Here is a 144,179-nt window from a genome sequence, read left to right on the forward strand (position 1 = left end):
GTATCTCTCACATGTAAGGCAAGAATTCTACCACTGAGGCAGCCCAACCTTTATTACCTAGGTTATTTTGGGTTCTTTGGCAGTAGATGGTATGCTAGAACCAACTCCTGTTTATTTGAAAGCTAATTATATTCAAGACATAACTGTGCATTACTTCCTGTTAAAGCATAAATTGATATTAAAGAAGATTCCTGTTTTCCTACTGGTTATGTGGAGACAGCAAAAGGAAGGGACTGGAGAGATGCCCTGTGCTAATCGAAAGAGGATCAGCAGGAGAGTGAAACAGATTGCTAGTTGCCTCAAACTACTCAGGCTTCGATTAGCCATCCACAGAGGTAAAGGATGTAGACAAAGGTAGTGGAGCTTCAGGTCATGTTTTCTTTCACTGAAATAGAATTCCAATAAAGTAAAATAAGCAATTTTTTTCGATACACATTAACTTGAATCTGATCATTGTATTCTGCCTGAGCACAATCCCATTTGAAATAAATGGCATTTGTGTCACCCTGTGAACCCCTTCTGCTCCCTGACAAAACACTGGACTGGCTTCTGCCATTGAAACATATATTTCATGCTTAAAAACACATGAATGGTACCATGGCACACTCTTTTTTTCTTGGTTTCTTTTAACTCCTTATAATATTGTTTAGAGTTAAAATTTTATTGCATATATAACTAGTTCAAAAATTTTTATTATCAAGTAGTATTATGCTTTTTTGTATTTTACCTATCGATAATATTTGTGCTGTTTGAGGTTCTAGTTATTATTAAAATATTTTAAAAAAATATTTAAAAGGCTAGAATGGTCATTTTTTGCATGGTCTTTTAGGAAGTTCACACTTCATTGTTCTTGTGATTGTCAGACTTGGAAGATCAAGTTCTAGGGATATGCCTTCTTTAAGAGACAAATTTTAAATAAAATAACATGAGTAGCTTGAAAGTTAAACAGCAAAGGATAAAAGAATGCAAATACTAAGCAAAAAATGATAGGATTCTGTCAGAAGATACACGAAAATAGTCATTGGATAGAGAAGAAACCTAACCCTAACCTAATTTTCAGTCTTCTCCCCTCCTCTTACTCCACTACCTCCTGGGTCCTCCTGACACCTCAAGTCTATGAACTTTTTTGTTTGTTTTATTACTATTACTATTTAAATACATATATGTGTGTATTTATACATACATAAATGTTTCTATATGTATGTATAAATATGGCCTACTGAGTCTATTTAGTGTTGCTAACATTTGTATGTGTTTGGGCTTACCACTTGGGGTTGGATAACCTAATAGACTGACTCTGCTCCCTCTCTTAGAAACATCAATTGTCTGTAGCTCGTCTTCTAGGAGGTGGGCCTTGTGAGATCTCCCCCATCACTGAGGCTATGTCAACTGATATTGTCATTGAGTATGCTTTGTTTAGGCAACATTTGGTTAAGACTTATTGTGTACAGTTTTACCTTTGTATACAGAACACACTAGAGGAGATATCCTAGTCCTCTGGGACTGCCATCTTTCCATTCCTTCTTTCCCAATAGTCCCTGAGCCTTAGTGGTTCAGGGTTGCAATGGAGATGATGTATTGGGTTGGCCACCTAGGGTCAGCTGTTCTCTGCATCTTGATTAGTTGTAGATTTCTGTGCTTTCCCCTGTAAAAGAAGTTTCTTCGAGGTGGGGTGAGAGTCACACTTTCTGTAAATAAAAGAATAAATATACAGATTGTATGTAGGAATTAATTACACTGGTTGAGGGAAGTAGCAGCGGCTGGCTGGTTCTCTTCTAGGTACTGTGGCCTCACCAGCCATGGCAAGATGGCTCAGTACTTGGCATGGGTTCCCTCCTACTGAGTGGGCATTGGCCCAATTATGTGGCTGATTATCCCAAATAGATAAGGACCACTACTGCACGCTTGTGGACATCATAGCATCTTAGTCATTGTGTTTCATAGGCTTTACAGCTGGGTAGGGCAACTGATTGCTTTTTGCCCTTGCATTATCACAGACACCATGAGAACTAGTCCTTGGGTAGAGTCTGTTCCAGTTTTATTCCTCCAGGTCCTGTGGCTAAAGTATGTAGTGTCTTCTGCAGTAGTGTCATACCTTCAATACTGAGAAGTAACAGAGAACAATGCTAATAGCCTATATCATTCTGGGAGTCTACTGGACTCCCTTGAGCAACTAATTACTCAAAGGGAGGTTTCCTATGGGGAGCTCTAGGGTTTTGTTAGTCTATGGCTCTTACAGGGATAATTATCACCCTACAAGAAATAACTTCATTGTTTGTGTGTGTGCTGGCCTGGGTCTGCTTCTGTTCTTGGGGTATCAAGGCACCATTGCACATAGGGCTGGACTGGAAGGAATGAAGCCTAGCTGGGCTGGTTGGTGCCACAGGACCTTGGTCCGAGGTGAGTGTTGAGAGGAACGGCCTTCTCTGAGATGGTTTTCAGTGAACCTGATTTCTTTTATTGGGGTTAATAATGAGTATATTAACCTTGAGGAGTGGGTAGAGGTTTTCAGGGTGACTGTACATTACTGGCTGGTTCCAAGGTGCTGTGAATTCATTTGCATGAAAAGAAATTACAGGTGCATGCTGAGCATGTCCGTATAGGGAAAGACAAAGTTATCCTGTAATTTGGCCACCAGGGTAGCAGAGGTGGTGGTCATTCAGGTTACATGGTATACCTGGACACGCAGGCCCAGAGCAAGGGGGAAAATAGTCCTAGCTCTGCTAGTCTCAGAATGAGATTTTTTAGGTGTAGACAGGTCTTGATCTCATTCTTGTTCTGAACTGGCTCCCCAAGTCACATGGCTATCCAGTCGTGTGTGTGTGTGTGTGTGTGTGTGTGTGTGTGTGTGTGTGTGTGTATGTGTGTGTGTGTGTGTGTATGTGTGTGTGTAAGCAAATATAAAATAGTATGTTTTTTCCTATGGATTTTTCAAAAATCCCTTGTGTTATTTATTTCATTTTCCTTACCCTCTGTATTGTCCTCCCTATTCCCTCCCTACCCCTTCCTTATTCCCTCCTTCCCCCTTCTCAATTAAATTTCCTCATTAGTTTTCCCCGTGTTCTCCTTCATAGCACCTGTGTCCTACTCTCATTCCCTCTCCAGAATTCTTTCTCCCTGACTCACAATGATACATTTTTACTTTCCTAGTTTCTATGGTTACTCCAGTTTATATACTCACATGTAAAGATTTGGAACTAGAGTCCACAAATAAGAGAGAGCATTTGACATTTATCTTCCTAGGTCAGAGTTACTTTGTTGAATATAATATTTTCTACTTCCATTCTTTTACCTGAAAATTTTATTTTTTTCTTTACAGAGTTGAATATACCTCCATTATGAATATGTGCCACATTTCATTATCCATTCAAATTCTATTCAATTGAACCTTTACCTATAAATAAGTCCTGATCTGTTTCAAAGGATATTTGACTATAATGGATTAAATTATAGGCCAAGAGCTATAATATACATAGAAAACTCTGTTTTATTTTAAACTAAGCAGTACATGTTTAAAAAATAAGCAATCCATAAATTAAACAAGAAATAACAAGACTTAAATATGCCGTATTGAATGAGAATTAAAACAGTGAGTATGTATGTGTATATATATACATATATGTATATGTACATGTATGTATATGTATATGCCCTTAGTCAACATTATGTCAGAAACATTGTGTATAAACAAATTCTCATTAGAATTTATGAGGAAAATATAAGCAGAAAAAGCATACAGAAGACTAAGGAATAGAGGAAGGATGCCCACACCAGCTTATGACTCAATCTTACAGCACATAATGAAGTCAGAGTGTATTGACTGAACTAATATGCAAACAAAGAGTGAAAAATAAAACTTTGATCAGGATTTCTCTGGAAATCCCCAAAGCCTGGTGTACAGCGCCACCATTTTGATCTACTGAAGTGTTTGTGCTAATAATCTAGAAAGTATTAATGTTAACCGAGATCACGGTGAAAGAAAAAGTTAGAGGTAATCGAAGAGTTGAATAGGAAGCACAAGAGAGCTCTGAGATCTGTTAGGAGAGACAAAGCCATCTTCTAGTTCAATCCATGATGACCACAGGAAATCCGACCATGTGATCTGGTGGGAGTCTGTGTTTTCATTGGCAATGACTCTGGTGCCCATAGAAGAAAAACTGTGCAAAGACAAAAAGAAAAGGATGGCTCTAATTCCAAATCTATTGTAAATTCTAATTTACAAAGTCTTCTATTTGGAAAAAAATATTTTCTTTGTAGAACTCAAACCATTTTTCTCCCATCTCTTTTTTATGAGAAACCAAAAGGAAATTGATTTGCAGTTTGTGATCATGATTTGAACTTTTCAAAAAGGTGTGAATCATCCTTTGCTCTTTCATAATTTCCAAATGACAAGGCTTTGCTTTTATGTATCAGTTCTAGCTTTCTGTTATTCCAGTATATTTTACTTGGCTGAGAGAAGAAAAACAAATGAGAAATGTCACTTATGAGTGTGAGCCTGTTAATAAATTTGGAGAAAGCCAAGGGTCACTTTCTGGAGACAGAAGAATGTTTTACTGAGGCTTTTGCCCTTTTTCTTTCTCCAGCATGCTTTTTTCTTTCTTCTTTTTAAAGATATCTTCTATAAGTTTAGGTGGGAATCTGTAAATCTAACAAGGCGTTGCTGAATCTGTGAACCTAGGTATAGATGATATTAAAAAACAACCTAGGCATTAAATAAATTCTAACCACATTTTTAAAATTAGAGCATGTGGAATTCAATTTGAATGGTGAAGATGAGTTTTGGATTTAGCTACTCTTCCTCCTCACATTGCTAGGGGCAAAACCTGAACTCTAATAACATTATGTTCGGGGGGGGGGGGGTGGGGGTGGAGAAAAAAATGAATTCTCAAATACTTTGCTCTTCCAAAGATTGTTCTTCTTCCAAAAATCTGAATCTATTCCAGCAGCAGCCGTATGGAACTAGCTGAGACGAAAGTTAATTCTTAAGCTAGGAAAAAAAGCAGAAGAAACAACATAAACATGCCAAGCATGCTAGCCTGGGCCTGTCACCTTAGATTTTGAGGATCTAAGGCAGGAGGATTGCAGTGAGTTTTAGGTCAATGTGTACTCCGTAGTTGAATTCCAAGCCAGCTTGTGTGGCAGAGTATTGAAGGGAGGTCCATGCGAGGGTAACTGCCTACACCTGAAACAGATAAGACATCCCGGACATGTTCTACACCCTTTTCACTCCAGAAAGCTAGCAAACAAGTTGAGTGTCAGTACCTGTTTTGTAACTAGTAGATCCTCTGTTGTTGCTATCATCTATTCTAAAAGCTGCATCATGGTTAAAAATAGTATCCCTTCTCCCCTCTAAGATGTTGACAGTGTTAAGGAAAGGCAACACTGTCTGTGTTTCCAATGTATGCTATTTCTAGGCTAAATTTGGCTGCTGTACTCCACATATCTGCAAAGCCGGTCCCAGGCAGCCATGCAGGTTGGAGCTTTTTTTTTTTTTCCTGTAACCCTGGGCAAGGCTATCCTGCATCAGCATCTCCTATGCTTAAGTTGAAGCTGGCGATGCTGAATGGCTGTAATATTTTCTTTATTCGTGCTTTGATTATCAGTTCTCAGGGTCTGGCTTGGGCTCTGATCTTGACATTTATGTCACAGGTGTCCCTGGTGAAAGTGCTGTGAAACCAGATGGCAGGCCTTCCCGAGGTTGGCAGCTTCTTCTATTGTTCTTGCTGTCATGGCTACCTGTTCTACTTTCTGCTTCCTGTTCATGTGCTAGTGCCTTGTGCTGTCATTCCATTTGCTCGATGCTATCTGCCTTCCTTCAAGCCTTTCCAACTATGCACACATTTCCAAAAGTCCATAGTGCATTCATTCTGCCTGGAGCCCTGTAGTCTAGGAAGACTCACAACAAGCCTGGCTTCCTTGTTTTCCTCCTTAAGCCACAATTCTTCAACAAGAAGCTTCCTGACCACCCTACTTAAAATTGCAAACTGCCCTTTCCCTCTTCATTATGAGATTGCTCTTTTACCCTGTGTTATTTTCCTAAAGCAATTATCATCAACTGCTGTGTTCTATATTTAATTTACATATGCATTAGCTGTACCTCTTATTTAAATTAGATAGACTACAAGCCCCACAAGGGCAGGATTTTGATGGTTAGCTCAATGGTTGGGCTATTGTTGAGTCAAAGTAGTTGGGAAAATTATGGTCCTCTGTAGGCACTTAAAATTTTTGTTGTTTGGCTCATAGGAAACCTGGGTTCGATTCCCACCAACAACAAATAAAATATTAAATTATAATAAAATAGAAGCTGTTGAATGGTTAACTGGATTATTAATACTAAAAATACATAAGATGTTTGTTTTAATTTTATTCAGATGTTTAGCACAATGCTGCATCTAAAACCTTGAAGTACAGGGGTAAATGAATATTCATAGCATCTGTATTTTATATACATCATCTATCTCCTTGAACCCTGAAATTAACCCAAGTACATTCATCAAAGAACCACAACCAGAAAGCATCAGAAGGAAGATGAAAACTCTTGTATCTGCTTTCAAGTTATTGCTGTTATCCAGAGACACAGTTCAACCAAATAGCAGAAAGTAAGCCAAGACTTTCTGAGTGAAAGGTTGTCCAGGCACAGCTGGGAAAGGAGTGGGAAAAGCACACATGAGCCTTCTCCAGACAAAAGCAATAACTGCAAAAGGAAGCAGGCCACAATTTGGAGAGCCACAACATCCTGAACTAAGAGGCAGCACCTCTAAAATCCTTAATTTTGGTATAGTCACTGAAAATACATGCTTATATTAGTCAACAGAGTAAAAAAAAATTATTTGGTTCCAGGTGGTTAAAAAGATACAAGATGATCTCATGACTTTGCTCTGTAATGCTTTTTTACACTGCAGTTCAAAATGCTAATATATAATTCTATTTTTAATGGATTTTTTACAGAACCATATTTACTGATGAAATAGTTCTGTACTGTTTTCTCCTCTGACACCTTTAGATCTAGCTACACAATGCAAATTTGAGTTCATTTTTAATTCAACACCATATATTTATGAAGGTTTCACATGATTCTCAAGGATGCAAAAGTCACTAGAGACTAGAGTTTCCTCACCAAGTCTGGACTAGTCTGCTTTGGAGGTGGAAGTGGGCATAGGAGACTCTCCACTGAGCAGAAGGACATGTGCTGTCATCACCTCAGAATTTTACTGAGGTGCTATCCAAACTTTGCACAAATGATCTTAACTATTATTGTATTTTCATTTTTTTATCAAGTAAAAGTCAAATTGATCATAAACTGTAAAATATAGAAGTTAAAATTAACTGTGAATACATATTTATTATATATTATATATAAAATAATTGTGAGTATATATATTAATACAGTTCATATATTATATAGTATAATTAAATAGTTATAGGCCAAGTATCCTAATGATGGTTTCTGATTTGTTTCAATAAGTTGAGAATTGCTGAATATTTTAAAATATTCATTTTGTTTTGTGTAAATCTCAGGATTTAACTATTATTACCTATATTTACTTTCTCTTTTCATAGGATTTATCCTGATAACAGTTTCTCCTTCCTGTACTCTTCCCAGATCCTCCTCACATCCCCTCCCACCCAGATCCATACCCTTTCTGTCTCTTTTTTAGAAAACAAATAAGTTCCTAAGGAATAAAATAAAATCAATAAAACATAAACAAATAAAATGATAACCAAACAAGAAAAGGGGCCAAACAAAAAGCATGAGAAACTCAGGTATATGCAGAGACAGACAAGTTTGAATACACAGGAATCCCATAAAAACCCAAAACAGGAAATTATATTGTATATGCAAAATATCTATTTTTGGAAATGGGGTCTACCCTGAAAAGTGGTTTGTTATATTTATTACAAAATGCTTCTAAAGAATAACATAATTTTATGGTTTATGCAAACATCTATTCTTCAGTCAGATACCTCCAAAGTCAAGGTGATTTGTGGGCCTTGTAAGAGATCTTGGGAGAAAATCAAAGGAAATACTTCTTCAAAAACAGCTGTTGGGTTGTGATAGAAGGTCCCTCCTTAACTGCAGTGCTTGGTGCTTCTGATTGGTTATTATAGGGTTAAGTTTTCCACAGAGAGATCAAATAAAAGGAAGGCTCTTGGGTTTTGCTTTGTGTTTTCAAATCAAAGTGGATAATATCACTTGTAAGGTTCAACGGTCTTTCATTTATTTTAGGTCAATGAATATATTTTTATTCATTATCATTATTCATTTTTTCTCTTAATTTTATGTTAGGCTTAGATCTTCCCTCAGAGTTACAACTGCCTGATGTACACAAAATCTCCTACAAGATGTTCATAGCAGAGTCTCTGAAATCTCCTGCTATTCAATTATTTCTTTTAGTGTTCACAGTGTGCCAGTCACTGCTTTATGTGCTACAAGAGTTACAGGGCAGAACACAAAAGAGTCTCCTGTTTTGGTATAACAGGCAGTTGCCTCTATTTATACAAATAATATTCAAGTTTCCTGGAGCATGTTCATTTGGGGAGCTGTGAAAACTGTTCATGGAAAATATAACATTGGAGGCTTAAAGCTTCTAATGTCAGGTTGAACTGGTATGTGCTGGATTTCAGGTGATGAAAATCACACATACTGATGTCTGGAAGCCAGGAACCAAGCTTAGAAGATCTTAGTTATCTGTCTGGACAATAAGGTAAAGGTAGATAGAGCAGAGAACCAGACAGTTGCCTTTGTAAACCATGGCACAGATTTGTACATCTTATGGATGACAGAGGAGAGGTCTTGGAGTCTTTAATGGAGGTGACAGATGTCAGGGGATATGTCTGTTACAATTGAACAAGAGTTGTTTGGGGAATGAATTAAAACAGAGAAACCTGCTTTCAAAGAGAATTGAGAAGTTAAGACGGAACAAGTTTTCTACTTTAGGTGAAATATAAATTTAGATAGTGAATATCTAATTTAACGCAACCATTCAAAGAAATTAGACATTTATAAGCTTTTGAAATGTTAAGTGAGTATGGACCTTTACTTACCAGTGAAATAATACATACTCAGAAAAAAATGCCTAGCAAGGTTGCAAGAGTATGTGTGGAGAGTGGGGGCCACCGGCGGGGAGAAGGAGAGTACGTGGATCAGGGAGACTGAGAAGTGAAAATCTGACTGTGGATTGAGGACCATGCCTTAGGAAATGCAAGGAAGTTAAAACTAGAGAGGTATCATAAGTGAACCCAGTTATTCATATCAAACTTACAAATAAAACACCAAAACATCAGACACCAAAGATCCCTCATTTACCCTAACAAAAATTAGCCTGGAGCAATGGCTCAGGAGTGAAGAATACTTGCTTTTCTTCCAAAGGACTTAAGTTTGGGTCTTAGCATACTTTTTTGGCAGCTCACAGCTACCTGTAAATGCAACTCCTGGGGATCTGGTATACTCTCTGGCCTCAGGGGGTACTGGAACATATATGGCCATACACAAACAGATTACATATATACACACATATAAGTGAAACTAAAAAATATATTTTAAAAGGCAAAGAAGAACAGAGTGCTTCAATGAAAAGAATAAAGCTGCTAAGTAAAAAGTAGGTTTATGGAAGTTGAGCTATCACTTGCTTGCACTGCCATTAGATGCTGTCCTCCGTGACCTAGAAATCACAGGAAAGTGAGATAAGGAAGATGCACTAAAAAGAGAAATGCAAAAATTAAGCATCTATATATGAGTCACAATATAATATATAAATTCATACAAAAAAGTCAAAATGGATCTTTATTGCTCACTGGTGTAAAAGTTGAGTTACATAGTAACTTATGTAAGGTCACAATCAGTGCATTTGCAAATGGCAGGATGGGGTTTTTATTTAGACCATTCATTGATTTTAACACTCTTGGTCTTCCTACTGCTCCATGTCTTCATGGGAGAACATACTGCTAGTTTAGAAGACAGTGGTTGCTTACAGAACATGCTGAGACTCAGCTTTGATGAGTTAATTTTGAGTTATTTAGTGGAAGTGTAAATATATTGCATCCTAAATGAAAGAAAAACACAAAGATAAGAAGGGTTAGGGCAAACTATAATTCATTTTAACTTGAATAAATTGAAGAGATAGAAAGGATGGAGAGGAGAGCTAAGATTAGACAAAAAAGAATAAAATTAAGATTTTAATTGCACCTAAACATCTATATCTTTTTTGGAACAGTTTGGGGGAAATTACAGAATCTCTGTGGCTTGTCTGGTTGGTTGGTATCTTTTGGTATAGCATCTGACTCAGTAGACAAAACCAGCCTTGAGCTTAAGATAACCATCCTACCTCAGTCTTCTAAGTGCTTGGATGAAAGGCATGGGATCCCTTCCCCTATTCATAGTCATGTTTTAAACTAGATACCACAAGAGCTGTATATGAAGTGGATAGAGGAGGGGCAGACTGAAGGATAGAGACCATTTGTTTACTTTGTAATAGCGTTAACTGATAATAGCTTTCTAACCTTGGTGTTCCAAAGAAAAAGAGAAGACATAGGGGAGATTGGATTCAGAGGTGTGGCTGACTTAATAGGATGTAGCAGCATGGAGAGAGATCAGCATGACACCATAAACCTGAGCACGGGAGATGGTGCATCCAGGAAAACTAGAATAGTTTTGTCTTGGTGAAAAGTCTAGATCTGTGTCTGCTGACAACTCAGAGTATTATAATACCTGTTCCCAATAAGGTACACATTACAGCTACTTATCTATATATTTGGTTCCTGTTAGGTGCTAGAGGCAGCCCTAAGAATAGATGGTTATAAAAACAAAAGCACAAAATCTTGCTCTTGCTTTCACATCATACTGCTCTACCCAACTCAGGACCACTGTGGTCTTTTCTGTTTCTTCCTGGGGCCTCCTGCCTCTCTGGTATAATTTAGTGGCTTTGTTCAGAATGCTATAACTGTGTCAACTTTTGGAGAACTGCCTTTGGATTATTTGAATCTCTGTACTTAATTCATCAGAGTGTGAAGGTGCCTGGGAGCTTCTAGTTCCATAGGAAGCAAATGATTGGCTATGACAATTTCATGAATGTCCTAGCACGGTTCAGGAGTCCTGTTTGGTTGGCTTCCTCTTCATTGATATCCGAACCTCCTTGACATACATTACCATCACATCTCAGGCAACTTCCTTAACAGAATTTAGAACCTGTGTCTGGAATAAATCACCTTAGATGGGAACTTTGTCTTAGAATTGACAAAAACAGATATTCTAAGTAGTTCAACTATCTAATAGTAACAGATGAAACCATGGAGAGGAATAAGCAAGAAGGTGCTGTCATAGTGTACATTTGAACATGTGCAGATGGTTTGCAATTTTAGACAGTATGGCTGGAAAAAAAAATCATCATTGAGGAAAAATCTTAGCAAAGATTATGACATGAGAAGAAGGAACCAAGTAAATGACTCTCTGTCTCTGTCTCTCTCTGTCTTTCTGTCTCTCTGTTTGTGTGTGTATATCAGACAAAGAGAAAAACAACTTACATGTATAAGCTGAGGTTGTTTCTTGAGCACTTGAGAGTTGTGACTCATGTAGAACAGTATGGTGAATGGAAAGAAAAGATTGTAGAAGGTGGTAGTGTTGGTGGGCAGACCAGCACGTGGTTCTATGTGTACTTTGGTTTTTCCTAGGAAAATGGAATTTTCATTTCAGAAGTTTTAGCAAACTAGTGACTCAGTTTGTCTTGCATTTTAAATTAAACTGGCTCCTCAACTAATGAGGCAAATAAAGAAATAAATAAATAAACAAACCAAGGAGAGCAGTTGGTTGAGAGACATCTATTAGGGCTGGATTGGCAGGGAATTTTACAGACCTCCATGTTATAATCTATAGTCCTGCCCCTGGTATTCCCAACTGTTCAGTCTCTGTGCTCCCAATTTCTTCCCAGTGATCACTGTCACCCTCCAGGGAGAACACTAAGTTGCTGATAGTTGTTCTACTGTTGCTAGCGTTGTTGGAACTTGGGGGACACAGAGGCAGGCCAAGGTGCAGTCAAGGACACACTCCAGTCCGCCAATGCCAAGGCAAACAAGAGCTGTGGCTTTTCACCACAAGCAACCCAGGTGTGCTCAGATGCAGAGGCTGCAATTCAGTGGAGGGGAAGGCTAGCACAACACTAGTTAGAGGATGGGGCTCCCAGGAAGAGGAAACTGAATTCTTTGAGAGACACAGGAGACACAAGTCCACTTTGAATCAAAGGTGCCTGTGCTGCTCAATGTGCTGCTCAGTGCTTGCCCTGTGTCTTCCTGCTTTAGTTAACGTAGTATTAGATAGAAAATAGAAACCATAAGATCAGAAGAGAGGGGTCACATATGTGTGTGTGTGTGTGTGTGTGTGTGTGTGTGTGTGTGTGAGTGTGCACACATTATGTGTATACACATTCAGAGGCTTAAATCACCTCTGTGTGCACTTGTGAAAGTCAGGGATTAACTTTAGGTATCTTCCTCTATTGGTTCCTGCCATATATTTCAGGGCAGGGCCTGTCACTGAACCTGGACCATGGAATTTTTGCTGCATTGCCTCACTTGAAATTCTAGCAAATACACCTATCTTAGCTGCCCAGTGCTGGATTTACAGAGGGCATCACAAGACTGCACTTTTCGAGGATTCTGGGGTTTTTACTTACTGATACATCTCTCCAGCCTGGAATATCTCCCTTTATAATTTACCTTTTCAGAAAAATTCCATATAAGATGTTTTGTTTTGTTTTGTTTTTCAAATTGACTTATATTTCTCTGAGTTCATCATAGTAAGCATTTCTGTTAAATAAAAACAAGCTATATTCAAAGATACAGTAATTATAAAAGGAATGCTTAGCTTTAATTTAAATATTCTCAATATATATAGCATGAACACAAAGAACTGAAAAGGAATTTGTTTCATGTTATAATACATCTAGTATTAAAAAGAAAAAATGACATTTTTTTTTCAACTGGTACAGACTGCACTTTGGTTTTTCATATTGTATTGTACTTTTTCCCCTAATCCACCTCAGAAAACATGAAAGTCTGATTGTCCAGAAGTTTCTCCCCCTTGGGGAAATTGTTAGTTATAGAAAGGGGCTGGATTCAAGTCTGAAAAAAGAAAGGAAACAAAGTCACAGCAGGCAACCACTAAAAAGCACAGGAGGACAGGCTCAGACCTAGGGACAAAAGTCCTTGAGAAATCTGTTGGAAAAAACCTTCAACTAAGATTTAACAAATGTTATCTAAGTTTCTGCACACATTCTTCGAATATACTGAAGAAAATGAAGTCACTATTCTAAAACAGTGCAAGAAACTGTATTTCTCAGATTTACTGAATCTTCTTCCCCCTGGGGAGCCAAAGTCTCTAGGACTTTAAGTTATCCCAAGCTCTTAATTATCAATTACTACATGATTACATTCTTATCTGCAGAAAATAATAACAGTCATTTTCTTACTATGTTTATCTTTACAGTACTTATTATATTATATAAATGCTGATTCTTATACAGAGAAATTAGTTGCGCAATAGTTATTACATAGGCTTGTTTTTTACGATTGTGATTGTGCCTTTAAGTATAAATATATCACTTATATTTATATCATTCTGTTTAATAGCATAGATTAATTTACATTTTTACTTTATCAATGTTTCTCTCTCTCTTTCTGTGTGTGTGTGTGTGTGTGTATGTCTATGCATGTCTTCAGATGCACATATTATGTGTGGCTTTATGTGCATACGTGTGTGGAAAGCAGAGAACAGTCTTGGCTGTGGGGCCTCAAATGCCATTCCTCATATTTTCTTTTTGAGACTTATCCTATCACTGACCAGGACATGCCTAATTACCTCAGCGGGGCTACCCAGGAAGCTCCAGGTAAGAGTTGCTTCCATCTTCCCTGCAGGAGGATTACAAGGAAGCACAACTATGTCCAGTCCATATCACCATCCCTTCACAATCCATTTTTTTTTCTTTTTGTGATTTGGAAACCCAAAAGAAAGAAATAATTGAAAGAGACATAACAATAGAGCAAGGATCCCAGAATTTAGAAATATAATTTCTAAGGTTTTTTCATCTTTCTCTAACTTCTTTCTATATTGTCTCTCCAGTATTTTATGAGTCTTTCAAAAATAATGTCTTACCTTAAAAGTTATTATAAAATCTTCTGCATGAAGAATGATGCAAATGAATATAGTTTAAAATCTTCAGGCAACTGTATATATATATATATTCTGATGTTGATTATTGTTACTTCTCAAATTTTTAGGCATTGAGATTTGACAACTAATATATTGCTAAAGTACATATTTATATTATATATCCCTTATTATACTAATCAAAATTCTTTTGTAAAGATTTGTTTCATTTTTAGTGTGTGTGTGTGTATGTGTGTGTGCGTGAAATGCCAGAAGGGAGCATCAGACACTCTGGCCCTGTGGTTATGAGCGCTATGAGGCATCAAGGTAGCTCTGGGAACCAAACTCAGGTCCTTTGGAAGAGTAGCAAGTGCTCCTAAGTGCAGAGCTGTCTCTCCAGATCACTTACCATCCCATCATCCTGGTTTTCATCACTTCTATTTCACCAATATGATCTTATAGTTTCACATGTTTTGTTTTCTGTTGCAAAGCATGTGGCATAGGCAAGGCCAATTAATTGGAAACATCACTTTGCAAAGTGGTCACTTAGGATCTATGTAGAATTGAGACTGGTGAGAGATGACAGACAGTATTTTGGGGTTTTGGTGTGTGTGTGTGTGTGTGTGTGTGTGTGTGTGTGTGACTCTGTGTGTGTGGCAATGTTGTTGCTTCCTATTACACTTGAGTTTGGGAGGTTAGCAAGTTGGACTTTGTTTAGGACCAATCACAATAAGTGTCTCCAAAAGGTAACTCTCACTTTGGAAATCAGAGCTAAAGGATACAGTGTAACTAATGATATTGGTTGAGGTCCTGACTTATCCTATAAAGGTAGCTTTAGACAATAAACTACAAGCCAACACATTCCTTTCTTTTCTTTTCTCATTTTATCTATCTATCTATCTATCTATCTATCTATCTATCTATCTATCTATCTATCAATTTATTTTGCTACAACCAGTTTGAGTCACTTTCTCAGTGAGTAAAATACTATTTCTGGCTAGGTTTCCCTTCTTCATTTCAAACCGTATAATCTCTACTGCAAACAAGACCCGAAATGCACAAATATGTAGCTCTGGTAGATTAGCCTGTGTTAGCTACTTCTCTTTGAGGTCACAAAATGCCTGCTATAAGAAGGAGCACAGTTCATCATGGTAGGTGGGATGCCATCCTGGATGGCAGGAGCTGGTGGGGCTGGCAGGGCCATGAGGCCTCTGGGGACATTGTGACTGTAGTCAGAAAGCAGAAGAATCTGGCATTTAGTTGGCATTCTCCATTTTCCCCATTTGATTCCAACCAGGGCTCTCCCGCATCGGACAGGACCTTCCTAGTGTGCAGAGACAAGTAGAGCAGTGGTTCTCAACCTGGGGGTCGAGACCCTATTGGTGGCATATGTCAGAGATTCTTCATGTCACCGGAACATGAGGAACTTCAAGAAAGGGTCACAGTGTAAAAAAGGTTGAGAATCGTCTGTGTATGGTGTGTATTTCAATGTGTGTGTGTGTGTGTGTGTGTGTGTGTGTGTGTGTTCATGAAAGCAGGTGCCTGTTTGTAGAGGCCAGCGACTCAGCAACTGGTGTTGGGTATCTTCCTTGACTGCTCTCTGCTATACTTGTTAATCGTGGTCTCTCAGTTGAACCTGGAGGCACTCCTTTGACTAGACTACCTAGCTTGGCTCATGGGTTCACTGTCTCTGCTTTTGTAGCCCCGAGATGGCAGGTGGGCTGTAGTGTCTGTCTGCCCTTTTTTATGTGGAGGCTGTGCATTGAAACTGACGTCCTCATTTATGTGAGGCAAGTGCTTTATCTAGGATCATCTCTCCAGACCCACTAGTTTCCTTTCAATGACACAGTCAGAGGGGATAAAAAGCACTTTGCATTATCAAATCAAACTTTAAAAAAAAAAAGAAAAATTGGACAAAATTAACTTAAGCAGTGTATAACCGAAAGGTTGCCTCATCGTTACATCAATAATAATTTATTGAACCCCAGATATTCTGGAAAGGAGAGTAATGCTAAATCTGACTGTATATAGTATGTCCGTTAATGTGATTTCATTAACAGAGTCGATCAGTAACATAATATAGGGATTTTAAATCTTTTAGCCCTTGGCTATTTGCTTCTGTTTTACTTTTCAATTATTTATTTTGATTAAATGTCTTTTTGGCTCAGAAAATAAAAGGGCTGAACAGAAGCGTTGCCAGTCAGCAGAACGCTTCGCTCGCTATGATCTTCAGCTCGTGCTTTGGTCCCTGACTCTGGCAGACCCTCCTCCGGGCTCCACCCATGAACGCTTAGGGCTGCCGCCACCCGCTGTGTACTCAGTGTTTTTCTAGGAAGGTGTTTTTTCTTCACAGTTCCCAGCCCTCTAGTGGCAGTTATAAAAATGTCACTTTGTAGTCCCCGCACAGGAAATGCCTGTTCTTACTTCAGTTACCAGAATCCTCTTACAGGAAGTTAGGTGTGGTCTTTAAAGGAGAATTTGAAAAAAAAAATTTTTTTTTTTTTTAAAGCATGATGGAATTTTAGCTGCAGTCTTCTTGCCTCCAGACTATCAACCCAAAACTCTGAGTGTAAAAGCTTCTTCAGGGGTAATGTGTTCCTGTTCTTAACTGTGCTTGCTCTCTGTGAGGCTTGTCCACCTTTGCAGTAGAATCCTTGGGGGAATCTATAGGGGGACCACTTTCATTTTGAAGCTGCTGGCTGCATGTTTTAGCATGTCTGTCCCCTTAGAACACCAGGCATGGGTACGGCAGTTTTCTCCCTCGAACGTGTAAGGATTTTCTTGATGCCTGTGCCTGCCGCTAGGCATGAGAGCCTCTGGGGATGAGAGAGGAAAATGAGGGATGCTTTGGAGATCCTGTGATGCTGACAGGGCAATCTGACAGCTGGTGCCTGAAAGGTGCCGGTCAACTTATAATAATAATAATAATAATAATAATAATAATAATAATAATAATAATAATAACAATAATGAAAGCTATGAAGCAGCTTATTTTGTTCAGATTTGCTTGTGTTTTCCCAGGTGTGGACTGCAGAAATGAACTGATAACTTGTTTTACTCTTAGAAGACGCATCCCATATATTACAGTGGCATCTCATTTCTGTAGTGTAGAGGTTAAAATGGATTTTAGTTTTAAAGAAAAAAAGAAGAAGAAACAGATTAAGTGATTTTAAATGACATTCTGTGGTCTTTTTTTTCTTCTTCTTCTTTATTCTTTAAATAGCACAGAAACTCCTGTAACTGGCTGAGGTCACATTTGCAGTCACAACTGTCAAGTTATCTACTTTAATAAAATGTGATTTGAACGTCCGTTAAAGCCCATTTGTATATCATCACAAAACCCCATATTAAGAAGACTATGCTTGAAAGAGAAACTGTTAGTCTTTTTCAAGTCCACATTCTGAAATGGGTATTTACACTACGCTGCTAGATTTTATCAAATGAGACTCTGACTTGGAAATATGGTATCTCTCTGTGATGTTCCCTCTGGTACTGCAAATTTGTTAATTTAAGAAGCAATCACAGGAGTTGGCAGCAGGTTGCTAAGCCAGGAGGCCAAAACTCCAGACCTCTGATGTGAGGGACTTCCTGCCTGTGCTGGCAGGGGTCTGGCCCCTTCCTGTGCTGTTTGCTAGCAGTTCCAACTGCAGCCCAGTAACTCCTGCTCCTCCTTGCCCCGCCTTGCTCTCTACCTGTCCAGCCTGGCCTTGCAGGTTTCCCAGAGCTCTTTCCCAGATGACATGGTTTTGAATAAACTCTTAAAGGTCCTAAATTGGGCCAAAGGAAAAGCAAAAAGAAAGAAAATGCAGAGAGACAGACAGAGAGAGAGAGAGAGAGAGAGAGAGAGAGAGAGAGAGAGAGAGAGAGAGAGAGAGAGAGAGAGAAGAGGCAGAAGCAAGATTACTGCACAGCCTTGCTTCTACAATTTTATGTGATGTTTTTCCTTCTTTTGTTTTGAATGCTATATTTTCAGACAGAATGCAGGGCCAATAAAAAATGGCTCCCAAAAATATTCCCACAAACGAAACATCAAGCGTGCAGAAAGATACACAGTATCTTCCACTTGCAAGCTCTGAACAGGGTGTTTTCCCCCAGAAGTAGCATGATCACTTCAAACATTTCAGGAGTGGGAGAATAGATTACCTCATACACACCTACTGGATGTGAGAGAAAGATCTCCGTGCAGGCAAATGAATGCATGCATGAGGGCTCACAGGGCTGGAAGCAGCTGCCTTTGTGAAGCGCTCTAGCTGTTTTGCTTTGCAATACTTGATGCTCAGTGTCCTGTGATTGCCACCTTCACCTGTTCTCTTAATGGTCATTGCTTTTTCCCCTCCTGTTTCTGTAGCACTTTCTTATGCGAGGAGCTAAACAGTGATTAAAGAAGCAGGATGAAAACATGGCACAATCAGTGCTGGTACCGCCAGGACCTGACAGCTTCCGCTTCTTTACCAGGGAATCCCTTGCTGCGATCGAACAACGCATCGCAGAAGAGAAAGCTAAGAGACCCAAGCAGGAACGCAAGGACGAAGACGATGAAAATGGCCCAAAGCCAAATAGTGACTTGGAAGCAGGAAAATCCCTTCCTTTTATTTATGGAGACATTCCTCCAGAGATGGTGTCAGAGCCTCTGGAGGACCTGGACCCCTACTATATCAATAAGAAAGTGAGTTTTTAGAACAGTTGCTTTTATTTCCACAACTTCTTTAAGATGGTGAAGAAGGTACCTCTTTCCATCTCTTAAGATATCTCTAGGATGCTGGGTGGGCCAGATCAACAAATGGAGTCATTATTCTAGAAGTGTTTTGAGAGCAGTTGGTTGAGCCCATGTTCTTGGGGCAGGCATCCTGCAAGGATGACAAAGGATGTCTTCCTGTGAGGAAGACAAAGCCAATTTATTTTCCTGAATACTAATTATACAATAAATTGAATGCAGATTCAATGCAGATTCACTCTAGTGCTACTGCATTGTGCTGAAGGGAAAAGTAGAAAAAGGATGTGTGTGTGTGTGTTTGTGTGTGTGTGTGTGTGTGTGTTTATACTACTAAGAGCAGTGTCTAAGATCCCCATATTGCCTTGAACTTGATCCAAGGCTTTAGGGCCCTTTGGAGGCTTAATTACGCGTTTACACCACAGATCATTATTTTCCCATGGCTCCCTGCAGAAGAAATAACAGAACACGTACAAGGGGGAAAAGTTCTAACAGTTTTCATGGGAAAATTACTTAAATGAAGAATTTGCTGAAAACTCACTTTTAGGCTGTCTAAGAGTTACAGACATGGCAGAAAATATGAGTAAAAGACTCGACAAAGTTACCAAGAAGCCTATGGTCTTAACCACAAGTGGTCTTTGAATTCCTTACCTCCTGAAGGTCCTTATCAAATTTTGAATAGTTTGCAAGAAAAAGGACTGGCATCCTGCCCTTTGTTGCTAACTGTTGCAACACTTGACATTTTAGAGGGGTCTCTTACTCCCTTCAAATATCCTTGATGTCATCTGTAAGCTCTGTTTCACCTGTTGTGTTCTCTTTTTCAGACCTTTATAGTATTGAATAAAGGGAAGGCCATCTCTCGGTTCAGTGCCACCTCTGCCCTGTACATTTTAACTCCCTTCAACCCCATTAGAAAATTAGCTATTAAGATTTTGGTACACTCATATCCTTTTGATGAATAGTCATTTAAAGTGGTAATTTTTTTCCTTTGACTTCATTATAAAGTTGAGCATTTTCAAAATATGTGTGGTTGTCAGTGTCCAATGGTGGCACTTGGCCTTCCTCAGCAGGTAGTCTGTGGCAAGGCGGGACAGCAGGTAAGTAAAAACCTTGTTCCCCCTAAGAGCTTTTATCCTCTCTGACTCGCTGCTTCTTTCTTTCCTCTTCTGCTCCCTTCCCAATCACTCATTACCTTCACTCACTTTAGTGAGATGGCCAGGATAGCTTTTCATACCTTTGAGCTTTATAGAGCTATACTGGAAGTTTCTGGGCATTAACTTTTCTCAGTGATTCATCATTTAAAATACATAGAGACAAAGAATCTATACTGTGGATTTTGCTGCTGTTTTGGTTCTGTGGTCAGAATTGTACTAATTTCTTTTGTTATGCTAGTGCTTGTAAACTTTGTGTTCACGAATATATACAAGTGTGTTTATTTTACACATGCTGGACTTTCCAAGTGCTTTCCAGGTTCCTTCCCTGATGGTTCTTGTGCTGACTTTCTCCTGGACTCTCTTTTGATTACTCGTTCCCTGGTTTCTTGTCAGGCTTCAGTCTGCCTGTCTATATATACTCAGCTACAGTCTTTATTCTCCTTCCTGAAGGACAGGATCCCTGAAAGCACGGCAGGGAAGAGACTTGACAGCTAACAGGGATTTGACTTAGTCCTTGAAGTTAAACACAGATGCTGGAGTAAGAGGTTTTTTTCCAGGCAGAAGCAGTAGTCTTGCTGAGAGTCAGTCCTGGGAAAGCCAAAGAAGCAGAGCTGTGCTGGGGAGAGGAAGAAACGGGAACGCATAGAAACCACAGAAGTTTCTATAAAGAGTTGTGTATTTAAGGAACCCAACTCAAAGCGGAAGAAACTGAAATACTGCTAAATTTCTATTAGAACAAACTCTTTTGTTGTTTTTTGGGGGGGTTGTTTGTTTGTTTTGGATTTTTCAGACTGGGTCTATGTAGTCCTGGTATCCTGGTTTTCTCTATGAGTCCTGGAACTCATTGTGTGAAATAGGCTGGCCTTGAAGTTATGGAAATTCACCTGCCTCGGCAACCTGAATGCTGGGATTAAAGGAGTACACCATCATGCTTAGCCCAAGACCTTACACTCCTAAATGTTTTACTACAGTTGTTTATTTATTCATCTGGTATATATGTGTGTGTGTGTGTGTGTGTATTTATGTGAACATGTGCATGCCATTGCATACATGTAGAAGTCAGAGGACAACTTGTAGGAGTCAGTTCTCTGTACCCCGTGGGATCTGGAAATTGAGCTATGTCAGTAGGTGTATTGCTGTGTGTGGTGGTCTGCATGAGGTGCCAGGGTGTGAGAGGACAGCTTTGTGACATCGGCTCTCTTCCTCCACGTTTATGTGAGTTCCAGGGATCTAATTCATGTTGGCAATCTTTCATGGTAAGCATGAAACTCATGGAAGCACTTCATAGGCTCTGACAAGACAATTTTTTTTAAGTTAAAGAGAATTATACCCTCGAATTTTATGCCACAGTCAGACCAGGACCTAAATTTAATGCTTCAACCAGAAATTTTCACCACTGGTAGTAGATGTAGAAAATAGTTTGAATTAGAGAAAGTAATTGGAAATGGGATGGCTATAAAGCATTTCCCCCAAAGTTTTCCTGGAAATACAAGTGATGTGTCTAGAAATGTAGCATTTTGAAACTTCCCCCCCCTTTTTTTGTACCTCTGAGGGATTCCTTTCTAATATCTACATCAGCATAATTTTTTATCTTTATACCCTTGGTTTTAAAATTTACTGTGCATTATTTTACATCAAAATTTCTTTACATATGCTCCAGCAAGAGAATCCAATTACACAGAGAAAAAGTCTGAGTTAGTGTTAGAAGTGAATAAAGTCGAGTCTGTGTCTTGGTTCCCATGCTTAAAATGATGCTCTCTTATGTTCCAAGCTTATGTGAACTGCATGAATATCTCTGTAAATTATTCCTTGTATTTTCAATGGCTATAGTTTATTTATGCAAATATAGTTTATTTATGAAATCATGCCCCGTTCACATATAAGACACTGAGAGATATTCACTAAGGAAAATACTGACAAAACAAGCAAAAGTTAGAAAATCTGATATAACAGATAGAAAAGAAGTCCTGAATGGAAGAGAAACTCATTTTCACCCTTCTGATGGAAGAAGTAGTAGACCCTATATAAAAATATAAGGCAGGCCTTTGTTTTGAAATTTAACACATATATACAGAGCACATCTTCTATAGAATATTTCATAAAATCTATCACCTCCCCTTTATGAAAGTCCTTGACAGATATGAACCTCAGGAGTTCAGTGATAACATTCCCGCAGGTAGAAGATATAGGCAGTATCAGAAGTTTAGTCAGAGAGTCTATGTGTTGGAGACATGGCTCCTGTTAGGACCTCCCTAGAGTTTCACATACCACTTGAATTTCTCTTCTATTCTGAGTAGCTCAGGTAAAACTAGGCCAGCAGTCTTATAAATTAAAGCAGGAGCAAGTGAATCTATTAAGCTGTGTTAAAATGAATCTATATACTTCAATTTACAAAACTGTTTGCATTTATTTGATTGTGTGAGAGAGATTTCCACATATGTGGAGGCACGGGTGTGGAAGGAAGATGAGAACCAGGGAGAGTCTTTTTTTTTTTTCCACCATGTGGATGCTGCGGATCAAACTCAACTCATTAGGCTTGGTGGTCTGCACTTTTACCCACTGAGCCATCTAGACAGCCTCAAGATGAACTCTTGGATCTCCTAGAGTCTTTTAAATAATGCAGAGCCACAGATTTCTTCCAGGGAAGCAAATCAGACAAGTTTACTCTGTAAATTTCTGAATTAATTGTGTCATATTTCAAATGCACTATCTTAGAGTAGAGATATGAGGAAAGGCAAGAGGGCTTATAATAAATACAGATAAGCTCTTCTGTCTTTTGCCGATACTGTAAGAACTAAGCAGAGATCCCACTAACCAAGATGTATGTGACAATGGTTTTCCCAATGGCTTTGTGTTTCACTCCACACAATGAAAACTCTAGACTTGAATCTTGGTTGTGTGATTCCCACAGCAGGGCGTTTACTATACATTAAAATACATGGGAATGGCCACAGGATAACAGTTGACTATGATCCAGAGAATCTGAGTGCCATCAAATTTAGATGTATGCTGCAGAGGGCTGACAGTTTCCAGAGCAACAGAATGTAGGCCACATTGTAGTAACAGAAGTTAAAGATGACAGCAAGTCCTTAGTCTGGACCAGGAAGAAAACTGGAGTTACTGTGGACTGAGCCTGGAACAGCTGAGTACAACAACCTGTAGATAAATCAAGTGCTTGGTTTCTCAGCGTCTGTATTTGAGACATCTGTTAAATGTTAGCAGAGGAACTGGAGTTTGGTGCTTATGCAAATCTGAAGTCTAGAAAGGATAGGGCTAGAAAATTAACTTTCAGAGATGTCATTGTGTGGATGCTATGGATATTCACGGCACCAGGTTAACCCCCTAAAACCCTGAGACGCTGCACAACAAACACTGGTGTCCATCATTTACAAAGGGTAGGAGAATGAAAACTTTAAGGTCAGGGATCAGATGCCAATATTCCAATCCTACTTTGAAGATGTATTTATTTAGTGTATGATGTTGATCACATTATAGCTTTCCTTTTATTTCCCTTTCTCCATAGCCGTAGCACATACATCATAACAATAAATGCATTGCTGGCTCTGACAATGCCCACTTGCAACATCATCAACAACAAAAGTTTATATCTTACTTCACAGTTTATATCTTAAAATGCAAATGATTAGGGAATAACAGAAGTAGCAGAGAGTTATCTTAGTAGATAATGGCTGTATCTTATGAGAAAGTGTTGGTACAATTAGCCACATTAATATAAAATTGAGCTTGCTACTACATTTTGCTACTAGTTGAAGCTGAATCACACAACTTATGAACCCTGCAAGGCTGGTAAAGGACAGATTTAACCCTTGGTTACTGGGCTTAAAGGTAGGCGTGTTCTCATAGGCATAGAGATGGGCTGGCAATTGTCCTTGGCAAAAGCTACACAACCATTTTCAATACAAGCTTTTAAAAAGCTTTTCCTCACCATACACACATAGAAAGTATTTTCAATTTGCCAACTGATGAGTTAGTCTGTCGATAAATAAACAGCTTTTATTAGTACTTCGTGCAAATAGAGCACTAAATCAAAAAGATTGCTTTTTTGATATTATATAGTTTAGTCTGCTTCTATTTTATTTTATGTAGGTAAGCTGTTATGGAAGTACTGTTTCGAGATAAGTTGGACTTTTAAAAATGTAATCTAGTTTATCCCTTGGTCTTCATATTTAGGAAATAGTAAAGGATGTATATAATTTGCTTTTACCTTTACCTCTTAAGAATGGGCCTTGGCATGCAGTTTTTTTAATTTTTAATCTGTGGCTTGCCAATGTAATGTTCATATCTGTATCATGTTTTTATGTGGGTTAAAATTTGCTGAATCCCCACTATTTCAGTTACTCATTAAAATTTAGACATTTATAAAATAAGTTGACAATGAGTAATAAAGTTATCAGAATTTAAAATTTTGTATGCACAAATACATGCTCTGCCAGAAATATATGATCCTGATTCTACATATCTCTTATTTTAAAAAGAAAATATTTGTATTTGTTGAGTGTCTATCATGATTCTTAAAGTATATATTTCTCTATTAAATTGATAATTATACAACATAAACAACTGTTTTGAGAATGCTTTATTATCTGTAATTTTTGAAAAAATGTAATTATTTCTATTGTTTATCCTGACATATTTTACTGCGCTATATATAATTAAATTTTCCTGTTGTAAATAGCATTTTATAAGAATTATAGACTATTGCTCAACTCATCATGTGACATACACTTCATGAGGTTTTGATTTTTCATCTTGTGTTTATTCTGTATGTTCTGCCCTTTAACAGCATAGAAACTTGAATGCATAGTGTATATAGATTTTCACATTCGGGGAGTATTGCAAGGTAATTGACCTAACCAGATCAATCAGTATTGTGAATGCCAGACAGTACATATGTATGATGCCATAACATCCCGTGACTTTAACAATTAGAAATTACTATGATAGAGATAGTACAGTAAAGAACAAAGGAGCAGAAGACATCTTAGAATCCTGACCGCATGTTAAGATGTCATACAGTGATTGGATATATAGGATAGTAGGAAGCTGCCAAAATAATCCCAGCTATATTTACAAAGTCCATTTTGGGGTAGTTAGTTGAATGAACTAACTCATAAAGACTACTTTAGATGAAATCACAATAGCATACAAGTCTTGTTACAAGACTGCTGATCTTGAAGAACACTTTAACTGCTCAGTAATGTGGGAATGGGGAGTTATGGGCTGAATCCAGAATTGACAACAAAATTAGAAGTGTTCTGTGGACATTAGATATGGAAGTTTAGGAAGAAAGGGAAATCTAAGGTGTCTCCTAGGCTCCTGACTCACACATGAGAATACAACGATTGTGAGGGAGTTGTTTCTCCTGCAGCAGAGGGATAGGAAGGCTGTTGGTTAAGTTTAGGAACTACAAATCTTTCAAAAGTTTTGTAAGAGTCAACGGGATACCTAAGTACAGATGTTAGATGCATAACTGAGCGTGAAGACCTTGAAAGATATGTTACCTGGACAGAAGGATTTGATATCTGTATGAACACACATGATGCACTCTGGTTGGATACTGGGAGCAGGAGCCAACTTAGATTTTGGCTTAGATTTTGTTTCTTCTCAAAAAGGAAAATGAAAGATTTCAAATGGCACAAAATGCTGTTGCTCCTGAGACATGAACAAGCAGGCAACTGGGGCCTCCTAAAAAGAAAGAGGAAATGACTTAACAAAAAGGGGAGAGGACATCTTTGTTGGGCTCAACTGGAAAGCAAGTCAAATGATAACTATAATACAGCTGTTGATTATTCTTTTGTTTGTAATGAAGTGACATGGAGATTTTTCATCTGTAGGTAGAATAGCTGGAGAACTAAAGATGCAATAGGTTGCTAAGAACAAGAAAATAAGCATCTCTTTCAGGAACTCTGGCTATGAAACAGAGAAGAGAAGTGAAGCTAGAGTTTGCTGATGAGGGTTGTGGGTTAGAGACTCTCCATCTCCCTCAGGATAGGAGTACCATAAGCAACTTTGTATTGATTGATGAAGAGAGGCTAAGAGTCACAAAAGGTTACAGAATGGAGAGCGAAGCTATTCCTAAAGCATTCTGGAAAGGAAGCACGTGGAGTAATGGAAATTTTCCCACTGTTAATAGGAAAAAGAGGGCAGGTCCCAACAGAGAAAACTGCCCATTTTGGGGTGAGGAGCAGAGTCTGGTTTTATCATTTTTCTTACTTTATCTCTTATAAAGTAAGAAATGAGGTCACCAACTTGCAATGGAAAGGGAGGGAAGAATAAGATTGGAAATTGAAGGACAGTAGAGAATGCTTCAAATTCTGTTTGGGGGAGGTCAGATCTGCATGCAAGCAGGACCACACAGGACTATCTAGGACCACTGCGGTTAGTGACCATACATTTCTAATGTTACCCATCTGCTAAGAAATCATGTGTCCTCGGATGGCTGAGGCACAGAGTGACTTCCTTATATGAATGGTAAACTTTCTAATATTTTGTCTTTTTACATTATTTACAACAATAAAGAGAAAGTAGGTGATTCCTCTTTATAGTCATGTTTTCCAGTTTGGGCTGCCCACTCGTGGCTGACCCCTGTCACTCATGTAGATCTACTCTCAGTAGTCACATTTGAATAAGCTGGGAATTAAGAATGGGACTAAGAGCACTATTACAAAAACCAAAAATATCGACTATTACATTGACTAATGCCTTTACAGGCAAAAGCTGTCTTTCTTGATTAGTGTAACACTATCCACAACCTGGCCTGTAACAGGGCCTCTTTGTTTCATAAAAGAAATGAAATGGTTTATGAAAAGAAAAAAAAGCAGCAAGAAGGAATATGAATATCTTTGTTCCATCTCTGAGATGATTATGGCCGTGTGTAAGTACAGACGAAATGCTGTTCTTATATAATTTATAAGTGTAATTTAGGTTAAATGTGAACATCAATCATTTCAATTATTTTACTATTGATCCTTTTCTTAAAATAAACTTTTTTTTCGGTTTGTTTTATGTACTCCTGAGGAATTCAAGACAAGTACTGGCTATACATACAAAGCAATCAGAAAACTAAATCAAATAATTATTATAATCAATATTTTCTTTGCTTTTTTGGAAATAAATGTTTGCTGAGTATCTGCATCCAATATACTGAGTTATAGGATACTTAACACAGTTTTGCAGGTTTGCTTTTCACAGATATTCTATAATATGATTTTTTTCTTACTGTTAAAGTCAATTTGATCAGAACTTTGTAAGCTATTTGAGCTAGTGACAAACCCAAGAGATGTCAACATTCCAGGCTGCCGTCTTTTCCTACATTTCTGGATCTTTTGGACAACTCTCATAGGTTGTACCTTCCATTTAGAAAGGGACTCTGTGCACAACATTCTTTCAGGGTGAGTCATAATGCATTTCATCATTTCCTTAAATTGTTTTATTGAACTTTCCACCCTAGTTTATTTGTGAACTGAATTTGCAATTCTATTTGGTTGAGTCTATCATGGAGACAATTTACATTTATACATTATTCACATCAACTCATTTCTTTACACTTTCCTCTTAATTGTTAAGTTTCTTACTTGTCTAAAGATAGTTGATGTGGTTTTAAACATGTGGAGATGAAGGGACAGAAGCAAAATAAAGGTGAAGATAAAATAATATGTACCATAAAATAAGCATGTGAGTCTTAGAGTTGGGGGAGGGTGAAACCAGGAATATGCATGAAAAGTTGTCTCTTCCTATGAACATCATTTTCCTTGACAATACCTTTCTACTTTATTCAATGTGCTTATCATGTGCACAATTCTTACCAACTGTGTATTTATGACCATGAGTAACCCTCCAGACTGGACAAAGAATGTGGAGTAAGTAGAAAATTCATGTTGAAAATTATTTATTTAACATTTCAAGACACTTTCTGCTTCCTTAGTACGTTTTTCAAGCCATGCTAAAACAGATGGTTCAAATCCATGCCCACCACTGTCTTCCTCTAGGACAGTGCGTCTCAACTTTCTCAATACTGAAATCCTCTAAAACAGTTATTCTGGTTTTGGTTACCCCAACCATAAAATTATTTTGTTGCTTCTTCATAACTGTAATTTTGCTACTGTTATGAATTATAATATAAATATCTGATATGCAGGACCCCTGTGAAAGAGTCACTTGACCCCCCTCCCAAAGAGGTCACAACCAACAAACTGAGAACCACTTCTCTAGGACAATGTTTTCAGTAGCTCAAATAGGTGCCCTGATATATGAGGAGCTTCATCTTCCTTTTGAATCTTACACTGGAGAGTCCTAATGATTACTGATATCTGATACATTTCTCATTTAGGGATTAACATTTATTTGCATCCATCACACTGAGAGTCAGCTCATATAATTCAGATGCTATCATCAGACAGGATGGTGTTTTCACACACTATGTTGAGTAATGCGGAAAGTAAAGTATAACTTTATTTAGAGCCATTTGGAATTTAATGGCTCTTTTGCCTTAAGCTCTGCCTAAGTTCTTTACCAGAAATCAACCTGGAGTTTCTATTCATGTATGCAATCTAAATCATCTTTAGGCATGTGTGCATACATTAATGGTAGAGAACTTGTTCAATGTGTGTGAGACCCTAGGGTCAAGTCTATTACCAAAGTATTCTTTTCAAAATTAAATCTACATATGCAAACCACCTACAAAACCTTTATTGTTAACTTGGCTATTTTTCTCAGGTATACTTTTACAGGAATTTATACTTTTGAATCACTTATTAAAATACTTGCAAGAGGCTTTTGTCTAGAAGATTTCACATTTCTACGGGATCCCTGGAACTGGCTGGATTTCACAGTCATTACCTTTGCGTAAGTAATTTTATGAAACTTTCTACCCTGGCAGAAGTAACACTATGGAGTCTAAACTGTAGTTCTCAGAGTTGGCTTCCTTGGACTCATAAAGCATTTCAATTAGTTATCACATGGATTTAAAATACCTTTCCAATCAAATTATTCAGTTTTGAGAAATTAGGAACAATCCCAATAAATTATATGGCTTTGGTTTCTATTAGCTGTAAGGTAGTAATAACAGCTCAGTCGATGACAATGCCATTCTCCTCTTAACTGCGAAATCTGGAGACAACACTCACTGAAGTTGAAATGGTCTTGATTCAAGACCAACATAGATGTAGATTTCCCCAAATTCTGAATAACTCTGATTTAATCCTACAGGTATGTAACAGAATTTGTAAACCTAGGCAATGTTTCAGCTCTTCGAACTTTCAGAGTCTTGAGAGCTTTGAAAACTATTTCTGTAATTCCAGGTAAGAAGAAGCCGGTGTAAGGTGGTAGGCCCTTATATCTCCAACTGTTTCTTGTGTTCTGTCATTGTGTTTGTGTGTGGACTCCTTATTACAGATATGTGACAGAGTTTGTGGACCTGGGCAATGTCTCGGCGTTGAGAACGTTCAGAGTTCTCCGAGCATTGAAAACAATATCAGTCATTCCAGGTGAGAGCTAGGTTAAACACCGAGGCTGACTTTAGCTGCACTGGCGCACTGCTCACAGCTGTTTTGGCAAAAGCCTGATTGCTTGTTGCACACTGCAAGATAATGATCAAAAGCAGGAACTGACCCATTCCAGGTTGGATAGGTTTGATTCTTTGCTTTTGACTGGTTGCTGTCTCTCAATCGGTTCTAAATCAGCCTTTGAGTTTAACAAGTTTTGCATGAGGCACTTATAGTAACAGGCTACCTGGTTTGCATCTTACAGCATCAAGCTTTCCGCATAGAAGCTGAGATGTGAGATACTCGGGCCAATGCAAATTTGACCAATTAGTTCGAAAACTGGCTATCTCTTTAAGAGGAGATAAGTGGAGAAGCAAGGCGGGGCATGCGCGCTGCATGGGACTCAGCTTGCAGATGTCTTCCTTATTTTGGCCCGTTCTCAAGTTGTCAAAGTGCAGACTTTGGAATTGACTGGTTGCAAGATTTCTCGATATTCTTCTGCTCATACAGATTTTTCAAAAATCAAACCAAACCAATATGGGTTCAGAGAGTAAGACATCTGCAAATAAAAGCAAACTTTACATCAGGTTGATCTACAAGCATGAGTGACACAATCATATCTTTTGCTTTAAGGTGTGCGTGTGAAAACACATTCAGTTCATTTCCATTTGGTTTTCTAATGTAAGTTCTGTTCCCATTCATTTCCACCAGCTAGCAGGCTTTTTGTGAGATTTTTATTCATCCCCAAACATTAAACTAATACTGTGGGCATTCTGCATGACATTTATATTTTTCAGGACAAGCTCATGATATTTTTGTTGGTAAATCCTCTGTTGAATTGGAAGTGATGACTTCTCTCTGGTTTTATTTATAGGCCTGAAGACCATTGTGGGGGCCCTGATCCAGTCAGTGAAGAAGCTGTCTGACGTCATGATCCTCACTGTGTTCTGTCTCAGCGTATTTGCACTAATTGGGCTGCAGCTCTTCATGGGCAACCTGAGGAATAAATGCTTGCAGTGGCCCCCAGACAATTCTACCTTTGAAATAAATATCACTACCTTCTTTAATAACTCATTGGATTGGAATGGTACTGCCTTCAATAGGACAATGAACATGTTTAACTGGGATGAATATATTGAAGATAAAAGTAAGATATACTCTTGTAGTCATTACGTTGCTTGGTTCTTAAAATATTCAAAAATGGTATGTGGTAGAACAAAATGTCTTAGGCTAATTTACTATAACTTCATACATGCACTAAGAATACCAAATTTTTCCTTCCTTTTTCCTTATCTAACAAGTGACATGATGAAAATAGCCATTTCAAAGTGTGTGATCTATTTCTAAACCAGAGTTGAAAGTGGTACCACATCATCCTGTATATCAAAATTATTTATTGTGGAGGTCTTGGCTAGGAGTTTTCAAGCATCTTAATAAGACAGTGATTAGACTCATTCAGTGTGTTATGCTGCAGTAAATTGTTTGGAAGATTGTGAGAAAGGCTGGAAAAATAGCTGAAGTATGGAGTTCAATCCCTACACAGCAAAAATGGACACACAGTAATGTTACAGGTGTAATGGCATTACACCAATAATGCCAGCATTTAAAAGACAGATGTAGAGCTGGAGAGATGACTCAGAAATTAAGAGCAGTGTCTGCTCTCCCAGAGGTCCTGAGTTCAATTCTCAGCAACCACATGGTGGCTCATAACCATCTACAATGAGATCTGGTGTCCTTTTCCAGCCTGCAAGAATACATGCAAGCAGAACACCATAAACATAATGAATTTGAAAAGATCAGAAGTTCAAGGTAATCCTTGGGTACAAATGTATCCACGGCTAGCCTGGGATACATATGATGAAATGATTTGACCATTTTTTTGGTTGACTCAGTCCATATGATCTATCTAGATAGAGAAAACATTTTCCAAGGTGAATACAAACTTGTATACTGATCAGAAAGGTAAGCAAATATAGTTTATCCATGTGCTTATTGAAAAGGTAGTGTTTACTCCATCACATGAGACTTGGTATTAGAGTTGTCATTATCATTTGATTTTATTTGAGAGCTGGATATGAGAACATGTTAATGTCACATTATATTTCTGTTTATTGAAGCTAGCCCTTCTGTCACTTGATGATCTATACTACCTTTCCATGCATTGCTAGATTAGTCAAATACCGCTGTCTCTTGATCACCTGTACTCTATGGGGTTGTTTACTCTGAGATATCCTTCATGTTCTGCATGGTTTTTGTTTTTATAGAAGAATATGAGATTTTTATCATAGCTCACTTGATACTAAATTTACAATATTTCCATTCTTATGAAGCATTTACTTGAAAAGATTCATTAGAAAAAATGAGAAAAATCTAACAGCCCCAATAATTTTGAGGTTTTCTACTTACTAATAATATAATTGACGATGAAGAGCTTTTTGCCCATAAATCTTTTCTCTGCTTCTGTGCGGCTACAGATGGGTTTCTATTTATAGGGCTTCAGTGGGAGGGGTTGATTGTGGCTAAGACTGCAGAGACATAGCGTCCAATTGCTCTCCCAAGAGGACACACCCCTTCAGAGATTCCCCCACAGCCACTCTCAACTCACTGAAATGTGAAGAGTATAGATATTTATCATATTCAAAATCTTTTGGTAGAGGAAAGCAAAAATTACTGTTCTTTTCTTTATTTCTTAATTGGTAATTTGGAGAAGTTTAAAATATGTTTTCAAGCACCAGAGGTACATTATACGTTTCCTACCACATGAATTATCTGCTGATGTTTTCACTCCCTGCTTTACCAGGTGGTAGCATTTTGATGGAAGCCATATGGACTCTTTATTAGCGATTGTCTTTTATCTTGGCAGGTTTTCTTTCCAGCTTATTTTTCATCTTCGGGCTTGTTTTGCGGGCCTCAACACCTCTAATTTTTCAGGCAACCAAATTGTCAGTATCGTTTGCACATTTTTTTCTGTTTTTGTGTTTCTAAAATGCTTCTTAATAAGAGGTAAAAATGAACATCTAAGTATTTGCCCTGTGCAACAGCCTTATGTGGTTAAGGTAATGTGTTAGTGGACTTGCCTTAAATTCATAGCAATCTTGACTTTTACAGTTTTGTGTAAAGGTCTAAAAATAGTTTGTAAAATTATGACCTAGATTTTCCTACATAGTCTATTCACACAATCCTGGAATTCAGGGCTTAGGTATTCTTAAGTATTAACAGAGTAAATTGTAAGGGGTATGCGTGTGAATATATGAGTGTGTGTGTGTGTGTGTGTGTGTGTGTGTGTGTTTATGTGTATGTGTTTATGTGTGTTTAATTCCTGAGAACATTTTTTCAATCTCCAAAAATTATATATTTCAGACCTTAGAATAACAAGTAGCATATATTTAGTCAGCTTACAGTTTTCCAAGCTAAAAATTTATTTTGTTCATTTCAAAGACAGAACTCAAGCAAGCAAGCATGCAAACAAACAAACAAACAAGCAAATATTATAAGGAGGGAACAAGCACTAAAGCCCACTTCTCACATGAAATTAAATAAAATTGGCAGAAAAAAAAAAACCCTCTACGTCTGGGCAAAAAGTACACATGAGCCACTGAGAGGCTCTCTCCGCTCCTTCTGTGCCAAGCAAGTTGACTCAATGCCGTGGTTTCTTGAAGCCTTCCCTAAGCATCTTGAGTTTGTGTTTGTAATTAACGCTGATCTGAAAATGCTATTTATTATTATTGTTATTCGCATTATCATCGTCATCATTATTATTATTAATATTACTTCTGGAAAAGTTTCTTTCTAATTTTTCTAAATATTATTTACGCAAAATGATTTGTAGTTCTTTGATATTTCCTAAGGGGGGGGGGATGCCCATTCAGCCATGACTTTCAATCATTTTATCTACTTGTATAACAACTGAACACATTTATAAGCATCCTTACCTGAACCAAATGATTGAATTTAAAGCCTCTTAGTGAGTATCCTCTGCTCTTTACATAGGTCACTTTTATTTTTTGGAAGGACAAAATGATGCTCTGCTTTGTGGCAACAGCTCGGATGCTGGGTAAGTTGTATTTCCGTTTGTCACTCAGTGGCACATCCCACATACCTGGCCCCTGCTCTGTCCTCATTCAAAGTCCTCCATAAATTCTCCTTCGTGCTGACTCACAGAATAGCCAGGATAAGTGCAGATTCTCACCTCCTTCACACACCGAGAAGCAGCAGCTATTGTTCCACACTAGGTCACATCTAATTTTCCAAATTAGCAACATGGAAAATAGACACTCAGAGCTGATGCATTAGAATTCATAATCACAGACAAGAATCTGTGATTATTTATTTAAGCTAATCCAATCTCCATGACTTAAAAAAATAAAATCCATGACGATCACGTCACCTTGAGACACAGGCTGACAATCTTTATTTCAGTAAAGAAAAGTACATAAAATAGACTGGAGTTCTTTCATTCATTCAAATTCTGACTCTAGCATATTTTGTTATTTGGCTTGCCCTGTATTTTTTCCATGTACAAACTGTCACTGTAATAATTCCATTGGTTTTATATATATATATATATATATATGTGAATATATGGGTATAATAGAGAATCTTTAGTTATGCTTAACATTGTGGTAATTAATGTTTGTAATTTAGAAACATTACTCATGTGATAGGTAAGGCAAGCATTTTAGTCCCCCAAATACCTGCACAGTACTAAATGCTTTCTACACTAAATGCTTTCTAGAGTGTTTGCATGTTAGTAGTTTTTTCTTGTTGTTGTTTTGTTCTGTTTTTGTTTTGAGACCGGTCCTTTTATTAGTCCATTCTGTCCTGCGAGGTTCCTGCGGGCTAGCAAGGTCAGGAAATTAGCCCCAGTTGACCAAACCCAGTAATGTCAGTCACAATCCTGAAAGTAGTGTTACTCTGCTTAATCAGCAAATAAAGTGATTCCATGGGACCCACACTGCTCGTTGTCATTCTCTACTTTCGGCATGGTTACTCTATCATATCTTCTCTCTGCCCTAGTTTACACACACACATGCACACTCACACATACAAACACACACACCACTCATATCCCAAGACATCTTCAATGAAGATCAATTATATTTCTATGCATTTATTCATCTGATCATGCTCATTGTCCCAAAAGAAATGATTCAAGATATTATTATCTTATATGGATGTGTGGTAAACATAATGTTACAATTAGGAATTAGAGGAACCTACAAGACTTGGAAAATTCTGTTACTGTACAGGAAAAGCCACCTAGTGCTAAATACATGCTAAATAAGTCAGAAGTCCTAGGATTTCCTTAGAGCCTGTACAAAATAATTCACATCAAGTAAAATGGGAAAAAAAACCCAAAAACAATGGATTCACAGATAGTGAATTCCTTTCTCCTCTTTAATGTAATTACAGCCAGTGTCCAGAAGGATACATCTGCGTGAAGGCTGGGAGAAACCCCAACTATGGCTACACAAGTTTTGACACCTTCAGCTGGGCCTTCTTGTCCTTATTTCGTCTTATGACTCAAGACTTCTGGGAAAACCTTTATCAACTGGTAAGAACTGACATAATGGTTCTTTGAGGAAGTGCGCAATTCTGTGACCAAGGGAACTGCCGAGGAATATTTTATTACTTTAGAGAAGGTGCTTGTAACAGCCAATGTAAAATTTATAAACATATTTCTTCCACTTTTTTTTTTTACAGACCTTGCGTGCTGCTGGGAAAACATATATGATATTTTTTGTGCTCGTGATTTTCTTGGGCTCATTCTACCTAATAAACTTGATCCTGGCTGTGGTGGCTATGGCCTATGAGGAACAGAACCAGGCCACTTTGGAGGAGGCTGAGCAGAAGGAGGCGGAGTTTCAGCAGATGCTGGAGCAACTTAAGAAGCAGCAGGAGGAAGCTCAGGTAAAGTCGGCTGGCAGAGAGACTGCTGTGTTTATTTCCATTCTCTGGCCTGAAGGTTGCTGTTGACATTGGAGAGACAAAGGTGTGTGTGGTGTCAGGGATCTGTTTGGTTGTAAGCAAGGTGTTCACTGATTTGGCAATCATGATATACACCAAGGGCATCAAAACACCATCAGGTACAATTGCTTTCATGACACTTTCCTCTTTGTGACATCTTGAGAAATTTGACTATCAGTAGCCTCATTCATTGAAGCTTACAAAGCAGGCAGAGCAGTATGCCGTCAACGGAATCAGTTTCTTATTATTCCGGCAAACTGGAATTCAGGTAGAGTGGCTTCTTCGATACAACATCACTCAAGGTGAAGAATGTCAGAAAACACAAGTCATACTGCAACAATTTCACAGATTCAGGAAACACAAGACCCTACCTAACATGAAATCATGACAACACCAACATTCCCAGCTTTTTATACTGAAAACTCTTAACATACATTCAAAATATTTTTCTAACTATCTATGTTTGACTTAATGACAATTATTTTTCTAAATATCTGTGTTTGACTTGATGACATTCACTAATTCAGTGACCCGATCTTTGCCTCTTATTGTCTGTTGAATGCAGGTCGCCACCATTCAATCTATAATAAAGGCCAAAATAAAGTAGACTGGGGTAGTAACGACAATATTGAACACTGTATTTCTTTTTAAAGCCATATGCTTACCATTTACAGATTCATACTGACATTCCAGGATATCCTGATATATAATCTGTGATATCTTTGCACAGTTTCTAATTAAATAATTAAGATAAAAGATTAAGAGATTTAATCGATAAATACTTGACTAAGTTTAATTTGATAACACGCTCTGGTAGTCATTGTCGAATGTGACGAAGATCAAATGCCTTTGAGGTGAACTAGAAAACTTTAATTCTTAAATCCCTCTTTAAATCTTGTTTTAATCACATAGGAATGTTATGTTTGTTATGTTTATGTGAGTAGACAATTATAGAGCTACATCAGGTCAGAGTCACATTCTTATCACTCATACGTGTCTGCTTCCACGTTGATTTTTCTTCTTAGGTTAATGAGAACGTCCTATTTTCCAAAGTATGGGATAGAATATGAAATTGTATTTCAGGGTCACATTCATTGTATTCTAGATAGACGAAGCAGTAAATGTGTGGTGCTGAAAGCAGTATACAACCTGCTTACTTTGTGCATTCTAGGCAGCAGCTGCAGCAGCGTCTGCAGAATCCAGAGACTTCAGCGGGGCAGGTGGGACAGGCGTTTTCTCGGAGAGTTCTTCAGTAGCGTCCAAGTTAAGTTCCAAGAGTGAAAAGGAGCTGAAAAACAGAAGAAAGAAAAAGAAACAGAAAGAGCAGGCTGGAGAGGAAGAGAAGGAAGATGCAGTGCGGAAATCTGCCTCTGAAGACAGCATACGAAAGAAAGGCTTCCGGTTTTCCCTAGAAGGAAGTAGACTGACCTATGAGAAGAGGTTTTCCTCTCCACACCAGGTAAAACAAAGGAGTCAAAAATAGATGAAATAGATTAAATAGATTGCATTTTCACATCATGGTTTCTTTTAAAGGAGGTGTCAGTGTTTGGTGGGAGCTGAAGATGCCTTCTAGAATGAACTTTGTGATGTTTTCAACCTTGGTAGTGAGAATCGAGGATTGGGTTTCCATCTCAGAGGTCCTGCAAGTTTTATAACTATCTTGGAAGCACGGGAAGGCATTTTCATACCACACTGAGCTTGGGGAGGTTTGTGGTTTGGAGGTTTTGTTAAAGACTTGAGACTCTGGGCAGTGTTCCACGTGGAGAATGATCACAGATGGTCCCCATCCCTTCTTAGCTACTGTGCCTGGACCCAGTGAGCTGTAGGTTTTCTGAGTGGCTGGTGCCCAGAAGTGGACCGGGATGCTTCTGAGCCATCTGTACAGTGTTCCCATCCATGTGAAAGCTCTCATTAAGAGTGAATTATTCATTGTTTCAAAGGGAGCTGAAACAAACTCTTTTCTAAAGCATAGCCCAAATCACAGGTAGACGGGCGCTAAGAAAGATCTGTATCACTAACTAGCAGTGATGCTTGATTGCAGTTGATTTTCGGTGCCTTGTGTTAAAGGAAGAAGGAATTCAAAGAATGCACTGATTTACATTTTGCAAGAAAATGTTTTCTGCATGCCTCTAGCTTATGCACTCAGCCAAGCTGTTGAATACTCGCTATTTAGGTCCCTTGGTTGTTTAAAATTACCACGAGAATTTCCCAGAAATAGTTCTTTGGAGGACAAGTTCACCATGAGTGAAACTACAGTATTCCTATAGTACCGATGACAATGACAACACACCCTTTGTCTTGGTACTTGCAATGTGAGTTGTTAAAACCTCACCTCACTACAAAGCTAGGTAGCTATTTATTTAAGTATATGGCAAACTTTCCAAAAAGGAGAGGAGAGGCTCTGTGGTTTGTTGGGTGCCTATCCGACGATCACTCTATTTTGAAACCTATTTCATTAGCTTCTGTTAATTGTACAAAACGTAGGCTTCACTGTGGCAATTTTCACATAAGCACATAGCCGACCTTGACCATTCATATTCACACCAATTCATTTACTTTCTCTGCCTCCTCATCTCTCTAGTCTCTTTCTTCTTCCAAAATAAAACACATCCAAATCTGCTTTCATATATGTTTTTCATATATGTATATATTTGCATATATATACATACATTTTCATATGTAGAACCTAGAAATCTATTTTTGAGTCCAGCTCTCTTCAGTTGTCATGATGATCTGTTATGTGATTTGTAGCTATATCATGAGGATATATTGTGTTATTTGTGACTAATTGTTGTATTCTGTTGTGTAGCGATACATTTTCTTTATCTGTTGTTGAAGGACACCTAGGCTGATCACATAGCTTCAGAAGTGTGCATAGTGCTGTTGTAAATAAGGATATGCAAGTATTTCTATGGTATGTGGACTTAAATTCCATTGAGTATATACCCAGGTGTGGTATAGTTGGATTCTATGGTAACTCTAGCTTTTTTTTTTTTTTTTTTTTTTAAGATTTCTTTATTTATTAGATGTCGGTACACTGTAGTTGTCTTCAGACACTCCAGAAGAGGGAGTCAGATCTCTTATGGATGGTTATGAGCTGCCATGAGGTTGCTGGGGTTTGAACTCAGGACCTTTGGAAGAGCAGTCAGTGTTCTTAACTGCTGAGCCATCTCTCCAGCAACTCTAGCTTTTTTAAGCAGCCCCTTTCCTGATTTCCAGAGTAGCTGGGCTAGCATATATCCTTGCCCACATAGTATAAGGTCCAATTTTCCTGCTATTTTTGCCAGCACTTACAATTTGTGTTTTCCTATGAAGGTGTCTTGTGATTTATTCTTAACAAATCCTTTTAGCTGAGATGAGATGAAATCTCAGTGTAATTTTGACTCAGGTTTCCCTGATGGCTAATGATACTGAATTTCTTTGTTGTGCATGTATTGGCTAGTTGTACTTCTTATGTTGAGAAATATCTGTTCAGTTCATTACCCATTTACTAACTCGGTTGTTCGTTCTTCTGGTGTTTAACATTTTTGAATTCTTGGTATGCTCTGTATCAATCTCTCATTTTCCTCATCAACTTCCCATTCTTTTCACCAAGGAAAATGCATTTTTTTCTGCAGTGCCAAAACTCTTTAATTTGATGCAATCCCGTTTATCAATCTTGTCTGTAATTTCTTGAGTTGTTGGAGTTTTCTTTTTTCCAGAAAATAGTTTGCTATGTCCATATCCTGAAGCATTTCACTCTGCTCTTTTCCAGTGGTTTCAGGCTTTCCAGTCTTACTTTAAGATCTTTGATTCATTTTTAGAAAAATATGAAAGGAGCTTATGTATTCAAAAATTGTAGCAGAGCAGCATCTATTCACTGGGAAGGTGATTGAGATGAAGATTTGTATTTGAATGCAGGGAGTTAAGGTACCAAGTTTTGTGATTTACTCAACTTAATTACTTGACCACTCCATGAGAACTGTAGAACATCAGCTATCATTATTGCTACTTTTTGTTTTTTCTAGGGACAAGGTCTCATGTTTCCCAGGTTGGCCTCTCACTTGTGTAGCTGAGAATGACCTTGAACTCATGATCTTAATGCCTCCACCTCAAGTGGAGATTTCAGAAATATGTCACCAAGTGATCATAAACATTTTATCTTCTTGATGTAGTCTTCCTTTTATTAATATGTAACAACTTTATTTCTTCCAAATAAAGTTGACTTCCATCTGCTTTGTCAGGTATGAGTAAATCTGCGCATACTTGCCTTCAGATGTCACTTAATTTAGTTTATTTTTTGCACCTTTTTACTCTCATTTGTTTATATCTTTACTAGTGACTTGAGTTTTATGTGGATAGCAAATAGGTGAATCTTGTTTCTTATTCTTTTTAGCCAGTATACATGTACTAATTAGAGCATTAAGACACCTTATATTTAGGGTAGTTGCTGGATGGTATATGTTAATTACTCTCTGACTCATTATTTGCTGTTAAAACAAGGTTAAACTTTCTTCTCAATCCTCATTTCTGCATTGATTATATACGCCTTCATTCCTCTTCTGTGTGCAGTAATGTTTTAAGCAGCTGCTTTGTGTCTGGCTTAGTGGACATACATTGCTATAGTTTATGCATGGCATGGGAAGTCCTTTTCCTCATTCTATTTTAAAAGACAGCTTTGATGGATGCTGAAATCTTGTTTAGCAGCTATTTTGTCTCATGGATTGATATGTGTTAGTCCCTGCTCTCCAAGTTCTTAGAATTTGTTCAGCAAAGTCTTCTGCTCTGAGTAGCTTAACTTTGAATGATCTTAGCTCTCCCCCCTCACAACTCTGCAGAGTCTTTCTTCACTTTGTTGTACAAATTTTTTGACTCCAATATGACCTGGAGATGTTATTTCATGGTTATGCCTATTTGGTATTCTACTTTGTTCAATCCCTGTTCTTCTTTATTCTACTGGGTTTGATCTTTTAATGATACTTTCCATTGAGTGGGGTGTTTTTTGTTTGGTTTGGTATGATTTGTTGGTGGTGGTGATGGTAGTGTTTAATTCCTAGAGTTTGTTTTCATTCCTACAATACCTGTTTAATTTCTAACTCTCTAGTTGCAGTCTCATCCACGTGGCTGAATTTCATGAGCAAAACTTGAGTATATTTCTTTTTTATTACAGTTGACTCTTCTAATCTTCTTTGTGGTCTCATTGATCATTTTTAAAATAAGATTTGCATGTTTGGTGTGTAGAACATTCACTGTCTTTGGATTAGGCCATTAGGAAGTTAATAACTTTTCAAGAGGGCTGGTAACAGCTGAGTTTCTACAGTGCTTGTGTAGCTGGCATGAAGCCCTTGTTTCATTCCCAGGACTATATAAATTGTGGTAGCATAGGCCGCAGGCAGAGAACTAGGGAGGAGGAGACAGGCAGATCAGAAGTTAAGGATCATACTCAGTTATACAGGGTGTTTTAGGCCACCTGGCTAGGCTATCTTGGAGAGTGTCACTAAAACAAAACAACGACAATAAAATGTGGAGTGGTTGTGTTGTTGCCTTTCCTGGTCATAACTCTTATCTTTCTATAGATTCATGCATCTGTGGGGATGGACTTGTGGTTTTAATTTAGGGTTTTCTTTGTAGCCAGCATTCTTTTAAGATTTGGTTCCCAATAATGCTTAGATGGAAGCAAATAAAATATAGAAATACCAGGTATAAAAAAAACAATTATAGATATGATTTTTCAAAAATAGAAAAAGAGAGAAAAAAAGAAAATGAGAGAATCATCACAGTATAAAGTAGGAGGTTCAAAGATTAAAAGTGAAATTAATAGGAATAAAGATGAAGTTAGAGCAAGGAAGGGAAAAAGAAGGAAGCAAGATTTCAGAAATGAGAGACAATGATGATTGATGATGATGATGATGATGATGATGATGATGATAGTCATCAGCTGTGGCTCTACCAACTCTAGAGTTTGTACACCTAAGAACTACAAATGACCACTCAAGATATGTCCCTTAAGTTCTTTGAAAAGTAGGAAAAGCAAGCATAGCTCTTCCATAGCATTTCTGCAGGGGAGGGGAGAGCCCAGGGAGCCAGGCATCCTGCCACACCTCTCAGTATTTTAAATATCTGCTTAGTGCTAAGCCATCCTCATTAAGGAAGAAGCTTCAGAACCAAATCACCTACTGGACCTGGGATCAGAACTTTTTGCCACACACAACAGCCAATCCTACATGGCATATAGCAGCTATAGAAGAAGGTAATCTACCTACCCACCATGAATTGAGAAGACTTAGTCTCTAAAGCAGCAGTTCTCAACCTGCTGTGTGGAGGCTGGAGCCAAACTCTGGTGCTTACAATTGCACAGCAAGTGCTGTTACCTCAGTGGTTTTGCAGCTGTGGTTGCAGCCCCTTTGGTTGAAAGACCTTTCACAGGTTGCCTAAGACCACTAGAAAACACGGATATTTTCATTATGATTTGCAACAGTAGAAAAATCACAATTATGAAGTATCAATGGATATAATTTTAAGATTTGGGGCTACAGCATTAGGAACTTTATCAAAGGGCCACAGCATCAGGAAGGTTGAGAACCACTGCTCTAAAGTAACCCAGAGAAGGGAGCTGTTGTTCCTTACCAGAGATAACAGGGCAGGGCAGTAACTACCACACTCTCCAGAGCCCATCCTCCCTGTGGCTTACACTTCTCCTCAGGTTAATGTCTGAACCTCCAGAACTCTCTATGAGTGCCTCTTGTGACTATCTCTCACCCAGACAGTGTGATAGGATGTGGCCAGTCTCTAACAATATGCCCCCTAATGAGATGTGCCTGACTATAGTCCTCTGAAATATTAGGATCAACAAAATGACTTTTTTCTACCATGTTAGCTTGTCCTTCAAGAGGAACTGCTGCCAGCCAATCCCTGTACTAGATTTAGAGCTTTCAGGAGCTGTAGGTTTCTCCTGAAGCTACACCTGTCAACCTGCTCTGAAAGGAGCGCCAACATGCTGCATACTTACCATGTGGATGGCTTACATCATAGGTATTCATTTTACTCTGCCTGCTCATAATCAGTGCTAACAACTAGACAGCAGAGTATTACTTTCACTATAGATTTAGCTCACTGTAGGGTGGTTCTTAATCTGACCTGAAACCCATGGACTTTCTCCTTTTATGGTCAGCCTGAAAAACATCTTTAAAAGCTAATTATGAAATGTATAATTTGATTTTCTTTAAAATATACACATATCTAGGATATTTTCTATTTCTCTTTACAGCTTATAAGACAGAGAGTTTCACATGACCTAATAGTTAACATATGTACATTTTGGTAGATCAGCTGACCCATGTCACAGCCAAATGATATTGGGAATTGAGATAAATGAATTCAAATTGAATAGGATTTTTTGTTTCCAAAGGAAAATATCTTTTTTTATTTTGTTAAGACAACTCTTGTGGTTCCATCTGAACAAATTTTAATTGGCAAATATGATTCCCATAAATGCTGGGATCTCTTTTTTATTTTTATGCTTAGTCATTTTTATTGGCTATTTTGTTTATTTACAATTCAAATGTTATTTCCTTTCCTGATTTCCCCACTCCCAGAAACTCCCTATCCCATCCCCCCTCCTCCTGCTTATATGAGGGTGTACCGTCACCCACTCCCCCACTCCCACCTCCCCACCCTCAGATTCCCCTACACTGGCATACCAGGGCTCTCTTCTTAATAGCCTGATTATTTTAAAAGAAATAAAAGAAAGGAGAGAAGAAGAAAATGGAGGAAGGGAGTTAAGAGATCGAGGGCAAGAAGAAGAGAAGAAGGAAGATGATTTTGCTTAATCCTGAACCTAATTTTGTATAAATTATAAAGTAGGTTTACCTGCATTTGAAGCTTCACATCCACCGGCACTACAGACATTTTCTTCAATTGACATCACCAAATCTAAGAGGATCAATTCTAGTCTGTGTACTATGGTTGGAAATGCTGGAGATGTCCCTGTTCTTTCTTATTTTCTCACTGATACAGCATTCCTTTATAATATCTGTACATCTCTCCTTGTGGCTATTCCCCAGCTGACCCCAGGTGGGCACTGTGAGAGATTTCTGCCATAAATGACCTTCTGTGTTTCTTTCAATTTTATATTTGTTTCTTAAGCAATCTGTATAAATAACAATGAACTACTTTTAAAACATATTTGCCTGGTTTAAAAAAAGGTAGTATATTGCAAAGATAAAGTGGTGTTTACTGCTCTAGAGGTGATGCGACCTGGGAGAATGGAGCTGATAAATAAGTCAGACTAAAGTCTCATGCAATAGCCAACTTTATTCAAAGAACCAGACAGTTTATATACTCTAAGGGTTTAGAGAATGTACATGAGTAAAGTGGCCAGTCACAGGAGCAAGCCATATGTAATGGACATGCTCCACAGAGAAACATGTTTTTCTATAGAGGCATATAAACACATAGTAATCACCAGTTGTAATGAATAATCTGAAGTAAAGTCAACCCTATCCACCACACCAGGGAGGAACACAAAAACATAATCTAAGAACAATATTCTTATATTGAAGAAACTGAGGTCACAAGACTTCTGTCTTGGTTTTCCCACAAGCACTCAAAAATCTCTCACACAACATCATACTTGGATCTTCTGACAGAGAACAAGATTGGAGATGAGGGAGGGAGAGAGACAGAGTCAGAGAGGTGCCGTGCAGATATTTCAGTAACACCACTTTGAGAGTCCTGGAAATAATAATGAAACTACATATAGAGATTTTTTTCTGGGTACAGTGGTAGGAGCATCTTAGCTTTTATGAGATATTTTCAAAAGTCAATGCTCACAAACTATTAAAAAACAGTGCTTTCTAATGATGAATGGGAAGGATATTACGTTGATAACCACTTCTGCTTTCATACCAAAAAATATATAATATAAGCTTTTCCTGCAAGATTATAATTTTCACAGCAGAGTAGGTGAACTATTTTTTAGACATCTCTGACTTGGAAGTGTGGAGGAGGGAAGGGAAGAAAGTTAAGAACACATCTATAATCAAGTCTCAAGGTCATCTAGATATTTTCTTTTAAAACTCTTCTAAGAACGAGCTCAACTATGATTAAATTAGCAGTTATGGTTTTGAAGATTCACTGGTGGTAAGGATATGTCTTCTGTGCTGTCTTTCATTTGCATCAGAGCATTAATATAGGAAATAATTGTAAGCATGTCTGTAGTATAAGCAATGGTTCAAAGAGAGGCTCAGCATTCTGCTTGGCCCATAGAGAACACATTTCTCTTTTCCAGATGTTGGAAAAGAGAGACACCTTTACAATTTGGGTTGTTGAGATTGCGGGCTGTAAGAGCAACAATGGGCATCTGGCCACACACAAGAAAGCCACCTGAGCTGGCTATGGAGAAAGACATGGTCTGGCCATTTGCAATGTAGCTAGAGTTATATAAACTCTGTTCTTAATGCACCTTTTAATCAGCTCTATTGATATTATCTCCCTCTGTCTTTCTATGATGTACTTTAAGTTAACATGTAAACTCTACTAAAAGTGTTACATATACATGAATTTTACTGTATTTCCTTTAAAACCTTTTGTCCTTTTCCTGTTGACCTAATGATAAACAATAGGTAGGATTTCTGTGGTGGAACAGCCTGACCTCAAGCAATACTACATAGCAATAGTGTTAAAAACTGCATGGTATTGGTACAGTTACAGGCAGGAGGATCAATGGAACAGGATTGAAGATCCAGAAATGAACCCACACACCTACGGCCACTTGATCCTCAACAAAGAGGCTGAAAACATCCAATGGAAAAAAGATAGCCTTTTCAACAAATGGTGCTGGTTCAACTGGAGGTCAGCATGCAGAAGAATGCGAATTGATCCATCCTTATCTCCTTGTACTAAGCTCAAATCCAAATGGATCAAGTACCTCCACATAAAGCCAGACACTCTGAAGCTAATAGAAAAGAAACTGGGGAAGACCCTTGAGGACATCGGTACAGGGAGAAAGTTTCTGAACAGAACACCAATAGCGTATGCTCTAAGAGCAAGAATTAACAAATGTGACCTCATAAAATTACAAAGTTTCTGTAAGGCAAAGGACACCATCAAGAGGACAAATCGGCAACCAACAAATTGGGAAAAGATCTTCACCAATCCTACATCAGATAGAGGGCTAATATCCAATATATATAAAGAACTCAAGAAGTTAGACTCCAGAAAATCAAACAACCCTATCAAAAAATGGGGTACAGAGTTAAACAAAGAATTCTCACCTGAAGAACTTCGGATGGCGGAGAAGCATCTTAAAAAATGCTCAACTTCATTAGTCATTAGGGAAATGCAAATCAAAACAACCCTGTGATTTCATCTTACACCAGTCAGAATGGCTAAGATTAAAAATTCAGGAGACAGCAGGTGTTGGAGAGGGTGTGGAGAAAGAGGAACACTCCTCCACTGCTGGTGGGGTTGCAAATTGGTACAACCACTCTGGAAATCAGTCTGGCGGTTCCTCCGAAAACTGGGCACCTCATTTCCAGAAGATCCTGCTAGACCACTCCTGGGCATATACCCAGAGGATTCCCCACCATGTAATAAGGATACATGCTCTACTATATTCATAGCAGCCCTATTTATAATTTCCAGATGCTGGAAAGAACCCAGGTATCCCTCAACAGAAGAGTGGATGCAAAAAATGTGGTATATCTACACAATGGAGTACTATTCAGCCATTAAAAACAATGAATTCATGAAATTCTTAGGCAAATGGATGGAGCTAGAGAAAATCATACTAAGTGAGGTAACCCAGACTCAAAAGGTGACTCATGGTATGCACTGACTAATAAGTGGATATTAACCTAGAAACCTGGAATACCCAAAACATAATCCACACATCAAATGAGGTACAAGAAGAAAGGAGGAGTGGCCCCTGGTTCTGGAAAGACTCAGTGAAGCAGTATTCGGCAAAACCAGAATGGGGAAGTGGGAAGGGGTGGGTGGGAGGACAGGGGGAGAGAAGGGGGCTTATGGGACTTTCTGGGAGTGGGGGGCTAGAAAAGGGGAAATCATTTGAAATGTAAATAAAAAATATATCGAATAAAAAAATTAAAAAATAAAGAAAGAAAATAGTCCCTATAAGCTCCTATGTTTGAATACTTTGTCCCACTCCCCTGACCCCACTCCACCCTCCTTCACCACGTTGGTAGAACTATTTGGGAAGGATTATAAGGTATAGCCTTGTTAGAGGAGGTGTGGCACATCGTGTGGGCACTGAGGTTTCAAAAGCACCCCTCTATCCCAAGGGTGCTCTCTCCTTCATTTGAAATTGCAGATGTGAGCTTTGCTGTCTGTCCCTTGTTACCTCCATTCTGCCATCAGGAACTCTTAAGTCTCTGGAACCATAGCCCCCAAAGACTTTTTTTTCCTTCTATAAGTTGCCTTGGTAATGGTATTTTATCACAGCAATAGAAAAGTAACGAATACAGATAGGTTAGGGGTAGGGATGCAAAGAAATAGTTTCTATTGAGGGATAAATCTGTCTTTCTAAATGTTATTTGCTTTGTGAATTGTGAATGGACACATAACACAAAAAAGTATTTGACATGTACAGATATGGTATAAATATTATAAATATCATTGAAGAAAAGATGATTAAAAGGAAAATCAGAAGAATACTTACTGCTTAAAGAATATAAGAATATAGACACAAAATTTTATTTGACTTTAAATCAATGAGGAAAAAATCAAACTCATCATTAAATTACTGAATTTGTGTCATTTCTATTAATGACTATAGACAAACAATATGGAATAGCTTACAAAAACAGAACTATCAGATTATATAAATAATGTCTACGCATAGTTTTAGGCAGAAATGGTGGCTTGATCATATAGAGAGTTATAGGGAATTACAGTTGCCTTGAGTCTCATAAGAGATTTTTGGGCCTTGGATATTAAGCATCCTTGAAATGGTGATAGACTATGGGGACTTTTGAAGTTGGGCTAAATGCATTTTGTGCTTCGATATAGTTATAAGGCTATGAGCGACAGGAAGTGGAATGTGGTGCTTTTGAGAAAAACAGCCCAGGAGGTTCATATATTTGAGTGCATAGTCACCAGGAAGTGACACTGTTTGAAAAGATTATAAGGATTAGGAGGTGTGACTTTATTGGAGTAGATGCGGCCTTGTTGGAAGAAATCTGTCACTGGGGGTGGGCTTTGAGGTTTCAAAAGCTAACACCAGACCAAGACTCTCTCTGCCTATGAGTTGAGATGTAGTGCTCAGCTCCAGTATCTGCTGGCATGCTGCTCTGCTCTCTAGTGTGATGAAAGTAAACTAAGTCTCTGAAACTGTAAGCAAGAAACCAACTAAATTTCTTTAATAAGACTTGCTTTGGTCATGATGTCTTTTCACAGCAAAGAACAGTGACTAAGACAGCAAATTGTATGTAGGGAACAGGCTTAACCATGTCTTCATTCATATGTCATTCAAGGTTTCTCCCATGTGTCTAGCATGATACCGACTGTCCCTCTTAGACCCAATAAACTTAACAACCCCAGTTGAAAAAGCACCTCTGCTCATAGGAACAACAGTTGGAAAAGGAAGTGTTGATTCTCAGTAGGCCAAGCAACACACCAAACCACATGCATTACAGGGATGGAGTTCTGTAGTTGGCTAGACATGAGTTGACTTGCTTCTAGTGTCAGGGGTTGGATTAGTGTCTCAGAAATTAAATGGCTCAAGAATTTTTTTCTTGAAGCTTTGAAGAAGCTTTTCCTAAGGTCCACGGCCTTATGAACCACAAAGAAATGGGTATTAGTCAAGTAACAGCATGCACAACAGAGGTCAGAAACACAGACTGCTGTCATAGAAGAGGTAAGTCACCATTGTTGGTGTATGACAGCCAAGCAGCGTAAGGAAACAGGCCACGGTTAGAAAATGCTAAGTGACCGTGATCAGATTCTTATTTGAAAATGGGTTATTGCTGATATTGCGCTGTTCAGATTTCTTGAGACAGAAGAGTGGAAATCAGGAAATGAATCATACAGTTATTTCAGCTTGATTTGTTTAATTTATTCATGAAGGCCATTATAAAATATGCAAAGGGAGGGAGGGAAGCTGCTTCTGTACTATAATTATGCAGGTCTACCAGCAAGCCGGCTTTGATTTTTTCTCTGGGGAGGCTCTGCCTCAGGGTGTGGTCACTTGTGAGCTCTTACTGCATCTATTTTGAGCTTCAAAAGGCCTAAATGTAGGTGTGTGTTTAATTACTTTCCACTGAATCGTTAGGTGAAATTCAGTTCTAAGAGAATGGTCTAGCAAGTGCTGCTCCAGGCATGGTAATAAGACTAGATAGCATTGTGGGAGTGCTTTTAACTATGCTTAGACAACGAGAATGACAGAACAGGAGAAAAACGAAGCAAGGGGTGGGGGGTGAGGGAGTAAACCAAAGTGCTGAGTACCTAGTACAGAAAGGGAGCATTTGACGTCTGCCCAGTGACTTAGCTGAGGTAGCCAGTAGGAATGAACCACCAGGTCAAGCCATTTTCTTCTGGATGCAAGTTCTTAATTCCTTCCATCTGTTTTGTTCCTTTTGGTTATTTCTAGTCTCTTCTGAGCATCCGAGGCTCCCTTTTTTCTCCGAGGCGCAACAGCAGAGCAAGTCTTTTCAGCTTCAAAGGTCGAGTGAAGGATATTGGCTCTGAAAATGACTTTGCAGACGATGAGCACAGCACGTTTGAGGACAACGACAGCAGAAGAGACTCTCTGTTTGTACCACACAGACATGGAGAGAGGCGTCCCAGCAACGTCAGCCAGGCCAGCCGTGCCTCCCGGGGAATACCCACTCTACCCATGAATGGGAAGATGCACAGTGCTGTGGACTGCAACGGTGTGGTCTCCCTAGTTGGAGGCCCTTCTGCACTCACATCTCCTGTGGGGCAGCTACTCCCAGAGGTGAGGGCCATTAAAGCTGCAGCTGAGGGCACAGAAAGAGAAGGGATGAGGGTGCAATCAAGAATGTGGGTTTTGATTTCCACAGATGATAATTTTCCTGCATCTGTTATTCCCAGGCCAAGAGGTGGCTGGTTTTATCAAGTGTATTAGTTTGGGTTCTCTAGAGTCACAGAATGTGTGGGCAGTCTCTATATAGTTAAAGAATTTGTCGATGACTTACAATCTATAGTCCAATTCCCCAAAAATGGGCAGCAGCAGCAGCAGCGGCCACCATGGATGGAAGTCCAAGGATCTAGCAGTTGCTCAGTCCCAGGAGGCAAGCAGGCAAGGAAGAGTGAGAGTAAATCTTCCTTCTTCCAATGTCCTTATATATCTCCAGCAGAGGGTGTAGCCCAGATTAAAGGCTGTAGGTCTCCAACAGAGGGTGTGGCTCAGATTAAAGGCGTGTGCCTCTATGCCTTTAATCCCAGATGAGCTTGAACTCGGAGTCTTCTGAAATTCATAGCCACTATGCTTCAAGATCTCCATGCCAAGATCCAGGTCAGAAACTTATATCTCTGAGCCTCCAGAGTACAATCTTAGGTGAGCCTTCCAATTCTAGATTGTAGTTCATTCCAGATATAGTCAAGTTGACAACCAGGAATAGCCACTACATCAAGCTATGAACTTATCTCGTTGAAAAAAAATAAAAACAAAACCTCAACACATCTCTACAAATTATACCATACGATGAGTTTGATAGATGCATTTGCTCATTATTATTCTTAAAGTTTGCCATTTAATATAAAAATCAAACCATATGTTTTGCTCTTCAAATATATAACTATTATTATCATTGTTGTTGTTACTATAATTATTATTACCATTATTATTATTAGATTTTTTAAAAACAAGGTTTCTTTGTATAGCCCAGGCTATACTGAAACTGTCTTTGTAGATCAGGCTAACCTTAAACTCAGAGATGCACCTGCCTCTGCCTTCCAAGTGCTGGGATTAAAGACCTGTGCCACCACACCTAGCAATATGATTAAATACTAAGAAATTAAAGAATATAAACATGAGCATGATCATATATATATATATGGACACACATATGCATTTTCAAAGGTTTTGCTATCCTGTTCCTTTAAAACAACTTCACACCTCTACTTGGTACCATGCTGCCATTACTTCTATCTAAATCCCTTAACTTCACAATTCTCTGCATTTTTTATAGTGTGCATTTCTCTCAATACCAACTTAAATTACCCAGCCACCCTACATCAGTAAAAAAGGCTGTGTGAATAGCACAAGCTACAATCACGTTAGACTTTTACTAATGGATTTCCATATTATTGCCATGAATTCTTCTAATATGCAAAGTCCCTGCAAATCAAGCATATGGAAAAGATTTTCAACTAAATAATGTTCATCAGGATATATCACTGATAGTCTCTTTATAAAACAAGACATTCTTCAAGTTGACATTAATTGAAACACTTGACCTTTATAAAATACTTCAGTCTTGTTGTCTGATCTCATCACAGTTTCCCCATCTGGGTTAAAATCTCCTTTGTGTAATTACTTTTATACCATTTCTTTCTTTCTTTTTTTAAAGCAGATAAATCCCTTAGGGCCATGTTATAATGGACCAAACAGTTTTCCATGACTTCTTAGAGGCATGTCTTTCCCTGTACTATGACAACAGATGCTGCTCGTCACTGATTTCCTATGGCCGCTTCTCAGACTTTCCTCTCAGGGAAGTTTCCACGTATCCTGGAAAGCCACAGAAGCAGTAGAACTTTGTTGTGAAACAGACAAGAAGAATGATAAGGAAATGTCACATCTTCTTGGAGAAATAATTTTAGCCAGTTATGTATAAGACATTGCTCAGAACACTGTGGGGTTAATTCATTGAACCCTCATAACTAGGCATTATAACAGTTACTAATTTATGCCCATTTACAGAGGGGCAATTGAAGCCTGTACATTCTGAAACTAAGATTTAACCCCAGATACTCTGTCTAAAAGCCCTACTATATTCCATCCATAGTGAAATACAACATTCTCTTGGATTTTCTTAAATGGTAAGAACAGATAAGGAAGAAAGAAAATAGATAAGGAAGAAAGAAAATATTTTCATTTAAACCCGTGTTTCTTCTTCTGCTGCTTCTTATTTTTCTTCTTCTTCTTCTTCTTCTTCTTCTTCTTCTTCTTCTTCTTCTTCTTCTTCTTCTTCTTCTTCTTCTTCTTCTTCTTCTTCTTCTTCCTCTTCCTCTTCCTCTTCCTCTTCCTCTTCCTCTTCCCCTTCCCCTTCCCCTTCCCCTTCCTCTTCCTCCTCCTCCTCCTCCTCCTCCTCCTCCTCCTCCTCCTCCTCCTCCTCCTCCTCCTCTTCTTCTTCTTCTTCTTCTTCTTCTTCTTCTTCTTCTTCTTCTTCTTCTTCTTCTTCTTCTTCTTCTTCTTCTTCTTCTCTTTTCTTCTTCCTCTTCCTTTTCCTCTTCCTCTTTTTGTTTGAGACAGGGTTTCTCTGTGTATCCCTGGTTGACCTAGAACTCACTTTATAGACAGGTTGACCTGGAACTCACCAAGATCTGCATTCTCAGCCTCCAGAGTGCTGGGATCAAAGGCTTGCACCATCACTGCCTGGCTAAACCTTTTTCTTTCTTTCTTTCTTTCTTTCTTTCTTTCTTTCTTTCTTTCTTTCTTTCTTTCTTTCTTTCTTTCTTTCTTTCTTTCTTTCTTTCTTTCTCTCTCTCTCTCTCTCTCTCTCTCTCTCTCTCTCTCTCTCTCTCTGTCTTTCTTTCTTTAGTTCTCAAAATCTCTTAATCTAAACAGCTTAATCAAAATACTAGTGACATATAAAACAAACAAATATATCAAATGCCTTGGAATAACCCTAACCTAATGTCTTAGTTAGGGTTTTACTGCTGGGAACAGACACCATGACTCTCATAAGGACATTTAATTGGGGCTGGCTTATAGGTTCAGAGGCTCAGTCGATTATCATCAAGGTGGGAGCATGACAGCATCCAGGCAGGCATGGTGCAGGAGGCAATGAGAATTCTACATCTTCATCCGAAGGCTGCAAAATACTGGCTTCTAGGTAGCTAGAATAAGAGTCTTTTAACCCACACCAACAATGACACAGCTCCTCCAATAGGACCACATCTTCTAATCCTGCCATATGGATGCATATGTGCCAAGCATATGCAAACCATCACACCTAGAATATGAATGATCATTTTAATGAAATGGAAACACTGGCGAAAGAAGCTGAGAAAGACACCAGAAGCAGAGAGTTCCCATGAATGAAATGCATGTGCTGTTCAACTGAGCTGCTTCAATCCCAGTTCTAATAGATTTGTATAATACTGAAATGTTACTGTTCTGATGATAAAGAAAAAAACAGTGCTTCTTAAGCCATGCTTCAAACTCTCTCAGGTGATTCTCAGAAAAGGAAATTCCAAAATTTTCTGTTTGTACCCAGAACTACTCAGAGTGAAGCTTTGCAGAAGAAAGGGCCTAGAAATATTTTTTGTGAATCAGTCCACATGGTTCTTGAATACAGAAGTAGGCCCACCACAGATATTGCTACCCTTAAAATAAAAGTCCCAATTTCATTGCATAAATATAACTGCGAATCCATATATATCAGAACTACCAAGGAGTCACCTTATTAGAAAAGGCAGAAAAGATCACATAGGTCAATTAGACTTAGTTTGACTCCAAGCCTATTGTAACTAGGTAAGCTGTGCATTCCCACACCTGAATCCCTTCAGCCCTGAAGTCAAGGCTTTGGGGACAGGATTCTGTCCTGTGGAAGAAGCTTAAGGGACACACACAATTGACCATGGGGACATGTTAACAGAAAGCAGACCAGGACACGTAAAATGGCATGTCCCAAGCAAGGCACATGACTTCCTGTTCTTCACAAATAAATTCTATCGAGCCAATTAAACTTCAGAAGAATTAGCCAAGTAATATCATTGAGATTTTAGAATCTATCATTAAAACTTCCATAGATCTGGAGTTCTGAACGTGGTTTTGCCTAAAGCAAAGAGATTGAATGCTATTTATGTGGACTCTGCTTTTTTTTTTTTCTTTCTTAAAAGGCTCATCTTTCTGGAGGTAAATATTTCCATTCTGTGAGCTCATCTTGACTTTAATAGTTTTATTTTCAGTAATGGGTTTTCTCTTTACTCCTTGCTTTGACTACCTTGTAGTTAATCTGTGCTGATAGCGTGGATCTTTTTCACCATCGTGACAACATCAGTTGAGTAGAAATCAGTTTGAAAATTCACAGTTATGCAAATGAGTAAACATAGCAGTAATGGTCCTTGCTCACATCCCAGTGATGTCCAGATTCCTAAGCAACACTTATGTTGCTATTTAGGCAACAGCAGTATTCAGAACTGAGAATGACTTCCTTATCACTGGTTCATTCAGACCTGCCTTTGAAATGCTTGAGATTCTTTGCCTTTGTCCTGTGACTGCTAGCACCATGTTTGATGTCCAAGTAGGAAGATGTCTCTACCGAGCTCCAAACCTGTAGAGTTTTTTAAGCCAGGGAAGAACTGAGCCATCATTCGACTGCTAACATCCAAACATTCCAATTGGCATGTCCCAAGAGCTGTGATGTTTTAAGTAGCTCATCTGTGGACAGATCTGTTTTATAAGTATAAGATGAAAAGATAGGTTAACGAAGATTTTTTTTAAATATGGATATTGGCCAATGATATCTGTCTTTAAAAGGAAAAGAAAAGGAAAAGGAAATATTTTACATTCAGAGTTCACATTTTGAGGGAACTATTATGGATGCATATTGGATAATGAAGTCTTTCCATACCTGTCTGTAAAGATCTAAAAACGGAACCTGGGAGTACATCAGGAACAATGCATTTGCAGTTTGAAGGTGGAAGTGGAATGTGTGAGATGCTCCAAGGTTATACAGTTGATATAATTTTGTCCTTCCAAGCCAAATCTCTAGCATGAGGAAAGCTGGCATCATAGAAGACTGAGGGGCTGATGGATAATAGGGTAATTCTAGAACTATCACAAAGAGCTACTAGATATGAAATGTTTACCATGGGCTCATATGACCCAGTCATTGGTCCCTAGCTGATGACATAAAGTTGTGGAGTATTTTTAATCGGTAGAGAACAGAAGATGATGCTGGGTTGTCGAGGGTGGGATTTGAAGCTTTATAGCCTGGTCCCACTTTCTGTTCACTGCCTGCTTCCTGAGTGCAGACACCAGATGAGTGAGGCAAGCCAGCCCCCTCCTGCTGGCACTATGCCTTCTCTTTCTGCTGCCATGTGTCCCATTCCAAGTAGGTTGTACCCACTTGACACTTCTTTGAGTCAAAAGAGAGTTTCTCTCTTATGCTACTTTTGTTTTGCATTTTATCATTGCAATGAGAAAGCAAAACACTGCTTACATCTGAGAAAGCGTATAGAACATTTGGTTAAGTAGCATCTACAACTGGTGTGCTCTGAGGTTTGTTACCGCCAAGAATAGTGATTATTTTGTTTTGTCTGGAATATTGGCATTTCAGGGCACAACTACTGAAACAGAAATAAGGAAGAGGAGGTCTAGTTCTTACCATGTTTCTATGGACTTGTTGGAAGACCCTACATCAAGGCAAAGAGCAATGAGTATGGCTAGCATTTTGACAAACACTATGGAAGGTAAGACAATGGTTCCCCACAATTGCTTTTTGACAGTAGGTTGTTAATGATGTGACATCCCTCACCTAAGTTTTAAGACAATACTTCACAACCTGGTACCATATTGTCACTTCTTTTAAAAGGTAAAATTGGTGTGTAGCACATTGATTCGACTCTTTTGTGTAGACTATTTAACGATCTTCTAGAAAACTGCTACCAATTCAAGATACATTTGGAACCTTACTTTCTAAACTCTTTAAGCTTGATGGTGACATTAATAACAGTGGACAGATTTATGTTCATCACTATGGTGCTAACACATTTGACAAGTTACAAAATATAACACACTAACACATTATGAAATCTATTGACTAAACCAGAATTATAAATAAAAGTGTGAATTAAGGTCCTGTGCTTCAACAGAGCTGTGTTCAAAATTTTGTTCTTCTCTTCCCCCCCACCTCTGTCTCTCTTCATCACTGATAAAATAACAAACCAGTTTTTACCTTGTTTGAAGTTTGTAACTGATTGGCTAACATAGTATTTACAAGGCTGGATTTAATACTACCAAAATAAAAGTTTGAAGAACTGCATGATCTCTGATCACTTCCAGGCACAGTCACAGTTTAAATGTACTAATTGATGATTTGAATTTCATTTTCTTTTTCAGCTAAAATGTGGACTGTAATATTCAGGCATAAAGTTGTTATAACGGTTAAATAAGGCAACACATGTAAAGCACCCCCGTACTTTGCATGCCGAAGACTGTCAACAGATGCTGTGGTTATTATTTGTTCTATTGTTCTACTTTTGTAAATGTTCTATTTTGTAAATGTGTTTTTTTTTCCTTTTTATATTAAGTGAAATCAACAGCAGCTGTCAACTTCCATACGTGGAAAATATATTTATGTAAAATGTATTCACATATAACCCCCTTCTCTGTTGCCCATTTTTTCCTTTTTTTCCTTCCTACTTTCATATAAGAGGTATTCTATCTCTCCATCTTTTACACGTCTCCCTGAGTCCCATTCCCACATATGTAAAGGTATGTTTGAATATGTAAGTCAAAATAGCTTAAAAAAAAAAGAGCATAAGAGTGAGAGACAGTGAGTGTGTGCATGGCTTTAGTTTTTTAAAACTTTCAAATTTTAATAGACATTGTATCTTATTCATATCTCCACTGTCCTCCTTCCCTTGCCTGGCCCCTCAGCCCAGTATATATCTCCCTTCCCAATAATAGTTTCTTCAGAGACTTGGTAGATTCTTAGAAAGAGTATTTTAGTTGCAATGCAAAAATCTCAAGATCTCAGTATCAAAAGCCTGAAAGTCATGACCATATAAAAGTAATGTAATAGATGTCTCTGTCACCATGGACAAGACATTGGTACAAAACCCAGCTTTTGTAGCGTCCTGATCTTTTTATTGACTTCAATGGAATATTAAACTTTAGTCCATTCTTCCCCAACCTTGCCTGCTTAGCTCACACTCCTTCTCCCCCCCAGCTGCCAGTAGCTTGCTCCTCCCTATCCCTCCAGGTAAATCTTTTGAAGAGTCTCTGGTCTTCTGCTCCTTGCCATAGCAAAACCACTGAGAGGAAGGGGCCAGTGGTTCTGCTTCCGATGTCAGCAGCATGGCTGCTCCCCAAAGCAGGAAGTAGAGAAGGAGCCAGGGTAAGTCTAAACTGACAGTCATGCTTTGCACTTCTAGTAGTGTTAAGTTCGAAGTAATGCAAGGAGTAATGGAAGGGGGAAAAAATCAAACGATTATAAATTAGACTCATCCACGAATTGACATCCAGTGCTTAGTTTAAAAGCACACACAAATTCCTCCATGGAAACACGTCTCCTCGAGTTGGTTATGATGAAAGCCTGATTTTTTTAATTTAGTTACATATGAACAAATTGAGTGTGGCAATGGCCAGAAATAGTAGGCAGCAATCTCCTGTACATAACATGAATAGCAAAGCTTACTTTGATATGGTCCTGCTTATTCACATAATGGCGGGGCTGTTTCTTTGTTGTTATTGTCTGTTTATTTAAATGTGGTTTCTTCCAAAATTTGGTTTGCCTTCCCTTTTATAAAGCAGGCTTGTTAATGCGGCTGGCAACTTTTGCTTTCCTTCTTTTCAACTACAGCCAACTCTTCATTACCCAGATTAATGCACAGTCCTGCTTAATGGTGAGCTAATGATATTTGAAGGTGCAGAATTGTATGGAGATGCTTTGTGGATAGTCTTTGGTCAGTCTATATGTTGGGGTATCAGACAAAAGCACTGAAGGAATTAAGATGCAAGAGAAGATATGAACTTAGCTGCTGCTGACTCTAAGATGGGAAACCCCCACAGGAATGATGGAGAAGTGGCTGTAGTCCCCTCTTGGGTGCTTTGCTTGTTCCAAAGTGGAAGATCCTCCTATGCGAAATTAATAATTGAATGATTTTATTTTAGAACTAAAAGCAACTTTGCTCCGACTTTTCCTAGTGTCAAGACCATCAGCACTTGCTGAATTTTCCCTTTGAATGTTTCTCTGATTTCTCTCTTTTTTATTTTCTGTGCTCTGCTATTTGCTTTCCTTTTTCTACTAGATCACAGCTTGTATAAATTAAAAATGGAATTTATTCCAGAGAACATAGACAGAAATTTTGCAGCTTCTCTTCAATTATTTGTTGCAAGTTATATAATTGTTTTGTTGCCTGTGTAAACATGAATTTGTTTGGTAGTGTTGGAAGTATCTATAAAGTAAAAATGCATATATAAAATGAATAATTAAAGTGGATAGTAACTTTATTTATGGGAATTTTTTGTCTGAGTTAACTAAAGCATTCCTTATTGTTTATCAAATTACAAACAGTAAAAAAAGGAAATAACATGTCCACCCGAAGAATGTCAGTATCCAAGGGGAAATTTGAAATGTCTAGCTTTAACAAAATTTCACTAAAGCAGTAAAGAATAAATTCGTTTAAGGGAGTAATTTACCTTACTGTATAAATAAGTAGCAAATGTTTCTTAGCAGAACAAATATCTAGCAATATTTGTCTCCATTTTCCATGCTGCCTCCTCCCTTATAAAGTTTACTTCACTGTAAACTCCATCAATGGTGGAGGAGTGCCCTAGTTGCTACAATAGTGCTGAAGTGACTGGCCCAAGACCACAGGCCATGGATTGACAAGGAAAGCTTTCTTCTGTTGAGTGCCTGGTGCCAGTTTGACAGAACGGGTGATTTTCTGTAATGGGATTGGCAGAATCCACCGAACTTGGTATCCTTTTTCCACTAAAGACTGTGCTAAGTGATCATCTTACGAAAGAAAGATGGAAACGATAATTTTCTGCTTCATAGTTTCCCAAAAGACGTTGTCAATGTTTACCAAACAGGTGTCCTCTAGAAGGTCTCTTAGAAGAAATGATCAAAAAGCCTTATAGACAATGTACAAAATGTCTTGTAAGATTAATGGTACATTGTCATTTAGCTTAAATCCTGCTCTAAAGGATTGCATGTTTTCTTAACATTAACCTGAAATTTCAGTTCATATATTTGATATAATAGTTGGCGATTTTAGTGCATTAAAGTAAATAGACCCAATGGAGATATATGAATTCTATGAATTTTCTGTTTTAAATCTTGTGTTTTATTAATAGTTCTTGAATCTCACTTTGTAAAGTGTTGGTATGCTACCAGTGAGGACCCTGCTTATTCAGTTATTTATTTTCTTTTAAAAAAATTTTCTGGTTACATTGATGTATGGAGAGACCAGGAAACTTGTTGAACTTAATATACAATCCCACTCAGATTTTATTATTAATGTGAGAGTTTTTAACATGAAGCAGTGGTTCTGTTAAATGTTCCTCATGAGACTACCTCCAGTGGCATCTAATCCAAGAGGCCAAGTGTCCCTGTGACCCACCAAGGCTCTGATGGACGTCTCTGGAAGAACCTTTGCTAACACACCAGCCCCTGCTCTATGTGTAATATAGATGAGCGTGTACACAATGGAAGCTCTGCCACTGTGTTTCTTGTAACCTTGTAGACAATTTTAAAACATCAGTGTTGCAGGGGGAATCTTAGAAACTATGTGCATCTGAGAAACACTGGAGAGCATTAGCCTTTCTACGTCTACTCTCTCTGTGACTACAAACCCATAATTTTTTTCTGAGTTTTTCAACTGATTATCTTATCTTTTAAAAGTACCTTTAGATTATTTATTTAAAAATTACTGCAATTTAAACCAAAGTCTGATTAATAGAAAGTAAAAAGGTTTCATGAGTATATTTATTTTTTTCCTCCCCAGAACTTGAAGAATCCAGACAGAAATGCCCTCCCTGCTGGTATAAATTTGCTAATATGTGCCTAATTTGGGACTGTTGTAAGCCATGGCTAAAGGTAAAACATGTTGTCAACCTGGTAGTGATGGACCCATTTGTCGACCTGGCCATCACCATCTGCATTGTGTTAAATACACTGTTCATGGCTATGGAGCACTACCCCATGACTGAGCAGTTCAGCAGTGTGCTGTCTGTTGGGAATTTGGTAAGACTCCTTGATGGTTCATCTTTTATCAATTGTATGTGTCACTGTCAAATAAGATATCTACTAGTTGAATATGTTCACCAAAGACACCAATTTTTTTTTTTTTTGGCATTGGTTTTAACAATAAAAATAGGTTGCTGCTTGAACTCAGTACAAAGGATTCAGAGGCTTTGTGTGTTACTTGATTTAGAAATGAATTTAAATTACTTTTGTATTATAATGATAATTACAGCCAGGCATAATGACACATACCTGTAATCTCAGCAGCTGGGAGACAAAGGCAGGAAGATCACAAATTCTAGGCCATCTGTGCTACTTAGGGAGATCCTACCTCACTCAAGCAAAGAAAGAAAGAAACAAAAGCAAAAGTAGGGCTATCCAGATGGCTCAGCGAGAAAGAGCTTTCAGCAAGCCTAATGACCTATATTGGACACTTGACCCCCAAAAGCTGGAAAAGAACCAGCTTCTGTAAGTTATCCATTGTCCTTCACATACATACCATTTTGCACACGTGCTCCCACTTACACGCAAGACAAATAAATAAATGGAAACATTATTTAAAAGCAAGATTTTGCTAGGAATTGTGGGGAAAATATGTGTGTAACATATATACATTTATATGCATACATATTACATTTATGCGTATCTATAATATGAAAGGCTAATTAAGTTCTTATGTGCTTTATAACAAATGCCTTAAAGCATAATATACTTCTTAGACTTGAATTAAATACTATATAATATATATATTTTATTCCTAGTATAGTATGTTTATAGTATTTTGTACTTTTTAGTCTTCATTATGTCCTAATGACAGGCTGACAGGCTTGACACATTTCACAAATTATATATATATATATATATATATATATATATAATTTATTTCTGATGAATCTCAAGTGAGTCAAATGATAAAGTAGCACAATGAACACATTTTATATAAAGTTCTGCATTAAATAACTTACACACTCCATTCCTTACTTCCCCTCCTTCCCCAACTTTCTAATGGACACCATTTTGATTTAACAGTTCACTTGAGAAAAAAGATATTGTGGAACAGGAAGTGTAGAATAGGAAGTGTTCCTGAAGAAACCTTGTTCTGCCCTATTGAGCACATATCTTTTTGTAGCCTGAGGGAAGAAAATTTCACACAGAAACAACTTGCTTGTTTTTTAATTGGCCCTTGCTTTAGGCTCAAAGTGCTCTCCTGTGATTTATTGGTATGTCTTCAAGAAAAATTTTAATCAAAGGTTTTTTTTTTTAGCAAATTTAAGCTTTTGATTAGTTTAATAGTTAGTTATTCAGCTACTACAGTGGCTGAGATACAGTATCTTGGTTATATCTATGGTTATTATAGTTTGTGTGAAGCTTCGTTAGCTCTAGTTTGTTCTGCAGAGGAATGAAAAGAGACCAACCTATTATACTTGGCAACTAAGTCTGTGATTCTGGGCAAACATTTGGTGACGTTTTAGAGGACCAGAAAGATCAAACAAAGCAGTGTGTCCGGTGCAATTTTTGTACCAAAATCAGGGTGTTTATTTTAGTATCTGAATGATAAACCTTAAGTATTAATATATTGCATTGAATATAAAACATGCAAGGGCATCCATTGGTTGAGCACAAACCAACCTTTGAAATCCAGAATATATGTTGGATCTACTCTTCATTACATTACTTCTTTTTGAGAGAAGACATTCCTGTAATCAGCTGCTTTGCTCCTATAGGTCTTCACTGGGATCTTCACAGCAGAAATGTTTCTCAAGATAATTGCTATGGATCCATATTATTACTTCCAAGAAGGCTGGAATATCTTTGATGGTTTCATAGTGAGCCTTAGTTTAATGGAACTTGGCTTGGCGAATGTGGAAGGATTGTCAGTTCTCCGATCATTCCGACTGGTAACCAATTAACAGAATTCATCCTGACTTTTGTACTTTTTAGTCTGCACTATGTCCTAATGACAGGCATGACATATCTCCCAAACACAGTATCATTTGTAAAATATGAAGACATAGGATTCTTTCTCTAAGATATAGTTCATTTTAATGGGAGTTTTGAGAAATGTATTATTTTATTCCAATGAACAGCCAATGGTGGCTCTCTCTCTCTCTCTCTCTCTCTCTCTCTCTCTCTCTCTCTCTCTCCCTCTCTCTCTCTCTCTCTCTCTCTCTCTCTCTCTCTCTCTCTCTCTCTCTCTCTCTCTCTCTCTCTCTCTCTCTCTCTCTCTCTCTCTCTACCAAATGGAAGGTTTAATGGAAAAAGGAAAAAGGGAGTCACACACCAAGCCAGACTGCAGTCACGATAGTGAACACAGCTATCTGATTTGTGTAACCCTTTGTGAGCCTCCAGTGGGACCTTGGATCCCTTACTTTATTCCCCGAGAAGCTAATACTTGAAATAGGGTATATGGAGGAGGAGAATTAAAGGAGAATTCAGCATGCTTCTTGAATATTTCCCTTCACCCAGATCAGGAAGCTATTAAACCTTCTCTCAGAAATGCTGCCTATAGCGTATTGTGATAACACTAAATTATCTTTCATATAATCTCTATATTTCATGACTACTGGTTTCTTGTTAAAATTAGAAGACTACCTATCATTTAACACATTTCTCTTGAGGTTTTGGTATGTTTTATTGTATGTGCTCTGCCTTTGTCTGGGTTTTATCTTCAAATAACAAAGGTTGTGTGCTGTTACCAAACAAAGGTTCTTATAGGTGATTTATTGTGCAACTAATTAATCCTAAAACTTTGATTTGATGTCTCTTTGAGACTTCCTTTATGAATTTCAAAGTTCAAGTTTCACCTGAGATCCTTAGAACTATATTCTAATTCTCCCTGGTTTTCAACAAGAGTTCTGGATCTAATTTGAAAAAAAGAAGTATGCAAGAATTACAGAAGGCAATTATAAGTAGTTATATGACAGGTTATATGGGGAATGACTTCTTAAGAGCAATGTTTAGCAAATCTTTATGATAAGTACTACAATGTATGGAACTAGGGACCACAGAATCATTACCTAATCTTGCATAATGTAATAGGCTCTTTTATATAAGCTATCTCTTGGAATGAATTAAACAGCCTGGTACTTCTACTCACTCCTCTGATTCACTTAAGTGTCATTAAATAATGTACTACTGTCGGTATGACATTTACTTAAGCATCAGAAATAAATGCTGTTGCTATTTAACTGAGGATGGTGCTTCAGGAGCCTCTGCAAACCAATACCACCACTTTGTCAGGTATAGCAATAAGAGGATATGTACACTCTGAAATGTCTTCATTCTTTAGTTACTGAAGACATCAAGTTTAAAAAAAAATACACCCTTTAGCTTAAGCCTCTTTCTAGTAAATCCTAAAAGTACTTTCTAATATTATAGCAAGTGAAAGAACAGCTAGATGGAAATTGTGTAAACCATCCAAGAAATAAGTTCACCTTTCTCTTTTAACTTATTATGCAGTGTGTGTCCTACATCATGATCTTCAACCAACCTGAAAAATATATTCACTGTGGACTGTTAAATAATATATTTATTTCTTTGAAAATGAGTCTCTGTGAATTAATCTACATGACCTTTAAATGTCTAAGTTAAAACAAACAACAATGATAACAAAAGACAGTTCCAAAAGCTTATGTAGGTGTGTGTGTGTGTGTGTAAAATATTTGATATTTTGTTAGATAAGTCTTTGCTACACAAATATTCCATCTTTCTATAGTTGAGATAGATTTGCTATCTAGTTCTGTTGATGTTTCTGCAGTGCCAGGCATTAACAATATTCTTGTATTATTTTTTTCCAGCTTAGAGTCTTCAAGTTGGCAAAATCCTGGCCCACATTGAATATGCTCATTAAGATCATTGGCAACTCGGTGGGTGCACTGGGCAACCTGACCCTGGTGTTGGCCATCATCGTCTTCATTTTTGCCGTGGTCGGCATGCAGCTGTTTGGAAAGAGCTACAAGGAGTGTGTCTGCAAGATTTCCAATGATTGTGAGCTCCCACGCTGGCACATGCACGACTTCTTCCACTCCTTCCTGATCGTGTTTCGTGTGCTGTGTGGAGAGTGGATAGAGACCATGTGGGACTGCATGGAGGTCGCGGGCCAGACCATGTGTCTTACTGTCTTCATGATGGTCATGGTGATTGGGAACCTTGTGGTAAGTAGTAAAAATACTTCTTTCCTATTCGGTCACAGATAATATGGTTTTAACAATGTTTGACTAAAGAACATTTTATGTTTTAGGGAGAGTTATTTCATATTGAGATTATTTCTAGTTGTCTATAACATAAGATTTCAGGAGCCATGGTGATTTAGACTTCTGCAATATGCCCACCCTGGAAATGGCTCTTGAGTCAAAGTTGTTCTAAATAATGCATATATCTATCAAAATAATGCAGTGTTACTATATAAATGCATGTCAATTATATATCTATCAACATTAAAATAAACAAGAAAATAAAGTCCAATATTAGACATTATATGGATGGATTCATTGATACAGATAAAAAATATAATAGACAAAGATATTTCATCAATAATCCTTAAGAAATTAAATCCAAAAATAACTCTGGCACTGTAATTAGGTTTACTTACAGATAAATATTTAAACAGTATTTAAATCTATTTTTTATTTTATCTATTTGTCATCCATGTAAGAAATTCAAGGATGAGTCAGAGTCATATAAGTGTATTAGTAAATTTCTGAAGTAGAGGAACAGAGAGCTTTTAATGTGGCTGTCAGCAGCTATGGCACGGTGGACAGAAGGACAGAATAGCCCTGGCTTTTTTTTTTCTTCTCACTGACTCTTACTTAACACGTCACTGTCATTTGCACTGGAATTTTAGCTAAAATCGTCTACAAGGTTCTACATTTGAACTAATTACCTCTGCATTTGGTCTTGACTATATTTTGTTTTGATTCTGTGTTTGAATAATTGAGGGCTGTGTCAACCAAACCCCGATTTAAAAAATGATGACAGCCATGTCCCCCAGCATTGCCTATTGCTAGTAACCTGCCTAATCTGTGGACTTAAAGATTCCTGGTGCTACCACCAACATCATTTTTAATTCAACATAACAGTGGTGTTATTTTGCAACAACCACTTTGTTGTATTTGTAAATCTTGCATGAACTATAGCATCTACAAGGATATTTTTGCATCAAAATTAGGAATGTTGATCTAGCAATACATGTATTTTTATTGACTATAGCAAGTTACCAAGGTGAAAAAAGGTTGCAGTGCTGTAGAGGCCAAATCTCATCTAAATATATAGTTTTATGAGTCAAATTACAGTAAGTATTTGATGTCCTACAAAATACAGGTTATATGTATCAAAATAACAAGCATCCAAAATAGCTGTTTCTTTTACTGTGGAGTTGTTTAGATTCACCAGGACATGAAGTTAGTATAGAATGGTAGCTTAGGGATTTTTGAAATGAACCCAAAATAAAGAGTGAGTACTATTTGCTACCACCCGGTCATTTGTTTGCGTTTACTTTTCTTTACTGTGTTTTGGGAGACCTTGTCTTTAATGGGATGTATGAAGACTATTTTATGTCTTACAGCTAAAGCAAGGGAAACAACAGGCTGTCTGATTGCTCTTCCTCCACTGTTTTGTAGGTTCTGAACCTCTTCTTGGCCTTGCTCCTCAGTTCTTTCAGCTCAGACAACCTGGCGGCCACAGACGACGATAACGAAATGAACAACCTCCAGATAGCTGTGGGAAGGATGCAGAAGGGGATTGATTTTGTTAAAAGGAAGATACGCGAATTCATTCAGAAAGCCTTTGTCAGAAAGCAGAAAGCTTTAGATGAAATCAAACCCCTTGAAGATCTGAATAACAAGAAAGACAGTTGTATCTCCAACCACACGACCATAGAAATAGGGAAGGACCTCAATTACCTCAAAGATGGAAACGGGACGACCAGTGGCATAGGCAGCAGTGTAGAGAAGTACGTGGTTGATGAGAGTGACTACATGTCATTCATCAACAACCCCAGCCTCACTGTGACTGTGCCCATTGCCGTGGGAGAGTCCGACTTTGAGAACTTAAATACAGAAGAGTTCAGCAGTGAATCAGATATGGAAGAAAGCAAGGAGGTAGGAAATTTAAAATAGAAGAGATATTTTGGTATGTATTTCTGTGGCTTCAATGCTATTAGATACGTTATATTATTTATTGTTTATTTATTATTGTTTTTTATTTTTATTGTTATTTATTATTATTCATTTAGTATTGTTTATTATTTATTGCTTCCCTGTAAGAACATAGGAAATATCTACTGTAACATTTATATAGTAAGGTGTTTGACAATGTTAGATTTTAATTTTCAAATATTCACTTTCCAAACTCATGATATTAATATGAATTTTTTCTAAGCATTTTAAAAATAAATGTAGATAATTTATCAGTGTATACACATTCATCCTTATAGTTCACCACAATAGTGGTTTTAGTACGTACTAAAAGATAACGTACTAAAAGATAACGAATGGAGAAAGGTTCTTATTCTCACCGTCTTATAATCTTGCCTATAATGAAATAGAAACATCATAACCGAATAGTATTTATTTTGCCCAGACCTATTAACTCATGCTAAGGTTGACTTGGATTTACTTTCAGGTTTCCTAAAGTTGGTTTTGTTGTTAAAGGATGAAAAGTTTGTGGTAGAAAAGAGTGCTAAACACTTGGCTAAGCCAAGTGTGTGCAGTCAGCCTGCTTACACACAGAAATCCTCCATGTATGATTGAGCGCAGATTCCGAACTAACCAGCTCAGTGTCTGCATAATACAATATTTGATTTATGAGATGGTTATGAGTACCAGCGAATGATTTTGTTGTGTTTTTGCAACTAACCCTTGAATTAATGGAAAACCTGAAGCACTGTCTATTTGCAATATCTAAATCAACTTTTTTTTTTGAAGGTTAGATAAATGGATGGACTTATAGGTTGGGAGTTGTTTGAATTGAGTGCTCTTTTGTGCTTTCCCCAAATGCGCTTGACCCTTTGTCAGCTTTCTAGAGTGCCTTGAACATATCATTTCAAATCCATGCCCTAATTCTGAAGGCCTTAACTCCTCGCTACTTTGATAATATTTAATGCAATTCATGTCATGATTTTTGAATGCCTGTTTCTCTTCTTAACTCTTTGAATAATGTTGAATCCATGCTAGAGAGATTATCTTTCAAAGAGAAATTCTGTGGTGTACTATGGTGACCTTCACTTCTGACCATTCTTACTTCTCACAGGGGTGAGACCAAGCTGGCGCCATCAAGAATGCCGCTCTGGTGTTTTTTAAGCAGCCAGAGGCTCGAGCCACCACTTTTGCCCAGGTTACCCAAGCAAGTTGCGCATATATAAATATAATCAGTGTCGAAATGACTTGACTGGCCTGCATGTTACTCAGCTACGTCCCTTGCCCATCCATTGGCAGTACAATAAGCACAGCTGCTCCTAGGTTGGGTCATTTAAAGCATGGTCAGGCAAGGCTGACAACCCCAACGTTTTTCTTTTGTTTTAAGGAAAATGAATTCAGTTGCTAAATTCTTTATGTAGATTTTAAAAGAGAGTATATACTTATTTGAAAGTGAGCGTGCATGCCTTCGTGGATTTTGTAACTTCCACATGATGTCACAAGTTTAGAACATGCTAGCAGCCCAGAAGAGGATTGTAAATACTCTCCAAAAAAAACACTAAACCAAAACTTTCTATTCTCTGCCCCTTTGGTTTTATATTTCTTTTCTTCTATAAATTTTAAAATACATCCCAAGCAAGTGTGTTCTGTCGAATATTTTACTCAGTGTCTGCAGGGTAATATGCAAATTAAAGCAATCCCCCACCCACATGCAAACCTCCCAACTGACTTACAATGTGATAATAATGTAAATGAATGGAAGTGTTTGCATTTTGCTGCCAGAAGCAAGGGTATAATTTTCATCCACTTCATTTTAGGGAAAAGGGCAATGCTTTATTTAGCAATTGACCAAATGCTTTTGCCTGTGGAATGATTCTCTTGGAGATTCTGTTTATATTTACTCTTCAAATTCCTAGAAAGAAAGAAAAGGAAATAAGCTTTGAGTCCACCAAAAGTAAAAACACAAAGCAAAGATAGACTTCTACCTACCTTCAAGTGCTGTGCCCATTCAGAAAATGGACCTGAGGTCCTTCGTCTTCCCCTCCTTTACCCACTGGATTTCATTTTTCTTCCCCCCTTCTCCATAGCACATGTCAAAATTAGTCCATGACAGTATTTTTATACATTCTGCTGCATAAACACCTCCATAGGAAAATCACATGGAGCGCTTGTCTCCTCCTTTGCTGTTTTTTAATGAAGGAACCTCCACATTGTGTCTAATCATGACGAGAGCCCTTTTCATTTTCACTATCCAAGACTAAATTCACAATTGTGGGCACAGATATTTAAACCAAGTTGCTTTTCCAGTTTCATCACTTTTGTAGAAATGTTAGTAAGATACTTTATCACTTAGAAATAGTGACATTAAAACTGTAAAATAACTCGTAATAAAAGCACACTGAGCTCTTTTGAAAGGAGGAAATACCATAGTGTCATTAAAACATTCTTTAATATGTGGGAAGAAAATTCTATTGCTAGTACTCCTGATTCACAGGTGAGAACTTACATATCAGAAGAACCGTGTATAAAATATCTAAGACACAGGTCCTCCCCCTGTTATATACTAATTCTTCATTATCTTTGGGGTAATTTGCTTTTAATTTCTTAAAAGGTTAGATACCTTTGTCTCTGGAAAGTGCACTTTCCAGTTCCTTTAGGAAAAGCCACTTAGGTGAAATGGCAGTCAAGTACTCAACCTTTTGAAGCGTTGAGGCATTTTATTAAGAGTAAATATGTTGGAATATAGATAAAGCAACAATTTAGTTGTTACTGGTTCTTACAATTTTCAATTTCTCTTTTAAAAATCTTTTGGAATCTCTTTGGGAAGTGTAGTTCAACACTAAAAGAGCTTACTACATTCTGTCACGGGAACATAAAGGAGGCAGAAGCATGTAGGTCAGATCTGAGCTAGTATGGCTGGGGAAAATATCATGGGATAACTCATGATTTTTGTCATGAAATGAGCAATCCTTGTGGGAAAGATTCTCAGTGTGATAGTGATAAAGCAAATATCTACAATATTAGTTAAAAATGGGCCAGACACATTGATAATCTGCTAACGATAGGCCATCACAATGTAGATCTTTTTTGTAACTCCAAGAAAGATATTTAAGTCTCTTATCTATGTTTTAAAGTTTGTAATTAAATACCCATTACAATCAGAAAAAAATGGTTTTTTGGATAAATCACCATAATAGCTTAACTTCATAATTAGAAAAAAAAAGTGTTCACATGAGATACTTAAGGTGAAATATACTTTTCTTTACTTCTCTCCTATCAGGACTTAATTATGCTTAAAATTATTTACTTTCTGAAAGGCTAGTAGTTTGACACTAACAAGTTTAACAATAACTTATTGTTGATATAGAAAATAAAAGTCACAAATATAATCTTTAAAATTAAAGCACATAACACTAGGGTCTGGAGCAGTGGCTTAGCTGGTAAAATTCCTGCTCCACATGTGTAATGACAGACATAGACTGGGGTCTCTAGAACCCATGCAAAAGCCATGTATGTGCAGCAGTGACAGAGACAAGAGGATGTTTGGTGCTTTCTGCCTAGTCAGCCTCTCCAAGGTACTAAATTCCATTCAGTAAGAGACCCTGACTCAAAAAAATAAGGTGGAGCAATGGAGGAACACACAATATCACCTCTGATCTTTACATGCACACACATATATATATACACACACATGCACATGAACTAGCATATACGTACGCACATATTCACATGACTGTGTCCAAACAACACACATATACTCACCTCAAACCATGAAGCAGTGCATTTTGGTATAAATAGATTATTAAATGAAACATGATGCTTCCTTTCTCAGCTTATACAATTTTGAATAAAATTCAATATTGTATTTTGAATGAGCAATAACATCACTGAAATGAAGTGCTCATAAAATGTGGTTTTTATGCAAACCTGTTTCATATAGCTTCATGATTGCTACTGGTTTATAAAGCAGACCTCAATGACTACTCTTATATGACCTTTCTATTATCCCAACCTTATAGTGCACCTGTACTGCATTCAAGTCTAACAAGACAAACACCCTCTAACAGTACCCTTCTACCCATTTATTTCCTGGATAAGTTAGGTATGGGTAGTAATATGGAAACTGCTTAAGCTGTTCTTATGTGTAGCACACCCACAGTTTGCTTTCTTACTTTGTAACGTTTCAAGGTGTATAATGCCCAGACTGGGGCACTACCAGAAAGCCTATAATGGAAACTTCTTATTTAAGGACATAAGCTCCTACGGTTATTTACAATGATATCCACTTGACAGCTCTAAGTGGCAAATAGGCACTATGATCAGGTTCATCAGGAACTCATCTGATACTGATGATTTTTATGTTAATTCATTTAATGTTGTGGAATGTTAATACATTCAACCCACATACCTTATTAAAATGGTGACATTTAATTCCCATACAACAAGAATCATTGAGTTGCTATAAAGAAAGGTTTTACTAATGATATTTTTATACATTTTGAGTATAATTTATGATAAGGTTTTTATTCATGAGATATTCCAATGTATGTTTTCCCTCATACTGCATTAACATAGATAGGAGCTGTGAGTAAGATGTGAGTTGACACTGAGGTTCTTGGTTATGATTCATAGAAGTCAGCAGTATTCTAAACACCATCTCTAAACTACAGCATTGAATCACATATCCACTCCACTAAATCTTCCAGATGATTTAAGGTTGAGTTTACTTGTGAATCATCAGAGAAACTTCCTAGAACATTGTAGAAGAATAGAATGCAGAAAGTCTAGGGCATAGCCACTAATTAATTCTGACATTGACAAAGTGACTAAGCCCTCTGGATAGTGGTGCCAAACCTCAATGTGCAGCATGGTCTTTGCTGTAGTAAACCAAGCACCACATGGAAAAGTGTGCACACCGACAGCATGCGGAAGGCACGATGCTATTTCACTTTGAGGAAGATGAGATGGAAGCTCCTCCTAGAGAGGTTTCATTCACTGTGGAGCAGCAGATCTACAGATTTAGTGTAGAAAGACGGGAAATGAAAACAATCAAACAGCTGATTTGATAGTAATTGTCCTGATAGCTGACCTTAGAGACTCCTAGTTAGGGATTCTTGGCAGCCTGATTTTCAGACAGTGCTCTCAGTTTCATGAATTGTTGGTCAACATTTTAGTATACCCGACTCTTCAAGGAATCTTAATACTTTGCAGTTAATGATATCCCTTTGAATGTAGAGGAATCAGACAGGAAGCATTAGAATCAGTAGCAGCTGAAGTCCATAAGTGGACCACAAGGTCACTCATTCATTGACACAAGAAACACTCACTAAGGACAAGCATTGATAACAGGTGAAAGGGATATGCTAATGTCAAAAACACAGTTTTCTGCCCCAAAGTTAAAGCAGGTAATGCACATATTCTAGAAACACAAAATACATCTTAAATTGTACTTTGTGTAAAGGGAATGACCTGACATTTGAAGTTCAGTAAAATAGTGCTATTGTTTCCTTATTGGTAGTAAGGTGCCTCATTGTGTTAAAAGGAATTGTGTATATTCTATTTCACTATACTTTGATGAAGAGAAAATACTAAGGTTCCTTGAATAAGTTTTTAACATATAAGTCCTGTAATTACTAAAAAACAAACAAAAAAAAACACATGAAGAGAATTCTCCTTTACACTGGGGTATAATGAACTCTGAATAAAGGAAATTGACATTCTTTGATACTTCCTTAATTTCAACAAGCTATTGAAAGCAAGTGATTGGCTTCATGTTGTTCATTCACTGAAAAGCCAATTGGAACTTGAAAGCCAGCTCCGAGGCCTGAACTGTGTTTGTTATTACCTCACCCATGGGCTTTAGGGTACCATTCTTGCTCCCCAAGTATCTTACAGGTATGTTGGCAAGACTTGAGTTTCTCTCTCTGAAATACATTAGCCTATGCTTCATGAGAGGTCAGAGTGAGTGGTAAATCACAGGAAGCTTTGAAACGTCCAGAATATCTACGTTAGGGAAATGGTGGAATGGAAGAAATCAGGAACTGGAGGGACTCATAAAAGGGAGGAAAGCCAATGATGACAAGACAATGAAAAGCTGAATGGGTGCTAGTGACACAGGTTGCTATGACATTTTCTAAAATATGTACAACCCAGAGTGATAGCAGGGATCCTGTGGAAACTTTTGAAGATTTTGAACCATGATTTCCTCGGACATTTTATGTGGTAACTGCTCCTCATCATACAGTACAAGGCTTTCTTCTGTTAAGTCTTTCACTATACAACCTCCTATACATTCATTACTGAACATTACTTATTGAGTATCTATGCTAGTTAACTTTCCTATTGCTTGATGGAATATTCAAGAAGCAACTTAAGGAAGCATAGATGTGTTTTGGTTCACTGTTTGAGGATTTGGTCCGTCAAAGGAAGGCAGGTATAGTGGCCAGTGTATGAGACAAATGGTCACATAGCATGCATGGTCAAAAGGCAGAGAACCATGATTGCTGGCTCTCAGCTCACCTTCACTTTTTATTTAGTTAGGACCCCAGCCCATGGGATGTGCTGTCCATGTAAGGGGTGAGTCTTCCTGCCTCAGTTAATCCCATCTAGGAATTCTTTCACAGATAAGCTCAGAGGTATGTCTCCTGTGTGACTCTAGAACCTGCCAAGATGTCAATGAAATCAACTGTTACACTGATGCTGAGAGTGAGCACATAAAGATACACCAGCATTTTTATATCGAGGGTTCTGTTCTGCATTTCCAGTGTTATCCACATTATTAAAAAGAATATTTTCCATTCTTATTGTATGTAGTGAGGTCAGATATAACTATAGTTCAATATGCCTGGTTATCTGTGCTGTGTCTCAAAAGATTATAAATTGCAAAGCCTGTACTGTCAGGCCTCTGAGGTATAACAACTTGATATTAGATGAATTTCCACAAGTGTTGAATGTTTTAGGTGTCAATAACAGGACTCCAAACCCAAGAATACTTATGGAAGAGAGTCAGACCTAAAAGAAAGGAAATAAAATTAGGGGCAAAAACAACCTGAAAACTTGGAAATATTTTTAATAAAGAGTATTTTGGTGTTTCATTAAAGAACAAAATATATATTCAAATTTTGATGGCATAAAATGTGCAGTAAGGAGAAAGTCAATTCCTAGCTTTTAACTGTATTTTTCGTTAGATAAAATTTAAAGTAATCACAAGCCTGAGTCTTAGAAAGCAAAAGTATGTAATATTTTTGCATCATCTATTGGTATTATTAAAGTAAAGACATTTTAACCTCATATAAATGTACATAATACTTTCTTCATATGAATTCAATACACAGTAAGTCAACACTTCATAAAATAGTTATTTTCATAAATAAAGGAATCATCATATTAGGGGAAATCCATATTATTCTTATCCAAACAATGAGTAGAATCTTTCCAGTACAAACTCTAGCTGCCACTTGATTACAGTGTTCCATATGTCAGTGTTCATTCTCTCATGTGCTTCCCTCATCCTCTTGGTAAAAGAGCTTCCTCAGCTCAGCCATCTCCTAATGTTATGCACTAATGGGAATAACATTGTAACAGGTTCGAGAATGCTGTGGCCTAAACTACTCTGGTTCCATGTGGCACTCACACCTGGCCCTGCACCATGCCTGGGCATCTTAAGATCAGGTTTACGATGGGGATGCACTTTACTTTGATCCCCAAGGATAGACTGACCTGGATTGAGTGTATGTGTGTCAACATGTGAGACAATGCCTTTTTATTCTAGTTCCCTTTGGATGATTGTTATTTAACCCAAAGGAAACAAAACAAGAGGCAGTAATCCATTTCTGCCATTTCTAAGAGGACAGGCAAGAGTGCCAAAGTAACAGGTAGTTTCCAAATGCACAATGAAACCCAGGAGTGCATTGGCCAAAGAGAATGCGAGATACCTGCTCTTGCTATCTAGCTAACAATGTGCTGCTCTTCTCCCAAATAGAAAGTTATAGAATGTCTTTAATAATAACCAGTAGTCTATGTTTTCATGTCAATGAAAAGTGGGTAAATGTAGATTGTTGCTGTTTATGTGCACTTGACCAAACCTTTTCTACATTTGACATGAAAATACACTGTGCAGCTTTTATTGGTTGGGTCACAATTTTAGAATAAAATAAGCTATATAATTTACAAATGAATTTGCCAAAGCAAGATCTCAGTGGCCATATGGCTAGCAGCTTGCATAAGCTTTCTATAGAAATCTATTTCAGAAACCATATAGATGGGCTTATACAAAAGTTATTTAAGCACTGTTTAAAGAAAGAAAAAAAACAAAGATATTCTACAGTGCTGGATCTAATCTTGTGACCCCCACCTCTCCCAAAGCAGATTGGCATTATATTTAAGTAATTCTTAAATTGCAGATCAAGAGAATGCATACAGAAGACTGGGGGGTACACCTTAGGAATTTTTAAAGTTTGGATTAGAGAACATGTTTAAAAGCTTTTCTGTGGGATTGGTTTTCAGAAATTGAATGCAACTAGTTCATCTGAGGGAAGCACAGTTGATATAGGAGCTCCAGCAGAGGGAGAGCAGCCGGAGGCTGAGCCAGAGGAGTCCCTGGAGCCAGAAGCCTGTTTCACAGAAGGTAAGCAAACAGTCAGGTTGTCAGGAGCCTTCTCTTGTCTCTCCATCTTTCCTATCACCTGTCTGTATCTCTCTATCATCTGTCTCTAATCAACCCATGTCTATCTATTTAACAATGACACATTTATTTGTTTTGTTTTAAATTTCAAACCAAAGGCAGTTTTTTCTGACTACGGGTTTGGTTTGTGTAATTGGTTCCTTTTGCTTTTGAAGGTATGATCAACTCTAAAATATGCTGCCACTTGCTATATCAGTCTGTTCTCTCTTGCTGTGATAAAACATTCTGGCCAAAAGCAAACTGGAGAGGAAAAGGTTTATTAGGCTTACATTTCTATGTCACAGTACACCATGAAGGAAGGCAAGGCAGGAGGTCAAGACAGAATCAAAGAGGCAAGAACTGAAGGAGAAGCCATGGAGAAATCTGGCTTACTAGCTTGATCTTCTCATTTTCTTAGCACATGACCGCTTCTCAGCCTTTTGACTAAGATCAAGTGTAGTATCTGTTCTTAGCACATGACCACAACTGAAAGGTTGCAACACTCCATTGGGCTGGACCCTCCCACATCAAGGATTAATCAAGAAAATGCTCTACATATTTGCATATACACCAATCAGATAGTAACATTTTCTCAGTTGTAGTTCCTTTTCCCCAGATGATGTGAATGTGTGTTGCCAAAAAATAAAACCAAAAAACAAACAAACAAAAAAAAACTAAAAAAAAACCAAAAAACAAAAAACAAAAAAACACCTAACCAGCACAATTTACTCTCTGGCCTTCTATATTAGCTAACAGGAAAGAGAGATGGCTAAATCAAATTCATAACTGTTAAGGTTTTGAAAAAGGAGTATGGAAATAATCCATTATTTACTGTGTGCTCAGACTATAGTGTACTAATGCATAAATGTACATTTTGTTCTGACCTTGAATATCAATCTAAGTCAAATACTTTTGTGAGTTTTGAACAAAGATGAAAGATGTAGAAACGCTGAAATATTGTTTACTTTTATATGACGACATTATCATCATCAGAATATTTTCGGAAGGATTCTCTAAAGAAAGCCAAGATTGCATCATTTCAGATGAGGGTCAGTTATAGCCTATAACAATAGCCATGAATATCAAACCACATAAAATCCTCAATGCTAAGCTGCTTCCTAGGGCTTGACCTTGAGCTTGACCTTGAGCTAATGCCTTGCAAATGATGCTCAGACTTGCCTGTCATTAACTGTGGTTCACATTTCTTAATTACTTCTTCTAACTTCATGTTATTAATAGGAGTCCTACAGTTTCCAAGATCTAGACTCAAGTCTTTTATTCCATAGAATTCAGAAACTAAGCATTATTGATGAGCCTTTATAAGACTATGTCTTAAGATAAATATTTTCTGTGACTGTAAAACTTGTTGAAAAAACTCACTCCCACTAAAACGGGCATTCCCCAAGGGCAAGGTCATTTACATATTAAAATCTTATGTTTTTCCAAGTATAATTTTTTGATACAAAAGCTCTTCAACAAATATTATTGGCAAGTCTTTAACCTAGTACCTCCCAACCTACACAAAGGTGCTTATTGTATGGTTGTGGATAATTATCAGAAACAAAACAACCCAATTATCCAATAATAGTATACACTTATATAAGTTCCCATAATGTTATAGAAAGAAGCATAATGAAATCTTTCTCAAGTCTTATGGTTAGATGAAGAAGTTATACTGTGTTATGAAATGACTAAGAGTTCAAATGCATGTCATGTTTGTAGAGGAGTTGCCCCTGGGAAAATGGCAGAACAGAAAGATAAGCTGTGGCATTTAGTTTATGTTTTTCTGTATTTGTATGGTTTACAACATATTATAATATAGTTATACACATATAAAATAAATGCTCATTTAGGAAATTACTTAAAGGCTCTACTGCTGATGTTGACTTTTGTAAGCAGAAGCCATCTTTAAAGTAAAGTTGTTTATACTGCACTATGAGGTAATAATATAGGTGCATGTTCTACCTTCCCAAAGATGCACAAAGAGTAACTAATGGCCTTTCCTTTATCCACTCTCACTGATTTTAGACTGTGTGAGAAAGTTCAAGTGCTGCCAGATAAGCATAGAAGAGGGCAAAGGCAAACTCTGGTGGAACTTGAGGAAAACATGCTACAAGATAGTAGAGCACAACTGGTTTGAAACCTTCATTGTCTTCATGATTCTGCTCAGCAGCGGTGCTCTGGTAGGTGATGCAGGGCCTGCCCCCTCATCATTTCCCCTTCCTGGCCATTGGACTTCACTTTACCCATTCATACATTAGAATGTTGGGGAAAGATGTGTGTGGAGGAGCTCGAAAGAACAGTTTATACCGCTCTCTCTGGGGAAGCCGGATAGAATCACTCTCAGACACTGTGTATTCGCATACTGTTGCAAAAAGAATCTCTCTGATTTGTACCAATGGCAGTTTATTTTTCATAGGATCTTTATTCTTTTGTTCTCAGGGCCATTGTTATCCTTTCTAGCATCTACTGTATATAATACAGTATAAATGCAACTGTTTTCTTATTTAAGAAACAGATTTTAGTGTCTGCTGGACATCCATGGGCAATGAGAAAGATTAGTACCTCTTCTTCAGAAGGGCGAAGCACATAAGATATGGGTTTGCCAGCTAAAGTGGAGATCTGCTTAAATAGAAGCCCTGTGCTAGAAGAAGTCACCTGACTTATTCATACCAGTCACTTGCCAGCCACCTAGAGTGGTGACAAGTCCGGTAACTTATTCTTTAAAAGCAATACAAACCTAGTTTGCATCTGATCTCATCTAACAGAATGAGTAATTTAATCAAATACTCATTAATATAACAGAAACAAAGGGACCTATTTTCCCATATTGTGGTGTGAAGGTAGGTGAGTTCCTTTTCCTTTTAATTTGCTGAGTGTTTGTGAATACATTTCTTTAGGAATATGACTGCACTGCTTCTGGAGTCCTTCGAGCCCACTTCTGAATTGACTTCAGTCCTACATCCTACGTTCCAGGGCGTGACCTTGCCTGGTACATCCAATCACAGTCCTTCTAAGCACGAGTGCATACTCCCACTGGAGCTGGCCTCTAGGGTGCTTTCTGCTTCAGGGACAAACCAAGCTCTGTAGTACTCTGTAGCACTTGTGCCGAGCCCAGTCATAAACCTGGATCCCTTGTCCTCAAAAAACAAAACTTTCTTTGTTCTTTGATCTGGGCCACCATGCACACTCTGTGTTAATGTTTTCTGTAAAAAAAAGATTGTGTAAAATGGTCTTTTCATTCAAGGCCTGGGGCTTCTGGAAAATGACCACACCCTTTCTTTCTTAAATGCTGCACAAGGACAGCAGCTTCCAGGCACACCCACAACTGCTGGAGAAAGTGAGAAAATCTTTCCCTCCTTTCCATGGGTTAGGACACTCCTTGTCATATATTTACACAATCCTGGGAGGGAGTTGCCAATGACTTTGGATTTTGAGCTTCTTCTAAATAACATGTCACTTCTTGCTTAAGAAAACAATGTTTGGCCTTCTCTCACAAATCTTAAACTCCTTGGGGATGCTCTCAACATTCAGACTTGAAAATGACATGAGCCTCTCTGGTAGCCTACAAAGCCCAGGTGCTCTTCACATGCACAGATAACTGTGACATCAGGGCAGCATAATGACCCTCCAGCCCCTCACCAAAGATGCCTTGCATCATTTTTTTCCCAATACATGACAACGTAGAAACTGTTCATGACAATGAAATGCAATAGTGTGCTTCCATTCATTTAGGCCTTTGAAGACATTTATATCGAGCAGCGAAAGACCATCAAGACCATGTTGGAGTATGCTGACAAGGTTTTCACTTACATCTTCATCCTGGAGATGCTTCTAAAGTGGGTTGCATATGGTTTCCAGATGTATTTCACCAATGCCTGGTGCTGGCTGGACTTTCTGATCGTTGATGTGAGTACTCTGCTGTTTCCTTCTCTGTTTCTTGGCAGGTGGTGATTAGCACTAGTCCTGGCTGTTTCAAGTGGCCCAAAGCAGGAACTCAGGGAAACAAAATGCTGTTTCAGTCCAAATACAAATGCTATCTTTTTTTTCTTCTCCAGTGGAAGTACACTGAGACATGCTTTGTCGATTTTAAGTGCCACGTGATTTTGGTGACTTAGTTTGAAAATAACATTCAAATCAGTATATGAAATTTTAAGCTCTGCAGGAGAAGCAAGATTGTTTTCTTTGTTGTTTAATTCTTCAATTTCATAAAATCAGAGTTGTTACAATTCTTCACAAGCATCTTCAGCAATAGTAATTTGACTGCATGTGTGCCTCCTGAAAAATATTTGTCCCATACATAGACTATTACTTACATGTGAAGTTCAAAGCAAAGTTATACCATGGGTTTATCTGGTGGTTGAAAGCAGATTGGCTAAGCAATCTTTGAAGTATTTAACTTGTGTTAATGTTTAAAGATAGTGAGATAGAACATAGACATATTTAAAATAATTGAATATGGTAAATTAACCATAAATGTAACTTCTCAAAGTACATTCAAAATCTTGAAATGCAGAAAGAGCATAAGCAAAGAGTAAAGCCATATGTATTTATCTGTTTGACCATTACAAATAACAAAATAAGTGTGTCACAAATTCCACCAATTTTGTGTTATAGGTTATAGAGGACACTGTTCTTTCCACCTTTGTCTGTAATTGTGACAGATCAGTAGCTTCATGATAGCATATCTCATATTTAATATATGAAAAAGGGTAAGACATTATATCCACATTAATTAACTATAAAGAAAGCCAAAAATAAAATTAATTTTCTTGCTGCCTGATAGCTACTATTTTAGATTTGTGAATATTCTCACAATTGAATTTTAAATTAGTTGATACTTTGTTTTAAGTAAAACATGTTCTCTGATGGTCTTTTTTCTTATGGCGCAGTAAATAGAAATGTCATTTCATTGGAGCTTAAGCTTGACCAGAAAGGACAAATGTACAGTCATTGGCTTCCCTTGAGGGGAGGTTTTTTTCTTGTATCGTGAATCAGGATTTGAGGGGTAAGAATGCCAGTAGGTCCAGAGGAGAGAGGGACACTCACCTGTGCCAACTCTGATGCCTCAAGCCAAGAAGTCTTGGTCCTTGAGGGTGAGCATGGAGTGCAGGGAATAAGGTATGATGATCTGTAAATGGAAGGCAAAGTAACAAAGACAAATCAGACAAGTGTTTAAGGAGCCCATTATATCATCAAAGAATTATAAGTGTATGGATATAGTGGAGAGGAAGATGTTGAAGAATTGGATCTAGGGAAGCAGGGAGATGGACTTGCTGTGTTATGGAGAGAAGCTGGTGAGGGTGTGAACCCTGAAACCCAAAGGGGATTATTGCAAATATAAACAAATGCGCAGAAGATTGAACATTTTTATGGTGAGCCAGGAAGACCAGACACATCTCTTTTTCAACTGTAGCTAAACAACAAACGGAAAGTGCCTTGGTTTCTACCACTTCACTTTTTTAAATAGTTCGGCCCCCTGTTCAGAACATCTTTCATTTGTCTAACTTGTCTTTCATCCTTTAATATGTGCCTCTCCTTTGGGTTCTGTCTCCCAAGAATGTAAAGGACTGTAGGTTCTCCTGGCTTTCCTACAGGAAGCCTTCATGGTTCTTGACTATTCAGAGAATTTGTTCCTCAGTTATCTATGAGGAGAAGACTTACAAAGCTTAGAAATTGACTTTTGTACCTTGTTTCTTTCTTTAATTCAGATTTTACACACACAATTAGCTTAAATAAGCACAAGTTTTATAAAAGAAATTCCGTTTACTTTTGTTGTTTTTTTAAGAAAACATTTTTAAATACTTATCACCATACTTTTAAACCACATCATGCATTTACTTCTGCTTATCTGATTTTCAAATTTTTATGTACTTTAGAACAAGATATCATTTCTGAGTTCACATAAAGTTCCCAGTCTGCAAAGGTAATCAGGTGTTTTAGTGATGTCTGCAACAGCTTTTATTTCTTTTTTTCCAGATTTTAGAATTTTTACTAAGAGCACTAGGGATCTAAAAAACAAAACAAGGGTTTCCAGAGGGGAAACTGGGAGAGTGGATAACACTTGAAATGTAAATAAAGAACATATTCAATAAAAACAAAACAAAACAACACAAAACCAAAAAAAAAAAACCACACCTTTAGGTGCACTAAGGTCTCAGCCTTTTTTTTCATTCACTAATTTTATATGTTCTATGATGATTCTCAAGCTGTCATTCATCAATCAGTACTATTGCTTTTCAAGTGAACTTTTTTAAAAATGTAAATTCTCAGGCCTTTTACTAAACTTAACTAAATCAAACTGCCAGCTCTCAATAGTTTTTATCGAAAATAGATTTTTCCACACAATATATTATATTGATCATAGTCTCCCCTCCTGCAACTCCTCCCACATTCTCTCCACCTGCCCGCCTCCCTCCCCATTGAATCTACATCCTCTCTCTCTCCCTCTTCCTCTTCCCATCCCCCTTTTCCTCCCCTCTCCCCTCTCTCTGATCTAAAAAGGAGGCACAGGGGGCAAAACAGACAGAGCATGGCCTTTCTGCTATAGCTCTCGGTGTTTTTAACAAATAGCAGCCCTATTTATAATTGCCAGAAGTTGGAAAGAACCCAGGTATCCCTCAACAGAAGAGTGGATGCAAAAAATGTGGTATATCTACACAATGGAGTACTATTCAGCCATTAGAAACAATGAATTCATGAAATTCTTAGGCAAATGGATGGAGCTGGAGAACATCATACTAAGTGAGGTAACCCAGACTCAAAAGATGAATCATGGTATGCACTCACTAATAAGTGGATATTAACCTAGAAAACTGGAATACCCAAAGCATAATCCACACATCAAATGAGGTACAAGAAGAACGGAGGAGTGGCCCCTTGTTCTGAAAAGACTCAGTGAAGCAGTATAGAGCAAAATCAGAACAGGGAAGTGGGAAGGGTTGGGTTGGAAAACAGGGGGAGGGTAGGGGACTGATGGGACTTTCGGGGAGTGGGGGTCCAGAAAAGGGGAAATCATTTGAAATGTAAATAAATATATCAATAAATTAAAAAAAAACAAACACGATATGGAAACTCACCCAAGTTTGTGAACTACTTGCTTGTTTTTTCCATATAGGAATGCTGTGATGTGTGGACTCTTATCTATAACTTTTAATCAACTGTGTGCTCTTTTTTGTATAGGTCTCCCTGGTTAGCTTGACTGCGAATGCCTTGGGCTATTCAGAACTTGGTGCCATCAAATCCCTCCGAACATTAAGAGCACTGAGGCCACTCCGAGCCTTATCCCGATTTGAAGGAATGAGGGTAAGACCAACCATCTTAGAATCTGGTGGAAGTATAACTAAGAACAACCTGACAGTTTCTAAAGTAAAAGGCCAAATCCATATGGAGTTCTCATCTTTATGTTCACATAACCAACAGACCAATCAATATTGTATCCAGCGCCCATCATTTGATTCACAGAGCACAATGCCTGATGCTGTTACTTCCTTCATTTTCATTAGGGAATGGTTGATCATATCTCATAGGTTGCTGACAGGAATCAAGGTGACTTATCTCCCCCTCTACTTCCAAATGTGCAGGCCATCTTCCTTGATGTAATTTAAAACTACCCAATTGTGACTCAGCATGTCTTTGGTGTACCGTATTGTGTACTTTGTGCCTTTTGTTTATTCGATATATTTTTTATTTACATTTCAAATGATTTCCCCTTTTCTGGCCCCCCCACTCCCTTAACGTCCCATAAGCCCTCTTCCCTCCCCCTGTTCTCCCACCCACCCCTTAACACTTCCCTGTTCTGGTTTTGCTCTGTACTGCTACACTGAGTCTTTCCAGAACCAGGCCACTCCTCCGTTCTTCTTGTACCTCATTTGATGTGTGGATTATGTTTTGGATATTCCAATTTTCTAGGCTAATATCCACTTATTAGTGAGTGCATACCATGATTGATCTTTTGAGAATGTGTTACCTCATTTAGTATAATGTTCTCCAGCTCCGTCCATTTGTCTAAGAATTTCATGAATTCATTGTTTCTAATGGCTAAATAATACTCCATTGTGTAGATATACCACACTTTTTGCATCCATTCTTCTGTTGAGGGATACCTGGGTTCTTTCCAACTTCTGGCTATTATAAATAGGGCTGCACTTTGTGCCTTTTGAAGTCTGAATTTAGTTTTTAACCACAGACTGAGATGTCTAAAAAGCAGGCCAGCTGTGGAAACATAATTTTCCCTTAGAAAGGTAGTACAAAGGAGGAAATTGTGCTGACATTTGTCATCCCCTGGGACAAAAGCCCAAGAACGCATACCATCACCACCGAGAAAATGATTGTACCTTGTCTCCATGGTATTGAGTTCTTAAAACAAAATAAAGAAACAAACAAAACCTTGGAGCTTGTAGAAATGGGTGCTTTTTGATATGCTTAAAACAGTTTCCTCTAATTCTAGAACTCAGAAACTTAAGGCAGTGACATGGGACAACCAGCCTACATAGCCAGTTCCTGGCCAGGCTGAGCCACAAAGTGGCACCCTGTCCCAAAAACTCTTTATACATCAAGACAAAAGGAAAAACGAAAATAAAAGGTTATTTAGACTTCATTGGTGTGTTACAACCACAAGCACAGACTAATGCTGAGTGTTGGTGTATAAGCATGTTTGGATATGTTTTTTCTAGATATGTTTGCTAGGAAGAAATGGTTGGCTAGTTGTTGAGTTGTTGGGTTTTTTATTTCTCTTTAAGAATTAAAAAACCCTTATTTTTGAAGAAGTGACTTTAATTTTTTAAAGGGGTGTTATATTCCTTATTAGAATGTGTTTCACGTTTTTTCTGTGTCAAATTCATCCTTCATATAGTCCCAATACCTCTCTCTCTCTCTCTCTCTCTCTCTCTCTCTCTCTCTCTCTCTCTCTCTTTCCCCTCTGTGGAACCAAATCCCAGGCTTTGTGTATGACAGAGATGTGCTCTGTCACACTGTTCCCACCAATACTTAGTTTGAAATTGTATGTTTAAAACAAAACAAACAAACAAACAAGCAAAAAAGCCAGGCGATGGTGGCACACACCTTTCTTGGGAGACAGAGGCAGGTGGATTTCTGAGTTTGAGGCCAGACTGGTCTACAGAGTAAGTTCCAGGACACAGGAGTACACAGAGAAACCCTATCTCAAAAAATAATTGTATGTTTCCAATTTTAACCTTGGTTTTGTTCAAGTGAGGAGCTCACAGATGCATGACCACCACCCCCCCCCCCCTGGCCTTATTTATTTGTTTGCAATCACCCCTGTTCCTTATGGATAGTAATATATGCATTCACACCCCAAGGAAAAGTATAAAATTCATTTCATATTCTTCAGAATTTTAGGATTTAAAAATGTCTGTGCTGCATCATGATGGCACATGCCTTTGATGCCAGCATTTGGGAGGCAGGGGCAAGTCGATCTCTGTGTTTGAGGCCCAGCCTGCTCTACAGAGTGAGAACCAACACATCCAGGGCCAGATAGAGAAACCCTGTTTCAAAATCCAAACAAATGAAAGATTCTGAGGTTAAGGTATTGTATATTTCTACCCAATATTGAACTTTGAGAATAGTTGTATTTATTTATGTGTATGTGTAGCGGTCTCAGAACTGGGTGTTCAGGTCTCTGTAACTGGAGTGACAGACAGTTCCGAACCTCCATTCAGGTGCTCAGAAGCAAACCTAGATCCTCTTGCGCAGGAAATACTACACTTATTAATCTCTCTCTCCTTTCTTCTTCAAGATGTGTTTATTTGTTTCTATTCTGTGTATGTTTGTGTGCCTGAATATATGTATGTGCAGCGCATGTATTCAGATGCCCTCAGAAAAGAGTGTTAGATCCTCCACACTGGAGTCACAGGAGAATGTTTGCCACTTCACATGGGTACCAGAAACCCAGCCTTGGTCATCTAGAAGAGCAACAGTGCTCACCACGGCCGAGCCATTTCCCAAGCAGAAATCATTGGTTTCTAATAATACTTGAAAGTAAGTGAGCATAAATCCTTACCTTTTCACGGGTTTCTTCCTTCTCCTCCCACGCCAGGTTGTTGTAAACGCTCTCCTAGGCGCCATCCCATCCATTATGAACGTACTTCTGGTCTGCCTGATCTTTTGGTTAATATTCAGTATCATGGGAGTGAATCTCTTTGCTGGCAAGTTCTATCACTGCATCAACTACACCACCGGGGAAATGTTTGACGTGAGCGTGGTCAACAACTACAGTGAATGCCAAGCACTCATCGAGAGCAATCAGACGGCCAGGTGGAAAAATGTGAAAGTCAACTTCGACAACGTGGGCCTCGGATACCTTTCTCTGCTTCAAGTAGTAAGTCACCACCTTACCGCTGCTTCTGACTAAGTTGTCTTAGATGAGGTGAGGTGACATGAGATGAGATGCTGCCTTGTTAGAATGACTATCAGTAAAGAGCAAAAAAAGAGAACAATTTTCCAGCAACCTTTACACGATGTTGTGGAAATGTTAATTAGTAAGCCACTGAAGAGTTCCCTCAAAAAAATAATAAAATAATTACCATACGGCACTCTCTTCTCTTTCACATACTGATTTCACATTGCATGTGGAAATATGCCAAGTCTAATTGCAGTATCATTTATAATCATTACCCATGATATCAGTCTATTGGTGAGTGATATATCCTCACATGGAACATTATTCAACCATGTCCTGTGCTGACACCCTGTTCCTGAAATGTTTTCCTAGCTTCATTATAATAATCATTCTCATAGTCATAACTGTGTCAAAGGCCATTGAGGTGACCTTTATGATCATATATTGTGGTGGATTTCATTATATGTTAAATATAATGCATAAAAAGATTTTATAAAATATAATATATTTTGATATTTATATTTAATTATTTTTAATATGTTTAATTATATGTTTAATTATATTTAATATTAAACATCTATATTTAGTATTTATATTTATAATAATTTTATAATACATATTTTACCAAACATGTCTATATGATAACCACAAAAAACCATCCTACACAAATGTACTTGAATGTGCCTTGGTTAATTACTTACATGTTTAATTGTTTTATTTGTGAGGAGCTATGTGATGTGTTGACCCATGTACACACTGTAATGTGCATCTAGAGGAAGCTCATCTACCACCTAGAATGTTTGTCATTTCTTTGTCATAGAAATATCCAGAATGCTTGCCCAGGGGTTTTGTTCCCTTACTTCTACTTTTACTCTGATAATTTATTTTAAACTGTAATAAAGAGGAGACGTAAATATGTTGACTGTTTTTCAGGCCACGTTTAAAGGATGGATGGATATCATGTATGCAGCCGTTGACTCAAGAAATGTAAGTCTACTTAGGGAAAATGGCTTACTTGTATCAATGAGTGTATCCACATTATTGTAAATTATGGATGGTCAAAAAAAACCACACATAACTATAGATTAATGTATCGAACACAACTATTTTACTAAAGTAAATATTTTTTTACACTATTTCTTTCAAAAAATGTTTGTTTGGGATTCCATTCTTTAGTTAGAGTTAGGATTCCTTATCATGTGAAAAGGTCTATTAGGAACCTTCTTCAAAATAACTAGTAGTCAAAAAATTGAAGCGGTCCAATTTTTCCAATTTTTAATTAGAAAGTTGTTCTTGACTCACTATAAATTTTTTGAGGACTTATTTCATAGATGCAAGTGTTTTTGCCCTGTTCATATGTCTGTGTGTTTTATGTGTTCCTGGTGCCCAAAAGGCCAGAGGAGGGCTTCAGATCCCCTGGAACTGAAGTTGCAGGCTGTTGTGAGCTACCATGTGAGTGCTGGGAATTGAGCTCTGGTCCACTGGAGGAGCAACAAATATGTTTTTTTTTTAAGATGTATTTATTTTATGTATATGAGTGCTTGATCTGCATGCCAGAAGAGGACATCATATCTCATTATAAATGGTTGTGAGCTATCATGTGATTGCTGGGATTGGAACTCACGACCTCTGGAAGAGGAACCAGTGCTCTTTACCACTGAGTCATCTCTTTGGCCCTGCAACAAACGCTTAGCTACTGGGCTTCTCTCCAACTCCTGATTGTGATTTTCATCTTTTCTTTTTTGGTCTTTTTTTAATAAACTTGGGCCCTGATGCTTAAATTTTTATAAAGTATACTTTCAAAATGAGATGTTTAGTTTTTGTAAAGAGGAATCCTCAGGGCGATTTTCTTCATCTGCCCTAAGTTTCCTCCAGCCTCTGATCTTCGGTGAGGACGGATATGACTAATGATGACTAACAGTGGAGAACACAAGAAACGAACTAAAGAATCCATATCCTACCAGTGTCTCCTACCAGGAGGGGAAGTGTGTAAGAGAAGGCGGGGACTTGCAAAATCTACCTTAGGAACTCAGAGGAGTATTTTGCTTTGATTTTTATTAATGTCATACAAGTGAACCAAAGAAATTGGCATTTTGGAATTATTTCTGGTTTTCTAGAGCCCCCCCCCCCCACAGATTACTCTCGTCTTAGCTCTCCATATTGAAAATCCCCGAATTGTTTTTTCAGCCACATAAAAAGAGATAATAGGATAGAAGACCAGAAGAGATAGAAGACGCTAAAAAGCCTTGCACGGCATCATTAATTTCAGCTGTCGCTGTTTTCAGACAGAATACCAAGGCTCTCCTCATATTATCTCATTGAATTTACACAGTAGCCTCACATGCTTGCTGCTAACTCAATTCATTACTGAAGCAGAGATGTCCAACATATTCAACAGTGGAACATTTTTGAACTCTGACTTGAAGCTGTGTTACAATGGTTTCTGCAGGATCTCTCTCTCTCTCTCTCTCTCTCTCTCCCTCTCCCTCTCCCTCTCCCTCTCCCTCTCCCTCTCCCTCTCTCTCTCTCTCCCTCCCTCCGTCCCTCCCTCTCTCTTGAATTAATTCACTCAAAGCTATTTCCACCTTTAGCAACAGCCTACATGGCACACAGCTTACTTTGCTTCTCTTCCTTAGAAACCTAGCAAAACTTGTGTACTACAAAAGCCCTCACACCCAATATTGTAAAAGAGGAAAGCCAACAGGCCACTGAAATTAAGAGAGAAAGAGTTTGTGACTCTTTTTTTTTTTTTACCTTCATTTGTATTTAGTGTAGTTTACTTATTTGAGACAAGGTCTCACTGTGGAACCTTGGCTGACTAGGAACCCTTATGTAGATCAAGCTGGTCTCCACTCACAGATATCCACCTGCGACAGGGCTAAAGGCTTTGCCACCATACCAGAATCTAGCTTTTGCTTTCATTTGTCATCATGAACATGCAAATTAAAGTCAAAACGTGACACTATCTATATACCTACCAAGATGACATTACTAAAGTGTGATAATTTCAAGGGTTCCTAAGAATAAAAAACAAAAAGGACTCTGTTTCATGCTAATGGTGAAGAAAAATATGAGTATGGAGTCTTTATACTGTAGTTGGAGGAAAGAGAGATGGCTCAATGGGAAAGGGGCTTACTGCCAAGCCTCATGGTTTGAGTTCAATTCCCACTATCCACATATTTGAATGGGAAAACTGACTCCTAAAAGTTGTCCTCTGATATCCACATGTGCACACACACACACACACACACACACTACCACCACCACGGCCACCACTACCACTGATAAATAAAATACAATAGTGGGTATTATCACATTATTTAATAAAGTTCAATATATTATTTGCTATTTGCTTTTATACTCATGTACAACTGTATAGGACAGTCAATTTAAATACAGAAAATTTTCGGAATGACAAATAAATGTGGACACATTAAGGCAAAGAAACTGCACACACCCCACAATTTTGCTTGTCAGTTCAAAACTGATACAAAATAGTCTCACTGTTGAAGAATCAACCAACTCTAGGCGCCAACACACAAACATGGAGAATGAATAATTATGATGAGGAGAGGCTAGTGGTGCTGCCTGAGATGGCGCTGTCTAGGCAGCAGAAGAATGAACAGGATTTCTGAAGTACTTGAGTTGTGTGTTTCTCTTATAAAAAGGTTAAGATTTTAACATCAGACAAGTTACTTTAGTGTGTTGTATTTAATTTTAAAATGTTTGAAAATATTATTTTACATTATTACACATATATACACACAGAGAAGTCAAATTATCACCAAATACTCATTATGATCATTGTGTTGTTGTTTATTTTATCGTATTTCATTTAAAGATAAATTGGTCATGGTGCTCAAAATGGAAGCCGTGACAGGATAGCTGCACTGAGTGTTCTTTCTCATCCATGATTGGTTAACTGGGTTAACCAATGAGACTTGAAGTTTTGATTGCAGCCAAAGTTTTCATCATCACTGATTTTCCTTCAAGCTCTGAAGAAAAGCTACAAGAGAGAGGATCATTGTAATACAAACAGCAGCTACTGGAGAGAGTGGGTCAATATGCCAACTCTCAGGAAGGATAGACCCTAGTCACGTGCACACACACACACATACACACAATGTGGTTTCTAGACTATGTAGGAAGTGTGTATGACTAAACCTTACACACTTTAACTCATATTAGCATATTTGACTTTCAGGAGCTACTCTTAAAGCTATGGGTTTGAGCATTTCCATTTCACAAGAGCAAGGACTAGGGAGAGAAAGTAAATACTAACTATTTGAAAAGATGGTAATGAGACTCTGACTTTGCCACTGTGGGAAGAAGTAATCCCATTTGCGTGGTGTGTTGAGATCTTTGCTTCCTAAGGAAAAGAACATTCACAATGTCTGGGTTTATTTGGTGAGACTATTATAATCATTTAAACTGTTGCTTGAATATATTTTATTTTCTCAAGTCAGTGAATAGCCTTGCGGGATTCAATAGGCATGTTAGACCTGGGGGTTCTTAAATCTGTTTAAGATTTGCCTATTTGTTTCATGTTTAGAAATTCTGTGATCTACTTCTGGTGAAACTATCGACTTTACTGATTATCTTTCTTCATATTTTAGGTAGAACTGCAACCCAAATATGAAGACAATCTATACATGTACCTTTACTTTGTCATCTTTATTATTTTTGGCTCATTCTTCACACTGAACCTGTTCATCGGTGTCATCATAGATAACTTCAACCAACAGAAAAAGAAGATAAGTATATTCAGATTTCCTTATTGCTGGGAAGAGTGAGTCAAGTTCACTGCACTATGTCCTTCGTGCTCCAAAATGCAGAAAAACAACGCAAACCTCAGAGACTCTTGAGATTTAATGAGTTTTTAAGAGTTTATATCATTTACAATTCCTGCACAGTGCTCTGAAGCCTCTGCTGTGTGGGTGTGCCTGCTCTGGCATACCTAATATGTTGACCCAGTGAATCTTTGTAAATGTGAAGTGCCGCATGAGGAATGTTGACTTTCAAACAAGCATTCAGGTGGACTTTACAGCTAGTAAAGAACATGGTTATAACAATAGTTTGCTTTTCTTTGTTTACTTTGGAGGTCAAGACATCTTTATGACAGAAGAACAGAAGAAATACTACAATGCAATGAAGAAGCTGGGGTCCAAGAAACCGCAAAAACCCATACCTCGTCCCGCTGTAAGAACAGAATTTTGTCTTATCAGTGAACATGGTGGTATATGTCCCTTTCCCAGGCAAAGTTCCAGAAAGCAGCATTTTTCTGAATTTGCATGATTATACTCTGACTTGATAAGCCTACATATATGCCAAAATGATTTAATATATAATATATTATATATAAAACTATATAAAAGAAATGTAAATGTTTTTTGTAGTCTCAGACAGATCAAAAAGAATTAGTGACAATGATGACATTCTTATAATGTAGTGACATTATTAAAATTATTTACATATGTCATGTGGACACAATGGATGCCCTCTACTACCTTGTGGTTTGATTGGCACAGATAGTCCCATTGCCTGTTCAGCTTTGATAGATTGAATGGAATCAACTTTTTTTTCTGTTTTTGAACGCAACTAATCTTTGTATTTTGTCCAACTCCCCTGCCCTGAATTGGGACTATGCTATCTATGTCTTTCATGATTTTTATAGCTTTTCCATTGTCCATTTTTTCAATTACTGTTAGTTCTTTTTGGAGAGTCAGGAGAACCCCTCAGTTCTTCGATTATTTCTGAAATATATCAGATATTATTTCTTGGTACTCTCAGTGCTCTTCCAAATTAGTACCGAGTTTAAGACCAATTAGTATTCTCCAAGATTTTATGACTCCATTGACAAGAATAAATAACTAGGTTCAACAAATTATTCAGCATGGAAATCTGCCAGTAGCTCAGAGACTGTGGGACACTACATTAGACAAAAGTTAAGAAAAGGAAAACTGAGCCTAATGTTTGAGAAATCATATAATCTGAATAGTTGCAAACACGGGTATAAGATATTCCCTATGTGAGAAAATTCATACTCTAAATCCTTAGAAGTAAGCATTTAGGAGGAAGAGTGGTATATTTGAATTGCTAAGCAGGCTCAAGGTTTAAAACTTATTTTCCATAATTAGGCAATATAAATAGGAACTTGTTGTGGGGCGAACTTGTAGAGTTGCGTCAAGAAAATGAAGCAGTCTCTTAGAGTTAAAGCAGAGTATTGGGACTGGGAGGAAGTGCTAAAGCAACGATGACAAAGGCCTAATCAATATACTGTCAAATTATCATATCAACAAAATGAGCACACCCCAGGAGTTAAAGCAGAGTATTGGGACTGGGAGGAAGTGCTAAAGCAACGATGACAAAGGCCTAATCAATATACTGTCAAATTATCATATCAACAAAATGAGCACACCCCAGGAGTAGAAGCATTCACCTATGAATGAGGGAGGGAAAGAAGGAGAGAGAGAGAGAGAGAGAGAGAGAGAGAGAGAGAGAGAGAGAGAGAGAGAGAGAGAGAGAACAAGGGAAAGGTTTTTTTGAAGTGATTCATTCCTGAGGAGCCAAGAAGAATGAAGAAGGTCAATAGGCAGCATGGGTTAAGATCAAGTCTTATATAGGTGAAAACCCTTATAGGAATGTCACAAGGGGTACAGACAGTGGGTCTATCTGGGTCCTGTTGACTTAAAAGTAATTAGATGGATCAACCTTTATAGGAGTTATTTCTATCCTAACACCACCAGAAAACCATCAAGGTGACCCAGTCCTTTTTGGTTTTATGATGATCACTCAACAAGTTTGACCAAGATAGAGGATTATGCCCTGCAGGCAAAGTTTGGAGTTAATTTGGAAGTCATAGGTAGCCAACATCAGAGGGAAAGTAGATTTGGGAACTGTTGCCAATGAGGATCTAGTATGGAAGCAAACAGTCAAGATCAGGAATGATGGAATGTTGCTATGACAACGGGAGGCTCAAAGTTGCAGTGTAGGATGCCTGGGGTGAGAGTCATCAAAGTCCATTTGTAGCACTGATCAGCCAAATGTGGATAGTGATGGGGGAAGAAGACTTAGGAGTAGAGCAAAGGGTTCCTAAAATTGAGAGATTAAGCTTGAAGCATGGCAAAAGACGTTCTGGAAGGGAGAGAGTGGCTAAGTACAAAATAAGTTGCACAAGATGTGCGCCAATAATGGACAGTTCAGAGAAGAAAAGCAGCTAAGTCTTCAGGGGATGTTGAATAACACAAGAAAAGAGTATGGGAACCCCAACATTGTGAAATGAATAAAGTTATTGAAGGATTTCTTTACACTAATTGACTCTGATATCAACCTCCCAACAACAAGAAGAAAAGAAAGAAGCAAGAATATTAGATAAAAGAATGCTCAACTTCTCTGAGTTAAGAATTGCCTTCAGAACAGAGTGACAGAGGGTTGCTAATTAATGCTTCAGACTCAGATTAATTTATAAAACATGTACTGTGGCAGGCCAAGCCTTCAGGGCTATTACAGTTTCTCTCATTACATCCAGTGACCTAAGATTTAAATTGGCAGGGACTCAGGATTAGTATTGAAGCATTGCATTAAGATGTTATAGGAGCAAGCTTAAGGAGATTTGTCTAGTTCTGCCGACAAGAAAATTAATACCAATTGATGCTTCTAAGAGAGCCAGGATTAAGTAACATGTGGAGGCTGTGTCTGTGAGAAATGATGCACTGCTTTGTCCCAGGGATCCTCCAAAGGAGATAAAAAAAGAATAAACTAAAACAAAGCAAATAAGGGGACATCGTCTGCAATGCAATACCCCGAATCTTGTGACAGGCGAAAGAACAAAGCCTTCTGAGGGCACAGAATGGCTGCAACTTAAAACAGTGTCATCCACCAGAAAATGGGTGGAGCTTATTTCATGGAAGGAATAGAAATAGAGGAGCAAGCTAAATGACAGGGTAGAATTTGTGTGTTATTCTGAGGTTAGTAGCCATAAAGAGAATACAGAAAGCTTGCAAAGAGAAATGGCAGTAAATAGAGACTAAGGCAAGAGCTTGGATTAGAAGTAATCAATGGAGAGGCCTGGGAGGAAAAAACACCTTATGAAGAATCGAAAAAGTAGGAATCCAGCCTAGTCAGCCAACAGTGTATTCAGAGAAAAGAGCCAAACACAATCGCTGCTAATTGATGTCCAAAATTTTCTGTTGAAAGTCATGCCGCCTTGAAATAGGGAGAGGGCAGAACGCTGAAGTAGAGAAGGCAAACTGGCAAGTGTCATGTTCTCAGAGAACAAGCTTTTAATGTGTAGATACCAAGGCACCAGTCATTCCAGTTAAGAAGAAAGAATTCACACAAGTTCCATTAAGGCCTGAGTGGTAGTGTTCAGCATTTCCAAACAGACATCGGCAAAATGGAGCGTTAACACTGTCTATTGATGATAAGTGTTTACAAGTGAGGATGTACTTTCACAAGCAAGACACAAGGCTAATAAATTCTTCAAAATTAGGTTCGAGCCAGGTATGGCAGGACATGGGAGAAATCTCTGGACCGGAAGGCAAAAAACAGGCAAATAACAGCTGAGCCATCTCTCCAGCCCCAAATTTACTTAAATTTATATTGAGGTTGTTCTATATAGTGAGTTCCAAGCCAGGTAGAGCTACATCTTGAGACTTTCTATCAAAAAGAAAGAAAATGGAAATGAGGTTAGAATCAACTAGCACAAAGCTGACTAAGTTGTGAACTCTAACTTATAAACAATTTTTTTTTTGCAAGAGATTCTCTCTGTGTAATCTTCACATGCATTCAGCTGTGTGAAGGGAAGACACCTTATCCAGCCACCAAAAAAAAAGTTATCATACTAAGAAATTAACCTTAGTAGAATATCCCAAAATATAGACTTTGATAAACTACTAATTACAGTAGTTTTCCTGCTAACATTCTTTTTCTCAAACTATAATTTAAATATATCTAGTATAAAGTTGACAGTGGAAGACACTGATGCTTTGAGGAGAGAATACGGTCAGAGGAGTGTGGGGGGGAAGCAAATCCAGGACAAGAATTTATTTGATCTTTAAACATAGTTTTAATGTTTGCATCCTAGCACATGGAATAAAAATATTATAGCTGCAAAAACTTACTGACTGCTCATCATAATCATGGACCGATGCTTGGGGTAGGAGGACCATCAGCTGGTCTCAAAATTCTTTTTATGAAGTTTGTAGTATGAATAACATTCATGAAACAAATTCAACTGAAGAAATTTAGATCTTTTTAAAACATTCTTTTAATGAAGTTTATAGCATAAATAGTACTCATGAAACAAATTGAATTGTTTATAGTTGACAACAGATAATACAAGAATATACAAGAATGGTATGTTTTCAGAGAATAAAAAAATTTTCATGTTACTAAATTGATACTAGATACTTTGAATGAGATCTTTCAAAAGGGATAATGAGTGCACTTGCCTGTGTTATTTCTTCCAGAACAAATTTCAAGGGATGGTCTTTGATTTTGTAACTAAACAAGTGTTTGACATCAGCATCATGATCCTCATCTGCCTCAATATGGTGACCATGATGGTGGAAACGGACGACCAGAGTCAGGAGATGACCAACATCCTGTACTGGATCAACCTGGTGTTCATTGTCCTATTTACAGGAGAGTGTGTCCTGAAGCTCATCTCCCTCCGCTATTATTATTTCACCATTGGATGGAATATTTTTGATTTTGTGGTGGTCATTCTCTCCATTGTAGGTAAGAAGGGGAGCTATAACCTACAACTTAATAGTGCCAGGTGTGGGGGCCAATGGCAGTAACCCCTGTATTTGGGATGTTCAGGCAGATATAAAATTCCAGGAGGCCTGGAGGGACACAGTGGGACCTTCTCTCAAAAACAAACAAAAAGATAAAAATAAATTAAGAATATTTAATCTTAATAGTCTATCATTAAAAGTGTTAGACATAACACTAGTAATCCATTCCTTTTGTTTTTTATTGTTTGTTGTTATTTCATCTGTTCATAAAATTATGTGCTTGATTTTTTCTTTTTACTATCTTGCCTCAATTTAAAATCCAATAACTATAATGAGGATTATCTCCTGTAATCAGTCAGATTCCTATAATATAGAAAACTACAGCTTTGGATGAACAACTAAAACTCATATACATAAATCCTTAAAAGTAATCAGATGATGCATACGTTTGATCTCTTTGATAACTGGAGTGTGTATATGTGTATTGGCATACATATGACACATAGAGGTTGTGTAGAAGTCTATTTGTATACGTATTATTCACATAGGCTTCATGATTTCTTTGAGATTAGATAGTTCGTAATGTTCCTTTTACAAGTAGACATTGTATTCAGAAATCCAAAATTGATTCATTATCATCAGAATATATTAAGTTTTCATGAATAGGCTATCAAATAAGAAGCTAAAAGTAGATGTAATTAGACTTTTAAAAAGGTTTGGTTATTATTGTTGTTATTACTACCACTACTACTACTACTATCACTACCACTACCACTAACATTAAAACTACCACTGCTACTACCACTGCCACTACCACTACCACTACTACTACCACTACCACTACTACTACCACTACCACTACCACTAACATTAAAACTACCACTACCACTACCACTACCACTACCACTGCCACTGCCACTACCACTACTACTACTATCACTACCATTACCACTACCACTAACATTAAAACTACCACTACCACTACCACTACCACTAACATTAAAACTACCACTACCACTGCCACTACCACTACCACTAACATTAAAACTACCACTACCACTACCACTACCACTACCACTACCACTACCACTACCACTATCACTACCACTACCACTACCACTACCACTACCACTAACATTAAAACTACCACTACTACTGCCACTACCACTACCACTACTACTACTACTATCACTACCACTACCATTACCACCAACATTAAAACTACCACTACCACTACCATTACCACTACTACTACTACTACTACAACTACTACTATTATCATTATTAATTATTTGATACTCAGATAAAATCTCTGGGCCCTGAATATGCTAGGCAAATGCTCTACCACTGAATGAAGTCCCAATCACTAGGTTGGACCTATTTGAGGAAAAGGAATATAGATACTGAGAGGGAAAAAATGTACCAGTAATACCTCAAGGTTTTGCACTCTTCAGATAATGTGTTCTGTATAAATTAAAGGTCATAATAGCTCCACACTTGGCAAGTCAGTTCACACCATTTTTTTTCAACAGATTGCATGATGAGAGCATTTTTAGCAAAAGATATTTTTAATTAAGATCCACAGTTTGGAGGCACATTGATACTCTATATTTAAACAAATATATTGCAAATATAAACATGTATATGCACTGGGAAGATTATGTAATTTGTTTTCTGTTAAAAGAATGTGTGTAGGGTATCTTGCCTGTGCACATGCATGCAAAACCCATTGAGATCAAAAAAGGTTGCTGGGTCTCCTGGAACTGGAATTAGAGACAGCTGTGCCAGAGTTCTAGGAGGTAGACAGATGTGGGAATAGAAAAAAATGGCCTCCTAGCAGGTGAAAATGGTGGGTGGTGAGTGGAGACTAGAGAGTCTAAACAGGGAGATGTGGGAACTGAGCTATAGTTTCATAAAAGCAATGAGTTCTGGGTCGCAACTGCACTGTAGGATCACTACAAATAGCAGTAATACACTTTAAAATGGCAAGAAAGGATTCTGAATCTTTTCACTGCAACAATGAAGGTTTCAAGAAAGGGTAAAACACCAGATGATACATACTTGTATGGAAACATCAACCAGTATCTCACAAATATCCATGTGTTTTATATTTTATGTATTAATTAAAGCGTTTTTTAATTTTTAAAGAAAGACTTGGGGGTAAAGAAGATATGCCAGGAGGTTTTGCTTTCCCCACTACTCAGTTCTTATGTAGGGCAACTTAGGTCCTTGCTCCAGTGACTGATTCGCCAATGAATAAAGTACTGTTGGAGAGGTAAATTATGCAAGTAAGTTTATGTGGATCTGTGTTTATTTTGAAGACTCTGAAGATGTTATAAAAGAAAACCCAAAGTTTTGGTCATATAAGGATATATTAATGCAAGATTTAGAGGTCAGTTGCAAGTGACTCTGCCTCACATGCTTGTGTGTTCTGCTGCACATGTGTTCAACTATCTAAGAATGAAATACTCTCATGAGTTCTCATTTGTAATATACAACCGAAAATTGCATGCATCATCAAATAGTTCTTACATGAACAATAACCCTAGTGTCTTAGCAGTATACATCCATGCCTGTGATTAGCCATTTTAAGCTTTGAGACATCTTTAGACCTCTAATAATTTATCTTTCTATGATAGAAGTTATTTTAATGAGGAAAATGGCCATTAATATCTTCATTTAGAACAGTGGTTCTCAACCTTCCTATTGCTGCAACCCTTTAATACAGTTTCTCATGTTGTGTGTGACCCCAACTATAAAATTATTTTTATTGTTATAATTCATAACTGTAATTCTTCTATTATTATGAATTGCAATGTAAATTCCTGTGTTTTCTGATGGCCTTAAGTGACCCCTATGAAAGGGTGGTTCAACCCCCCAAGGATTTGCAATTCACAGTTTGAGATTTAAAATAAAAATGGTATAACACCTCAATGGTATAACACCAAATATACCAATGTCATTTTAGTGAATAAATATTGCAGTTTATTTGCATACACAGTACATACATATATACATATATAACTATGGACATGCATACATATCTATCTCTGTATAACTATCTATATTAGGTAAAATTATTAATAAATATATATGTATTACTATTTATGTAATTCCTACATGTGCAGTTCATAAACTAGATAGTACTTATCTTAATCATATAAACTTTTCTTTGCTATAGTCACTAACACTACTGGCTACCGTCTTTTCACAGGAATGTTTCTTGCTGAGCTGATAGAGAAGTATTTCGTGTCCCCTACCCTGTTCCGAGTCATCCGCCTGGCCAGGATTGGACGAATCCTACGCCTGATCAAAGGCGCCAAGGGGATCCGCACTCTGCTCTTTGCTCTCATGATGTCTCTTCCTGCGCTGTTCAACATCGGCCTCCTGCTTTTCCTGGTCATGTTCATCTATGCCATCTTTGGCATGTCCAACTTTGCCTACGTGAAGAGGGAAGTTGGGATTGATGACATGTTCAACTTTGAGACCTTCGGCAACAGCATGATCTGCCTGTTCCAAATCACCACCTCTGCGGGCTGGGATGGACTGCTGGCCCCTATACTAAATAGCGGACCTCCTGACTGTGACCCTGAAAAAGATCACCCTGGAAGCTCGGTGAAGGGGGACTGTGGGAACCCATCTGTGGGGATTTTCTTTTTTGTCAGCTACATTATCATATCCTTCCTGGTTGTGGTGAACATGTACATCGCTGTCATCCTGGAGAACTTCAGCGTTGCCACAGAAGAAAGTGCAGAGCCCCTGAGTGAGGACGACTTTGAGATGTTCTACGAAGTCTGGGAGAAGTTCGACCCTGACGCCACTCAGTTCATAGAGTTCTGCAAGCTCTCTGACTTTGCAGCTGCCCTGGATCCTCCCCTTCTCATCGCAAAGCCAAACAAAGTCCAGCTCATAGCCATGGACCTGCCCATGGTGAGTGGAGACCGCATCCACTGCCTGGACATCTTATTTGCTTTTACAAAGCGGGTCCTGGGTGAGAGTGGAGAGATGGACGCCCTTCGAGTCCAGATGGAAGAGCGGTTCATGGCTTCCAACCCCTCCAAGGTCTCTTATGAGCCCATTACCACCACTCTGAAACGCAAACAAGAGGAGGTGTCTGCTATTGTCATCCAGCGAGCTTATAGGCGCTATCTCCTGAAACAGAAAGTTAAGAAGGTTTCATCTATATATAAAAAAGACAAGGGTAGAGAAGATGAGGGAAACGCCCATCAAAGAAGACATCATCACGGATAAACTGAATGAGAATTCAACTCCAGAGAAGACTGATGTGACACCTTCCACCACTTCTCCACCTTCCTACGATAGCGTGACTAAACCGGAAAAGGAAAAATTTGAAAAGGACAAATCGGAAAAAGAGGACAAGGGGAAAGATATCAGGGAAAGTAAAAAGTAAAAAGTTTAAAAAAATTAATGAAAATTTAAAATAAAAAAAAAGAATATTCCATTTTGTGATCAACTGTTTACAGCCTGTGTTGGTGATGTATCTGTGACTCCCTCAGGAGGTCTATGCCAAACTGACTGTTTCTATAAGTGTATACTTAAGGTCAGTGCCTATAACAAGACAGGACCTGGGGTCAGCAAAGTGGGACTCACCAAACCAGACAAAGCGCACCGCACCGACAGGAGGCTTCTGTTTTTACAACCAGCTGACACTGCTGAAGAGCGGAGAGCAATGGCTACTCAGACTAGAGCAACTTGGAAATGGGGAGGAAAGTTAAATTCTTATGTAAATTTAACACGTGACACTTGATAGCATTAACTGTCACCACCGTTTGTGTTTTAACTGCCACACCTGCCATATTTTTACAAAATGTGTGCTGTGACTTTATCACTTTTTTTTTTTAATTCACGGGTTGTTTACTCATATATGTGACTATTTTTGTAACCGGGTTTATGTTTGGGGAAAGGGATTAAGGAGGGGATTCTACATTTCTCTGTGTATAACGAGATCTATTTTCAATGAAGGCATGCTGCAGTTCTCATTCACATGTGACAATATCCCATCACACACGGAAAGAGTTTACTTCTCATTTCAGGATGTTTTTAGATTTTTTGAGGTGCTTAAATAGCTATTCGTATTTTTAAGGTGTTTCATCCAGAAGAATTTTAATGTGCCTGTAAATGTTCCATAGAGTCACAACCATCAAAGAGTTGTTTTATTTTTACATAGTTCATTATATGTACATGTATATATGTATATATGTATATGGCCGTGTATATACATATATATGTATACACACATGCATACATATGCACACACAGACCATCACATGCTCAGAGTCCTGGCAGCATGACTATAACATTTTTTGATAAGTGTCCTTTGGTAAAATATATATATATATATATATATATATATATATATATATATATATCTCCTATCAGTCCTTTCTAAGACACCCAAACTACCAAAAACCATCCCCACGGCCCACTTTCTGAAACTGGTTCTGCTTTTTTTCCCTGCAGTATTGTTTAGCCATCTTCTGCTCTTGGTAAGGATGACATAGTATATGTCAATTAAAAAAAAAAGTCTGCTTTGTAAATAGTAATTTTACCCAGTGGTGCATGTTTGGGCCATCGAAAATGATTTAAGCACAGTATTTACTGCATCAAATATGTACCACAGTTAAGTCTAGTTTGCAAGCTTATTAACAGGCCCATGGTGTCATTGGCTCCCTTAGAGTTTGAAGCTGTCACTGCTGCATGTCTCCCTTTGCTGATGCTGCTGTTTCTTAACCCTTCTGCTGTTCAGAAGTCTAATAGGGAAGCCATATGTCAGAGGTGGAGTGAAGCAAATTGTTCCATCAGGAACTCAACTCTTCACGACACTGAGCAATGCACTGCAGTAAACAAGGAAGAGATCCCTGTTCTTTGTTCTCCCAACCCTTATTTGAACACTCCGGTGAGATGTCTGAAGGTGTTAACAAGTGGTAAGCTGCTTAGAGCTGTTGAAGGTATATGGTTAGAGTTTTCTAAGGAAATATACATATTGTAAAAACAAAATCAAAAACAAAAAACGGGGGGGGAGGTTCGTTTTATTTTATTTCAAAGCCTTTTGTACATAAAATGGGAAATTAAAAGTATCTTCAGGTTGATGTCACGGTCCTATCGTTAGTTTCTGTTCCCAGAGCTTTTTAATCAAGGCACTCTGCCAAGGAGGAGACAAGGCCTAAGAGGCAGTGAAGGGCTCTGCTGCCTGCCGTTGTTGGTACTGTGGACTTACGCACATTTTCACTTGAAACAAGTCTCATCCCAAGTCTAATGTCCGTTTGCTTTCAATAGTGATGCCTTATCATTGACACGATTGAAAAAGAGATTTCAAGGGGAGCAGATGGTGCTCTTGGCATCGCCTGAGCAGGAGGATGTCCTCACCTGGTGTTTCCCCTCCACTCATTCATCTTTCTTAATGTTCATTTACACAGATAGATATAGATGGATAGATAGAATCTTACTGACCCACATGGCACTAGAGCTGTATCAGATATGATTTGGGAATTTCGTTCTTCCTCTTCTCTTCTCTTCTCTTCTCTTCTCTTCTCTTCTCTTCTCTTCTCTTCTCTTCTCTTCTCTTCTCTTCTCTTCTCTTCTCTTCTCTTCTCTTCTCTTCTCTTCTCTTCTCTTCTCTTCTCTTCTCTTTCTCTTTCTTTCTTCTCTTCTCTTCTCTTCTCTTCTCTTCTCTTCTCTCTCCTCTCCTCTCCTCTCCTCTCCTCTCCTCTCCTCTCCTCTCCTCTCTCCTCTCCTCTCTCCTCTCCTCTCCTCTCCTCTCCTCTCCTCTCCGCTCCGCTCCTCTCCTCTCCTCTCCTCTCTCTCTCCTGTCTTCCCATCTTTCTTTCTCTGTTTTCCACAAAACCAGTTAGTGAAATGATCTTGCCAGTTACAGCAAAACATTCTATTTCACAAGAACAACCTTCAATATAGATTTCTTATACTAAAGCTGTTGACTTGTAGTATGTTGATGAATGCATGCGGGGAAAATGCTATTACTATACAGAGCTGCCAGTAAGCCACATTACAATCAAGCCAAAAGAATAAAGTTTTTTTTTTTTTGCTTTTTTTCTGTACTTATGGTTTTGTCTGTGTTTCTATCCTCAAGATGCCAGTTAGAGGTAAATTTCTATCATGTAAAAATGATCTATCTGAAAAATTTAAATGTAAAAAGTACACTAAGTATAATAATTCATCTTTAAATTTTTCATGGAATGGAAACTAAGAAGAATGTATTGGATATCTAGTTTTCATATTGGCCAAAAAACCCACAGCTATGGTACCAGGTAGAGTAGTGGAAAGTTAAAAAAAATTAATAAAAAAAATTGACTAACACTTAAAATTGTGTATCCTTTCTTGTCCCCTCGGCCTGTTGTATGGTTTTCACATTCACTTCAGTCCTTACATATTCATAATCCACTGTCCTATGTTCTTTTTTCATCCCTTTCTCAGACACCGGCAGTTTTTCCAAAGACTATTTTCATTGGTTCTTTTCCATCCACCAACATTTTGTTAGGCTCAGAACACATGGGTTGCTAATAATATTCTGCCACTTTGAAGATGACACCTGCTATCTGTAAATTCTTTCTTTTGTATCATTTTCTTAGCAAAATTTCCAAAAAGCTTAGAGATCAGTTCTTCATATTATAAAATACATTATCAAAATTCATGGGCTTGCTGTTCCCATTTAATTATGAACACTCTGAGAAGTACCTCTCAACTTTGATTGCATCTTAGAATTATGTGTGAAGCTTCTATAGAAATGTCAATGTTGGAGGAGGGTGTACCAATTGAGTTCCTAAATGCGGAGGTGAGACCTAGTCATCGGGCATCTGTAAGACTCTCCACTACTGATGAATCATAGTAAGGTTGGGAATTAATGTCCAATAGGAAATGGTCTACATGAGAAGCATCTGTCCCTTTCATTGTCCATTGTTTTACTCAGTATGTAAAGAGAGAGTGCTGCTATGATTCTGAAGTGTTTATCTTCTAGTGTAAGGAATATGAGGAATTGGTACTGATCTACTTACACTCCTGTATTATTCTGCTGGGGGGAATAATTAGAATATTAGAGAACATCAAGTTACAAATATGTGTTCAACATGGGGTCCAGGCATCCATAATGTATCCTGGGTAATTGGAAGGTAAGAGGAGTTTAAGTAGCATTAGGAATTCTTAAAAATCCCCCAGGGAACTCTAACATGCCCTGTTGCGTGAGGGCCACTAATCAGGACTGATGAAGTTCACAATGATTAGCTGAGTTGTCATTAGCATTCAAAGATAGCCAGGAGAGCTGGGGAGATGGCTCAGTCGTTAAGATCACTTGCTGCTTTTCTGGGGGTGAGATATTTGGTTCTCAGCAAATAAACAAAAACACACGGTGGCTCATCAGGTCTGTATCTCCAGTTCTAGGGGCTCTAACACCTCCTTTTGGCCACTGCAAGCACAAGACGTGTCCATGTGCACAGAAATAAAGGCAGACAAAATAGTCATACTTTTTTTTAATGGCTAGGTAAGAATGATTTCAATATTCCACTACTCTTTTCCTTTTTTTAAAAAATGTATAATATAAAGTTTATTTAGCATAGTGTTTAGAAAAATAAGTTGACATCATTTCAGAAAAGAAATAAAACACTGAACTTATCCAGTCATAACCCCCATTACAGTACAATATACATACTTTACATCTCTTTGGTTGGATAATTAAGCACAGAAATGTTCTGGGACATGCTGTGTGCTATATTACCTAGCAGTGCAGTAGAAGCTCTCTTCCCCACTCCATGCCATACATTCTGTGTAGAGTTTCTCTTCATGTAAGGCACAGTAAAACCACATTGAGCTGATTGCCTCTGAGCATACACTACATGCAACAAACTGAAACCCTGAAATCCGAAAACATGACGTGCAACATAATTTGGATTGTATATGGTGGTAATATCTAATTAAATTGAAATGTCTAGATTAGACACAAAATAACCATTAGGTCTTATCATCCATTCCTGAAGCTCGGAATGTAATTAGTTGTTTTCCTGAGCTCTGTGGAGTAAAGAACAATTAATAAACAGCAGAAAAGACAGATGTGAGGATAAGAAGAAGCAATGGGAGTGTGGGAAAAGAAATGTGAGAGACACCTTCCTAAAAGATCATGTGGAAATGGCTGCTGTAGGTACTAGTTAGCAGTGGTAGGGAAAGGTCAAAAAAGGAGTATAGGAAAGAAATCTATCCTGCTTGCCGATATTTAGCATATGTAAAGTCCATATATTTCTCCTATCACTTTCTGTGTAAAAGGTGAAGACACCAGGCAAACAAATATTAGCATGACCCCACAGATACACAAATAGTGTTTTTTTTCTTTTATCCCATTCATATGAAATAAACAAAAGCCAATGCATCTATGTCAGCTTCATAATCAGAGCTGAGAGACAGCAGACAAGAATGAGTCACCAGACTCTATCACTGCGGTTCTTGCTAACATTCCCAGCACTGAGAAGGAAAACAGAAACAAAAATCAAACAAACTAACAAGCAAACAAACAACTCATGTGAAGGTAGAGCTTCAGTTGGAGGCAAAGCTCCTGGAAAATCATGCTAGAGTCGGTCTGCTTACAGGAGGTGACAGAACACTGTGTATTGGTCAGCAGAATGCGCCCATGCCATCTGAGGCTGCTATGCTGCGCTCTTGTTGCCTGGTCTTGGCTAGTGCTTTCATGGGCACCTCATTTCCTCAGTTATAGATCTCACTGCTTATTTGTTTTGTTTAGGCATATATTTCTTTTTTCCACTCATTTGATGTTTCCAGATGTAAGAACAAAATCCCAAGACTCTCACTCCCATTAGAATGAGACCTTCTCCAAAGAGCAGGGCAAGCGCCTCAGTGTAGAGACAGCCCTTCCTCTCTTTCTCTGTTGCTGCTCCCAACATGTGGTGATTGACAGAAAAGTGGTCGGTACACTCTTGCTTGGAAAGTTTCATTCCTTTACAGAAGGAATACTGTGGGGGACAATAGGCAGCTTCACCTTGTTTACAGGTTATGGGGTAACTGCTATAATTATCCCATAAACAGGCACAATGACAGGATAAACACTGAGAAATTGGTATGAGATGCTACTTCCTCAAATATTTAGTAGAGAGTAAATTCAATTATTTATTCTCTCTCTCTCTCTCTCTCTCTCTCTCTCTCTCTCTCTCTCTCTCTCTCTCTCTCTCTCTCTGAGAAATAAGTCTTCATAGGGATGGATTTTTCTCCAATTTCTCTAGACGGTTCCAGAAGAATGAATGAACAATTCCTTAAACTGTAAAATTTTAAAGTGAAAGTCTATTTTATTCTTTATTTTTAATTGGATATTTTCTTTATTTATATTTCAAATGTTATCCCCTTTCCCAGTTTCCTTCCCCAGAAATCCCCTATCCCATTACCACTTCCCCTGCTTCTATGTGGGTGTTCCTCCACCCAACCACCTGCTCCAGCCTCCCTGCCTTCACATTCCCCTACACTGAGGCATCGAGCCTTCACCAGACCAAGGACCCATTGATGTCGGACAAGACCATCCTCTGCTACATATGTGGCTGGAGCCATGTGTACTCTTTGGTTGGTGGTTAAGTCCCTGGGATCTCCTGGGGTGGGGTCTGTCTGGTTGATATTGTTGTTCTTCCTATGGAGTTGCAAACCCCCTCAACAACTCCTTAAGTCCTTTCTCTAACTCCTCCATTGGGGACCCCATGCTCAGTCCAATGGTTGGCTTCAAGCATCCACCTCTATATTTGTAAGGCTCTGATAGGGTCCCTCAGGAGACAGCTATATCAGGCTCCTTTCAGCAAGCATTTCTTGGCATCCACAATATTGTCTAGATTTGGTGACTATATGGGATGGATCTATAGGTGGGACAGTCTCTGGGTGGCCTTTCCTTCAGGCTCTGCTTCACACTTTGTCTCCATATTTGCTCCTGTGAGTATTTTGCTCCTTTTCTCAGAGGTACCAAAGCACCCCCACTTCAGTCCTCCTTCTTCTTGAGCTTTCTATGCTCTGTGAATTGTAACTTGTTTATTTTGAGCTTTGGGGCTAATATATCCGCTTATCAGTGAGTGGATACCACATGTGTTCTTTTGTGATTGGGTTACCTCACTCAGGATATTTTCTAGTTCCATCCATTTGTCTAAGAATTTCATGAAGTCATTATTTTTAATAGCTGAATAGTACTCCATTGAATAAATGTATCACATTTTCTGTATCCATTCCTCTGTTGAGGGACATCTGGGTTATTTCCAGCTTCTGGCTATTATAAATAAGGCTGCTATGAAAAGAGTAGAGCATGTGTTCTTATTGCATGTTGGAATATCTTCTGGATATTGCCCAGGAGTACTATATCTGGGTCCTCAGGTAATACTATGTCCAATTTTCTGAGGAGCTGCCAAACTGATTTCCAGAGTGGTTGTACCAGCTTACAATCTCACCAGCAATGGAGGAATGTTCCTCTTTCGCCACATCCTCGCCAGCATCTGCTGTCACCTGAGTTTTTAATCTTAGCCATTCAGATTGGTGTGAGGTGGAATCTCAGGGTTGTTTTGATTTGGATTTCCCTGATTACTAAGGATGTTGAACATTAGGTGCTTCTTGACCATTCAATATTCCTCAGATGAAAATTCTTTCTTTAGCTCTGTACCTCATTTTTTCTAGCTTTAAGTTTATTTGTAAAAACATCACAGGACACTGGTCATTTGCAAATAGTGTGTAGTTTGTGTGTCACAGCAGTCCATCCATCTTCACACTGGCAGGAACCTTTTCTATGGGTCTGTCAAGATGCCAAGGGGCCTAGGCATCTTTGGGAGCCTGAGCTGGAGCTGAAGCCTGGGCCTTAGCTGGAGCTTTGGCTTCTGCCTTGGTTTGAACCTTGGACTTTGGTTGGCAGAGCCTATGCCCCTTGGCCGTGTAGCTTCGGATCTGTTTCTCAAGCTTGGGGTGAGTGATGAAAATCAGATGACTGAATTTGCTGCTGGGGCCCTTTAGCATGTTGGGCTTCATGGCCTGAGGCTTCACAAGGGCCTTAATGGCCTCTTTGAGTGTACTCACTGCCTTTGCATTATTGGCTTGCATCTTCTTCAGGCATTTCTTCTGCTTCTTGGCAAAGCGCATGCTCCTCAGGAACTTGGGTCAACCCCCTTAAGAGATTCGTATCTTTGTGACTGGGATTTCTTGATACCATTTCTGTGCCATTTGTAGAACTGGTTGTATGTGGTGTGGTTCTTGGACTTGGCCATGTTTGCACAGAGCACACAGAAGGGAAAGAACTCTGCACCTCATATTTAAGAGGGTTATTTCATTCTCTGGAATCTAACTTCTTGAGTTCTTCGTATATACAAAGAACTCAAGAGAGCCTATAGCTCTCTGTAGGATGTAGGATTGGTAAAGATCTTTTCCCAATATGTTGGTTTCTGTTTTGTCCTATTGATAGTGTCCTTTGCCTTACAAGCTGTATTACAGAATAGTGATTTTAAAAATAACTGTATGGTATTGGTACAGGGACAGGCAGGTAGATCAATGGAATATAATTGAAAACCCAGAAATGAACCCACACACCTATGATCACTTGATCCTTGACAAGGGAGATAAAACTATCCAGTGGAGAAAAGACAACATTTTCAACAAGTGGTGCTGCTTTAAGTAGAGGTCAGTATGTAGAAGAATGCAAATTAATCTATTCTTATCTCCTGCACAAAGCTCAAGTCCAAGTGGATCAAGGACCTCCACATAAAACCAGGTATACTGAAACTAATAGAGGAGAAAGTGAGGAATAGTCTCAAACAAATGGGCACTGGGGAAATTTTCCTGAACAGAATACCAATGGTTTATGCTCTAAAATCAAGAATTAACAAATGGGACCTCATAAAATTGGAGAGTCTAATTTTTAAATTCAACAAGTTATTGCTAGTTGAGGAGACTAACTATAATTGGCTTGTTAAGTAGCATGATGAAATATATATGTGTGTGTATGCATGTCCACATATATATATACATACATACATATATACATATATGCATACATACATACTATATACATACATAATGTGTTTGTGTCTGTGTGTCTGTGTGAATATGTGAATGTGTGTGTGTAGGTGCTAATGAAGGCCAGAATAGTATGTTGAATGCCCTGGAAATGGAGATGTGGCAGTTGTAAGCCACCTCTTAGGAATGCTTGAAAACAAACCGAGGTCTTTTTAAAAGGAAGAGTGGCTGTTAGCCACTGAACCATCTCTCTAGCTACTTAAAGAAAATCTAAGTTGGAGTGAAACTACTTAGTCCTGAAGTCCCATTCTACAAAATGTATAAGCTACCATTCTAAGAGAAGGTTGTTGGCATTCATATCCTACAGATTATATGACAGGCCTCATGGATCAAGCTCATGTATTAATGTTTCTAAGAACACCAGGGAAATCCCAGCCAAGAACTCGTGAGGACAGTGCTTCAGGGAAAGCAGCCTCATATGTCAGACATCTAGTTTCCTCTGAGAAGCAGTGGCCCTCACTTCAAAATAAGAGTAGCGAAAGCAGAGCAGTTTAATTTATGACCTTACACAGTTAGACCTTAGCCTTGGGAAGGGGGAAGGTAGGTACTGTCCTGTTGATTTTATACAAGAGTGGTTGTTACATTCTTAATAATTGTTCCTAATAGCATTTCTCTAACTACTGAATTCCTCATTGGCTGAGTTCTTCAGGGAGGTTTCCAGTATCTGGAAATGTCCCCTCCCTCAACCTCTCACCCTATTGACTCATGATGCTGAGCTTTATCTATTGTATATATAGTTCTTCTGAAACACCAATACATTGGTTCCAGTACCTGTAACTTTTCACCTCTAGGAAGAACTGAAAGAGCCTACACAAGCAGGAATCAAATGCCTGCATGGAAAGACAGGACCTAGTACCTCCTGGTTATTTGTTGTAAATGTAAATGTTGGTTATATTTCCTCAGATAAAGAAATGAGATGAGAGCTGTACCTAAGCTTCACAAATATATGGCTTAGGCTGAGCCCAGATCATTTCTGTCTAACTATCTCTAGTCCTAGAACTGGAAGCTTCTAGTCACCATACAACATAATCTTCTGCAAGCCTAAACCTTGAAGGCTTCAGCTTCCAGCCTTCTTTTGCTAACCTAGACCTAGAATGTTTTAGCCTCTGAAACTTATTGCTGAATAAACTCACCCTTTCTAATGCTTTCTGAACTCTGGCTGGCTGATTCAACTCAACTGCTCTGGCACAAACTCTTCTCCAAACTGACTAGTTCAAAATGGCTTTTCTCAGCTTCTGATTGAATTGCTTTGCTTGGCCTCAATTTATCTTTGGCAATCTGTTCTAATCTTCTGGCTCCTTTTCATTCTCTGGCTCATTCTGTCTTCACCTGCAACCTGTCTCTAAAAACCTGTCCCGGTAAAACTGCTTCCCCAACCCCTATACTGCTCCCCTAATCACCTCTCTTTCCTGTGCTGTTCTTGTGAGTATTGGTAGTAATCTCACTTACCCTGTCAAATCTTTCTCTGATTCATCACTTTGCCTGCCCCTCAATTAGACATTACTTTCAAACATGACTTCTTTCTTCTACAAAGTAAATTTAATTTTATCATTAGGAATTAAAGGTACATACTAAGGACATGACTGCATTCTAGATGATTAATATTGTAATCCAAAGCATGTCTGCATTCCAGCCAGATCACATAACCAAGGTCTTTGCATGCTACCCCTTGCCAGAGGAGCCATGTTGCTGAATTAAAATTCCTCTACAATATGTGATTCTCTAATGAACTCTAAATGAACCTCATACTAATAATGAAAAGGAATGTTTTATTTCTTATATCCTATGAAGTATATAAACACATAACTCAGAGGCATTTCAGAAATTACTGTGGAAAAAAGATCTAAAGCCATTGATAACTAATAAAAAGTGGTAATTTGGAGTCTTTTAAATGCTTCTTTTTCAGACCAATGAGAGGGATTAGCAGGATATATACAGTGTGTGCCAGCAAGCCTTAAGGATTTGATTTTAATCTCCAATCTATACGCATGCTATAGCATGTGCACATGTTCACATGTGTATATTTATACACATGTACACTTGTGTGCACAATAAATAAATGTGGTTCAAAATATTTCCTTTTTAAGATTTATTTATTTATTTTTATATATGTAAGTACACTGCCACTGTCTTCAGACACACATAGGACATTGAATCCCATTACAGATGGTTATGAGCCACCATGTGGTTGCTGGGATTAAACTCAGGACCTCTGAAAGAGTAGCCAGTGCTCTAAACTACTGAGTCATCTCTCAAGCCATCAAAATATTTCTTAAACAATCCATATATACACAGAATCCATAACCTCTTATGGTGGTTTGAATAAAATCTCCCCCATAAGCTAATATGTTTGAATACTTGGTTCCCAGTTGATGGAACTGTCTGGAAAGGATTTGTTGGCATGGCCTTGTAGGGAGAAGTATGTTGCTAGGGAGAAGAGAACTTTGAGAGTTCAAAAGTCCACACAAGACCCCCTTGTCTCTCAGTCCTCTGCTTGGTACCTGTAGATCAGGATGTAAAGGTCTCAGTTACTGCTTCAGTGCTATGCCCGTCTGTTGTCTGCCATGATAATCATGGCAGGATTATCCCTCTGAATCTGTAAGCAAGCCCCCAAGTAAACACTTCACTTTATTAGAGTTGCTAAAATGCCTGTGTATAAAAAAAGAAATAAAAGTTCTAAATGTTTGATTATGCCGCAAAGTGTGGAATGAAACATCAATTAACTTTATCCACTTAAATCATTGCTGTGACAGCCTTCACTTACAGACTAGTGTATATTTGATTTGCCTTGCATGGCACAGGTTCTCCTTTTCAAAGCTGCACTATTTTTCTATAAGGGTGAGGGATTCATTTTAGCAAAAAAAAAAAATATATATATATATATATATATATATATGTTTTGAAAAGTTAACAGGGATAATAATTTGGAATATAAACAAAGAATATAGAAAATATAAATAAATAAATAAATAAATAGAAAAAGAAAAGTTAACAATGTATGAAGCAAATGTTTATTACACCATTTCCTCTTTATACTTGCAGGTTCAACTGTTAAAAACCTAATGTTATCTACTTAAAACACAATACCTCAGTCTCCTCCATCCAGCATCTTGCATAAAGGCTTTTCCCACTCCTTCATATCTGACCTCTTTGGGGTGTTGGATTCCATAGCTGCCAGCAGCTATTATGACTGGGTTACTGGAACAGAAGCTGAGGGATGGATAGGGAAGGGGCAAAAAGAAAAATGGCCAAGACAATATTCACTGATCAAAGCCGGAAACTTTAATGGTGCCAGACCTTTTAACAGTTTGGGCAAACCCTTCCCCCCAGACTCCGGGCTGAGTTCCAGTGGAAGTTGTCTAGCTTCTCTTGGAGGTCCTCGTCTGGACTGCTCCGTCAGTTGGGTGGGTCACCTGCTTAATTCAGGAATTCCTAGACCTGGAGGAACAACGAACTTAACCTTCACTGAGCTTCTCCACCCTAGGATAAAAATTCCTGCTTTAACCTACTTCCCTATTATGTCCTAAAGGCAGATTCCTGCCGAAGCCAGGGATTATCCTTGACCAAAGTCAAACTCCGACCAAGTGCATGACTGCTCCAATATGGCTCTGTACATTGGGGAATACAGAGATTCTCACGTATTTTTCATAGGATGCCTGATTTTTAAAAAAGCATAATTTTTATTCTACTTTATCATATTCAAGGTTAAAAAAGCCAATTTCAATACAAGTATATAATGTACTTTAAACTTACTCACCTCATGTCTGTTCCCCATTGCTCTTCTTCTGCCCCTCACACCTTAGTATCTTTGGTCCTTAGACAATTTCAGGTCTACTTTCATATCACCTGTACATATATGATTTTAGATATCTGTATAAAACCTAGAGCCCACAAATAGACCACCTGTGGTATTTCTCTTCCTAGGACCAACTTAACTTAATATTGTTGATTCCACTTACAGCCATTTTCCTGAAATCATTGTGACTATTCTCTTTTCCATTGTGTATATACGCCATACCTTTTTCTATGCATTTCTCTGTTGCCAGACTCTTAGCTTTGTTGTATAACTTAGCTAATGTGAACAACACTGCATTAAACATGGACATGCAAGCATTTCTGCAGCATGTTGACTTGGAGTCCATCTAGGAATGATATATCTTGGCCACGTTGTGTCAGTTATGAGGAATCTTTAAACTGACTTCCATACTGTGTGGACAGTATGCATTTCATCTGCAGTGTATAACAGTTCCCTCTGTCCAGAACCTCACCAGTGACTGCCATTCTGATTAGGGCAAAATGGAATCTTAATGTGTATTCTCCTGATGACTAGTGAGGTTAAACATGTTTTTCATATTTGTATTGGTCATTTGTAGTCCACCTTTTGAGAACTGGCCCCCTTATTTCAATAGCCCTTTTGCTGATTGGGTTGTTTGGTTTCTTGTTATTTCTTTTTTTTGAGTTCTTTGTATTATCTGGATATTAATATTCTGTCAGATGTGTAAGTAGCAAAGATTTTCTCCCATTCTGCAGGCTGCCTCTTCACTTCCCCAGCTCCTTGACTTTATGATATTGTGAAATCCCATTAGTCCATCGCTGCCATTATTGTGTGAAAAACAGAGTCCAGAAAGTCTTTACCAGTGCTGAGAACTTAAGTGTTTTTTCCTCTACTCAGGTTAAGACTTACACCAAGTTTGATCCATTTGGAGTTAATTCTTGTACACAGAGAGAGATGAGAATCAGCCCTCACTCATGTACTCACATATTTGTTTGTTTGTTTGTTTGTTTGTTTGGTTGGTTGGTTGGTTGGCTGGCTGGCTGGCTGGTTGGTTGGTTGGTTGGTTGGTTGGTTGGTTGGTTGGCTGGTTGGTTGGCTGGTTGATTGGTTGGTTGGTTGGTTGGCTGGCTGGCTGGGTATCTATCTAGAGATGATTTCACCTGTAGCCCAGGCTGAGCTGGGTCTCTTGATTCTTCTGCTTCAACCTCAAGTGTTCAGATTACAGGAATGAAGCTCAGCCCCTTGTGTTTATCCTAAAGATTTCTGTATACACAGATTTGAGAATAGTACATATATTTTAAAACAATCTAACTACATTTTAAAAAGTATTTCATCAAATAGTTTTAATTGATGTTCAATCTTAAGTATTACCCTTATTGAATTTAGGATTTGTTTTGTTTCTATGATCTTACTTATAATTTCTGATTTTTAAAACAAATAAACACCAAACAAACAAACAAACAAAAAACTTTCTTGACCTCTTTTGCATTGCATTTTTCTTATTTTGCTTTGCCACATTATCTCCTAGTGGGAAGTTTTTCCTGATCTCACCACCTTCCAGTTTTATTTGTTTTCCTTTTCTCCATTCTATGTGATTATTCTTAGACTTGCTTGATGTGAAGTGTGACCACCACTTGTACTCTCACAGTTACCAATAAAGTGCTTTCTTATACTAAGAATATATTACTGCCAGTCTCTTTCTTTCTCTGTGTGTATATGTTTGTGTGGGTACACATCTGAGTACAAGCACCTGTCAACCTGGGGACCAGATATCAATTTTGAATGTCAATTTTGAAGAATTTTCCATCTTTGTTTTGGTTTGTTTGCTTGCTCCTTTGTTTTGAGGCAACGTTTCTCATTGGCTTAGAAGAATCAGTTAAGCTAGGCAGTGAGCCACAGGAATTCCCTTCTCCCTGTCTCCAGTGCTGGGGTTATACACAATGGCTAACACACCTGGCTTTTTTTTTTTAAAACAAAGATGCTGGGATTAAACTCAAACTTTTAGTCTTGCATGGCAAGTGTCTTGCTGACTGATGGACGTGTCTCTCTAGCCCCCACAGGCTTTGTTCTTATGTGCAAGTTCATCTACTATTGCAGCTTTAGCTTGTCTGAGTCCTAGCAACTGAGTGGTGTTTTGTTGCAGCTTTCTGCAGGTGGTACTCGACACGTGCATTTTGAGTAGTTCCTCTCCTCCAATTTACATTTTCTGAGGATGCCTTCATAGACATTGCATGGAAATTCTATCAGTAAGACCTAAGGAATAGCAAACTTTACTGAAACTGGCCTTAATTATGCTACACTTAAAGCATTAGTTTAAATGAAAATTAACTTTTTTATTTGAATTTTTGAGTCAAATCATATTTTAATACATCAGACTTTGAATTTATTCTAGCATAATTTAAGGTCTACAGATCTATTCGGATGTTTAATGGGAAACGTGTCAGAAAAATTATCAGTTTTATCACTTACCATTTCCTATCCTGTAATTTTTTTTTCCAAGCTGGAACTCCTGGGTGCTACACGTTGAATTTTTCTAACTCTTTCTGTCATGTCTTAATGTCCTTTCCTTAATTTTCAGTACTGTGGCTGAGCATTTAGCAAATACTGATTCCTGAGATAGTTTTCACGTGAATGGGTTTATTCCCCTCTTGAACACTAGTAGCAAGTGTAACTGATAATAAGAATATTGTTATAGTAAGGTAATGTTGAATTTGACCTTTATGGACATTTTAAACTAGACATGTCAAATTCTTTAACAGACATTGGCTTAAGAATTTTTCCTTAGAGTTTTAATGAGTTATAATCTTGTAAGAGCTTGTTCATCTAAGTAAATGAATTTGTTTATTCACTTCTGATTTAAAAAAAAAAAATCTGTTAGTCTTCCTCTTGATTAGTTTCTGTAAGGACTCTTTTATTTTACTATCATACAGACAACTCTCCTTAAACTAAAAGTTTATTCTCTGAGATTTTAGACCCTGAATTTAAGGGTCTGTGCTCTTTCTTTCCACGACAATTCATTTCCTATTTTTACTGCTCCAGATGGCCATTTAGTACAGGCCCAGAGAACAACTGAGGATGTTAGCTGTATTTTGTTTCAGATCTTAATGTGGGAGGGTATTAGTTATATACCCTTTGCCCTCTTCTTGTTGTTGTTGTTAGTAGATGATAATACACATCCGTTAGAGGATGTTTCAGTTCCAAATGTTCTCAGAGGTTTACATCCTGAATGAACACTGAGTTCTGTTACAATTTCTCTGAATCTCACTGACTCATTCTGTTTGTCTTCTGTGTGCCAACTGTGATACCATTGGTTGATTCTAGAATATCAGTCTCGGTTACATTCCTGGAGCTGATTACCAGCGTCAAATTATTTCCGAATTTGGTCTTCCAATGTTTTGTTTCCTAGTCTTTCTTTAAAAATTATTTATTTTTTATTTTATGAGCATTGATGTTTTTGCCTGCATGCTTGTCTCTGTGAGGGTGTCAGATTACAGGGAACTGGAGTTACAGGCAGGTGCGAGTTGCCATGTGAGAACTGGGAATTGAACCCCAAACCTCTGGGAGGCTAAACAGTGCTCTTAACCACTGAGGGCTAATATCCACTATATACAAAGAAATCAAGAAGTTAGACCCCAGAAAACCAAATAACCCTATTAAAAATGGGGTACAGAGTTAAACAAAGAATTCTCACCTGAAGAACTTCTGATGGCAGAGAAACATCTTAAAAAATGCTCAACTTCATTAGACATTATGGAAATTCAAATCAAAACAACCCTGAAATTTCACCTTACACCAGTCAGAATGGCTAAGATTAAAAACTCAGGAGACAGCAGGTGTTGGCAAGGATGTGGAGAAAGAGGAACACTCCTCCACTGTTGGTGGGCTTGCAAATTGGTACAACCACTCTGGAAATCAGTCTGGCAGTTCCTCAGAAAACTGGGCATGTCACTTCCGAAAGATCCTGCTATACCACTCCTGGGCATATACCCAGAGGATTCCCCAGCATGTAATATGGATATATGCTCCACTACGTTCATAGCAGCCCTATTTATAATAGCCAGAAGCTGGAAAGAACCCAGGTATCCCTCAACAGAAGAATGGATGCAAAAAATGTGGTATATCTATACAATGGAGTACTATTCAGCCATTAGAAACAATGAATTCATGAAATTCTTAGGCAAATGGATGGAGGTGGAGAACATCATACTAAGTGAGGTAACCTAGTCTCAAAAGATCAATCATGGTATGCACTCACTAATAAGTGGATATTAGCCTGGAAAACTGGAATACACAAAACATAATCCACACATCAAATGGGGTATAAGAACGTAGGAGTGGCCCCTGGTTCTGGAAAGACTCAGTGTAACAGTATAAGGCAAAACCAGAACAGGGAAGTGGAAAGGGGTGGGTGGGAGAACAGGGGGAGGGAAGGGGGCTTATGTGACTTTTGGGGAGTGGGGGACCAGAAAAGGGGAAATCGTTAGAAATGTAAATAAAAAAATACCAAATTAAAAAAAAATCCCTCAAAAACAAAAACAACAAAAAACCACTGAGCCATCTCTCTGGCCCCTTGTTTTATATATATATGTCTTTTAACATTTTTATTAATGTATTTATATATTCATCTTACATTATGATTGCTCCTCCCCTCCTCCCAGTCTCCCTGTCACCTAGCCCTTCTTCTATCCTGCTTTTAATACTGTTTAAATATATAGAGTAAGGGGTTTATTGGTGTATATATATGCAAGGTGATATATATATATATATAAAACACCTTGAGAGAGAAAAGTTTTGGTTTATTTTGTTGTTTGTTATTGTTGTTTTGTCCTCTCTAGAAGAGATTAAAGAAGTTGCAATGTGTTTTCCTCTTCTGCATGATAATTAAATAGTGAAAGTTTCTGTGATTTGTTTTGATGCGGTGGCTCGAGTGGAAATGTTTCTCATAGGCTTTGGCCTTGGAGTACTTGGTTCCAAGATGGTGGCGTTATATGTGAAGGATTAGGGGGCATGACCTAACTTGAGGGTGTAGCTATATCTTCATATCATAGTGATAAAACACCATGACCAGAAGCAACTTGGGGAGGAAAGCATTTATTTCAGCTCACAGTTATATTCACTAGAGAAAGCCAGGGAAGAAACTCAAGGTAGGAACCTGGTGGCAGGAACTGAGGCAGAGCCCATGGAGGGATCAGGCTTCCTGCTTTATACTTCACAGTTTGCTCAGTCTACTTTCTTATAGCTCCAAGATCACCAGCCCAGGGGTTGTGTCACCCACAAGGGGCTGGACCCTCCCACATCATTCATTAAGAATGGCCTGACAGACATTCCTATATGCCAATCTTATGGAGATATTTTCCCTGTTGAGAATTCCGATTCCTAAATCTCAACCTTATGTCAAGTTAATGACTAGAACAAAACAATCAGGTAAACATTAAACAACCTGCCAAACAAACAAAAACAAACAGAAAACAAAACACTAGCAAACAATGCTGAGCTTAGATTTGGAGCCTCATACCAGTTTGCTCTCTACTTCCTCTTGCAGTTCAAGATGTGAGCCCCCAGCATCCTGCTCCTGCCACCATGATCTCCAGACTCAGTGCTTTGTTTTGTTTTTCTGCTTTTTGTATTTATTATGTATAGTAGTCTGCCTGTATGTATGCCTGCAGACCAGAAGGAGGCACCCGATCTCATATGGTTGCTGAAAATTGAATTCAGGTCTCTGGAAAAGCAGTCAGTGCTCCCAACCTCTGAGTCATCTCCCCAGCCATTAATATTTATTTGCTTACTTATTTGTTTAGGGAATGTGCATGCTCTGTCTTCAGACAAACCAGAAGAGGGCATCAGATACCAATACAAATGGTTGTAAGACACAATGTTGGTGCTGGGAATTGAACTCAGGACCTCCTAGGAGCAGTCAGTATTCTTAACCATTGAGCCATCTCTCTAGCCCTGACTCAGTGTTTTGTAAAACATTGTTCCACTTCACCTGATTGGTCAAATATAGGTTGGAAGAAAAGGAAAAGGCGGGACTTCCTGGACCAGAGAGGGCGGGAGAGAGTCTCAGGTGGGACCTGAGGAGTCACATCTATTTCTACATCATGCACTCTCATCCTCTGAAATTATAAACCCAAATTAAAACTTTCTTATATAAATTGCCTTAGCCATGGTGCTTCATCACACCAACAGAAGAGTGGTTAATGCAATAAGGGAGCATCCATATTTGTTTTTTGTTTGTCCACTAACTTTATAAAATATCAAAGAGTTTTTTATCAAATCATTACATTTTAATGATGTAGAATCTGTAACAGTAATTGATGGCACTCATAGTCTATGCCATCTCCTTTCCTACTTGTTTCATAGAGCTTAATGTTTAGATTTTCAATATTTCATAGAGCCAAGTTTTTAATGTTTAATTTCCATTTAGTTATTGCTTAATGTATTTTATATATTTTTTCTCATAGTTACTTGATTTTAATTTGTACTCATTTTATAAAAATCTTAAAATAATTATTTCTAATTGATTTCAAAATTTCACTCATCTTTGTTGAAAGAAATTAAAATTACATTCAGGCCTCATACATTTCTCTAAGTATGGCTTTAATAATATCACACAACTTTTTATATATTTTACTTTCTTAAATATTATCTAATTTTCATTTTGATTTCTGTTTATTAGATAACTAGACACACATGGCTTAATTTGCAAATATTTGAAGATTTCCTGAATAAACTTGCTTTATTTTTACTTTAATCTCTCTTGATTTAGGTAATATATTCTACATAATTTTAATCATTTCCCAGTTGGAAGTATTAGTTTGTAACTCAGCATGTATCAAATGTGACACATGCTTAAAGAAGAGTTGAAAATCAAGCAGATTTTCCAACTGTCAAGTGTGTTGTTTGCTATATGATAAAGAGATTAAGTTTGAGCCAAGTGTGGTGACCCACACGTTTTATCCCAGCATTCATTCAAGGCACAGAGGCAGGCAGATCTCTGTGAGTTCAAGGCCAACCTAAGTTACAAAGTGAGTTCCACAATCCTGCTATGCAAAGAAACTGGGTCTTAAAAAAAAAGCTTGCTAATCATTTTCTATTGCTGCAGTAAAATAACCTGGTAAAAGCATCTTAAGGGAGAAAGACTTATTTGGAGCTCCTAGTTCCAGATCACAGTGCATAGTGGCAGAAACTTTGCAGTAGCAGAAGCTTGAGGCTTCAACAGCTTGTGTCTTACCCTGGCCCCATCAATGTGACACAATCTGGAGTTATCTGAGAAGAGGAAACCACAACTAAGCAAATGCCTACAGAAGATCATCTATAGGCAGACCTCTAGGACATTGTCTTAATTAGTGTTTGAAGCAGATGGTCCAGTCCACTGTGGGTGGTGCCACCCCTGGACAGGTATAAGAAAGCAGGCTGAGCAAGCCATGAGGAACAAGCCAGTAAGCAGCACTTCTTTATGCCTTCTGCTTCAGTTTTTGCCTCCAGGTTCCTTCCTTGAGTTCCTGTCCTGACATCCCTCAGTGATGGAGTGTGACCTATGAATTATAAGCTAAAACAAACCACTTCTTCTCCAGGTTGCTTTTGGTCATGATGTTCGATCACGGCAACAGAAACCCTGACCAAGCCAGCCATCTTTTTTTCTCCTTATATAGCCCAGTATCCAAGTCACATACCACGGTGGTGGCAGCTTCTAGGGTGGCTCTCCTCACCTCAGCCTCACCAGTGCAACCCTTCACTGGCATGCCCACAGGTGTGCCTAGAGGCTTCTCCTAGGAGATCCCAGGTCTTTTCAGGTTGGCAACCAGTATTTTTATAGTCATCCTTCCAAATACATTACCCAGGAATTATTCTGTCTAGGTTTTATCTTTCTCTAAAATGCCTACGTGAAAATCTCCCAGTGATATCACAGGTTTTATTTTTTTTATTTTTCTTGTTTGTTCTGTTAGCTCTGCTTCATGTTTTTATTTTCATCTGATTATTTATTATTTACTGGGTGTCTAAAGTTTATAATCGCTATACTTTACAATTACATTATAATTACTACTATTACTATGAACTAGCCTTAATTTATGCTAATGCTTTTCTTAAGCTCATTTGGTCTGATTCAATAGCTACCATGGCTTTATCTGTTGTTTGCCTCACACACATTGTTTCCTCTTTTATTCTTCAAGTTCTACAACCTCATGCTTAAATATTCAATATTGGATTTACCTTTGTGCTTATCTTGACAATCTTTAACACGTGCATAATATTCTGGATTCACATTTATAGTTTTGTTTGGATTGTTAGTATACCTTAATATTATACCTTTATTATTCTAGAGTTTATAGTTGTCCCACCAATTAACACATGCTCCTAAATTCTGTTAAGGTTCCAAACTGCATCAGTACTTCATCTTTCTGTGTTTTCTGAGAACACGAGGACAGTTTCACTCCCTTTCTTATCTTTCATTAATAAGTGTTAAGTATTTTCCCTTTTGATATAGTTTAACATCTGAAAAAGGTTATCAGTATTGCTTTCTGTCCACAGTCAGCACTCATCTAAATTTGTATAAAGGGTTTTTTTTTTATTTCTTTCTGGCATTTTCTTTCTTATGGAATATTTTTTTTCATCTAGCCAAAAATTAAATGTACAAACAGAGCTCTTCAGTGTGTCCTTTTACATAAGTCTGTTCTTTCAGAAATTATCCTTTAGTTGCCAGATACACTAGGTTCCTTTTATTTTTGATTTTGAAGGTTATTTTCCCTAAACAGAGTTCGACAATTTTTTTCTAGTTGAGCATTTTGATCGGGACATCCATTATCTTCTATAAAGAGGCTGGCATAAACAAACAAGGAAAGTCTCCTAATGCTATGACTCATATGCATAATGAACCCTTGCCAAGGAGTTCCTTCTGCTTATAAATGAATGAGGAAGTCCATGAAAAACAAGGAGTAGGGTGCAATGAGCAGACACAATCCCTGGAGCTCTTTTGCTCCGTGCTGACCAAGAATCACCTGATGGCCACAGGTGGAATTCACAGAAGCAGTGTCTCTGTGCCTCGTTGCTAATTCTCAAACAACTGCTTCCAGGTCAGGTCAATGGGTCACGCTGTCATTTTTATAATCTCATCATGCCACAGTTACCAATCCTTCTTGTCAGCGAAGTGGCAAGCCCCATGGCTGGTACTGTACCTCGCCCATTCCTCCTACACCTTCAGGACATCCCTCAAGGTTCTCTAGGCCCATAATAAACAGCAGTCTTAGCCTTATAGTTTTCTTGGTCTGTGTCTGTATCCTCTCTGAGCTCTTATAGTCTTCTTGGAGTGCCAGCTGCCAAGAGTCCTGACTTTCTACTGGGAAGAAGCACAGTTAACATTATCTGTTCCTTTCTAACAGTTGTTTACTTTCTTCCTTCCTATTCTTTTCTTTTCTTCCTTTTCCTTTCCTTCCGGTTTTTCTTTTTATAGTTATCTTTTTATGTTAAAGGTTTTTTGTTTTTAAATACAACACATTACTCTTTCCCCTTCCCCAACTCATCCCAGATTCTCCACCATCTCCCAACTTCATGTTCTTTTTTCTCTCAAAAGTAAAAACAAAAAAGAAAGGAAGGAAGGAAGGAAGGAAGGAAGGAAGGAAGGAAGGAAGGAAGGAAGGAAGGAAGGAAGAAAAAAACAATCAAAGCCCAATAAGACAAAAACTACCAAAAAGAAATCACACCTCCACACATACAAAATAAAGTCCTTTTTGTGTAGGTCAACTATTTCTGGGTATACCCTAGAGATTGATATGCCCAGTAATATTCTAGTGGAGAAAACTGATTTTCCCTTTCCTAGTAGATATAACTTGCCAAGAGCTTCTAGGTTAAGTGTGGGGCTTTGTGCTAATTTCTCCTCACTGCTGCGATTTTGTCTTCTTTGAACTTGTGCAGGTCTTGTTGCCACAGTCTCTGAGTTCCTGTGTATATCAGTCTTGCTATGTCTGGAAGACACTGTTTCCTTGATGGAATCCACCATCTCTGGGTCTTACAATCTTATGTAACCTCTTCTGCATAGATCCTTCAGCCTTGACAGGAGGGAGGGGTTTGATCAAGACATCCATTTATGGATGAATACTCCAAAGTCTTAATATATCTGTGTGTGTTGTCCAGTTTTGCAAGATTTTCCATGTCCAATCATAATAGGGCAAAGGAAGGCCTGTGATTGGACAGGAAAGGGGAGGTGGAGCTAGGAGTTGGGGAATCACAGAGGTCTCAGGAGAGGGCGAAGGTCAGAGAAGCAGGATGGCTTCTGTATATTTTCATAAGCTTAGAAATATTGGGATAAGGCTTTATCACTTTTAATTGGCTCTAGAATTACTGTATTGGCATCTATTAATTGTGTTTACAATATACATAAATCTAATTGACTAACTAAATACGCATTAAGAGTCATGTTTTTACTTCGTTTTTGTGGTGAGAGGTGGCAGAGTGTGGGATGTGTGGACAAGCAAGCGAGATGAACTCGCAAGATGCTGCCGGAGATAAGGACAGGCCAGCAAGACTGCCAGGGAGCTAGGGTCTGCGGAGCAGGGCCCTGCCCGGATACAGTGATGTGCCATGGCAGGTCAAGAAATTTGGCGGGTCGGCTTTTTTTATTATTTGCCACAACAGTCCAGTTGTGGGTTTCATGTTATTATCATCTATAACAAGAAGTTTTTCTAGTGATGTTTGAATGATGCACTGATCTATAAATATAGTAACTGTCATTAGGAACCATTGTAATACTGTGCCTTTAGCAGAATAGTAGTAGTAGGTTTTTCCACTAGGGCCATGACATACAGTTTTGGTATCTTAGCTGCACTGGCAGTGTCTTACATCCAATTCTTAAAAGTGTTTAGTTACTTCCATAACATTTGTGTCACTATTGCAGTAAGTACTGGTTGCAGGCATGCCCTTGCTGTTGGTTGCAAGGTTTGTTGCTGGGTGATCTTGATGGTTAACCACAGGACAGTAACAGGAATTGCCTTCCCCTTTCTATGAGGTGGGAAGGCCCTTAACACATCTTTTTCCTCTATCGGGGGTCTGTATTTGTTACATTCTCTGAAATTTGGATCTTCCATTGTAAAATCCAATTGTTATGATAGACTAAAAATAGTTGCGCAAGAAAACTTCTCAATCTTCTAGAAAAATATTTTCTGCTATTTTTTAGCTGCGTTGTTCAATTCCTCAAAGACTCAACCCCAGAATTAACATATGGCCCATCAAATGTAGCTCTAGGCATACACCTAAGAGGAAAAGGTACATATGTCCTCCTATAAATGTTTGAGTAGATATTCAAATAAGCATTGTCTGTAACAGGAAACAAGTAGAAACAATCCAAATGCCCATGTGTGGGTTGATAAATTCGAGCACATAAGTACAGCAGGCTATTATTCTGCCTTTGACAACAGTGAATTAATATTTTAATATAATTTTAATATTGGTGCATATTAAAATTATATGGACCTCAAATGTATTATAATGAGAGAAGGAAAAAAATAAATGCCATGGGCTGTGTAATCCATGTGATATAGTATATCTGGGATATGTAGATGAAGAGAAAGGATGGGGAGGCAGAAAAGAAGGTGGCTGGTGGTTGTTGTTTATGGAGGACAAAAACTGGATTACAGAGCTGATGGTTAAATAACAGTGGAAATATACTAATAACCTTCCAACTAATTACTTCTACTCTTGAATTTCAAAAACCTCAGTGAAATTTCATGAAAACAACTATTTGGTAAGCATTATGTAGCCTTTTCCACTAGGGGGTGCTGTTTCCATTATGAAGTGTGCGAAATTTATTATTTGGGGTGGAATAGCTTTTATATTTGCAAATCCCCCCTCCCGCCAGTTATTTTGCATCTATTTTAGGTATGTAGAATGGAAGCAAGCACACAGTTTAATAATGGCTAAGGGAAATTGTGTTATATTTAAATGTGTCTCTTAAGAGGGAGTTTGTGAAGCGACTGTCCTGTCAATATTTTTCTCCTTGAACATAAATCTCATGGTTGCAAAATGAAGCCAGCATAAACAAACCACAAAACTAAAGAAATGGTTAATGGAAGCAGTTCAAAGTCTCAAGTGAGACAGAATAAGGGAACTGTCCAAGTATTCACATCTTCAGGGAATTTCAAGTATTTTTTTTTTAATGACCACTGCAATTGACAGATCCCTGAAAGCATATTTTTCATAAGTAGCATAAAATCATCTGTACAAATTAAAATGACTTTATTAAAGTTATTTGTGAAAGATGGTTTTGTAGTTCTATAGGGAATGAAATAATTAGGCCATCCTGTCCTTGACTCTCGATGGCCAGTGGCTTAAGGACAACAATGTAGCGCCTGCCATGTACCCACCAGTGTGGATTTCTTTCCAGCTCCAAAACCACAAAATACACAACACTTTATGCAATGAGAATTCCCTCAGCCAAAGCAAAATCAAAAAGCAGTAGAGAAAGGCAGGCAGGGAAAACACAGGCTCCAGAGCAAATCTGAATCAAAGCACTCCGATTAAAGCTTGTAATTACAGAACCGTAAAACAAGTCTGGCTTCTATATAAAGCCAGCCATCCCCATCTTCCAAAACATGGAACTGAGTGGGAAAAGGGGGAAGCTGTTGAATTGCAAAGACCACACTGCAAAGAAAACCAGAAAGTGCTGGCTACTGGATCATCTAGGCACCAGGAAGCAGCATTTCAACAGAGTAGAATAATTTGGAAATACTTAAGAAGCTCTTCTCAGTAAGTAATGTAAATGATATGTCTCCCTCCTCAGTTGCTTCAGTTCCTCCATTGTAAAAATAAACCACTACTGTGAAGGTTGGAATATGTTGTCACCCACAAGTTTGCGTGTGCAAGGTTGTTGGTATATCTGGGGAGACGAGGCCTAGATGGATGAAGTAGCTCACTCCCAGCATGGCCTGGAAAGATGTCTTGTATCTGCAGACTCTTCACTGCACCCCTTTCTTCAGCCAGCAGTTGGAACCTTCTCCTCTTGCCGTGTTCTTCTGCCTCACCTCAGGCTCCATGCACTAGGGCTCAGTCAACCAAGGACTGAAATGTCTGAGACTGTGATCCAACACAAATATTCTTCACTCTCAACGGTTACTCTGAGGTCTTTGTTCCACCAGTGAAATATGGACTAATGCAGAACAAGCAGTACCAAAACATGTGGTCACTGCTGTGACTTTACCTGGCACAGTGGCTCATAAGCCTTTCAGAACTGGTTTGTGGGAAACATCTGGAAAAGTTCGGAGGTTCGGGCTAAGAAAAACAACCCGAAGTGTTATAAACAAAGCTTAACTGGGCGTTTTTGGTGGCACTTAGAGGACTTGAGTGGAACAGGAATGTGAAGAGTAAAGGCTTTGCTCATAGCACCTCAGATTAAAATGTGCCTGATTTGGTGACCTGGACTAGTTCTCACACTGGAGGCCATGACTCCTGGGGTGGGAGGGGGCACATATCAGTTATCCTGCATATCAGATACATTATGATTTACAGCAGTAGAAAACTGAGAGTTATGAAGTGGAAACAAAATAATTCTATGGTTGGGGGGGTCACAACGACACAAGGAACCATGTTAAAGGGTCACATCACTAGGAAGGTTGAGAAGCACTGGACTAGTAGCTATTGTCTAGATATTGTCCATATCCTGAGACTTTGTCGAAGTCCAGAATTGAAAGGTGATGAAATAGACTAGCAAGGGAAACATCAAAACAACACTGCGCTTAAGCTATGGACCGGGCTTTGCTGGTGCCTTCAATCAGGCTTGAAGTGAAACTTGGAATGCAAACTGAAAACAGAAATATTTTTTAAAGCTTGTGGTTTTGTAAGAAAAGGAACACTGTTATTGTTGAGGCTAAAGAAGGTATAGAAGAATTTTAATCCAGCAACATGGCTACTGTGGCAAAGAATCACATCCAAAGACCTAGTCCCCTGTCGTCCATCTGAAATACAAGTATGCCATTAATCCCTCTGGCTGGAATACACATGCTCCTTTAGTTCACACCTGTAATCCCAGTGATGCCTAACTGAGGAACAGACAAAGTGGTGAATCAGAGAAAGATTTAACAAAATAAGTCAGAGATAGGATATGCCTAATTATCATAGAAGCAGACAGGAAAGAGTGGCTACGTAATAACAGTGCAATAAAGAAGGTGGGCAGACTATTTATAATAGCCAGAAGCTGGAAAGAACCCAGGTATCCCTCAACAGAAGAGTGGATGCAAAAAATGTGGTATATATACACAATGGAGTACTATTCAGCCATTAGAAACAATGAATTCATGAAATTCCTAGGCAAATGGATGGAGCTGGAGAACATCATACTAAGTGAGGTAACCCAGACTCAAAAGATGAATCATGGTATGCACTCACTAATAAGTAGATATTAACCTAGAAAACTGGAATACCCAAAACATAATCCACACATCAAATGAGGTACAAGAAGAACGGGGAGTGGCCCCTTGTTCTGGAAAGACTCAGTGAAGCAGTATAGGGCAAAACCAGAACAGGAAAGTGGGAGGGGTTGGGTGGGAAAACAGGGGGAGGGAAGGGGGCTGATGGGACTTTCGGGGAGTGGGAGTCTAGAAAAGGGGAAATCATTTGAAATGTAAATAAAAAATATATCGAAAAAAAAGGTGGGCAGAGTTTAGTTGAATTTGGAGCAGTTCAGTTGAATACAGTTTAATTCAGTTGAGTTTATGCAGTCACTGCAGTGGGTGCAGTCACCGTAGTCAGTGCAGTCAGTGCAGCCAGTGCAGTCAGTACAATCAGTGCAATCAGGCAGTACAGTCAGTGCAGTCAGTGCAGCCAGTGCAGTCAGTACAATCAGTGCAATCAGGCAGTACAGTCAGTACAGTCAGTGCAGTCAGTGCAGTCAGTACAATCAGTGCACTCAGTGTAGTCAGTGCAGTAAGTGCAGTCAGTGCAGTCAGGGTAGTCAGTGCAGCCAGAGCAATCAGGCAGTACAGTCAGTGCAATTAATGCAATGAGTGCAGTTAAGTGCAGTCACCGCAATAAGTGCAGTCAGTGTAATCAGTACAGTCAGTGCAGTAAGTTCAGTAAGTACAATCAGTGCAGTCAGTGAAGATCAGTTTATGGAATTCGGAGGCAGTTTTTCTGAGCACAGCAAATCAGTCTGAAGCTGAGAGAAGCCAGTTTGAATCAGTCAGCTTAGAGAGGAGTTTGTGCCAGAACAGCTGACTTGAACCAGCCAGCCAGAGATCAGAAAGACCTAGAAAGGGTGAATTTATTCAGGAGTAAGCCTCAGAGGCTGGAATAGGTCTAGGTTAGTAGATGGATTTTGGAAGCTGAAGCTTTCAAGGTCCAGGCTTGGAGAAGATTAGATTATACAGAGGATAGGAGCTTCCACTCCTAGACCTAGGAGTAGTTAGACAGAAATGCTCTGGCCTCAGCCCAAGCCATGCATTTGTAAAGCTGAGGTCCAGCTCTCATTTAATCCCTTCATCTAAGGAAATAACACCAACATTTACAAAAGGCATACTTTCCAAAGATATTAGCACCATCACAATGCATCTAGGGGATTTTAACTTTTGACTGGGAAGCTGTGCAAGGATATATTGAGGATATATCAGGTATCAAGAAGATGCCACTTACACCTTTAGGGTATCACAGTGAAAACCCATTTAAGATTTGTCTTTACGAAGAGAATGTTGCCTCAGGGCAGGCATTATGCTCACATAGGGGTGGCCTAGGAAGCTGTCTAACTAAGATTTATTTCACCCAAGCTAGACCACCCAGGTGCCCTTTTATCACGCTCAGCATCTGTTCTCTAAGAGAAATATGTTACTGCTCAAGTTAGTGCTGACCTTGGTATGATCCTGTGACAGTTTTTCGCAAGAATGAAGAAGGCAACAGTTACAGGGACATACTTAATTCATAGAAAGTCCAAGGAGGCCTGGCAACATATGGCAGATTTGGTGTACCTGAAGACAGTCCATGAGATGGCAATGCATGAAGATACGAGGGTCAAGCATAAGATCTAGTGTAGACCCAATCAAGTTGGAAATGTCAGGCATATGAATGATCTGTCAAAGCAGTAAAGAAATCCAGAACAGGAGATAGGCCACATATTTATTTAGAGTAGGATACTGAAACCATCTAGATCTCATAGTACACCACCACATGCCCTGGTTGTCATACACAGGATTTCATATTTATTCTGTTGGGTTGCAGTCTACAATTTGTCTGATCTCTTCTTTCCATATCCCATTTCCTCCCTTTTGGAACTGAGATACTTATTCTGTAGCACTTTATATGAAGTGTGTACATTTTTTTAAACAAGAACTCATAGCTAATAATTCATCTTACATCTTAGTGGAGAAGTGAGAGTTGAACTTCTGAACAATATTGTATCTGTAAATCTTTAGGGATTCTGGAAGCTAGACTGAAGACTCATTAAGATGAGTATGAGCTTTGGAAATCTAGGAGCTGAATTTTATGGCTTGAACATGAAATGTTCCATATGGGGTTATATATTGAAGTCTCAGACTCGATTTTGGTGCTGTTTCAGAGGGTAGTAGAAACATTAGGAAATAAGATATAGCTAGTAATGTAAATCATGTTGGCTTTTCTTTGGAATGATTTCTCTTGTCCTGGGTCTTTCCTCATTCCCTTTCCATTCCCCTGCTTCCTAGATACATGACAGGAATAGCCTCTTTCACATGCTCCTGACACTGTGATAATTTTCCTTCTCCTCAAGCCTAATTCAGTTGGTTTATCTAACTATGAACTGAAATATCTGAAAATATCAGCCAACATAAATCTTTCTTCCTCTTATACAGGAAATAAAGGGACCCTCTGAAGACTACTAATAGACACATGAACTGGTCCAGCCATTGTGGAACTTGGTGTGAATTTCCTCAAAAATATTAGAAGTATAACACATAGATACAAGCTAGGGATATCCCATCCGGATATAAACCTAGAGGATTCAGGTCCACAGAGATTCTCATCTGCCCATGACACTTTTCGCAACACCTGTATCATGGCATCAGCCAGCAAAAGGTGGGTTAAAGAACCTGGTGTGTACACATACAAAAGATAGAGTGATTCAGCCATAGAGGAAAAAACTGGACAAAGAAGTCAACACCTATGATCTCAGCACTTGGAAATCACATGTGCAAAGTTATAATGAGCTAGAGAATGATATGGAATGGTATCATTTACAAAAAAATAAATGGAACTGAAAATAATAATATTAACTGAAATAAGCCAGAAACAGAGAGATCAGTATGGCATGTTTTCACTCATAAGACAAATCAAGATTGTTTTGTATTGTTTTTTTGAGACAGAGTTTCTCTGTGTAGCCCTGGCTGTCCTGGGAATCAATCTGGAGGCCAGGCTGGCCATGAACTGAGGGATCCTCCTGTCTCTGTCTTTCACGTGCTGGAATTAAAGGTATGTACTACTACGTATGGTAATAAATATATTAAAGAGACATGTGGTAAAAATGGGGAATCTGCATATCCAAACACTGAAGGTCCCTGTCTCTAATTGGGTTTATTTGATAAATAAAGAGCCAATGGTCAATGGTTGGGCAGGATGAAAGAGGTGGGAATTCTAGGTTCCTGGGGGAAGAAAGGAGGAAGAGAGGGCCTGTCATGAGAAGAGCTAGGACAGACCACACCAGGAAGGAACAGGAGGTAGTAATGGCCAAAATGTATGTACAAGAAAGAAAGTGGTCCCCAGAAGGACCCAGAAGCATCTTGGGCAGCAAAGATAGGGAACATCCCAGAAGGAGCCTGGGCAGCAAAGATAAAATATAGATTTAGGAGGTGTTAAGTCAGAAATGCTAGAGAGGAGTGTTTGCTGGCTGCGATGAGTTTTAGAAGTGCCCAACCATTGAGCTAGTCAAGGCATATAAAAATAAAGCTGGTGTGTGTGTGTGTGTGTGTGTGTGTGTGTGTGTTTCATTCTCAAATCCAGAGAGCTCTGGCAGGTGTCTGGAAGAGCAATCCACAGGGAGCAGATTAACTAATTTACAGCTACAATGAGAAACAAAGAGAGGCCTTAGCTCAGGCACTGTACCATACATGTGCCACACAGCTGTATACACACACACACACACACACACACACACACAATAATAATATAGTATCTTCTGTCTTTACACATTACAGTTTTTAGGGCATGCTAAAGATTTAAATCTAAATGGGTTTATTTCATGAGATAAGTTTTTATTTGAATTCTGGAAACACACACACACACCTAAGGTGGGGGGGGGGGAAGGAGAGGCAAAGGGAAAGGGAGAGGGAGAGGGAAAGGGAGAGAGATTGGGAGGGTGATATCTTAAGAGTTTAAGAGAAGAGCCCCATGAGCAGCAGCCACAGTATGAAATCTGCCTGGAGCTGGTATTCATTTACTTAACAGAACAGTTCAGTTAGCACTTTCTTTGTACTCCATGGATTCAGTGTCCAAATGATCCAGGGGGCTTTCCATTAGGGTCCATTTTCCATTTGCCTTCAATTCCTTCTTGTTTCCTCAAAAATTACCTTTTTTTTTTTTAAAAAAAAAAGGTAAATCTCACTCTATGGCCACAGAAAAAGTAAGAAATGCTTTATGAGATATTGTATTGAGGGCAAGTCAAAGTTTGTGATGCCAAGGAAGAAAGGACCACACAACTAACACAGGAATCCATCAGAGTAGGTGGCTCACATCTCGTGATGTAGCCAGCTAGAGCAGTCCATTGAGTGGAAGTTAGGCATTTTCTGTAGATTTCTCCATGTAGTCTTACAATAAGGACTGTGTGGTACTCTGCACAGGCTGTAAGATGATTAACAGTCAGAAGGATGAGACATGTTACAAGATATTTCCTATCCATTCACATTGATGTAGTGAGAGCCAGTGATTGGAGGGGAGAGAGGAGGAACTAAGAGAAGTGAGGGGCAGGGGAGACAGAGACAGAGAGAGACAGAGAGAGAGAGAGAGAGAGAGAGAGAGAGAGAGAGAGAGAGAAGAGGAGAGGAGAGGTCTAGGCAGAGGCACAGATATCCAAATGGCTTTAGATGTGTTTCTGATGTTTTGTAGAGGTTAGAATATTGGGACAAAACTTTATCATTGTAAATTGGCATTATGTAATTGGGAGTTTCATATACATAAATATATTTGGTTAACTATTCAAGTTTAAGAGTCATGCTTTATCAGATACTTGGAAGGAGTGGTGCAGAGGCCTGGTAAGGTGAGGCTCTTTCTTAATTATTACCTACTACAGAGACAGACTCTCAGCAAACTCTTTAGAAACCACAGCACAGCCCTAAAGGTATGTGGTGATTATGTGTGTTACAATGACTATGCTAAAATTTGCCAGAAATAGAGTTTCCTGAATATATTCTTTTGTTGGTGAGAAGAGCAAATTGGAGATAAGAGCCCAGACCTCGTTTATCTAAAGTCAACGAGACACTGTGTACAACAAACACTGAGGACTAAAGAATGTCCTTTAGGCTTCTCCTAACACTCTGCCTTCTCTACCTGCTTTGTTAGGCACATCGCTATCTATGCCACTGTCTGGTGGTGAGTCCTCTGAGGGTATGTCTGGAACTGTAGGACAGAGCACACATGACAGGATGAGGAGAGGATGGCTCCCGAGTCACATGGTGAGGAAGAGCAAGAACACAATGGAGGAAGACTAGCCTGGTCCACAGTGAGTTTCAGGACAGCCAGAACTAAACAGTGTGACCCTGCCTCAACCAACCCAAACCAAACCAAAAAAACAAATCAACATTTTTTAAAAAAGCAGAATTATAAAAGAGATGTGAGAAAGAGTCAGGGGAAAAAGAGGAAGAAGAGAGAGAGTGAAGTAGAGATGAGGGAAAAGAAGAGATGGGAGAAAGTGAGGCAGGCAGGGAGACTATAAATAAGCTATACCAGAGAGGGAGAAAGTCCTACCCAGCTCCAAGAAGACCTGGGAAGTCACTGATGTGGCCAAAGTCTCAAGAGAGCAAATGGATATGTCAAAAATAATGATGATAATTCATACACCTTTTAAATCCTCTCATATACAGATCCACCCCCTTTCCAAAATCTTAATTTCTTACCCAGAATTTTTTTTGAAAGAACAAAGGCATTCACCTTTTGTCCGGTGCTCATACTCCAGACATCCTTCAAAAGCTGATAAAGGAGGAAAGGGTGCAAAGGAAAAATGAAAATCATTCCAACAACATTCATTGGAGAACTAAGAGTAAGACTAGTGTGTAAAATATTTAGTTATGAAAAGTGGACATCTATAATACTTATTTTGAAGTTAGTAATAACTTTAAAGCCCTATTTTCTCCTTCTAAATGACAATTAAACATGCAGATAGGCAAAGACAGGAAATCTCTCTTTCCGTATTGAGGCTGTGAGTTTTTACATCAGATGACTGAAGGAGCTGGAGAGACGGCTCTGTGGTTAAGAGTGTTCACGGCTCTTGCTGAGGGCCGGGCTTGCTTCTCAGCAGTTCCAAGGCAGCTCTCAACTGTCTGTAAATCCAGCTCCAGCGCAGCCAGGGCCCTCTTATGGCCTCCACAAACACTAAACTCATGCTGTGCACATGCATGCGAGTGGTCATACACATAGAATAAAAATTTAAAAAAAATAATTTTGTTTTAAAAGATTGGAGTAAAATTTAGGATTCAAAAGCTTTAGCATTTTAAAAGCTGCTTGTTCTTGTTTGAAAGCCATCTTCTCAGATGGCTATAAAACTATGTTAGCAGAAAATAGAAACTCCATTTTTGTGATTACGGAAGACCCCTTTTGTAACTTTTAATTTATTTCTTATGGAGAAGCTTAGTCAGGTCATGTGACCTTATCACCAAATGAGAGAGTTCTACCTCCAGGACAGCAGTGCACCCTTCAGGATCACTTTTGCTTGCACGATGTTTAACTAAATCTAGCAGTAAAGTTCCTCCTTCCTTCCTGCCTTCCTTCCTTCCTTCCTTCCTTCCTTCCTTCCTTCCTTCCTTCCTTCCTTCAGTTAGTTCTTTCTTTGTTTTTTTTTTTTTATCAAATATAGTCTAAGCGGAGTCAAACTGAAAAAGGAAACTTCAGTTGAGAAAATGTCTCCATTAGATTGTCTAGAAGGCAAAAGGTCATTGACTATTTTCTTGACTGACAATTTACTATCACAAATGCCATTCCTGAACAGTTGGAATAAGAAATCAGTCTGTACAAGGTAGGAATTCTATTCCTTCATGACCTCTTCTTCAGCACCTGCCTCCAAGTTCATGTTTGATTTCCTATTCTGACTACCAAGAAACTCTTTCTTCTCCAAAAAAAAAAAAAAAAAATCTAGCAGTAAAATTAATTAACTTACAAATAATAATGAATTTGATTTTTCTCATCCCATTCAGACTACTCTCTTAAATAAAATTCCCTCCTCTCTCTTCGCCCTCTCCCTTTCTCCTCCCTCCCTCAGTTTTTTTTCAATGTAGAAAACATAAGAAAACTATTTTTTTCTTTCATTTCACTCCTTGAAAATGGAGCATTACAATATTGTAAGCTGGATTTAGTGACTCTACTAGACTGGAGACCAAACAAATGAAGTAACAGATGTAATTAAATGGACCTTAGTATGCAATTAGCACTAGGAAAAAGCTCTTTATAGATTTTAGAATGTTGCCCTGAGGTGTTTTTTTCCTTAGGAGTGCTTAACAGCCCCACCCAACTGTGAATGGACATTTTAGGTAGCCGAAGTTGAAATATTTTTAATCAAAGGCAAAAAGTGACAAAATAGAAAGTAAGGTAAACTGAGAAATGCATATTTCATACCTAGTTATATTACATAATGGTACAGAAAATATGGCATGCCTCTGACGTGTATTACTAGCACCACATTTTCAGAGAGCCAGTTTTCAATGTCAGACTCTGACATAATGACATTTGACAAGCTCATTTCTTTAGAGCAATGCAATTAATCAAAAGGCAAATGGGGAAGAACCTGTGTGGTTAATGGCAGCCCAAGCTCATAGGCCAGCATCAGTTCCTGATATCTGGTGGTATACAATGTACCCTAATGTAAGAACAAAGATGTGCTCACAAAAACAGATGCGCACATTTGAAACTAAACAGGTCCTCAGTCTACCTACTTGGATTGTGTTGTCACTGCTGTGTTGCTATCTCACCTCTATCTAAGGTCACGGGTTCTAACAGTGGCATTCCTTAGTGTGTGTTCACACTGCCTCTTGTTACTCAAGTGTATGAAGGCCCTCCCCCCCCCCCAACGTGGGCATTGTTTGCTTAAATGTTGTCAGAACTCTTTGACTACTCTCCAGACCTTTACCTTACTACAGACTCCTTGGGGAGCCTGAGGCAATTATGAGACCAGGGCTGATCTACTAATGGCTCTGCTGTTCCTTGTGAAGCTCATACCCCACCACCTGTATTGACAACAGTCTCAATGGCTCCTGAGTTCAGCCACTTGATAAACTACGGAGGCAGCAGGTAAAGGACCGCTGGCTGGGGATAGTGTATGTCCAGGTATTGACATGTTCAGCTGGGATGGGGATGGAAAGCATCTTTGAACAGACAGACCAGGAAGGAGCACTTGGAGTTTTGCTGGTTTTCACTTTGAGCTAAATAAGGAAATGATCGAAAGGAGAGCTGCCCTGTCTTTTGTAAAACAGAAATATAATAAAAATTCTACTGAAATAATGCATTTATAACCTTAAAAATGGGGGCTTTATTAAGACTTTGCTGCTTAAATCTGGTCCCGTGGAGATTGGAGTTTGTACATATAGATGGATTAGTCTAATGATGCTGGGCAGAGAAACACATTCCAATGCATACTTGAAGGATTTTAAGTTGCACTGGGGAAAAAAAGCACAACCAGTACTCTGGTCTCATGGACTCGCTAAGGGTTGTGCTTTGTGAGTGACACACGCAATGAGGTGATTATCACACTATAAATGTTCCCTTGTGGTTTAAACAAAAAAGACAATACCTAAGATACACAGAAAATAGTTTCCTTCAGGAAATATCATTAACAAATCTGAGGCAAGAAGCATGCAAGTTTAAAAGGACATACTTCAAAAAATTACGTATGCAGGAATTTATTGTTTTAGTTAGAGACACTTCATGATGATGAACTGAAAACATTAGCATAACTGGGCAGGTCTAAAAACCCATTGTCAGTAGGCAATGGGAGAACTAGTTGGTGGTATGGACATGTGCCATTACATGAGCATACCTAGAGGGACTCTCACTGAATCACAGCATAGGACAATGGAAGAACAGGCAGTGGTAGATCGAAGCTCAAACAAAGTACAGAATGAATCTGTCATTACAGGTCTTAAGACCAACCCCAGGTTTGGAGAATCAGGAAGAGAATTCACAAGACTCACTATATGTAAAAACTTCAGAATTTTATAAAGAAAAATGAGTGTTAAGCATAGATCACATCATTTGTGTATACATTCCAAACACAATAAGACATTTTGATGTTTTTTTTTAAAAATGGTTTTATTTTATTTTTGTAAAGTTGCATATTTTCACAAGGAATTGTTTACCAGCAAATCTAGGATAGACTAGTCAATAGCTAAGCCATCTACTTGGCCTTTCTAAAAAAAATAGTATTCGAGATTAACTCTTCTGTGTAGCTTAAAATCTATATTTTTGTCAGGCAACAAAAGTATTATTTTTTAATCAATTTATTTATTTTATGTGTATGCATACACTGTAGTTGTCTTCAGACACACCAGAAGAGGGCATCAGATCCCATTACAGGTGGTTATAAATCACCATGTGGTTACTGGGAATTGAAGTCAGGACCTCTGGAAGAGCCAGTGCTCTTAACTGCTGAGCCATCTCTCCAGTCCCCTAAAACCTACTTTTAATAATGGTTCTCAAATGCTTCAACCTTCCTTTTATCCCACCATCGAGGATAGGAGAGAAAAGATGGTAAATAGGACAAAGGGAATGTGGGCCTCTGTAGAAGTAGTTCTTTGGGAGGTAATTTCAATCTTCATTGTCAGGATACCTGTCCAATTCAGTAGTGTAAGGATACCAAAGTGCATTAGCAGTGGGGGCACGATCTAGCAGAAACAGTCAGGCCTCCACCGAAATCGGCACCAGTCAGCAGAAGTGACCAGGACCAGACAAGGCACTTGAAGAAGTTCTCTGCCCTGCCTCTCTCAACAAAGTGGAAGATCAGCAAATATCAGTGGAAAGACTGCAAACCAATGAAGCCTTGCAAGGCTAACTAAGCATGCCATCACTGTCTGTTGAGTTCCACTTATACTCTCTCCAAACATCACGCATCCTCCCACGGGTCGAGTTTCAGCAAAACACTACATGAGTCTACATCACACGACACAACCAGATACTTCTATCTCATAAGTATGTATGTATTATGTATATATACATATATATTATACATATGCATTATGTACATACATACATATACATACATATATACATATATATACTGTGTGTGCATTGTGTATGTATTTATATGATATATCAATTGATTGATAAATAAATCAGTGCCATTATTACCATGGGATTTAAAGATAAATGGAATTGATGTAGCAAGAGAATCTAAGACCAAAAGGATACTATATCGATATCTACATCATGACTTTAATGTAAGTAGCTGATGTACATATGAATTTTTAATTTCTTTTCTGTCCCTCACAAATAAGAAAAGACCTGTTTCACTTAATACCAATCAGGCTGAACTCTTCCAACACACTGTTTATCTTTTCTGTGCTGAGAAAGTTCTTAGGAAGGACCTTGCACATACAAGGCAAGTTCTCTACCACTGAGCTATGGGACCAGCTGCCATTATAACTTAGATTAATATTCATCTTAATTATCACAAGTGATTAGGTTAAAAAGCATGGCGAATATCACACTTCTGTTATGTATTGATTTTAGACACTTGGTCTGTGGCAAAGGCTGAGAATCGATACATTTATTGATTTGTCAGCCAACGGTGGACACAGTGCAGCAGCAGCAACTCCAAGTAGATGCCTAGGGGTTGATGCTCAAGCTCCGCTTTGGTCTTTGCCTCACATACCTTTGGACTAATGGTCAACATCAAGAAAGACGACAGATAGTAAATTCAAGATAAGCATGTAAGAAGTATCAGGTGTTAATGAGTCGAAGAGGAGGGAGATAAACATCACACTGGCTGGCCATCATTGGTTGAAGAGACAGACCCTGGGCAATGCATTTCTGGAGTGGAAAAAGGCCTGATGCTAAATTGCTAAGACAAGTCTACTCTGATATTTAGGTGTCAAAGAAGCATCTGAGAGCAGCATTTGATTAGTTCGGATTCTGCATATCCCAGAGGAGGTCTCACTGAGGAAGGGAAGGCTGACCATTCATGTGTCGGAGAAAAAGTTCCTGGCTGCAAGGTGGCAAATGTGTGCATCAGCTACAAAGTTAGTAAGATGGCATTAGAGATTTCGTGACACTAGGTTAGCAGAATGATAAACCAAAAGGAGAGGCTGTGATGCGCACTATCCCTACCAGAGAAGCAGGAAAATCTGACAGCAATGAGCACATTGAGAAATTATTTGGGGTAGAACAGTAGCCTTGCTATAGGAAAGATTATTAGTACATATGTGTGCTCCTATGAAACACACAGACATGAGCATGTAAACCTCTAGGAAGGAATCTTTTAGAGGCTGGAGACTGTGTAGAAGTCAACAGAGTACCTACAAACATTTGGGTACCTAATGTTGGCCAGATATGTGGTTAATTTATGGATTTACTGATAGCATAAAAGTCACCCATCCTGGGATGCCACTGCTCCCAGGAAAAGGGGTAGTCACCCAAGTTATAGCTGCAGTATAATGCAATTATGCTTTAGGCTGGTTAAAACTGGATAACATTTTAAATAACCTACCTTTGAATTAACATACTCAAACAGGTCTTAGTTGGCCATTCACAAGAGGAAACCTGATAAGGGTATAAAAGTAAATCCTATTTTCTGGGCCAAGCAGCCATAAACCTGAGAAAAGCCACACATTTTTCGCCCAGTTAAAAGTTCTAGAATATGGGCGGCGGCGGCGGCGGCGGCGGCAGCGGCAGCAGTGGCTGCTCCAGCTGAAGGGCCATCAGCAGTGGAACCAAGGCATCACAGGGTCCAGTTAGGCCCTGCGCCCACGACCACTGACCTTCGCTGACCAGCCGGGCAGCAAGCAGCTGCAGTTGTGCGGCGCCTTTCCTGCACGGAGGCCACTTCAGAACTCGGCCTCCCACCAGTCAGGAGAGGTGCATCTATCCTGGTTCCGGACTCCGGGGAACGGACAGACTGAGGTACACAAACATAATCCGAGGCCAACACCGCGGTGGTCTGAGCCCGACGGGCGTTGGCCTGCACCCAGGCCCTGGGCGGGTCGGGGGGCCATCGGGGTGCCAACCCAGCCAGGAGGTTTTTTGCCCAGGCCTGCGAGCGCGCCGCCGCCATTTTGTCTGCAGGACGACAGAGAGAGCTCAGGCGGGCAGACCTGTAACAGGCATAGCCTAAGTCTAACAAAGCGGGGGTCCAGGCCCCAAAAGGCACAGGACTGACCCCAAGAACTGGGCGGCTTGGTGGGCCATCTGTTAGTCAACCCGCCCAGGTGATTGTTAGCAAAGCAGACTCTCCCGGCGCTTTCAGGGAGCGCGGGCGCGCACGCCTGCCCGCCATCCTAGTCACTTGGCAGACCCAAGTAACAGTCATAGCCCTAGGGGAACTTTGCTCGGACCTTGGCCTCCCAGGCTTTTGCCTGGACTCAGGGACTGGGCGGCCAGGCTAACCTTGTGTGCGACAGCCCGGTTGGCGGATCGGCTGCCCAGCGGAGTGAGCGGAACACAGGGGAGGTCACAGTAGCATACACTGTCGCACTCCCTGGGGGTGCACACAGGCTCCATCTGGTCCACAGACACAATCTGGGGCAAGGCCTCAGGCAGAAGCCCTTAGCTCTACTCTCTCTGCTTCCGGATCCAGATCAGTCTGGGCGGCAGCATTACATCTCCAAGTCCTGCAAGTGGCTAGCTGGGCGTCCGGGCGGCCAGCTGGGAGAAGTCAGTGTGCTCCAGTGAATCCAGCCGGCCCCAGCGGGAGCCTTCGGGTGCCTGCTTTGGGATCAGAACAGCCTGGGCAGCAGCACACTGTCTACAAGCAGTGCAGGAGGTAAGCTGTGCACCAGAGGCCAACTGGGAAGGGGCAGCTTGCACTGGTGAGTCCAGCACTGACAAGATAAACTAACACCAGTGAGAACTAGATGGCAAAAGGCAAACGCAGGAACGTCACTAACAGAAATCAAGGCAATATGGCAACATCTGAACCCAATTCTCCTCTACCAACATGTCCTGGATACCCCATCACACCAGTAAAACAAGATTTGGATTTAAAATCACTGGTCATGATGCTGGTACAGGAACACATGAAGGACATACATAAAGAATTTCAGGAGAAAATGGATCAAAAGTTAGAAGCCCTTGCAAGGGAAACACAAAAATCATTGAAAGAAATCCAGGAGAATACAATAGCCAACAAGGAGGAAATGCAAAAAACACTTAAAGAAATACAGGAGAACTTTGGTCAACAGGCTGAGGTCATGAAAGACGAAATACAAAAATCTCTTAAAGAAATACAGGAGAACTTTGGTCAACAGGCTGAGGTCATGAAAGACAAAACACAAAAATCTCTTAAAGAATTACAGGAAAACACAAACATGCAAGTGAAGGAGCTAAGCAAAACCATCCAGGATCTAAAATCAGAAGTAGAAACAACTAAGAAAACTCAAAGGGAGACAACTTTGGAGATAGAAAGCCTTGGGAAGAAATCAGGGGACAGAGATGCAAATATCAACAACAGAATACAAGAGATAGAAGAAAGAATCTCAGATGCTGAAGATTCCATAGAAACCATGGACTCAACAGTTAAAGAAAATGCAAAATGCAAAAAGCTTGTAACCCAAAATATCCAGGAAATCCAGGACACAATGAGAAGACCAAACCTAAGGATTATAGGCATAGATGAGAGTGAAGATTTACAACTTAAAGGGCCAGCAAACATCTTCAATAAAATTATGGAAGAAAACTTCCCTAACCTAAAGAGAGAGATGCCCATGAATATACAAGAAGCCTACAGAACTCCAAACAGACTGGACCAGAACAGAAATACTTCCCGTCACATAATAATCAAAACACCAAATGTTCTAAACAAAGAAAGAATACTAAAGGCAGTAAGAGAAAAAGGCCAAGTAACATATAAAGGAAGACCTATCAGAATCACAGCAGACTTTTCACCTGAGACTATGAAGGCTAGAAGGTCCTGGGCAGATCTCATGCAGACTCTAAGAGAACACAAATGCCAACCAAAACTACTATATCCAGCAAAACTCTCAATCACCATAGATGGAGAAACTAAGATATTTCATGACAAAACCAAGTTTACCCAATATCTATCCACAAACCCGGCCCTAAAAAGGATAATAGGAGGACAACACCAATACAAGGAGGGAAACTTCACCCTGGAAAAAACAAGATAGTAACCCTTCATCAAACCCAAAAGAAGTTAAGCATTCAAATTTAAAAAATAACGTCAAAAATGATAGGAAGTAACAATCACTATTCCTTAATATCTCTTAACATCAATGGACTTAATGCCCCAATAAAAAGACACAGACTAACTGAATGGATACGTAAACAGGACCCTACATTTTGCTGCTTACAGGAAACACACCTCAGGGTCAAAGACAAACACTACCTTAGAGTAAAAGGCTGGAAGAAAATTTTACAAGCAAATGGTCTCAGGAAACAAGCTGGAGTAGCCATTTTAATATCAGATAAAATTGACTTTCAACCCAAAGTCATCAAAAGAGACCCTGAGGGACACTTCTTGCTGGTCAAAGGAAAAATACAAAAAGAAAAACTGTCAATCCTGAACATCTATGCCCCAAATGCAAGGGCACCCTCTTTCGTAAAAGAAACTTTATTAAAACTAAAAGCACACATTGCACCTAACACAATAATTGTGGGTGACTTCAACACTGCACTTTCCTCAATGGACCGATCAGGAAAACAAACTAAACAGGGACACAATGAAACTAATTGAAGCTTTGGACCAATTAGATTTAACAGATATATATAGAACATTCTATCCTAAAACAAAAGAATATACCTTTTTCTCAGCACCTCATGGTACCTTCTCCAAAATCGACCATATAATTGGTCACAAGACAGACCTCAACAAATATAAGAAGATCGAACTAATCCCATGCCTCCTATCTGATCACTATGGAGTAAAAGTGGTCTTCAATAGCAACAGAAACAACAGAAAGCCCACATACACGTGGAAACTGAACAATACTCTACTCAATGATACCTTGGTCAAGGAAGAAATAAAGAAAGAAATTAAAGACTTTTTAGAACACAATGAAAATGAAAACACAACATACCCAAATCTATGGGACACAATGAAAGCAGTGCTAAGAGGAAAACTCATAGCCCTGAGTGCCTCCAAAAAGAAAATGGAGAGAGCATACATTACCAGCTTAATGACACACCTGAAAGCCCTAGAACAAAAAGAAGCTATTTCGCCCAGGAGGAGTAGAAGGCAGGAAATCATCAAACTCAGGGCCGAAATCAATCAAGTAGAAACAAAGAGAACCATACAAAAAATCAACAATACCAGGAGCTGGTTCTTTGAGAAAATCAACAAGATAGATAAACCCTTAGCCAGACTGACCAAAGGGCACAGAGAAAGTATCCAAATTAACAAACTTAGAAATGAAAAGGGAGATATAACAACGGAAACTGAGGAAATCCAAAAAATCATCAGATCCTACTACAAGAGCCTATACTCAACACAACTGGAGAATCTGGAGGAAATGGACAATTTCCTTGACAGATACCAAATACCAAAATTAACTCAGGACCAACTAGACCATCTAAACAGTCCCATAATGCCTAAAGAAATAGAAGGAGTCATAGAAAGTCTTCCAACCAAAAAAAGCACAGGACCAGATGGCTTCAGTGCAGAATTCTACCAGACCTTCAAAGAAGAGTTAACACCAATACTCTTCAAACTATTCCACAAAATAGAAACAGAAGGAACACTACCCAATTCCTTCTACGAAACCACAATTACGCTGATACCAAAGCCACACAAAGATCCAACAAAGAAAGAGAACTTCAGACCAATTTCCCTTATGAACATCGATGCAAAAATACTCAATAAAATTCTTGCCAACCGAATCCAAGAACACATCAAAACGATCATCCACCATGATCAAGTAGGCTTTATCCCGGGAATGCAGGGTTGGTTCAATATACGGAAATCCATCAATACAATCCACTACATAAACAGACTCAAAGAACAAAACCACATGGTCATTTCATTGGATGCTGAAAAAGCATTTGACAAAATTCAGCATCCCTTCATGCTTAAAGTCTTGGAGAGAACAGGAATTCAAGGCCCATACCTAAACATAGTAAAAGCAATATACAACAAACCGGTAGCCAGCATCAAACTAAATGGAGAGAAACTTGAAGCAATCCCACTGAAATCAGGGACCAGACAAGGCTGCCCCCTTTCTCCTTATCTTTTCAATATTGTACTTGAGGTACTAGCTCGGGCAATTCGACAACATAAGGAGGTCAAAGGGATACAAATTGGAAAGGAAGAAGTCAAACTATCATTATTTGCAGACGACATGATCGTCTACCTAAGTGACCCAAAGAACTCCACTAGAGAGCTCCTACAGCTGATAAACAACTTCAGCAAAGTGGCAGGTTATAAAATCAACTCAAGCAAATCAGTGGCCTTCCTATACTCAAAGGATAAGCAGGCTGAGAAAGAAATTAGGGAAATGACCCCCTTCACAATAGCCACAAACAGTATAAAGTATCTTGGGGTGACTCTTACCAAACATGTGAAAGATCTGTATGACAAGAACTTCAAGACTCTGAAGAAGGAAATGGAAGAAGACCTCAAAAAATGGGAAAACCTCCCATGCTCGTGGATCGGTAGAATCAATATAGTTAAAATGGCCATTTTGCCTAAAGCACTATACAGATTCAATGCAATACCCATCAAAATCCCAACTCAATTCTTCACAGAGTTAGAAAGAGCAATTATCAAATTCATCTGGAACAACAAAAAACCCAGGATAGCTAACACTATTCTCAGCAACAAAAGAAAATCTGGGGGAATCAGTATCCCTGACCTCAAGCAATACTACAGAGCAATAGTGTTAAAAACTGCACGGTATTGGTACAGTGACAGGCAGGAGGATCAATGGAACAGGATTGAAGATCCAGAAATGAACCCACACACCTATGGCCACTTGATCCTCGACAAAGAGACTGAAAACATCCAATGGAAAAAAGATAGCCTTTTCAACAAATGGTGCTGGTTCAACTGGAGGTCAGCATGCAGAAGAATGCGAATTGATCCATCCTTGTCTCCTTGTACTAAGCTCAAATCCAAATGGATCAAGGACCTCCACATAAAGCCAGACACTCTGAAGCTAATAGAAAAGAAACTGGGGAAGACCCTTGAGGACATCGGCACAGGGAGAAAGTTTCTGAACAGAACACCAATAGCGTATGCTCTAAGAGCAAGAATTGACAAATGGGACCTCATAAAATTACAAAGTTTCTGTAAGGCAAAGGACACCATCAAGAGGACAAATCGGCAACCAACAAATTGGGAAAAGATCTTCACCAATCCTACATCAGATAGAGGGCTAATATCCAATATATATAAAGAACTCAAGAAGTTAGACTCCAGAAAACCAAACAACCCTATTAAAAAATGGGGGTACAGAGTTAAACAAAGAATTCTCGCCTGAAGAACTTCGGATGGCGGAGAAGCATCTTAAAAAATGCTCAACTTCATTAGTCATTAGGGAAATGCAAATCAAAACAACCCTAAGATTTCATCTTACACCAGTCAGAATGGCTAAGATTAAAAATTCAGGAGACAGCAGGTGTTGGAGAGGGTGTGGAGAAAGAGGAACACTCCTCCACTGCTGGTGGGGTTGCAAATTGGTACAACCACTCTGGAAATCAGTCTGGCGGTTCCTCCGAAAACTGGGCACCTTACTTCCAGAAGATCCTGCTATACCACTCCTGGGCATATACCCAGAAGACTCCCCACCATGTAATAAGGATACATGTTCTACTATGTTCATAGCAGCCCTATTTGTAATTGCCAGATGCTGGAAAGAACCCAGGTGTCCCTCAACAGAAGAGTGGATGCAAAAAATGTGGTATATCTACACAATGGAGTACTATTCAGCCATTAGAAACAATGAATTCATGAAATTCTTAGGCAAATGGATGGAGCTAGAGAACATCATACTAAGTGAGGTAACCCAGACTCAAAAGGTGAATCATGGTATGCACTCACTAATAAGTGGATATTAACCTAGAAAACTGGAATACCCAAAACATAATCCACACATCAAATGAGATACAAGAAGAAAGGAGGAGTGGCCCCTGGTTCTGGAAAGACTCAGTGAAACAGTATTCAGCAAAACCAGAACCGGGAAGTGGGAAGGGGTGGGTGGGAGGACAAGGGAAGAGAAGGGGGTTTGCGGGACTTTCGGGGAGTGGGGGGGGCTAGAAAAGGGGAAATCATTTGAAATGTAAATAAATTATATCGAATAAAAAAAAATCAAAAGTCAAAAAAAAAAAGTTCTAGAATATTACTGGGTTGTATTTTACAGATTTTTACATGTATTTTGAAACTATACAACTCAGAGATATGAATATAATTATAGCTGTTCAATTCCACAAGTAGAGGTTTAAAATATGACATATAGGTTAGATGTATGCATATATTTATAACACACATACATATATGCATACACACACACATATATATATACATATATATATATATGTTAAAAACAATTAGCTGTTTGAGGTATGCTGCTGGGTTA

The 144,179-nt window shown here is 38.5% G+C and overlaps 1 protein-coding gene and 2 pseudogenes across 1 annotated transcript; 2 read left to right on the plus strand and 1 right to left on the minus strand.

Moving 5' to 3' along the window:
* The first annotated feature begins 18,488 nt into the window (after positions 1 to 18,488).
* Positions 18,489 to 99,248, plus strand: LOC127685411 (sodium channel protein type 2 subunit alpha-like). Its single transcript, XM_052182598.1, is given in 27 exon segments — positions 18,489 to 18,800; positions 19,670 to 19,788; positions 27,790 to 27,879; positions 28,736 to 28,864; positions 29,414 to 29,505; positions 30,377 to 30,649; positions 33,493 to 33,556; positions 34,915 to 35,056; positions 35,206 to 35,412; positions 36,641 to 36,928; positions 49,055 to 49,402; positions 54,936 to 55,068; positions 59,332 to 59,570; positions 61,295 to 61,468; positions 63,368 to 63,724; positions 65,189 to 65,668; positions 74,210 to 74,330; positions 76,395 to 76,549; positions 78,102 to 78,275; positions 81,549 to 81,671; positions 84,424 to 84,705; positions 85,660 to 85,713; positions 89,343 to 89,480; positions 89,821 to 89,925; positions 94,197 to 94,467; positions 97,681 to 98,689; positions 98,691 to 99,248. Coding segments are annotated over 27 exon segments (6,021 nt in total). The 5' UTR covers positions 18,489 to 18,533; the 3' UTR covers positions 98,878 to 99,248.
* Positions 74,791 to 74,889, plus strand: LOC127686610 (uncharacterized; annotated as a pseudogene).
* Positions 99,249 to 106,205: 6,957 nt separating the features above from the next.
* LOC127684762 (60S ribosomal protein L29-like) lies at positions 106,206 to 106,720 on the minus strand (annotated as a pseudogene).
* Positions 106,721 to 144,179: the final 37,459 nt, after the last annotated feature.

This window comes from Apodemus sylvaticus, chromosome 5 (genome assembly GCF_947179515.1).
Source record: "Apodemus sylvaticus chromosome 5, mApoSyl1.1, whole genome shotgun sequence".
Classification (NCBI taxonomy): Eukaryota; Metazoa; Chordata; class Mammalia; order Rodentia; family Muridae; genus Apodemus; species Apodemus sylvaticus.